This window comes from Entelurus aequoreus, linkage group LG05 (assembly GCF_033978785.1).
Source record: "Entelurus aequoreus isolate RoL-2023_Sb linkage group LG05, RoL_Eaeq_v1.1, whole genome shotgun sequence".
NCBI lineage: Eukaryota > Metazoa > Chordata > Actinopteri > Syngnathiformes > Syngnathidae > Entelurus > Entelurus aequoreus.
In genome coordinates, this window is record NC_084735.1 from 13,311,410 (window position 1) to 13,431,409 (window position 120,000).

Genomic DNA, 120,000 nt, shown 5'->3' on the forward strand with positions numbered 1-120,000 from the left:
TATATGAATTTTTTTACATAAAAAAGTATATAAATATTCAAAATATATATCTAAATACATACATATATTAATATGTATACTTATATTTACATATATACTGTATATATATATATATATATATATATATTTAATTTATATACATGTATATACATATTTATTTAATTATATATATATATATACACACACACACCTATATATACACATATATGCATATACATAATTATATATATATATATACATAACATATATATATATATATACACACATAATTATATATATATATATTTCTTTAATTTATTTATATGTACATACATACATACGTATATACTGTATATATATATATATATATATACACATAATTATATATATATATATATCCATGTTTAATTTATTTATATGTACATACATATATATTTATATATATGTATATATAATTTTTTTTATATGTATATACATATTTTTATAGATACTGTATATACATATTTATATATACACACACCTATATATACACATATATGCATATACATTATATATATAATCTATATATACACACACACATTATATATATATATATATATATATACACACACACACATAATTATATATATATACATACACATAATTATATTATTATATACTGTATTATTATATGCATATACATTATATATATAATCTATATATACACACACATTATATATATATATATATATATATGTATATATTAATTTAATATTAATTTAATATTAATAATTATGTGTATATACATATATATATAATTATGTGTGTGTGTGTGTATATATATATATATATATATATATATATATATATATATATATATATATATATATATATATATATATATATATATATATATACACACGCGTGGCTCCGGCGAAGCTTCCGATATGCGGGGACACGTAGCTGAGGCGCTGAGCATCTGCACGGCACCGTGTCACAGTGACTGATCGGGGTGTGGTCAGAAAGGTGGGGTCAGGTGTGTGTGTATATATATATATATATATATATATATATATATATATATATATATATATATATATATATATATATATATATATATATATATATACACACACACACATAATCATATATATATGTATATACACATAATTATTAATATGAAATTAATATGAAATTAATATATACATATATATATATATATATATATATATATATATATATATATATATATATATATATATATATATATATATATATATATATATATATATATATATATATATATATATATATATATACATAAAATTGTATTTATTTATTTTTTAAAATAATTTTTAATTTTTATAATTTTTTGGAAAGCTTACCAACATAAGTCCCTGTCATCCTGCAGCTCATATATCCCCAGGAAGATCTTTCAGAGTCCAGTCTCAGGTTGTATCTTCACAGACATGACACGCTTGAAATAGCAGCAGGAACATTTAGTGAAACAAAGATGGACTCACAGTTCATCAGACTCAGGTCTGAGCAGCTCACATGGCATCCCCCCCATGTAGGACCTGCACCAGGGATGGTCTTTAACATCTTAGCTTGGTCTAATGTCCCATAACACATCTCAAATGACAAGTATTACAGTAGGGCTGATGGACAGGAGCAAAGTGGCCCCTGGAGGCCCCCTGTTGCAGGGGTCTTACCTGAGAAATCTGACGTTTCGTCCGTTGGAGCTCAGCGCGGTGTTGCTTCCATACACGTCACTGAAGATCAGTCCTCGTATGGTCACCAAGGTCCCTGCCCAGCCATGTGCAGCTTTTAATAGGTCACACTGACTAGACCACTGCTTATTTTCTCTCACGCCCCCCCTAGGAAAACACTTTTTTTCCACGGCCTCCCCCCTGAAGGTAATGTTTGTATCTGTGTGTATCAAGATTTTATTTTAATTAACACTAAATATGCTATTACGCTATTGCCTCTCACGCCCCCCCTCCAGGGAACAACATTTTTTTCACGCCCCTCCTGAATTTATTGTTTGTATCTGTATGTATCAAGATAATTTTTTACATTAACACTAAAGATGCTATTACACTATTGCCTCTCACGTCTCCCCTCCAGAGAACAACATTTTTTTCACGCCCCTCCTGAATTTATTGTTTGTATCTGTGTGTATCAAGATATTTTTATATTAACACTAAAGATGCTATTACACTATTGCCTCTCACGCCTCCCCTCCAGGGAACATGTTTTTTGTTCACGCCCCCCCCCTGAAATTGATGTTTGTATCTGTGTGTATCAAGATAGTTTTTTATTAACACTAAAGATGCTATTACGCTATTGCCTCTCACACTCCCCCCCAAGGGAACATCATTTTTTTCACGCACCCCGCCCCCGAAGTTAATGTTTGTATCTGTGTGTCTCAATATAGTTTTTATTAACACTAAAGATGCTACTACGCTATTGCCTCTCACGCACCCTTTCCCCCAACACGTCACGCCCCCCCTAGAGAACTGAATATTTTCACGCCCCCCCCCCCCCCCCCGAAGTTAATGTTTGTATCTGTGTGTATCAAGATAGCATCGTTAGTGTTAATAACAACTATTACACTGTTGCTTCTCACATACTCTTTCCCCCAACACCTCACGCCCCCCCCCCCCCCCCTAGGGAACTACATTTTTTTCACGCCCCTCCTGAAGTTAATGTTTGTATCTGTGTGTATCAATATAGTTTTTATTAACACTAAAGATGCTACTACGCTATTGCCTCTCACGCACCCTTTCCCCAACACGTCACGCCCCCCCTAGAGAACTGAATATTTTCACGCCCCTCCCCCCCCTCCCGAAGTTAATGTTTGTATCTGTGTGTATCAAGATAGCATCGTTAGTGTTAATAACAACTATTACACTGTTGCCTCTCACATACTCTTTCCCCCAACACCTCACGCCCCCCCCCCCCCTAGGGAACTACATTTTTTTCACGCCCCTCCTGAAGTTAATGTTTGTATCTGTGTGTATCAAGATAGTTTTTTATTAACACTAAGGATGCTATTACGCTATTGCCTCTCACGCCCCCCCCCCCCCCCTCCAGGGAACAACATTTTTTTCATGCCCCCTCCTGAATTTCTTGTTTGTATCTGTATGTATCAAGATAGTTTTTTATTAACACTAAAGATGCTATTGCGCTCTTGCCTCTCACGCCCCCCTCCAGGGAACATCATTTTTTCATGCCCCCCCCTGAAGTTAATGTTTGAATCTGTATGTATCAAGATAGTTTTTCTATTAACACTAAAGATGCTATTACGCTATTGCCTCTCACGCCCCTCCTCCAGGGAACATCGTTTTTTTCACGCCCCCCCTGAAGTTAATGTTTGTATCTGTATGTATCAAGATCGTTTTTATTAACACTAAAGATGCTATTCTGCTATTGCCTCTCACGCTCCCCCTTCAGGGAAGATCATTTTTTTCAGGCCCCCCCTGAAGTTAATGTTTGTATCTGTGTGTCTCAATATTGTTTTTTATTAACACTAAAGATGCTATTATGCTATTGCCTCTCACGCTCCCCCCTCAGGGAAGACAATTTTTTTCAGGCCCCACCTGAAGTTAATGTTTGTAACTGTGTGTCTTAATATAGTTTTTTATTAACACTAAAGATGCCTTTACGCTATTGCCTCTCATGCACCCTTTCCCCCAACACCTTACGCCCCCCCTAGAGAACTTAATTTTTTTCACGCCCCCCCCCCTGAAGTTAATGTTTGTATCTGTATGTATCAAGATAGCATCTTTAGTGTTAATAAAAACTATTACACTGTTGCCTCTCACGCGGCCCCTAGGGAACTTTTTTTTTTCACGCCCCCCTGAAGTTAATGTTTGTATCTATGTGTATCAAGATAGTTTTTTATTAACACTAAAGATGCTATTACGCTATTGCCTCTCACGCACCTTTCCCCCCCCAACACCTCACGCCCCCCCGCCAAGGGGGACCACCCCACTATTTAAGAAGGGGCTGTTTGGAATTTGCTCACAGTTACATTTTCCTAGGGAACAATTTTCTTTCACGCCCCCCCCACTGAGGTGAAAGTTTATCTATCTGTATGTGTCAAGATATACGCTATTATCTCTCACGCCCCCCCCCCCCATTTGGGAAGCACCGGACTGGACCGTGTGGTGTTTCAGCACGGGGACGTTACCTGGAGGGCCGCTGACCGGACTCAAGGACTGGATGGTGGGCGTCCTGTACCACTTGGTCTGTGGGGAGTTACAGTGAGAAGTTCCGAGTACCACCCGAAAAAAACTAAGAACTGGACTTGGACTCACGTAGAAGCTGCAGTGGTAGGGCTTGTAAGCGCCGTTGCAAATGTTTTCATCGGGAATGGGAACCCCGTCCACGCTGACGTGGACCACGTACTGGTCGCGGGGCATGGGTCTGCCAACGGGATGTCGTACTCGGTAAAGTAGGGGTTGCATAAACCACATTAGGCAAAAAGGAGGGGGACTTAAAGGGGTGCCTTGAGGAACCCCTTTAAATCACGAGTTATGAGGATCCGGTGTGTTTCCATCAATCAATGTTTACTTATATAGTCCTAAATCACGAGTGTCTCAAAGGGCTGCACAAGCCACAACGACATCCTCGGCTCAGATCCCACATCAGGGCAAGGAAAAACTCAACCCAATGGGACAATGAGAAACCTTGGAGGGGACCCCAGATGTGGGGACCCCCTCCTGGGCGACCGGTGCAATGGACGTCGAGTGGATCTAACATAATAGTGTGAGAGTCCAGTCCATAGTGGATCTAACATAATAGTGTGACAGTCCAGTCCATAGTGGATCTAACATAATAGTGAGAGTCCAGGCCATAGTGGATCTAACATAATAGTGTGAGAGTCCAGTCCGTAGTGGATCTAACATAATAGTGTGAGAGTCCAGTCCATAGTGGATCTAACATAATAATGTGAGAGTCCACTCCATAGTGGATCTAACATAATAGTGTGAGAGTCCAGTCCATAGTGGATCTAACATAATAGTGTGAGAGTCCAGTCCATAGTGGATCTAACATAATAGTGAGAGTCCAGTCCATAGTGGATCTAACATAATAGTGTGAGAGTCCAGTCCATAGTGGATCTAACATAATAGTGAGAGTCCAGTCCATAGTGGATCTAACATAATAGTGTGAGAGTCCAGTCCATAGTGGATCTAACATAATAGTGTGAGAGTCCAGTCCATAGTGGATCTAACATAATAGTGAGAGTCCAGTCCATAGTGGATCTAACATAATAGTGTGAGAGTCCAGTCCTTAGTGGATCTAACATAATAGTGTGAGAGTCCAGTCCATAGTGGATCTAACATAACAGTGTGAGAGTCCAGTCCATAGTGGATCTAACATAATAGTGTGAGAGTCCAGTCCTTAGTGCATCTAACATAATAGTGTGAGAGTCCAGTCCATAGTGGATCTAACATAATAGTGTGACAGTCCAGTCCATAGTGGATCTAACATAATAGTGAGAGTCCAGTCCATAGTGGATCTAACATAATAGTGTGAGAGTCCAGTCCGTAGTGGATCTAACATAATAGTGTGAGAGTCCAGTCCATAGTGGATCTAACATAATAATGTGAGAGTCCAGTCCATAGTGGATCTAACATAATAGTGTGAGAGTCCAGTCCATAGTGGATTTAACATAATAGTGTGAGAGTCCAGTCCATAGTGGATCTAACATAATAGTGAGAGTCCAGTCCATAGTGGATCTAACATAATAGTGTGAGAGTCCAGTCCATAGTGGATCTAACATAATAGTGTGAGAGTCCAGTCCATAGTGGATCTAACATAATAGTGAGAGTCCAGTCCATAGTGGATCTAACATAATAGTGTGAGAGTCCAGTCCTTAGTTGATCTAACATAATAGTGTGAGAGTCCAGTCCATAGTGGATCTAACATAATAGTGTGAGAGTCCAGTCCATAGTGGATCTAACATAACAGTGTGAGAGTCTAGTACATAGTGGATCTAACATAATAGTGTGAGAGTCCAGTCCTTAGTGGATCTAACATAATAGTGTGAGAGTCCAGTCCATAGTGGATCTAACATAATAATGTGAGAGTCCAGTCCATAGTGGATCTAACATAATAGTGTGAGAGTCCAGTCCATAGTGGATCTAGCATAATAGTGAGAGTCCAGTCCATAGTGGATCTAACATAATAGTGAGAGTCCAGTCCTTAGTGGATCTAACATAATAGTGTGAGAGTCCAGTCCATAGTGCATCTAACATAATAATGTGAGAGTCCAGTCCATAGTGGATCTAACATAATAGTGTGAGAGTCCAGTCCATAGTGGATCTAACATAATAGTGTGAGAGTCCAGTCCATAGTGGAGCTAACATAACAGTGTGAGAGTCCAGTCCGTAGTGGATCTAACATAATAGTGAGAGTTCAGTCCATAGTGGATCTAACATAATAGTGTGAGAGTCCAGTCCATAGTGGATCTAACATAATAGTGTGAGAGTCCAGTCCATAGTGGATCTAACGTAATAGTGAGAGTCCAGTCCAGTTACAGTGGTCCGAGGTCCTCCCTACAACAGGAGCACTCTCGTCTTCTTGGGAAGTTGCTGCAAAAATGTGAGTCTCTGAACTCAGTCGGAACAGTAGAAAAAGAGAAGACCTAAGACGGAACCTTGAGGAACACCACTAGTATAACAATGGACGATGCATCTGAAGTAAACAAGCTACATAAATCACATTAGAAAATGAGGAGGGGACTTAAAGGGGTGCTTTGAGGAACGCCTCAGTTGTGTAAATTGGGAGTTCTGCAGAAATGTTAGTCTCTCAAATTTTGTACGGACCTAGTGCGTTGGTATGGCGTGGGTCGTACCTGGTGTAGCACAAGATCTGGGTGCCGTGCGTGGAGTCCCTCTCCACATCGCAGGGCACGGACAGAGTGTCCGACACCAGCGTCACGCGGTTGCCGAACGTGTCGTCCTTGGGATTCAGCTGGAACTGTCCCTCTTGGGCGAAACCTTAAAAAAAGGAGCCGCGGTCACAACACCCCCGGCGCCGGCACCTTCCGGGTTGTGGACTCACCATCGCCCGTGAGGGTGAGACGCGTGGCTCCGGCGAAGCTTCCGATATGCGGAGACACGTAGCTGAGGCGCTGAGCATCTGCACGGCACCGTGTCACAGTGAGTGATCGGGGTGTGGTCAGAAAGGTGGGGACAGGTGTACTCACAGGTGCAGCAGCAGAGGGTGAGGAGCAGAGCCGCCGGCGGGAGCATCGCCCGCATCCTCGCGCTTCTCCGACTCGGTCAAAGGAAAACAAGAGACTTGCTGAAAGGCGAGAAGTGGACCTGCCCTTTATAGAGCGGCGCTCACCTGGAAAGTGGGCGGGGTCTGCTCAGACCACTCGGGGGAGTACTCGGCAGGCGTGAACCGCCACTCATTGTGAGGCTATTTATAGCTAAATGTGCATTTGTCCTGTTCTTTCTCAGAAAGATGATAATGAAAGGTTGCACCTTTGAGGAAGAAACACAGCTGACAGCCAAAATATCAGCTGGGACCAAATACTTCTTTAATTACACGCAAACAACAAAAACTGGATTTACAACATATACTGTATATATATATACATGCAAACAATAAAAACATTTATTTTTAGGATGGTAAACATTTTTTGCTTGCAAAATATTTGCAAAAATTTTTTTTTAGGTTACAAATATTTGCTTTGGTTCAAATGTTTTTGTTTTTTTAATTGCAAATCGATTTTTGTTACAAATATTTCTTCAAAAATGTTTTTTATTATAAATCTTTTTTGGTTGCAAATATTTTTTTAGTTTCATTCTTTTTTTGGTTATGAATCTTTTTTGTTGCAAATCGGGTTTTTTGGGTTGCAAATATTTGCTTTGGTTCAGATGTTTTGTTTTTGTTTAATTGAAAAACGTTTTTGTTACAAATATTTATCTGAAAAATTTTTTTTTCATTATAAATCTTTTTTGGTTACAAATATTTTTTAGTTTAATTATTTGTTTGGTTACAAATCTGTTTTTTTTTATATTGCAAATCATTTTTTGGTTGCAAACATTTTTTTTTGTTTCATTCTTTTTTTGGTCACTAATATTTTTTGTTAAAACCATTTTTTGGTTGCAAATCGTTTTTTTTGGTTTGCAAATATTTGCTTTGGTTCAAATGTTTTGTTTTTGTTTCATTGAAAAACGTTTTTGTTACAAACATTTATCTAAAAATGTTTTTTTTCATTATAAATCTTTTTTGGTTACAAATATTTTTTAGTTTAATTATTTGTTTGGTTACAAATCTTTTTTTTTTATATTGCAAATAATTTTTTGGTTGCAAACATTTTTTTGGTTTCATTCTTTTTTTGGTCACTAATAGTTTTTGTTACAACAATTTTTTGGTTGCAAATCGTTTTTTTTGGTTTGCTATTTGCTTCAGTTCAAATGTGTGTGTATTTTTTTTTTTATTGCAAAACGTTTTTTGTTGCAAATATATATATATTTTTAAATTATTATTATAAATCTTTTTGGGTTTCAAATATTTTGGTTTCATTGTTTTTGTTTGGTTGCAAATCTGTTTTTTATATTGCCAATCATTTTTTGGTTGCAAATGTTTTTTGAGTTTAATTATTTTTTTGGTAAAAAATATATTTTTTTACAAACATTTTTTGGATGCAAATCGTTTTTGGGGGGTTGAAAGTATTTGCTTTTGTTCAAAAGTGTTTTTTATTTTTTAATTGCAAAACATTTTTTGTTGCAAATATCCATCCATCCATTTTCTACGTCTTATCCCCTTCAAATATTTATTTACATTTTTTTTTTGTTTAATTGTTTTTTTTCGGTTACAAATCTTTTTTGTTACAAATCGTTTTTTTTGGGTTGCAAATATTTGCTTTGGTTGAAATGTGTTTTGTTTTTTATATATAATATAAAATATAATATAAATACAAATATTTTGGTTTTATTGTTTTTTTTATATTGCAAATCAGTTTTTGGTTGCAATTTTTTTTTTGTTTCATTCTTTTTTTGGTTACAAATCTTTTTTGTTACAAACATTTTTTTGGTTGCAAATATTTGCTTTGGTTCAAATGTGTTTTTTTATTTATTGCAAAACGTTTTTTGTTGCAAATATTTATTTATTATTTTTTATTTTATTACAAAACTTATTTGGTTACAAATCTTTTTTGTTACAAACTTTTTTGGTTGCAAATCGTTTTTTGGGGGTTGCACGTATTTGCTTTGGTTCAAAAAAAGTTTTTTTTTAAATTGCAAAACGTTTTTTGTTGTAAATATTTATTTTTATTTTTATTACAAATCTTTTTGGGTTGCAAATATTTTGGTTTCATTGTTTTTTTTGGAGGGGTTAAAAATCTGTTTTTTTTACATTGCATGTCGATTTTTGTTATAAATCTTTTTTGTTGAAAATCTTTTTTGTTATTTTTTTTAAAATTACAAATCTTGTTTTTGTTACATATTTGTTTTGGTTGCAAATGTGTGTTTTTTAGCTAAATTATTTTTTTAGTTAAAAATATTTTTGTCACAAACATTTTTTGGTTGCAAATGTTTTTTTTTGGTTGCAAATATTTCTGTTACTAATAACTTTTTAGTCGCAAATATTTGCTTTGGTTCAAATGTTTTTTTTAATATTGCAAAAGGTTTTCTGTTTGCAAATTGTTCTTTTTTTCAATTCTTTTTTTTTTATCACAAATCTTTTTGTTTCAAATCTCTTTTGGTTGCAAATGTTTTTTAGTTTCATTCTTTGTTTGGTTACAAATCTTTTTATTACAGACATTTTTAGGTGCGAATGTTTATTTGGTTACAAATCTTTGTTTGTTTGCAAACCCTTTTTTGTTTGTTCCGACTCAACCTCAAGCTTGTGGGCGGTGCCTCCTCTGGACAACACGTTGGAAGCCTGCTAATTGGTCAGTAACGACCACCTGCAAAGGTTTTAAGGGTGGAAGTCGTCCCATGTCAAGGCCCTATGGTAAATAAGTCAACATAAAGACTTGGAACATTAAGTTCAAGTTGAATGTGTCACCCAAAACATTTATTTTTGTTCGAAAATATTTTTTTATTGCAAAACTATTTTTTGTTTTTCCCCCCATTCTGTTGTATTCCAATTTAACTCAAAAGCCCAATATTCTGTCATCAGCCAGTAAAATTTTTTTGAAAAATGATTCTTGAATATTTTGCATCGATTCAGAATCATAATAAATAAGAATCGATTTAGTAAATGTCCCAGTGTGATTATTGCACAGTTTTGTGTGCATAAACAAAGGAGCAGCAGGATGACCCACCAGCACCCTCTAATGGTGAGGGGGAGAAACAAGCTGCCATAACCCTTGTGCAACCTGAACATTGACTACACACAAATGGGACCTGCTTATAAAAGGGACCTAAGTCCACAATAAATAATATATTTGTTTGACTTTCAACGCTGGAAATCTTTTAACATCTGCAGATCTATCGATTGATATGTTTTTTATTAGGGGAAAATGCAAAATATGCAATATTTCGAAAGAAAATATGTTGAAGAGTGGAATATTTTGAGGTTGGGTAATTACAGCCTTGAATAGTTCCATAATATCATTTTCATACAGAAGACCAAAAATATATTTTCACTTCCTACTGAACTAGCATGAGAGCGAAAGCAGGCATAAATCAGCCATGTTATATATATATATATATATATATATATATATATATATATATATATATATATATATATATATATATATATATATATATATATATATATATACACTACCGTTCAAAAGTTTGGGGTCACATTGAAATGTCCTTATTTTTGAAGGAAAAGCACTGTACTTTTCAATGAAGATAACTTTAAACTAGTCTTAACTTGAAAGAAATACACTCTATACATTGCTAATGTGGTAAATGACTATTCTAGCTGCAAATGTCTGGTTTTTGGTGCAATATCTACATAGGTGTATAGAGGCCCATTTCCAGCAACTATCACTCCAGTGTTCTAATGGTACAATGTGTTTGCTCATTGGCTCAGAAGGCTAATTGATGATTAGAAAACCCTTGTGCAATCATGTTCACACATCTGAAAACACTTTAGCTCGTTACAGAAGCTACAAAACTGACCTTCCTTTGAGCAGATTGAGTTTCTGGAGCATCACATTTGTGGGGTCAGATAAACGCTCAAAATGGCCAGAAAAAGAGAACTTTCATCTGAAACTCGACAGTCTATTCTTGTTCTTAGAAATGAAGGCTATTCCACAAAATTGTTTGGGTGACCCCAAACTTTTGAACGGTAGTGTATATTACCCAAGATCATTTTCAAGCCAGCAGTCTAATGGCAGTTTGACTCATTTACGCTTATCAAAGCTCTGAGAATTATGCTCATGATTTTTTGGGGGCCTACTTTTTTAAGAGGAACAATTACAACCAAAAAAATATATGTTTTCTTGTTTTTCGATCGGCAAGAATGAAATTAATTTGGTTTTCATGTCAAAAGTATCGTAACACACCAGGTTCAGAGTCCCAAAAGAGATCAGAGGAGAAAGTGTGTATACTTTATATTTATATCCTATTCTAACAAGGTTACTATCAAAAAGACAATGCCATTTTGTAAAAAAAAATTATTTAAAAATCAGACGTCAACCTTTGAAACTGAAGAATGATATCACATAATGTGCTCAAGGGTTAAGGCAGAACAAATTAAAATATTTTATTTTTTAATAAAAACCTCTACTCCTTGAACCGTCTAACCTCTGGAGGAAAGCAAGCGTGTCTCACGGCTTTGTTTTTTTCCCATCATCCCTGAGGGAGCGCGCCACTGACAAGAATTTTCCCACAATGCAACGTCGAGCGACATTCCACCTTTTGTTGTTTGCGAACATTTAATGTCACCTCACGTCTCTCCGAGCGGCATTTTTGTCATTATCTTCCACGACAGCCCTCGCCGCGACCGCTGACATGTCGTGAGGGCGTGTCACGCGTCGACGCCACGGCCAAGGATGACAGCCTCCCGCTTACCAAAATAGGCCTGACTTTTATTTGTTTTTGTCCAAAAGAAAGAAAACTGCAGCATTGACACAACAGAATCAAGCCGTACAAATATTAAAAACACTTGTGTCGCGGTGAGAATGAACATCAGTCGAGGTTTTACTTACGGATCTATCTATAGGGGCGGGGGAGGGGCGTAAAAACGAAAAAAGTCTGGACGGCGGTGGCGATGTTCACAAGGCGGCATGTTGAGCCAGGAACGCTCGGATTCTCTGCAGGAGCTCTTTCTTCACGCTGTCGGGAACCAGCGCTGCAGAAAGACACACGTTCTTAGACACAAATCAGTCTTGAATGTGGAGAGTGAATAAAACGCTTCTTCTTACCCGGCATAAAATGTGTAAATGGTAAATAAAAAGAGAATACAACAAATCCTTTTCAACTTATATTCAATTGAATAGACGGCAAAGACAATATATTTCATGTTCACACTGAGAAACGGTGTTATTTTTGTCAAATATTAGCTCATTTGGAATTTGATGGCTGCATCATGTTTCAAAAAAGCTGGCACCAGTGGCAAAAAAGACTGATAAAGTTGAGGAATGCTCATCAAAGACTTATTTGGAACATCCCACAGGTGAACAGGCTAATTGGGAACAGGTGGGTGCCATGATTGGGTATAAAAGCAGCTTCCATGAAATGCTCAGTCGTTCACAAACAAGGACGGGGCGAGGGTCACCACTTTGTCAACAAATGCCTGAGCAAATTGTTGAAGTACAAAATTTCTCAAGCAGCTATTGCAAGGAATTGAGGGATTTCACCATCTACGTTCCGTAATATCATCAAAAGGTTCAGAGAATCTGGAGAATTCACTGCACGTAAGCCATGATATTACACACCTTGGATCCCTGCATCAAAAATCGACATCAGTGTGTTAAGGATATCACCACATGGGCTCAGGAACACTTCAGAAAACCACTGTCAGTAACTACAGTTGGTCGCTACATCTGTAAGTGCAAGTTAAAACTCTACTATGCAAAGTGAAAGCCATTTATCAACAACACCCAGAAACGCCACCGGCTTCGCTGGGCCCCGAGCTCATCTGAGATGGACTGATGCAAAGAGGAAAAGTGTTCTGTGGTCTGACGAGTCCACATTTCAAATTGTTTTTGGAAACTGTGGACGTCGTGTCCTCCGGAACAGAGAGGAAAAGAACCATCCGGATTGTTCTAGGGTGAAAGTGTAAAAGCCAGCATGTGTGATGGTATGGGGGTGAATTAGTGGCCAAGACATGGGTAACTTACACATCTGTGAAGGCACCATTAATGCTGAACGGTACATACAGCTTTTGGAGCAACGTTATCATGGACGCCCCTGCTTATTTCAGCAAGACAATGCCAAGCCACGTGTTACAACAGCGTGGCTTCATAGTAAAAGAGTGCGGGTACTAGACTGGCCTGCCTGTAGTCCAGACCTGTCTCCCATTGAAAATGTGTGAAGGCTAAAATATGAGAAGGGAGACTGTTGAGCAACTTAAGCTGTACATCAAGCAAGAATGGGAAAGAATTCCACTTCAAAAATGTGTCTCCTCAGTTCCCAAACCTTTACTGAGTGTTGTTAAAAGGAAAGGCCATGTAACACACTGGTAAAAATGTCCCTGTGACAACTTTTTTGTAATGTGTTGCTGCCATTAAATTCTAAGTTCATGATTATTTGCAAAAACAACGTTTCTCAATGTGAACATGAAATATCTTGTCTTTGCAGTCTATTCAATTGAATATAAGTTGAAAAGGATTTGTTGTATTCTCTTTTTATTTACCATTTACACAACGGGACAACTTCACTTGCTTTTGGGTTTTGCAGTTTGACCCATAAACTAACCCATACATTTGCTGACATAACTAAATATCTCCATCATGCCTTGATTTTAGATTTTCAGGACTGATGGGGATCCAAAATACATGATTATGAAACATACACACAATAAACATGATTATAGGACATACACACAATAAACATGATTATGAAACATACACACAATAAACATGATTATAGAACATACACACAATAAACATGATTAAAGAACATACACACAATAAACATGATTATGAAACATACACACAATAAACATGATTATGAAACATACACACAATAAACATGATTATAGGACATACACACAATAAACATGATTATAGAACATACACACAATAAACATGATTAAGAAACATACACACAATAAACATGATTATAGGACATACACACAATAAACATGATTATAGAACATACACACAATAAACATGATTATAGAACATACACACAATAAACATGATTATAGGACATACACACAATAAACATGATTATAGGACATACACACAATAAACATGATTATAGAACATACACACAATAAACATGATTATAGAACATACACACAATAAACATGATTATAGGACACACACACAATAAACATGATTAAAGAACATAAACACAATACACATGATTAAAGAACATACACACAATAAACATGATTATAGGACATACACACAATAAACATGATTATAGGACATACACACAATAAACATGATTAAAGAACATACACACAATAAAGATGATTAAAGAAAATACACACAATAAACATGATTATAGAACATACACACAATAAACATGATTATAGAACATAGGACATTTTACTCGGTATTTTGCAGTATTGTCTCAAATACATATCTCTTTCTAAAATATACCGGTGTAACTCGTAATACCGGTATACCGCCCAGCCCTACGTGTGTGTGTGTGTGTGTGTGTGTGTGTGTGTGTGTGTGTGTGTGTGTGTGTGTGTGTGTGTGAAGACATTTGTGGTCACCTCGTCCTTTGGGTGTGATTTCCGTGACCAGGTCCTCCACTGTGACATGCTCCAGGCCCTTTTCTCGGATCACATCTGGAAAGAGACAACAGAGTATTTAACCGGCCGAGTGTTCCTTATGTGATATGATTGTTCAGTTTGAAAGTTAGCGGTCGGATATTTTGCCCAAGACTTTTTGTTTTTATAAAATGTCAGTGTTTTTGATTGTAAAGTTGTTATAATAGGATATAAACATAGAGTATACACATGTTCTCTTAAAACCCTTTAGGGCCCCATTGACTCACATTATAACTGCTCATTTTACCAGACTGTAATCCTGGTATATTACTATGCTTTTTAAATGAAAACTGGATGGATCTCATTCTTGCCTATTAAAAATGTAAAAAAAAAATATTATTTTGGTGTGGCATTAAAAAACAATGCAGACAATATGAAGCCCTCTAAAAAACAATGCAGACAATATGAAGCCCTTTAAAAACAATGCAGACAATATGAAGCCCTCTAAAAAAAACAATGCAGACAATATGAAGCCCTTTAAAAACAATGCAGACAATATGAAGCCCTCTAAAAAACAATGCAGACAATATGAAGCCCTCTAAAAAACAATACAGACAATATGAAGCCCTTTAAAAAAACAATGCAGACAATATGAAGCCCTTTAAAAACAATACAGACAATATGAAGCCCTCTAAAAAAACAATGCAGACAATATGAAGCCCTTTAAAAACAATGCGGACAATATGAAGCCCTCTAAAAAAAAATGCAGACAATATGAAGCCCTCTAAAAAAACAATGCAGACAATATGAAGCCCTTTAAAAACAATGCGGACAATATGAAGCCCTCTAAAAAACAATGTGGACATTATGAAGCCCTCTAAAAAACAATGCGGACAATATGAAGCCCTTTAAAAACAATGCAGACAATATGAAGCCCTTTAAAAACAATGCAGACAATATGAAGCCCTCTAAAAAAACAATGCAGACAATATGAAGCCCTCTAAAAAACAATGTGGACATTATGAAGCCCTCTAAAAAACAATGCGGACAATATGAAGCCCTTTAAAAAACAATGCGGACAATATGAAGCCCTCTAAAAAACAATGTGGACATTATGAAACCCTCTAAAAAACAATGCGGACAATATGAAGCCCTTTAAAAAACAATGCGGACATTATGAAGCCCTCTAAAAAACAATGCGGACAATATGAAGCCATCTAAAAAACAATGCGGACATTATGAAGCCCTCTAAAAAACAATGCGGACATTATGAAGCCCTCTAAAAAACAATGCGGACATTATGAAGCCCTCTAAAAAACAATGCGGACAATATGAAGCCCTTTAAAAAACAATGCGGACAATATGAAGCCCTTTAAAAAACAATGCGGACAATATGAAGCCCTCTAAAAAACAATGCAGACAAAAATGTGCCAAAAACTGAGTTATCGTGTGTCACCTATGACGTCGCACATCTAGTTTTATTGTTTGTACTCACTGGGATGGTTGTATCTTTCAGCACGAGACTTGTCTCCTCCTTGACCTGCTAAATTCAACATAATCTCCACTCCTCGGATAAAAAATGCTGAGCAAACAAACAGCTCTCTGAGTCTTGCTAGCGATGTTATTGGGCCGTATGGCCGTGTGTCACTACGCAGGAAAAGTAGTTCCTCGGCGTTAGCTCTTACAATACCACTGGTTAATAAGCAGATGACTTGTATTGGTAGCCGCTTCTTACGAGCAGTTTTTTATTATTTAAAAATACATTATTTTGTCCCACATAGGGTGGTGGATGATCGGCAAAAATCCAAAACGAGTGCAGTTAAGTCAACATCTTTCACGAGTACCTTTGCAATGAGCTTTCAGTTGATCCTTCCATCCACACTCCACCAGCTTTGCCCTGAGTAGCTCTTTCAACCTAAGGCGAGACATTACCCACAACATTAGGTACTTCGCAAAAGAAAAACACCTAAATCTAAATACCCAACACGACTGATAGGATTGTGTAAGCGTACAAAATACAGTCGCGATAAAAACTTTACACACTTGTAAAGAACATCATGTCATGGCATTCCAGTCATTTCTACAACTCTTATTGTTTTGTGATGTAGTGATTGGAGCACATACTTGTTGCTCACAACAAACATTCATGAAGTTTGCTTCTTTTATGAATTTATTATGGGTCTACTGAAAATGTGAGGGTCAAAAGTATACATACAGCAATGTTAATATTTGCTTACATGTCCCTTGGCAAGTTTACCTGCAATAAGCTTCTGGTGGAACTTTTGACCACTCCTCTTGACAAAATTGGTGAAGTTCAGCTAAATGTGTTGCTTTTCTGACATGGACTTGTTTCTTCAGCATTGTCCACATGTTTAAGTCAGGACTTAGTAGAAGCATTTAAGTCCCCTCTTAAAACTCATTTGTATACTCTAGCCTTTAAATAGACCCCTCTTTTAGACCAGTTGATCTGCCGTTTATTTTCTGCTCTGCCCCCCTCCACTGATGAAGCGTTGGCTGTCCAAAGTCGGGACCCGGGGTGGACCGCTGGTCTGTGCATCGTCTCTGTGCTGCTGACCTGTCTCCGCTCGGGATGGTCTCCTGCTGACCCCACTATGGACTGGACTCTCACACTATTATGTTAGATCCACTATGGACTGGACTCTCACACTATTATGTTAGATCCACTATGGACTGGACTCTCACACTATTATGTTAGATCCACTATGGACTGGACTCTCACACTATTATGTTAGATCCACTATGGACTGGACTCTCACACTATTATGTTAGATCCACTATGGACTGGACTCTCATACTATTATGTTAGATTCACTATGGACTGGACTCTCACTATTATGTTACATCCACTATGGACTGGACTCTCATACTATTATGTTAGATCCACTATGGACTGGACTCTCACTATTATGTTAGATCCACTATGGACTGGACTCTCACTATTACGTTAGATCCACTATGGACTGGACTCTCACTATTATGTTTGATCCACTATGGACTGGACTCTCACTATTATGTTAGATCCACTATGGACTGGACTTTCACAATATTATGCTAGACCCACTATGGACTGGACTCTCACTATTATGTTAGATCCACTATGGACTGGACTCTCACACTATTATGTTAGATCCACTATGGACTGGAGTCTCACACTATTATGTTAGATCCACTATGGACTGGACACTCACTATTATGTTAGATCCACTATGGACTGGACTCTCACTATTATGTTAGATCCACTATAGACTGGACTCTCACTATTATGTTAGATCTACTATGGACTGGACTATCTCACTATTATGTTAGATCCACTATAGTTATTAAAGTATTTATGATTCTGATGATGACTGGACTCTCACACTATTATGTTAGATCCACTATGGACTGGACTCTCACACTATTATGTTAGATTCACTATGGACTGGACTCTCACACTATTATGTTAGATCCACTATGGACTGGACTCTCACTATTATGTTAGATCCACTATGGACTGGACTGTCACTATTATGTTAGATCCACCATGGACTGGACTCTCACACTATTATGTTACATCCACTATGGACTGGACTCTTACACTATTATGTTAGATCCACTATGGACTGGACTCTCACAATATCATGCTAGATCCACTATGGACTGGACTCTCACTATTATGTTAGATCCACTATAGTTATTAAAGTATTTATGATTCTGATGATGACTGGACTCTCACACTATTATGTTAGATCCACTATGGACTGGACTCTCACACTATTATGTTAGATCCACTATGGACTGGACTCTCACAATATCATGCTAGATCCACTATGGACTGGACTCTCACTATTATGTTAGATCCACTATAGTTATTAAAGTATTTATGATTCTGATGATGACTGGACTCTCACACTATTATGTTAGATCCACTATGGACTGGACTCTCACACTATTATGTTAGATCCACTATGGACTGGACTCTCACTATTATGTTAGATCCACTATGGACTGGACTCTCACTATTATGTTAGATCCACTATGGACTGGACTCTCACTATTATGTTAGATCCACCATGGACTGGACTCTCACACTATTATGTTAGATCCACTATGGACTGGACTCTTACACTATTATGTTAGATCCACTATGGACTGGACTCTCACACTATTATGTTAGATCCACTATGGACTGGACTCTCACTATTATGTTAGATCCACTATGGACTGGACTCTCACTATTATGTTAGATCCACTATAGACTGGACTCTCACTATTATGTTAGATCTACTATGGACTGGACTCTCTCACTATTATGTTAGATCCACTATAGTTATTAAAGTATTTATGATTCTGATGATGACTGGACTCTCACACTATTATGTTAGATCCACTATGGACTGGACTCTCACACTATTATGTTAGATCCACTATGGACTGGACTCTCACACTATTATGTTAGATCCACTATGGACTGGACTCACACTATTATGTTAGATCCACTATGGACTGGACTCTCACACTATTATGTTAGATCCACTATGGACTGGACGCTCACTATTATGTTAGATCCACTATGGACTGGACTCTTACACTATTATGTTAGATCCACTATGGACTGGACTCTCACAATATCATGCTAGATCCACTCGACGTCCATTGCACCGGTCGCCCCGGTCCCCTCCAAGGTTTCTCATTGTCCAATTGGGTTGAGTTTTTCCTCGCCCTGATGTGGGATCTGAGCCCAGGATGTCGTTGTGGCTTGTGCAGCCCTTTGAGACACTCGTGATTTAGGGCTATAGAAGTAAACATTGATTGATTGACTTTGGGAAGGCCATTCTAAAACCTTCATTCTACCCTGATTTAGCCATTCCTTTACTACCTTTGACGTGTGTTTGGGGTCATTGTCCTTTTGGAACACCCAACTGCGCCCAAGACCCAACCTCTGTACTGATGATTTTAGTTTGCCTTGAAGAATTTGGAGGCAATCCTCCTATTTTCATTGTCCCATTTACTCTCTGTAAAGCAGCAGTTCCATTTGCAGCAAAACAGGCCCAGAGCATAATACTACCACCACCATGCTTGACGGTAGGCCTGGTGTTCCTGGGATTAAAGGCCTCACCTTTTCTCCTCCAAACATATTGCTGGGTATTGTGGCCAAACAGCTCCATTTTTGTTTCATCCGACATTACACGGACAAAGATAAGACCTTGTGGAGGAAACTCACGACAGCCATGACATGATGTTCTTTACAAGTATGTCAACTTTTGATCGCAACTGCAGTTCTCTTACCGCTCCCGTTCCCCCATTTCTATCAGCTTCTGGTTAATCGCAGCCCTCATCTGGGAGTCCTTGCTCATGGTCTGGCGGGGGAAACAAAACCACAAATAACAACATTTGAATGCGTCTACGCGGGGAAAGGAAATGTTTTATTTCGCACAAAAATGAGCTGCGCTTGCCTTTGTCGGGATAAATCAGCTGGGGGGGAAGCGCGCGGTCCTTCGCTAAAATACATCGACAGAAACATCGCAGCGATATTGTGGTTCCGCCTTATTGGAAGATGCTCAGGGAAACAAAACATATTTTAAATACTAATCAATTTTTTTTTTTAAATAAATAATTTGTTAAAATAGCCATAACTATGATAATTCACTGAGTAGTTAAAAAAACAAAAAACATACCGATTCCTCTTTTCCCAACTTCCGGTCCGCTGGTAGATGTCCTCGGCTTGAAATACAAAAACACGTCAGAAAACACTGCCTCTTCTCGTTTACTTCAATCAGAGCTTTAAATATTGATTGTTAAATTAAAGAATACGACCATGGCTGCGCCGAATTACTCCCTGAAGACCAACAGAGAGCTGTTGGACCCCAACTTTGAAAGTTACCGGTTGTCCCTGGACGCCATACCGACGTACAACGTAGAGCTGGACGCTGGTGAGGGAAGTTAGCATGGAACTGCTCATAATGCTGTTATCACTCTTTAAATCATCATTTATAATGATTTTATTAACAATGTATCACTGGGCACAATTTAATAATAATTTTAAAAAAAACAATGTTAATGTTTAGTCGCAATTTTTTAGCTGGCTAACTTAAACCAGTCAGGGGTTCAACTTCAAAGTACTGTAATGTCCGCCAAATTTTGAATTTCTCTACTAATAATGTTTTTCTGTACGTACACATTTCTACCAGTTTCATCTGCACTGCTATAAGCCTTCACATTTTGTCTCAATGCTTGGTAAACATATGGTGTTTAGGACATGGGTGTCCAAAGTGCGGCCGGGGTGTCGTTTACGGCCCGCAGCAAATGTTTCACCGGCCCGTAAATACTACTACTACAAATAAAAACAACACATAAGTGAAACAAAAGGGCAAAGATGTGTAAAATAGTGAGAAAAACATGTGAATGCAGACGCTAAAAACTCAGGATGCACAATTTGTTTCTTTTTGAAGCCGATACCGATTAATTTATTTGTATTTGTCATTTTTTGAATACACATTTAACTGTAGTTTGTGCACACCTTTCAAAACGTTGCCGTAGCGATGCAGGCGTTTCAGGTGGCTGATAAGGTTTGATGTGTTGAAGCCCGATGCCCCCCCCCCCCCCCCCCCCCCCCTTCGTGCAAGGTTTGCAGAAAATATAGTGCAAATATCGCACGAAATGTATGGTTTCGAAACAGTGTGATGAAGTCCCAAATGATCGACACCATTTTTTTTTTTACAACTTCGGGTTGGGGGGGTTCAGAGCTGTTTTTTAATTTAATCGGATTTGTTGGTGTGAAATGATAATTCCTCATATCGGCATGATAATATAAGTCTGATATTTATCATGCACCCCTACTAATGACACAAAGTTGACATGCAGACTATCTTTTTTATTTTGAAAAAATCTGTATTGTATTGGCTTTTAAAATGAAATATATCAATATGGCCCCTGTATCTATATATATATATATATATATATATATATATATATATATATATATATATATATATATATATTGTTGGAGCCAGTTGGAGCCTATCTATATTATTTATTTATTAATTGTTTGACAATGAAATCAAATAATGTCAAGAATGATGTTAATGAATTATTGGATGTTTTAGATTTCATTGTGATTGACTGATTGTTTTCAGCTGCTCACGCTCCTACTGGTGAGCCACTTCCTCCTCCTATAATTAAGAAGACAGGACAGCTGGGTGCCCTTTGTCTGTCTATCATGTTGAAGGAGTGAGGAGTGAAACAGTTTGTTTACCGCTAAAAAGGCCAAGGAAGCCACGCTAAAACAAGTTATTTTGAAGCCACGCTTAAATAAGTTATTTTGATTATGTTGAAAGTCAACCACGGAGAATATTTTTTGTTTGTGAAAATAAATTATGATCATTTGGAATCTAGAAATATCTCCGCGAGTGCTTATTAAGGAATTTAGTGAGTCAAACACCTCCTCCTCAAGACTACTCTGCATTACTTTATTTTATTTTTTCGAAACTTTTTTGGAACGCAAGAGTAGCCGTTACATATATATATATATATATATATATATATATATATATATATATATATATATATATATATATATATATATATATATATATATATATATATATAAACATATATATATATATATATATATATATATATATGTATATATATATATATATATATATATATAAACATACACAAACATACACATACACATATATATATATATATATATATATATATATATATGTATATATATATATACACATACATATATAAAAATATATATATACCGTACATACATGCATGCATACATATAAACATACATATATAAACATACATATATGTACATATATATAAAAATATACATATATATGTATAAACATACATATATAAACATATATATACTGTATATACACACACACACATATATATATATATATATATATATATATAAACATACACACACATATATATATGTGTGTGTGTGTGTTTATATATTTATATATATATATATATATATATATATATATATATATATATATATATATATATATATACACTACTGTTCAAAAGTTTGGGGTCACATTGAAATGTCCTTTTTTTGAAGGAAAAGCACTGTATTTTTCAATAAAGATTACTTTAAACTAGTTTTAACTTTAAAGAAATACACTCTATACATTGCTAATGTGGTAAATGACTATTCTAGCTGCAAATGTCTGGTTTTTGGTGCAATAGCTACATAGGTGTATAGAGGCCCATTTCCAGCAACTATCACTCCAGTGTTCTAATGGTACAATGTGTTTGCTCATTGGCTCAGAAGGCTAATTGATGATTAGAAAACCCTTGTGCAATCATGTTCACACATCTGAAAACAGTTTAGCTCGTTACAGAAGCTACAAAACTGACCTAACTTTGAGCAGATTGAGTTTCTGGAGCATCACATTTGTGGGGTCAATTAAACGCTCAAAATGGCCAGAAAAAGAGAACTTTCATCCGAAACTCGACAGTCTATTCTTGTTCTTAGAAATGAAGACTATTCCACAAAATTGTTTGGGTGACCCCAAACTTTTGAACGGTAGTGTATATATATATATATGTGTGTGTGTGTATATATGTATGTTTGTATGTGTGTGTATATATGTATGTACTGTATGTATGTATCTATAAAAATACATATATAAACATACACATATATATATATGTGTATGTTTATATATGTATTTTATATATATATATATATATAATAATGGTAATGTATATATATGTGTATGTTTATATATGTATTTTTATGTATACATACATACAGTACATACATATATACACACAAAAACATACATATATACACACACATATATATATATATGTATATATATATGTATATGTATATATATATATATATAAACATACATATATATATATATATATATATATATACATATATAAACATACACACACATATATGTGTGTGTGTATGTTTATTTATATATATATATATATACATATATATATATATATATATATATACATATACATATATATATATATATATATATATATATATATATATATATATATATATATATATATATATATATATATATATATATATATATATATATAAATAAACATACACACACACATATATATGTATGTTTATACATATATATGTATGTTTATATATGTATATATGTATGTTTATATATGTGTATATATGTATGTTTATATGTATGCATGCATGTATGTACGGTATCCATCCATCCATCCATTTTCTACCGCTTATTCCCTTCGGGGTCGCGGGGGGCGCTGGAGCCTATCTCAGCTACAATCGGGCGGAAGGCGGGGTACACCCTGGACAAGTCGCCACCTCATCGCAGGGCCAACACAGATAGACAGACAACATTCACACTCACATTCACACACAAGGGCCAATTTAGTGTTGCCAATCAACCTATCCCCAGGTGCATGTATTTGGAGGTGGGAGGAAGCCGGACTACCCGGAGGGAACCCACGCAGTCACGGGGAGAACATGCAAACTCCACACAGAAAGATCCCGAGCACGGGATTGAACTCACGACTACTCAGTACCTTCGTATTGTGAGGCAGACGCACTAACCCCTCTTCCACCGTGCTGCCAATATATATTTTTATATATGTATGTGTATATATATATATATATGTTTATGTATGTGTGTGTATATAAGTGTATATGCATGTATGTATATACAGTATATGTTTATATTTGTGTGTATATATCTATGTTTATATGTATGTATGTGTATATATATATGTTTATATATGTGTTGTATGCATGCATGTTCCAAATAAACTCAAACTCAACAAAAAAAAAGAGATACAAATTGTGGCTGAATTTACGAGGTTTTTCCCTGGTGTGTATTCGCCAAACACGACTTAAGCCCTGACAAGATCAAGCTAATTAGCATTATTAGACCTTTAATGATGCTTAATAGCCGACATAAAGGTGGTTCATCATGTAAATGGCACCATTTGGCCCCGCTTGTGAATAGGGCCGCCTTATTATATGACGAGCAAGCATTATCCTTTTGTGACCACGCCACATATCGTCAAGTCTCTGCCCCAATTACGTGCCTTGGCCTTGACCTTCCGCCTCCTCCTTTGTATGCAGCTGTGGAAGAGGTGACGCTGAAGGACTCCCAGTACACGCTGGAGCACATGCGCGCCTTCGGCATGTACAATCACCTCCACCTGGACCCCTGGTACCAAGACAGCGTCTTGTTTGTGGACTGCAAGGGCCGACTTCTCAGCTTCACCGTCACGTTGGTAAGAGGCCCTCTTTGTTGACTGGAAGGCCGCCTTTTGCTTCTTCTCACGCACCGCTCGCATTTAGCGTTGTGATGATTCCGAGCCGCCAGCAGGTGGCGACCAATCGCTCCATATCGCTACTGTGCAAGAGTTTGCTTTTGTTTTTTTCCCCACACCCTATTAGAGGACCACAATGAGTCCGTTTTTTAGTACCATTAGTACATTTCTTCCTATTACAGAAAGTATGAGAATGTGTGAGCTGCTGCCTGCTCTTCTTCACCTGTACAATAATCTCCTCTTTGTCAAGATAATAACGCAGAGCTCGGATTTCCGACAGAGATATCTTTCCCGCAATCTTCATGTCCGCGGCGGAATTTGATCGAATCGAGGAATGAGAAACTCGGCACGGTCGTTTTAACGAGCCCGCGCTCCCGAGTGTCGCCGAGTCGAAAGCAAAAGCAAGACGCTAGGAAAGAAGGACAAAAACTGCATTTCCTGGCCCCCCAAAAAATGGAAGTTTTGAAAAGGAGCTGGAAGAGACGTGGCGTCGCACTGCAGGAGCGAGAGAAAGGGGTGGGGCCAGGGGGGCGTGGCCTGCGATGAGGGGAAAAAAAGGGTGACCTGGCTAGTTAAAAGTTAAAGTACCAATGATTGTCGCGAAATTATTATCTGCTTTTGACCCATCACTATTGATCACCCCCTGTGAGGTGAGGGGAGCAGTGAGCAGCAGCGGTGGCCGCGCCCGGGAATCATTTTTGGTGATTTAACCCCCCAATTCCAACCCTTGATGCTGAGTGCCAAGCAGGGAGGTGCCTGAGCAGTGGTTATTACTATCTACTAGGGTTGTACGGTATACTAGATACTAGTATAGTACCATGATACTAATGAATCATATTCGGTACTATACCTCCTCTAAAAAGTACCGGTTCCCCCCCGCTCCCCCTTTTTTTTTAACGGGCATGACGGCGCGTCGTCGTCACGTGGTGACATTGCTGGTTTTAGGAGCACAGGAGCATGTTAGGCAGCGCACACACACAGAGTACTTACAAGCAGACACAGTGTGTAGACAGAAAAGGGAGAATGGACGCATTTTGCTGTAAAAAGTAAAGATAAAGGTGAAGTTATAACGCTGAAACACCCTCAGGAAGAGCTGCTTTAAGACACAAGTAGCTAGTCCGCAGTCGGCAGTGTTTTAGCTACTTCTAAATCACTAATCCTGGCCTCCATGGCGACAAATAGAGTACTATTATCACTGGAGGACGAGGAATAGCTAAACATGCTTCACTGCACACCGTAGGAGGATACAATAGTTCACCGGCTTCACAATGTAAACGGGTGGATCTTCACCTGACATCCACTGTAATGATACCAAGTACAAGAGCGTATCTAGTCGATACTTCAATGATACAGGTCCAAGGTTTCCTGAAAGATTTAGAAAAAACAACTTAAATCCTTGCCCAGCTGTTTACTGACATACACTAATCATGTGTAGCTAACTAAATATCGTCATCGACCTCACTGACTACTAATAATGGGTATCCGCCCTGACAAAAGCCGTATCGCTCTATCACGAGTCGTGATACTTTGTCCGTTTCTACGTCTGAATGAATGTATGGGAAACAAAAGTACAAAAAAAACCACAAAATGTACACAGGACTCTAAAATGTTAATTTCCCTTCATAAGCTTGAGGAAAGTCTCCTTTGTTAAATGAGTCCTTATGCTGCCAAACACTGTCAACACAATCATCACCAGTGGACGATCGGCGCGTTTGGCACAGACGCGCCGCAGATGCAGCGTAAGGCGCCGGGGGGGCCGTCGCCATGGCAACAGGAAGGACGCGTCCGTCTCTCACAAATAAGTCGGCGCCGCTCGGCGACACCTTTCGTTCAAGGTTTGGCGTCATGTGACGTCACATCGGCGTTCTTAAATGAAAGGAATATTAGGATTTGTGGACTCAACTGCAGAGAGAGGATCCTTTTCAATAAAGAAATGTCCATAGAAAGCTCAGGTCTTTTAACTGTTTGTAGGAGAGGGAGGGAGGGAGGGAGAGAGAGGAGGAGAGAGAGAGAGAGGAAAAGTTGGGTGGAGGGTAGGGGGGTAGTGGAGAAAGAGAGAGAGAGAAAGAGAGAGAGAGAGAGAGAGAGAAAGTTGGGTGGGGGGGTAGTGAAGAGAGAGAGAGAAAGTTGGGTGGGGGGTAGTGAAGAGAGCGAGAGAGAAAGTTGGGTGGGGGGTAGTGGAGAGAGAGAGAAATAATGTAAAGACAGAGGAAAATTGGGTGGGGGAGAGAGAGAGAGAGAGGGGTGGGGGTGGAGAGAGAGAGAGAAAGAGAAAGTTGGGTGGGGGGTAGTGGAGAGAGAGAGAAATAATGTAAAGACAGAGGAAAATTGGGTGGGGGAGAGAGAGAGAGAGGGGTGGGGGTGGAGAGAGAGAGAGAAAGAGAAAGTTGGGTGGGGGGGTAGACAGAGAGAGACAGACAGACAGAAATAATGTAAAGACTGAGGAAAAATTGGGTTGGGGAGAGAGAGAGAGAGAGAGAGAGAGAGAGTTGGGTGGGGGGTAGTGGAGAGAGAGAGAGAGAGAGAGATAAAGTTGGGTGGGGGGGTAGTGGAGAGAGAGAGAGAGAAATAATGTAAAGACCGAGGAAAAATTGGGTGGGGGGGTAGAGAGAGAGAGGAAAAGTTGGGTGGGGGGGTAGTGGGGAGAGAGAGAGAGAGAGAGAGAGAGGGGAAACGTTGGGTGGGGGGGTATTGGAGAGAGAGAAAGAGAGAAATAATGTAAAGACCGAGGAAAAATTGGGTGGGGGGTAGAGAGAGAGAGAGAGAGAGAGAGAGGAAACGTTGGGTGGGGGGTAGTGGAGAGAGAGAGAGAGAGAGAAATAATGTAAAGACCGAGGAAAAATTGGGTGGGGGGGTAGAGAGAGAGAGAGAGAGAGAGAGAGAGGGGAAACGTTGAGTGGGGGGGTAGTGGAGAGAGAGAGAGAGAAATAATGTAAAGACCGAGGAAAAATTGGGTGGGGGGGTAGAGAGAGAGAGAGAGAGGGGGGGGGGGAAACGTCGGGTGGGGTGGGGTAGTGGAGAGAGAGAGAGAGAAATAATGTAAAGACCGAGGAAAAATTGGGTGGGGGGGTAGAGAGAGAGAGGGGGGGGGGGAAATGTTGGGTGGGGGGGGTAGTGGAGAGAGAGAGAGAAATATTGTAAAGACCGAGGAAAAATTGCGTGGGGAGAAAGAGAGAGAGAGGGGGGGGGGGGACGTTGGGTGGGGGGGTAGTGGAGAGAGAGAGAGAGAGAAATAATGTAAAGACAGAGGAAAAAATGGGTGGGGGGGTAGAGAGAGAGAGAGTGAGAGAGGAAAAGTTGGGTGGGGGGGTAGTGGAGAGAGAGAAATAATGTAAAGACAGAGGAACAATTGGGTGGGGGGGTAGAGAGAGAGAGAGAGAGAGAGAGAGAGTGGAAAAGTTGGGTGGGGGGTAGTGGAGAGAGAGAGAGAAATAATGTAAAGACCGAGGAAAAATTGGGTGGGGGGGGTAGAGAGAGAGAGAGAGAGAGATTGTAATTGAATTGAAAGAGAAGGAATATAAAGACCGGGGAAAAGTTGGGTGGGTGGGTGATGATGAGGGAGGAGGATGAACAAAAAAAACAACACTTTTTTGGTAAACATTGGGAAAGGCAGTAATACAGCATCAATCACAAAAGAACCCCATCTGGAGAGTGACCGTTTGACCAGAAGACAAATATAACACCAATGAGCGATCTCTGGCGTCACAACAGTTCTTGTCTCATGTTCTTTTTCATGTGTGGGGGACGACTGACCGAACAGGCCAATGCAGCAATACAACATCAATCACACCAGGACTCAAATTGTTGCTAGACAAGATATTATTCCTTGTGAAATGCCATGATCAACACTCAAGCCTGTTTTTGGATTATCGCTACAGAAATGCCGGCCCGAATTGTCAGAAGTAACCAGTGAAAAGGTATGGAAGTTCAAGTGAAACGTTGGTGCTTTGAATCCAGGACTCGGTGCTGGGCAAGCCCAGGGAGATCTTCCGCATGGAAGCGGACCGCGGCCGACGCGAGGACCGCCTGAACGCCTCGCTCAGCTTCACGTCAGCCACCTGGGCCGCCCTCTCCGACGGGGCCGGCAGACTCTACCTGCTTCGTACCAGCAAGCGGGGGGAGAGCACCCACTGCAAGTGGGAGGTGGGTAAACACCTGATCACCCTACAACAGGGGTGTCCAAATTTGGCCCGTAAGACGTCATGAGTTCTAATAAGGTAATACTGCTACTTTGCTCTTTTGTCGCCATCTAGTGGACAACGTGAGTATTTCAGGTCAGGAACATTTATTTATCCTCTGCAGCATTTACTTATATGACCCCATGCAGACAACCTTCCCTAGTCATGGTGCAAAAAAAAATGCAACCAAAACAGAACAGAACAAAAAAAAAATATTTTGGATTTTTTTTTAATCGATTAAGAATCGTTATCTTTCTAAAAATCGACTTTTGTTTGACACTCCTTCTAAATAGGTCAATAATTCATAACAATAATATTAATTCATTATTATTTTTTGAGCAGTGACTGTTTTTAAAAATAATTCCCGCCAAAATGATTGGGGATCCAAAAGGTCCCCACAAAATAAGTTTTACTATTTTAAAATAAAATGATTATTTTTTGCTTTCAACAAGTCTGTCGATTAGAAGTTTTTATTATTTTTATTTTATTTTTTTGTTCTATGCCGTTTTTGTCAAAGAAAACTTTTTTTTAATACAGCAAACACACAAAATATGAATTGTTTTCCCCTAAAAAATATTTCAAAGTGGAATATTTGATGTAAAATAATTGGAGCTTTAACTCAGTCAATAATTCATACCAACATTGATTTCATTTATATTTTTGGAGCCAATATAAAAAATCCCACTAAAATTAATCAGGGATCCACAAGGGCCCAAGTCATAAAAGTGTTAAAAACATGTCATACATTTTTTTTTTAATAGATTTTTTTTTAACTGTCATTTTTCAAAAAATATATTAAGTCAAAATCAATGGTGTTGAACTATTTAAGGCTCCGGTTACTTCACATCAAATATTCCTTTCTGGAAAAAAATTTGGGAAAATAAGGCGTATTTTTGTGTTTTTGCCATAACAACAACAGGGCTTTCTTTGATAAAGAAACGGTGTCTTTTTAATTTTTTAATTTTTTTACTCTATAGCGACAGAGCTATTTATTTAGTTTATCTACAGTTTTAAGTGTAGAATAATAATAATGAAACAATATATATGTATGACTTTTTAAAACAACAATTTGGACTGAGACTGATTAAACTTAAAGGTTGAAAAAAATCTTTATACGGTATTGTATTGGTTTTGAAAATATAAAATATAAACATTTTCATTTTTCCGTGTGCGGAAAAATTTTGGACACCCCTTCTTTATGTTGAAAATGTTTCTAGGCAGCAGAATGCAAAATCCCACTAAAATTAATCGGGGATCCAAAAGGGCCCAACTCATAAAAGTGTTAAAAATAAGTCATACGTTTTTATTTTTTTTACCAGAATTGTAGTTTTTTTTAATAGATTTTTTTTTAACTGAAATTTTTCATAAAAATGTAATAAGTCAAAATCAATGGTGTTGACCTATTTAAGGCTTCAGTTACTTCACATCAAATATTCCATTTTGAAAAAAATTCGGGAAAATAAATTATGATAAATGATAAATGGGTTATACTTGTATAGCGCTTTTCTACCTTCAAGGTACTCAAAGCGCTTTGACAGTATTTCCACATTCACCCATTCACACACACATTCACACACTGATGGAGGGAGCTGCCATGCAAGGCGCTACCAGCACCCATCAGGAGCAAGGGTGAAGTGTCTTGCCCAAGGACACAACGGACGTGACTAGGATGGTAGAAGGTGGGGATTGAACCCCAGTAACCAGCAACCCTCCGATTGCTGGCACGGCCACTCTACCAACTTCGCCACGCCGTCCCAATAAGGCATATTTTTGTGTTTTTGGCATAAAAAAACAGAGCTTTCTTTGATAATTTTTTTTTTTTTACTCTATAGCGACAGAGCTAAAGTGTATATACAGTTTTAAGTGTAGAATAATAATAATGAAACAATATATATGTATGACTTTTTAAAACAAAAATTTGGACTGAGACTGAGCCGTGGGATTAAACCTAAGGGTTGAAAAAAGTCTTTATACAGTATTGTATTGGTTTTGAAAATATAAAAATGTTAATTTTTTGGTGTGCGGAAAAATTTTGGACACCCCTTCTTTATGTTGAAAAGGTATCAAAGCAGTAGTTTCTATGCAGCAGAATGCAAAATCCCACTAAAATTAATCGGGTATTCAAAAGGGCCCAACTCATAAAAGTGTTTAAAAATAAGTCCATCCATCCATCCATTTTCTACCGCTTGTCCCTTTTTTTTTTAACACTTGAGGTCCTTTTGGACTGAAATTTTTCATAAAAATATATTAAGTCAAAATCAATGGTGTTGACCTATTTAAGGCTTCAGTTACTTCACATCAAATATTCCATTTTGAAAAAAATTCGGGAAAATAAGACATATTTTTGTGTTTTTGCCATAAAAAAACAGCTTTCTTTGATAATTTTTTTTTTTTTTTACTCAATAGCGACAGAGCTAAAGTGTATATACAGTTTTAAGTGTAGAATAATAATAATGAAACAACATATATTTATGATTTTTTAAAACAAAAATTTGGACTGAGACTGAGACCCTTCCGGGTCCGTGGGATTAAACCTAAGGGTTGAAAAAAATCTTTATACGGTATTGTATTGATTTTGAAAATATAAAATATAAAAATTGTCATTTTTCGGTGTGCGGAAAAATTTTGGACACCCCTTCTTTCTGTTGAAAATGTATCAAAGCAGTAGTTTCTAGGCAGCAGAATGCAAATAAATGGCTCAACTGGAGCGTTTGTGTCATCAGCCTCTGTTCAGTGAGGACTTGGGGGAGCCCTTCGTCGTCCTCCACAGCACGTCACACGTCCAGGCCGAGATCCACACCATGGAGGTCCTGCTCCTCCGCATCCTCAAGGACGCCCAGGAAACCAAAGGAAGTGGCTTCTCCGTGTGGCTGGAGTGGATCACGGTGGACAACACGGCGGGGCCAGGTGGGTGCTGTGACACGCATAATGAGATATCGATGGTTCCTCAATCATGCAGGACGTTGGCGCATGCAGATCTTGAACAAAAGCAGAGCGAGTCGTGCTTTACTACGTGATGGATTGAGGAGTAAAGAAGGTGCTGAGGTTGCAGAACTGTGCCAGGACACTTGACTCCAAGCGCTACATCTTTGTCACATCCTTCTTGTTAACGCTGCCTCGGGGACTCATGAAGACGTCTCCTCCCCGCAGGCCTGGAGAAGAATTACAAAGTGACCAAGAGGCGTGTCCTGAGGGGGAAGTCGGTGCCTCACTACGCCGCGGTGACGCCGCAGGGCGACGGCCTCATGGTGGCCTCAGAGAAGCCGTTCGTGGTCACGCACGTGGACGGTCGGCCCCTCAAGCAGCCCGTGACGGAGGCCGTGGAAGTGGAGAAGAAACCAGGTGGGTGCAAGGAGAAGCGTCACCGCGGGTTTATTCATCCGCGTTTTATTTGTCACAGCGTGCAACTCATTCCACATTTTGCTGCTTCTTTTGGAGCAGTTCTGATCGTCTTAGTCATGCCTGAGAGGTGGACAATGGCTCAATCCCAATGCTGACCCCTCCCCCTTTGTTTTGCGCGTTCACCTCAATCAGGTAAGGAGGAATGGCCAAGTGTGAGGGCCTCTAGATAAAGTGAGCTGGGTCCATCCATCCATCCATTTTCTACCGCTTGTCCCGTTTGGGGTTGCCGGCAACCCAAAATTTGTTCAAATGTACACCTTTTTTACAACATTGGAACACATTAGACTTAGACTTCCTTTTTATTGTCATTCAAATTTGAATTTTACAGCACAGATAAGAACGAAATTTTGTTACATAAGCTCATGGTAGTGCAGGATAAAAAAGCAATAAGGTGCACATATAAATAAATAAATATATATAAATAATATATAAATATATATATAAAATAAATAAATATATATAAATATACATATAAAATAAATAAATATATATAAATATATATAAATAAATAAATAGATTACTGTACAGATAAATATATTGCACTTTTCCACATGCGTCCACGTTTATGGATGTATGTTATATTGTCTTTTTTATTCCAGCGAGTTAATCCATTTTGGGGAGAGTTGAGGGGATCATTTAATTATGATGCGTTCAAGAGTCTTACGGCCTGAGGGAAGAAGCTGTTACAGAACCTGGAGGTTCTGCTTCGGAGGCTGCGGAACCTCTTTCTAGAGTCCAGCAGTGAAAACAGTCCTTGGTGGGGGTGGGAGGAGTCTTTGCAGATTTTCTGAGCGCTGGTCAGGCAGCGGCTTTTTGCCATCTCCTAGATAGGAGGAAGAGGAGTCCTGATGATCTTTTCCGCCGTCCTCACCACTCTCTGGAGAGACTTCCAGTCTGAGGCATTGCAGGCTAGTTAAACATTAGTTAAACATCTCAGAGGGTGAGATAACTCCTGGAAATGACTTGCTTAGAATGACCAAAGGTATACGTGTGTGTGTCCAAGTTAAAGGAAATGGCAGGCCGTCTTCTTCCAATGGCTATATTACAATCTTTGCAAGCTGGGTAACGTTTGCTGTGGTCTGGAACAACATGATAACGTTTGCTGTGGTCTGGAACAACATAGTAACGTTTGCTGTGGTCTGGAACAACGTGGTAACGTTTGCTGTGGTCTAGAACATAATCGTAACGTTTGCTGTGGTCTGGAACAACCTGGTAACGTTTGCTGCGGTCTGGAACAACCTGGTAACGTTTGCTGCGGTCTGGAACAACGTGGTAACGTTTGCTGTGGTCTGGAACAACATGGCGCACAAACAACTATCAGAAATGCAGCCAATATTACACACAGATGATGTGTCATGAGACATGCAAATATAAATTAAATACACAGAGTACATGAGTAAAGGAAATTAAATGAGCTCAAATATACCAACAAATGAGGCAAAATGATGCAATATGTACATACAGCTAGCCTAAATAGCATGTTAGCATGGATTTGCTTGTAGTCATGCACTGACCAAAGCATGCCTGATTAGCACTCTATACAAGTCAATAACAGCAACAAAGCTCACCTTTGTGCATTCACGCACAGCATAAAATGTTTGGTGGACAAAATTACACAAACAATGAGTGGCGTTGTATTGTCTGTAAATTTTAGCGTGTACATTTTTTATTGTAAGATCGTAAGATAGCATGCATTTAAAGCTTGGTCACAGAATCTGTCATTAAGGAAAGACGCTCTTAGATAGCTTCAGGTCCAGATGTCAATCACAGCTCATCCAGAGATTTCTGCTCTCGCCCCAGGGCATTGTGGAGCATAAACCCATTAGCGATGTCTGGTAGGAGCCTCCGCCTATAGCAATAGAGATCAGAGGTCGGAGGTCACCCGACTCAATTGGTCAGAACACGGATGTCTTCTGCATGTGTACAAACTGGGCTTTGTCCAGACTGGGACAACAAAGAGTATGAGACTGCCTGGAAGGTATATAAGGAGAAGTTCCCGTAACAGAGAGAGAGATTTTCATTTGGCTAACATCTCATCCAGGTTTGCTGCAGCACCTGTAATTGTGAGGACTCGCTTGATCAAACAAAAGCCATTTGTTCAACAATTCCTCACCGGCGTCACCTTTGGTCCATTCACATCACAGAGTCGTCCTCTGGTCCGGACGAGGATGACATGAAAGTTATACATGTAAACAAACTCTTCCGTCACAGTTCACACAACTACGATGAGTTTAAGGACCACCGAAATTGGTAGGACAAAACTGCGCTTGCCAAATACTCTAATCAGTGACGCATAGGATAGGATAGGACTTTATTGTCATTGCACAAGTACAACGAAACTGTTTTCAGCACAAACCCATTCAAGATTAGACAAACAAACAGTGTACAGGGTTACAGAACAGGAACGCTGATGGGTCGCCAAGGGCGCCCCGCAAAAGATAAGAAAAAGGTAAAACGCTGGGGAAGAAGATGAGTATAAAAATACAATCTAGACTGGGCTCCTAAGGGGGCCTAGTATAGAGTGGGAAAAAACCTCCATGCCATGCACACATAAACACGTTACATTTAATCACGACAACTCGCAACAGAGGGGCGGGGAGTTGTAGCCCTGGAGGGGGACTGCTGCTATGAAGCGCTGCCAGCCGTCCATCACCCCGAGGGGAAACAAGCGGTGGTGAAGGTGTGGAGTGTGTGTGTGTGCGTGTGTATGTGCCCATTGTCTTGGGTGTGATGATGTAATGTTCATAGGCTGGGGCCGTTCTGCATGCAAGCAAAAGTTCGACTCCAGGTGTCGTTGAGGAGGGAGGGAGGTCAAAAGCGTCCATCATTGAGGTGTCCTCGGGGGTGTTTTCAGAACAGCCTGTTCCTGTTGTTCACAGCGTCAAGGCCATTCGAGGGAGTCAAATCGTAGATTAGGATGTTTGTTTTCCGCGAGCAGACAATACAATGACTTGTCTGTTCTATTCGTCCATGCTGGCTGCTCTCATATTCAATTTTTCCTTTTCAAGCTTCTCCATGATGTGATCCATCTTGCGATTCAGTTCAGAAATCGCCACAGTCTGTGTTCCCACAGCCCGGCCCAAACCTTCCATTGTGACGAACAGCCTTTGGGCTCCTTGAGTGGCTGCCATCGTCTTACGAATTTGACATAAACACAACGCATAAACACAAACAAAGTGGGCGTTCCAACAACTACAAAGAGTTGTGTAATTTTTGTCCTCCTACAGCAGGCCTGGGCAGTTATTTTGACTCAGGGGGCCACATTTATAGAAAAAATGTCTCTGGGGGCCGGTATATCTATTAATGTTGGAAATTTCCGATTAATACATTTCCGAATAATAAAACATTTATGATGTAAATGTAAATAATACACTTATAGTTATTGTTGTTAATAACAATGATGCTCATGGTTTTGTACAGATGTTCGCCCGTTGCTACTCAATACTTAATTGTTTGTTGTATTTCTTATCGCTTGTTAGATTGATCGAGTTCCAGTATGTTTTGCTAAAATAGCCGTGGTTATATTATTTGTTTTATCCATTTGGAAAGAATAAACAGCACAGCCGCTGCCACTGTTTGTTTATTGTATGTTTTCAGCGCTCGTTACGACATGCCAGCAAGGCGTAGGTTGTTGCTTCTGAACACTGCTTTCCTTGTTTTCTGCCTCATCATTAATGTCACATGTTACATGTTTGTGAAAAGTCTTTTTTGTCAAAATTTGGCCACAAATAGAACCAGCCGATTCTGAAAATGCACACATGACAAATAATCCTCTTGAAAAAACACTTCAAGTTAGCTGAAAATTCTAAAAAAAAAAAGGGTGCCGTTTCAAAAACTCCATGAAGAACACAACGAACTTGGACTTTGTCTCTCTGTTTTTACAAATCCTGGTTAAGATTCTCATGTTGGCTGTTCACCATTAAAGGTGTTTGGAAAAGCAATAGAGTGTTTCCTAAAAAAACACATTCATCTATCTTCATTCAAATATTACAATTGTAATATTACCACAACAGTTACTATAGCCATAATCAAGGTAACATAACTACAAAGTTAACCAATGTGAACATGGTAGATTCAAGCATAAAATGAAATGGAACAAACACAACAAATGTAGAAACACACATTTTTACAATGGAGTTCAGGGTGCGCATCGTGCTTTCAACCAATTGCAAGCGCTGCTTGGAACTCTAACTCAGTAGTTCTTAACCTTGTTGGAGGACCAGTTTCATATGCGCATTCACCGAACCCTTCTTTCGTGAAAAATAAAAAATAAAAAAATTTTCAAATTCAAAACAAAGTTATATGTTTTTTTAGTGGTGCACAAAATGAACCGTGCATGAACATCACCTTGTTCAAAGAACAAAACCAACACAGTACATGAACTCACAACAAATTACACACCTGTAAATCAGATGGAAAATTAGAGGGAATATTGTTTGGTGGTAACCATAGTACGCCGATAGGAAGAAGTTTTTTATTTACACGATGAGTCGGGTGTGTCTTGACCTCCGCCGAACCCCTGAGGCCGACTCACTGAACCCCTAGGGTTCGATCGAACCCAGGTTAAGAACCACTGCTCTAACTACAAAGATGATGGTCAAGTTGACTTGAGTCTTTGCATCTTATTTTATCCTTAGAGTGGATAATTTCCAATGAAAGAAGGTACTGTGCCTCGATTCTGCCGCCATCTGCTGCCAGCCACAACAGGAGCAGCTGATTGCTTACACCTGCGCTGATTGGAGTTGCTGCAGCCAATCCAGAAGGCGCTTAAAGTCAGCTGACACGTCATCTTTAAACACAGTCATGTGTGACATGGGTTACACTTAAATTGCTATTGCGACATCCAGTGGGCATATTTAGGGCCGGATTAAAACCTGTTCGCCTCGTGGACTGTACGTTTGACAAGCCATGGGGGAGGGTTAAGAAGAGGAAAGTGGGGGACTTCGGACTGAGCCAATGTGTCTCTCACCACATGGTCCCTTCAATTAATTCCCATTTCAAATGAATTCAAAGAAATGTTACAACATTGCTCCATCCCATGAAATCCAATACCTGAACCCTGACCAACAGTCCCGCCTCCCTCCATGAGACCTGTGACCACACCACATTCATCATCATTAAGGTTTTATTAGGTTGTCCGGGTCGCCCTCATTACCTTGTTGGTTCCGAGTTCACTTGAAAGGTTCTGCTAAAAACAATCCATTTCTCTTAGAGGAAGAGCCAGATGTTCAAAGTGGTGCTTGTTTACCTGCAGATGCATATTTTAGCAAGGCTTTATTCAATGCTAAACCAACCCACGTATCCAGGATGGAATATTTAAATTGTGAATTAGTTTATGTTGAGTGAAGCAGTGTTCACTTGCAGATGCAAGGGTTTGTTGTAGGGCTAGACAATTAATAGAATTTTAATTTCCATTTCGATTATGGCTCCTCACCATTTATGAAAATATAATAATCGGAAAAAACAATTGAAGGGTCGCGCAGTTATAGTTATATAATCATATAATCATAAATTAATCTTTCAGCACGGACACAATGTTGACATCTATAGTTATATTTTGATAAACAATCATAAATGAATCTTTCAGCACGTACACAATGTTGACATCTATAGTTATATTTTGATAAACAATCATAAATGAATCTTTCAGCACGTACACAATGTTGACATCTATAGTTATATTTTGATAAACAATCATAAATGAATCTTTCAGCACGTACACAATGTTGACATCTATAGTTATATTTTGATAAACAATCATAAATGAATCTTTCAGCACGGACACAATGTTGACATCTATAGTTATATTTTGATAAACGATCATAAATGAATCTTTCAGCACATACACAATGTTGACATATATAGTTATATTTTGATAAACCATCATAAATGAATCTTTCAGCACGTACACAATGTTGACATCTATAGTTATATTTTGATAAACAATCATACATGAATATTTCAGCACGTACACAATGTTGACATCTATAGTTATATTTTGATAAACAATCATAAATGAATCTCTCAGCACGTACACAATGTTGAGATCTATAGTTATATTTTGATAAACAATCATACATGAATATTTCAGCACATACACAATGTTGACATCTATAGTTAAATTTTGATAAACGACCATACTGTAAATGAGTCTTTTAGCACGTACACAATGTTGACATCTATAGTTATATTTTGATAAACAATCATACATGAATCTTTCAGCACGTAGACAATGTTGACATCTATAGATATATTGAAACGATCATAAATGAATCTTTCAACACGTACACAATGTTGACATCTATAGTTATATTTTGATAAACAATCATACATGAATCTTTCAGCACATACACAATGTTGACATCTATAGTTATATTTTGATAAACAATCATAAATTAATCTTTCAGCACATACACAATGTTGACATCTATAGTTAAATTTTGATAAACGATCATACTGTAAATGAGTCTTTCAGCACGTACACAATGTTGACATCTATAGTTATATTTAAACGATCATAAATTAATATTTCAGCACATACACAATGTTGACATCCATAGTTATATTTTGTTAAACGATCATAAATGAATCTTTCAGCACGTACACAATGTTGACATCTATAGTTATATTTTGATAAATAATCATAAATGAATCTTTCAGCACATACACAATGTTGACATCTATAGTTATATTTTGATAAACAATCATAAATGAATCTTTCAGCACATACACAATGTTGACATCTATAGTTATATTTTGATAAACAATCATAAATGAATCTTTCAGCACGTACACAATGTTGACATCTATAGTTATATTTTGATAAACAATCATAAATGAATATTTCAGCACATACACATTGTTGACATCTATAGTTAAATTTTGATAAACGATCATAAATGAATCTTTCAGCACATACACAATGTTGACATCTATAGTTATATTTTGATAAATAATCATAAATGAATATTTCAGCACATACACAATGTTGACATTTATAGGTTATTGTTGCAATTTTGTTTACATTGATTGTTTTTGATTGATGGTTTTGTTGACATTTTCTTTCCTTTCTGCCTTGACATTTGAGGGGATTATAATCAGAGGAAGGTTGAAATAAAAATATCTACATTTAAATATATTTTTCCTCCTGCTATTTATTTTCCATAGGTCTTAGAAAAATAATTAAATTAAACCGATATCAAACATTTATATAGAGATACAGTTTTTAGCAATATTACCCAGCCCTAACTGTATGCATGCATTTTATTGTGAAAATATTCAACAAAAAGAGCTGTTGATCGAAAATGCCACCCGGGCCACACACACATATGCCGTATTATTCTGTGATTGACACCATATATGCAACATTTGTAAGTATCGCCCAGCATGTGGTAACTGTGTTGAATGAGTCAGGATCTTGTTTCGATGAGTCAGCACACTTTGTCATCATTGCGAGACGACAAGCCCGGTGCAGAGATATGTGGCATCAGGGCCTCCTCCGCCTTTTTCTCCAAAATTTCATGCCATATTTCCAGTCCAAAGAAGAGAGTGGGTGTGCGAAAATGAGCTCTTTGGAATGTTTTGGCGCTGTTTTTGATTTCCTTGCTTGAATCATTGGCGACCGAGGGAGGAACGCTTTTAAGCTGAGGCGAGAATGTGCAGAAAAGGAACAAAAAGATGCCTGGGAGTGAATGAGCAGAGGGGCGTTAGGCTCCAGGTCGTCTAGGGACAGATTGTTGTTTGTGGGTCTCAGGAACGTATCGCTATCAACTGGAGGACGAGGCTGCAGAATTGCCCCTGACGGAAGCGCTGATAGTGGGCCGAGTCATTCCTTCAGGCTTTGTTGGCCTCTAGGGTTGTACGGTACACCGGTACTAGTATAGTATCGCGGTACTAATGAATCAAAAACAGTACTATGCTCTGTTTGAAAAGTACCGGTTCCCCCTTTTTTTTACAGGCATGACGGCACGTCGTCGACACGTGGTGACATTGCTGGTTTTAGGAGCAGAGGAGCATGTTGGGCAGCGCACACACACAGAGTACTTACAAGCAGACACTGTGTAGACAGAAAAGGGAGAATGGACGCATTTTGATGGAAAATGAAATATAAAGGTGAAGTTATACCACTGAAACACCCTCAGGAAGAGGTGTTTTAAGACATGGCTAACATTCATCCGCAGTCGGAAGTGTTTTCCCGTCTTCTAAATCACTAATCCTGGCAAATGAAGTAAGTTTATTACAAGTTGCGTTATCACTGTAGGACGAGGAATAGCTAAACATGCTTCACTCCACACTGTTGGAGGATACAATAGCTCACCGGCGTCACAATGTAAACAAACGCCATGGGTGGATCTACACCTGACATCCACTGTAATGCAGTGTTTCCCACACATTCATTTATTTGTAGCGGGCCGCCACGAAAGAATTAAGGCCGCCACAAAAAATGTTTTTATTTTTTTTTTGTCCTGTCCAGCTTCTCAGGCAAATCATATAGTTGATGTAGATGTCCATATCGGCTGTTCAGATTTACTTTACAAAAGAGAAGTGTAGGATCAAGATTTTTGGAGCTCTTTGTTCAGTGGATCAGATATTTGATGAAGCTTTGTGTCTATCTACCACCACTACTGTTTTCTGTTTATTTGTTACTGACTGTGGCAGGACACCTCTGCCTCTGTTTCACTTTATGTTGCTGGTAAATAATATGGTTGTAGTGGTAGGCTAAAGTTAAATTATTTAGTAAGCACTAATTAAAGGGGCAGAGCTTTAAGAGACATTTTAACCTTTATATTTTTATAAGATATATTTTTTGTAAGAACCACAATTAATAAATATATTTCAGTGAATAACTTATTGTTCAAATCTGTATATAAATATGTACATAATGTGTTGTAATTATATTGTAAAATGGATGGATGGATGGACGTTTAAAACAAAACTGCTATTATTAATTAGTAAGTATAAATTTTTTGAGCCTTTTTAGAGAAAATCATATCATTGTAGTAAATTATGCAAATTCCTCGATGATGTCATGGTGGCCACGCCCATAGCCACGCCCCCACCGCCACAGTTATCTTGGCAGTTTATGGGAAACACTGTAATGATACCAAGTACAAGAGCGTATATAGTCAATACTACTATGATTATATCGATATTTTTTAGCATAACAAAATCTTTTTTCCTTTTTTTTAAATGTATATTATGTTTATAAAGTCAGGAAATACATCCCTGTACACATGAGGACTTTGAATATGACCTATGTATGATCCTGTAACTACTTGGTATCGTATTGATACCTAAATGCGTGGTATCAAAACTTTCAAAAAGTGAGCTACAAAAGCAAGATTGGGACAATGTGTACAATGAAAAAGAGGTTGATGAAGCATATGAACATTTCTTAAACAAGTTCATAATACTTTATGACAAACATTGTCCATGGATACAACTCAGTAACAAGCAGAGAAAGAATAATCAACCATGGATGACAAAAGGATTAAAAAATGCTTGAAGAAGAAGAATACACTATATAGAGAATTTATAGCACAAAGAACTATAGAGGCAGAAATTAAGTACAAAAAGTATAAAAACAAGTTAACAGATATACTACGATCATGTAGAAAAGAATATTACAGTGAATTATTGGACAGGAACAAAAATAATATGAGAGCAACATGGGGCATCCTCAATAGCATTATTAAAAATGGCACACAAATATTGGACCAAAATTGGAAGAAAGGATTCCAGACCCAGTTCCAATTGAGGAATATAATGATACCATAGAGCGAAATTCCAACTCCATGTTCCTCAGTAATGTGACACAGGAGGAAATAGTTACAATCGTGAAAAAATGTAAATCTAAGACTTCAACTGATTGTAATGGAATTGATATGGAAACGATAAAAAAGGTTATAGAAGAGATCTCAGGACCATTAATGTATATTAGTAATCTATCATTTCAAACACGTACATTCCCAAACAAAATGAAAATAGCTAAAGTTGCACCAATTTATAAGACTGGAGATAAACATCAATTTACAAATTATAGACCTGTTTCTTTACTTCCACAATTTTCTAAAATCATTGAAAAACTGTTTAATAACAGATTAGAGAGTTTCATAAATAAAAATAGAATACTCGAAGAGAACCAATATGGATACAGAGCTAATATCTCAACTTCAATGGCTTTAATTGAAATAACAGAGGAAATTACCAATGCAATAGACAGTAAAAAATGTGCAGCGGCAGTTTTTATGGATCTAACTAAAGCATTTGACACAATTAATCACAATATTTTAATCAAAAAACTAGAACGATATGGCATCAGAGGGTTAGTCTTAAACTGGATAAGAAGTTATCTAACGAACAGGAAACAATACGTGAAGCTAGGCGAACACATGTCTACAACGCTAAATATATCCTGTGGTGTACCTAAGGGATCAATATTAGGACCTAAATTATTCAATCTCTATATAAATGACATTTGTAAAGTTACAAAAGATTTAAAGTTAGTATTATTTGCGGATGATACAACAGCGTTTTGTTCAGGAGAGAACACACAGGAGATAATACAAATAATAACAGAAGAAATTAACAAATTAAAAAGATGGTTTGACAAAAATAGATTATCGTTGAATCTCAGCAAAACTAAAATAATGCTATTTGGTAACAGTAGTAGAGAAAGTCAAACACAAATACAAATAGACGGAAAAGAAATTGAAAGAGTAAATGAAACCAAATTTCTAGGTATAATGATTGATGATAAATTGAACTGGAAATCTCACGTAAAAAATATACAACATAAAGTAGCAAGAAACACGTCAATAATGAATAAAGCAAAACATGTTCTAGACAAAAAATCACTTCATATTCTCTACTGCTCACTAGTGTTACCATATCTGAGCTACTGTGTAGAAATATGGGGAAATAATTACAAAAGTACACTTCATTTATTAACGGTGTTACAAAAAAGATCAGTTAGAATAATACATAATGTTGGATATACAGAACATACAAATCCTTTATTTATTGAATCAAAGATACTGAAATTCCACGACATAGTGAATTTGCAAACAGCTAAAATTATGCACAAAGCAAACAATAACCTGCTACCCAAGAATATACAACAATTCTTCTCAACAAAAGAGGAGAAATATAATCTTAGAGAAAAATTTAATTTAAAACATTTGTACGCACGTACAACACTTAAGACCTTCAGTATATCAATATGTGGAATTAAATTATGGAATGGATTAAGCAAAGCAATCAAACAATGTACTAATATGATCCACTTCAAGAAACTCTTCAAACTTAGTGTTTACAAAGTACAAAGAAGAAGAACCATGACAAACATTCTCAATTTATTTCATCCATCCATTCATTCATTCTTAAAGTAATCTTACTTATCTCATCACATGAAATATGACTTACTTCACCAATTATTATTATTAAATTCTTACTATTATTTATTTATTTATTTTTATTGTGATTACCTATGGAGTTATTGTGAATAAATTGAGAACAGGAAGTGAATAAAAAAGTTTCAGCAACTGTTATGTAAAGAAAAGGGGTAGGATTAAATAAGCTCTGCTTCTTCGTACTCCTTTTCGAACATGTTGAAAAGAGAAACTGGAAATTGTGATGTATCATGTTGTATGCTTGCATGTTCGAAATAAACTCAAACTCTAACTCTAACTCTCTAATGTAAAGTATCAAATAAAAGAAGAATAAGTGATTATTACATTTTAACAGAAGTGTAGATAGAACATGTTAAAACAGAATGTAAGCAGATATTTACAGTAAATGAACAAGTAGATTAATAATCAATTTTTACAGTTTGTCCCTCATAATGTGTACAAAATAATAGGTGTATAAATTACACAATATGTTACTGCATACGTCAGCAGACTAATTAGAAGTCTTTGTTTGTTTACTTACTACTAAAAGACAAGTTGTCTAGTATGTTCATTATTTTATTTAAGGACTAAATTACAATAATAAACATATGATTCATGTACCCTAAGATTTTTTGTTACAATGAAGACAATAATGACATTTTTTTGTGGTGCCCTTTATTTAGAAAAGTATCGAAATACATTTTGGTACCGGTACTGCTTCCACTTCCACCTGGTGCATAATGTCTCTGTGGGGAAAAAAACGACGAATTGTGTGGTGCCCAAAGATGCTAAATAAAACCTCTGGTTCATTTTCAAAATAAAATACCTTGAAAACATCCTAATGAGCAGACTTGAAGTCAAATGGTACTGACAGAAGTATTCCATCTGCATCTTCTCAATATTCACAACCAGTTGTACCAGATGTTTTTTTTTAATCAATAATCCTCTTGTGTCCAGAACCCTTTTACTTCTGGCAGCAGACCGCAGAGGACATCACGGCCTGCGTCCGCATGCCCGAGGGCGTCACCAAAGAAAGCGTCCACTTCCGGCTGACGGCGGACAACATCAGCCTGGGCGTCCAGGGAGTGGCCCCCTTGCTAGAGGGCCAGCTGTACGCCTCCGTGGACCCCGAGGCCAGCGCCTGGGTGATCAGGGAGGACAGAAGGTGTGCCAACCCTCCGTCACACATTACCTTCTTAAACGGAACACTTTTTTTTTTTGTGTCTCCTCAGCCTGGAAGTGACGCTGGAGAAGCGCACCGTGGGACCCATGTGGCCCGAGCTGGTCATCGGCGACCGCAGAGGGGAGCACGTGATGAGCGACGAGCAGGCCGCCCTCATCCTTGAGAGGCTGAACCACCTGACCTCTGAAGACCCGGTAAGGGTTTTCCAATATCATCAAAATAACAAGTACTTTATCGGATTGTATAGGCTTGCATCTAAAATGTCCGAAACAATCATAAATGAATCTTTCAGCACATACACAATGTTAACATCTATAGTTATATTTTGATAAACAATCATAAATGAATCTTTCAGCACATACACAATGTTGACATCTACAGTTATATTTTGATAAACAATCATAAACTAATCTTTCAGCACATACACAATGTTAACATCTATAGTTATATTTTGATAAACAATCATAAATGAATCTTTCAGCACATACACAATGTTGACATCTACAGTTATATTTTGATAAACAATCATAAATGAATCTTTCAGCACATACACAATGTTGACATCTACAGTTATATTTTGATAAACAATCATAAATGAATCTTTCAGCACGTACACAATGTTGACATCTATAGTTATATTTTGATAAACAATCATAAATGAATCTTTCAGCACATACACAATGTTGACATCTATAGTTATATTTTGATAAACAATCATAAATTAATCTTTCAGCACGAACACAATGTTGACATCTAGAGTTATATTTTGATTAAAAACATAAATGAATCTTTCAGCACGTACACAATGTTGACATCTATAGTTATATTTTGATTAGCAAACATAAATTAATCTTTCAGCACGTACACAGTGTTGACATCTATAGTTATATTTTGATAAACAATCATAAATTAATTTTTCAGCACGTACACAATGTTGACATCTATAGTTATATTTTGATAAACAATCATAAATTAATCTTTCAGCACGTACACAATGTTGACATCTATAGTTATATTTTGATAAACAATCATAAATGAATCTTTCAGCATGTACACAATATTGACATCTATAGTTATATTTTGATAAACAATCATAAATGAATCTTTCAGCATGTACACAATGTTGACATCTATAGTTATATTTTGATAAATAATCATAAATTAATCTTTCAGCACGTACACAATGTTGACATCTATAGTTATATTTTGATAAACAATCTTAAATTAATCTTTCAGCACGTACACAATGTTGACATCTATAGTTATATTTTGATAAACAATCATAAATTAATCTTTCAGCACGTACACAATGTTGACATCTATAGTTATATTTTGATAAACAATCATAAATTAATCTTTCAGCACGTACACAATGTTGACATCTATAGTTATATTTTGATAAACAATCATAAATGAATCTTTCAGCATGTACACAATATTGACATCTATAGTTATATTTTGATAAACAATCATAAATGAATCTTTCAGCATGTACACAATGTTGACATCTATTGTTATATTTTGATAAATAATCATAAATGAATATTTCAGCACGTACACAATGTTGACATCTATAGTTATATTTTGATAAACAATCATAAATTAATCTTTCAGCACGTACACAATGTTGACATCTATAGTTATATTTTGATAAACAATCATAAATGAATCTTTCAGCACGAACACAATGTTGATATCTATAGTTATATTTTGATAAACAATCATAAATGAATCTTTCAGCACGTACACAATGTTGATATCTATAGTTATATTTTGATAAGGACAACAATCATAAATGAATCTTTCAGCACGTACACAATGTTGACATCTATAGTTATATTCTAGACTACGTTATAGGCTTCTAGGAGGTAGCAGCTACACAACAGCTAAGCACGCAATAGCACACAAGCTAGACATAGGTAGTACGTGTCCTTAATTGAAGATTGTTGTAGTCCAAAACAGCATATTTGTCAATATAAACAAGTATCAAATAAATATTGCTGCATATTACTTACAGATAGGCAGGAACGTTAAAAGGTATCCAGTAACAAACGTTTCCGCATCATTCAACTACCTGCCTGATGCGTCTAAAGGGTAACTACACTTTTTTGGTGGAATTTTGCCTATCATTCACAATCCTGATGTAGGACAAGAACACATTTTTCTTTTTTTAATGCATACTAATTAGTAAAATACGGCAAGTACAAGGAGGCTAATAATGCAGCCAATGGCAATACACTATTCCGCCCATAAAGTCCACTAAAAACATTAAAAAAAACGTGAAAAATAATACATTTACATTTTGTGTTCTTGAATATTAACCAAGTATTAGCGAAAATGTTATTATAAAAGCTAACACAGAGGAACTACTTTTAGCAGTTTCCCGATCACAGGCCGCTAAATAGCTTATGCTGCTATATTGACATACTGAGCTGCTGCTGCTCCTCCGTCACCTCTGAGTTGGTGAAAGTTAATTCTAGATTATAAATCATGCCTCTCACCTGGATAGTAGAATTTTGTGAACATAAACTGAGAAGTTGGTCAACTTTGACATCCAACTTAGACCCGGAGAGGGCGAGAACAACACGGAAAGGCGCTCGTTTTAGGTAGCTTTTTTTTATTTTTGTGAGTTGTCCCGATACCAATATTTTGGTAATGTACTTCGATACTTTTCTAAATAAAGGGCACCACAAAAAATGTAATTATTGTCTTTATTGTAACAAAAAATATTAGTGTACATGAAACATATGTTTATTATTGTAAATTAGTCCTAAATAAAATAGTGAACATACTAGACAACTTGTCTTTTAGTAGTAAGTAAACAAACAAAGACTCCTAATTAGTCTGCTGACGTATGCAGTAACATATTGTGTCATTTATACACCCATTTTTTTGTCAATATTATGAGGGACAAACTGTAAAAATTTATTATTAATCTAGTTGTTCATTTACTGTTAAAATCTGCTTATTTTCGGTTTTAACATGTTCTATCTACACTTCTGCTAAAATGTAATAATCACTTATTCTTCTCTTCTTTGATACTTTACATTGGTTTTGGATGATACCACACATTTAGGTGTCGATCCGATACCAAGTAGTTACAGGATCATACATTGGTCATATTCAAAGTCCTCATGTGTCCAGGGACGTATTTACTGACTTTATAAACATAATATACATTTAAAAAAAAAGATTTTGTGATGCTAAAAAATATAGATGTAATCATAGTAGTATCAACTAGATACGCTCTTGTACTTGGTATCATTACAGTGGATGTCAGGTGTAGATCCACCCATGGCATTTGTTTACATTGTGACGCCGGTGAGCTATTGCATCCTCCTACGGTGTGTAGTGAAGCATGTTTAGCTATTCCTCGTCCTCCAGTGATAGTAATACTTGCAAGAAACTTACTTTATTTGTCGCCATGGAGGCCAGGATTAGTGATTCAGAAGTAGCTAAAACACTGTGGATGGATGTTAGCCGCTAGCTAGCTAGTCATGTCTTAAAGCAGCTCTTCCTGAGGGTGTTTCAGTGTTATAACTTCACCTTTATCTTTACTTTTTACACCAAAATGTGTCCATTCTCCCTTTTCTGTCTACACACTGTGTCTGCTTGTAAGTACTCTGTGTGTGTGTGCGCTGCCCAACATGCTCCTCTGCAATGTCACCACGTAAAAAAAGGGGGGCAGGGAACTGGTACTTTTCAGAGGCGGTATAGTAGGGAATATGATTTATCAGTATCGCGGTACTATACTGGTACCGGTATACCGTACAACCCTAGTACCTATTGAGAACAGAGCTCGCTTGACCACCACGCGTATTTAACGGGCAGTAGAAAATGGATGGACTTGAGGTCAGTGAAATCCAAGCCATTGTTGGGAAATATGTCGTGAACAATGGCGCTCGCCCTCCAAAATGGATTCCGGCAATGCATAGTGTGATAGTACCGTGAAAAATCCGAAGCTGTCTACTAAAAGGCCTAGTGGCCACATGCGTGGACAGCACCTTTTTAACTCTTATTTCCAAAATTGTGTACACTACTGAATTTTGGGGTCTTATGGCCACTTATGTGGACACTTATACTGACATCTGGTGGTGTCAGAAGAGTATAACATACAATGGAATTTGGGAAAAAAAAGTGTAAAAATAAGAATTAGCATGTCACTAAACATGAAGTACACGTGTGTGTACTTATGGACTAAGTACATCATATCAAAAGATGATTCTTAGTTTTTATTCTAATTAGGGTCCAATAAGCCCAAATAGCAAAGAGAAATAAAAAAAGCATGTCAACAAACAACTTTAAGAGGTTAAAGCAGGGCTGGCCCGTGGCATAGGCCGTATAGGCAAATGCTAAGGGCGCCGTCCATCAGGGGGCGCCACGCCAGTGCCACAAATGTTGGAGAAAAAATAAATAAAAAAATAAAAGTTGGTACTATTATTTCTAAATACAAAAAATAATCCCACGTTAATTAAAATGCAAAGTAAAGCCTATTTAATAGAAATATTATTTGTTACAACATTACGCTACGGTGCGCCCCCTTCCTTCCCGTATCATGACTCTTTTTGGACTCACCACGTCAAAAAATCAACTCTAGATGTCAAAACGGCCAAAACTGTCAGGTGCTCAGGGAAGAAAAAAGAGAAAAGAAGAGGAGGAGAAACGAGAAAAAGACAGAGGTAGCAGGTAGGTAACGTTAGCCCACATGAAATTATTTGTCTGTTACAGAATGTGATAGTAACCTGGCTTTTTAACATTAAGCTAATGCTACAGGATTCGGCAATTGCTAATCAATAAATAGCTAGTTCTGTTTTAACGTCGGGTTAATATTGTGGAGGGGGCTAAATTGTTATGGAAAATAATAATGTAACGTTAGGTAATTACAGTACTCCCACCTTACATTCCTCAGGGACATTTGTATTAGATCTTTTAAGCAGGTGTTTTTTGTTGACATTGTTATTGCCTTCTGGTTAGCTAATGTTTGCCCTGCAGGTAATCGTCACTTTTCCACCCCTTTATATATTAGGTATAGTTGTAAGCCGAGTTGTTAAAGTGCACATCATTAATGTTAATTAAGCAATATCACATGAGAGGGAATGCTGTTTTTTAATTTCAGCACTGCTGTGATTCGGTTAAAGATAATCATAACATAACATTCTCATATAATATGTTAATTTGCTTTCTTTAAGTAAAAAAAAAGGTCAAAGACAAAGCTATTCGGTTTCTTGTGAGTATATACACTTCACTGCCGATGTGGGGGGGCGCCACCTAAAATCTTGCCTGGGGCGCCAGATTGGTTAGGGCCAGGCCTGGGTTAAAGGCTATGACTCCAATGTAGCAGCCTTTCAATGTTTGTCCTCTCCTTTATACAAGTTGTCCCCTCCAACTTTTAAATGAGCCTCCATCCATTGTGGCCAACAACCCCCTCCAGTTGCTCCGAGCCTCCTTCCGCCCTCCTCGCCCTCACGTTTTTGCCCATTTCCTCCCAGCCCACGTTAGCATCATCTGTTCCCACTTGAGGGTCTCCATGCTAATCAGGCGCCGCTTCAATGCTAATCAATGCAAACGGGAGAATAACCCGCCACCTTCTGTTGTCCCCGTCGCTTCCCAGCTCGCCAACCCCGACAAGGACAAGCCGGCCTGCAACTCCCAGGAGCTGGAGGACTGCGACGGACTACCGGACGACACCTCCAGCCTCACGCACTTTGACGGCGAGTCACTCAAGCCCACTCAGGTGGTAAGTAGAGGGGTACACACTTGAACATCTGTTACCACCTTTGACTTCCTTCTGCGCCTCTCCAAAGGTGGATTCATGAGGGCACACGTGTAACTATTTTAAAAACACAACTAGACCTTTATTAGGAAAGGAACCATATTTCAGTGTTTCCACTTACAACGCCACTCCCAACACTGCAAAAAGTGAAATCTAAGTAAGATGAAATATGTCAAATAAGGGTGATATTTGCTTATTTTCTGTCCGATGAGATCATTCTTCTCACTACGCAGATTTTATGTTAGAGTGTTTTACAAACCCCGTTTCCATATGAGTTGGGAAATTGTGTTAGATGTAAATATAAAAGGAATACAATGATTTGCAAATCATTTTCAACCCATATTCAGTTGAATATGCTACAAAGACAGACAAAGTAGATTCCATGAAATTCTCAGTCATTCACAAACAAGGACGGGGCGAGGATCACCACTTTGTCAACAAATGCCTGAGCAAATTGTTGAACAGTTTAAGAAAAACATTTCTCAACCAGCTATTGCAAGGAATTTAGGGATTTCACCATCTACGCTCCGTTATATCATCAAAGGGTTCAGAGAATCTGGAGAAATCACTGCACGTAAGCAGCTAAGCCCGTGACCTTCCATCCCTCAGGCTGTACTGCATCAACAAGCGACATCAGTGTGTAAAGGATATCACCACATGGGCTCAGGAACACTTCAGAAACCCACTGTCAGTAACTACAGTTGGTCGCTACATCTGTAAGTGCAAGTTAAAACTCTCCTATGCAAGGCGAAAACCGTTTATCAACAACACCCAGAAATGACGTCGGCTTCGCTGGGCCTGAGCTCATCTAAGATGGACTGATACAAAGTGGAAAAGTGTTCTGTGGTCTGACGAGTCCACATTTCAAATTGTTTTTGGAAACTGTGGACGTCGTGTCCTCCGGACCAAAGAGGAAAAGAACCATCCGGATTGTTCTAGGCGCAAAGTGGAAAAGCCAGCATGTGTGATGGTATGGGGGTGTATTAGTGCCCAAGACATGGGTAACTTACACATCTGTGAAGGCACCATTAATGCTGAAAGGTACATACAGGTTTTGGAGCAACATATGTTGCCATCCAAGCAACGTTACCATGGACGCCCCTGCTTATTTCAGCAAGACAATGCCAAGCCACGTGTTACATCAACGTGGCTTCATAGTAAAAGAGTGCGGGTACTAGACTGGCCTGCCTGTTGTCCAGACCTGTCTCCCATTGAAAATGTGTGGCGCATTATGAAGCCTAAAATAGCCCAACGGAGAACCCCGGACTGTTGAACAACTTAAGCTGTACATCAAAAATGTGTCTCCTCAGTTCCCAAACCTTTACTGAGTGTTGTTAAAAGGAAAGGCCATGTAACACAGTGGTGAACATGCCCTTTCCCAACTACTTTGGCACGTGTTGCAGCCATGAAATTCTAAGTTAATTATTATTTGCAAAAAATAAAATAAAGTTTATGAGTTTGAACATCAAATATGTTGTCTTTGTAGTGCATTCAACTGAATATGGGTTGAAAAGGATTTGCAAATCATTGTATTCCGTTTATATTTACATCTAACACAATTTCCCAACTCATATGGAAACGGGGTTTGTACTTGTTTTAAGGGTTTTGGTCCTAAATGATCTCAGTAAGATATTATAGCTTGTTGCTGAGATGTTATGACCTATATTGAGTAAAACATGCTTGAAACTAGAATATCAACTGATGCAAAGCTGTGACATCAACACTCACAAGTATAAAACTACTTTTTTAAAGTAATTATTTCTTACTTCAAGCATTAAAAAAAATCATGATGTATGCATATCATTATGTCAAGATAATGGCACTAGCATTTACCTAATTTAAGAATATTTTTCAACATATCGAGCAAAAAGGTCTCTTTTTTTTTCTAAAGAAAAGTGCACTTATTAATGAGTATATACTTATTTTAAGGTATTATTGGGTTCATTGAGGTTAGCTAATCTTACTTGTTTTGGAAAGTCTTGACAAGCCGAATGTTCTTGTTCTATTGGCAGATAATTTTGCTTAGTTCAAATAAAATACCCCTCATTTTTGTATTTTTTTGTCTTGTTTTTGAACACTGACTTTTTGCAGTGAAGAATGTCAATTATAATATTCTACACCTAAATGCATCTATTTATTACATTTCTTCCACTTCTTCCTCTTCTTCTTCTCCAGATTCGCTCTACCTTCCACATTTTTCACCCGATTCAACCCGATTAAAAAAATCCCAGAATTCCACACTGCAAAAAGTCAGTATTCAAAAACAAGAAAAAAAATATATATATAAATGGAAAATGTAACTGATGAAAAAAACAAGAAAAGTTTAGAAGACCAAGCCGAGTGGTTAGAGTGTCCTCACTGAGATCGGTAGTTTGTGAGTTCAAACCCCGGCCGGAGCGTGGCCGCCGCTGCTGCTCACTGCTCCCCTTGCCTCCCAGGGGGTGGAACAAGGGGATGGGTCAAATGCAGAGGACACATTTCACCACACCTAGTGTGTGTGTAACTATCGGTGGTACTTGAACTTTTAACATTTTCCCCATTCAAAATGAATTGGCCATTTTTCAAACTTCCATCATTTCCACAATTTTTCAACCGATTCAAACCATTCCACCTTTTTAACGCATCCTGGAAATTCAAACTACCTTTATCAAGTTAAAACAAATTCCAGGATTTTCCAGAATTCCTGGTTTTCCACAACCCTATTTCCACCCTTTTTTTTGGCAACTACTCCTTCCACATTTTTCAACGCATTTCAACCGTTCCACCGTCAAAACATTCCTCTAAATTAGGACAAATTTCGGTTTTCCCGAAATTCCCGGAATGCCATAATACCATTTCTCAATTAAAAACGTTACTACTTCAACATTTCTCAACCGATTTGAAAAATTCCAACACTAACTCATTCAGAACATTCAAGTTTTTTTTAGCATTTTAGAAAAAAATCCCGCTTTTCCCCAAATTTCCAGGAAGTTCCCATGGAAATTAATGGGACATTTTTCCAAGTCGCACAATTCCCACATTTTGTATCCTATTCCAACCGTTCCAACTTCAAAATATTCAGTCTGTTCAGGAATTGTGTGCTCCCTTTCAACAATTATACAAAAAATTCCCGGATTTCCTAGAATTCCTACTTTTTAAAGACATTTTCCCCTTTCAAAATGAATTGGCCATTTTTCAAACTTCCACCATTTCCACAATTTTTCAACCGATTCAAACCATTCCACCTTTTTAACGCATCCTGGAAATTCAAACTACCTTTTTTCCAAGTAAAAAAAATTCCAGGATTTTCCACAATTCCTGGTTTTCCAAAGCCCTCTTTCCACCCTTTTTTCTGGCAACTACTCCTTCCACATTTTTCGACGCATTTCAACCGTTCCACCGTCAAAACATTCCTCTAAATTAGGACAAAAAACAAAGTTCCCGGTTTTCCCGAAATTCCAGGAATGCCATAATACCATTTCTCAATTAAAAACGTTACTACTTCAACATTTCTGAACCGATTTGAAAAATTCCAACACCAACTCATTCAGAACATTCAAGTTTTTTAGCATTTCAAAAAAAATCCAGCTTTTCCCCAAATTTCCAGGAAGTTCCCATGGAAATGAATGGGACATTTTTCCAAGTTGCACAATTCCCCACATTTTGTATCCTATTCTAACCGTTCCAACTTCAAAATATTCAGTCTTTTCAGGAATTGTGTGCTCCCTTTCAACAATTATACAAAAAAATTCCCAGATTTCCTAGAATTCCCAGTTTTTAAAGACATTTTTCCCATTCAAAATTAATTGTCCATTTTTCAAACTTCCACAATTCTCATTTTTTTCCAACCCATTCAAACCATTCCACCTTCAACACATTCCACTCATCCTGGAAATTAAAACTACAATTTTTCCAATTTCAATACATTTCCAGGAATTCCAGTTTTTTTGTCTAACCTTATTTCCAACTCCTTTCACATTTTTCAACCCATTTCAACCGTTCCATTGTCAAAACATTCCTCTTAGTCAGGACAAAAAAATAAGTTGGTTTAAGAACTTAAAAAATTTCCAGTTTTCCCAAAATTCCGTAATACCATTTCTCACTACTTCAACATTTCTTGACCGATTTAAACAATTCCAACACCAACCAATTCAGATCATTCAGGACATTCAAAAAAATCCCGCTTTTCCCAAATTTCCAGGAAGTTCCCATTGAAATGAATGGGATATTTTTCCAAGTTGCACAATTCCCCACATTTTGTATCCTATTCCAACCGTTCCAACTTCAAAATATTCAGTCTGTTCAGGAATTGTGTGCTCCCTTTCAACAATTATACAAAAAATTCCTAGATTTCCTAGAATTCCCAGTTTTTAAAGACATTTTCCCCATTCAAAATGAATTGTCCATTTTTCAAACTTCCACAATTCTCATTTTTTTCCAACCCATTCAAATCATTCCACCTTCAACACATTCCACTCATCCTGGAAATTAAAACTACAAATTTTCCAAGTTCAATACATTTCCAGGAATTCCTGTTTTTTTGTCTAAACCTATTTCCAACTCCTTTCACATTTTTCAACCCATTTCAACCGTTCCATTGTCAAAACATTCCTCCTAGTCAGGACCAAAAAATAAGTTGGTTTAAGAACTTAAAAAAATTCCAGTTTTCCCGAAATTCCGTAATACCATTTCTCAATTAACAAAACTGTTACTACTTCAACATTTCTTGACCGATTTAAACAATTCCAACACCAACCAATCCAGATCATTCAGGACATTAAAAAAAAATCCCGCTTTTCCAAAATTTCCAGGAAGTTCCCATTGAAATGAATGGTAAATTTTTCCAAGTTGCCCAATTCCCAAATTTCTTTAACCTATTCAAACCATTCCAACATCAACACATTCCACTCATCCTGGACTTTTAAACTAACACTTTCCTAAGTTCCAAACCAAATTCCAGTTTACCTGGAAATTTAAACTCTTCAACATTGAAACCATTCCAACATTCAAACTATTCTTACATTCATACTACATTCTGTCAGCATTTCACTTCAACTTCAGCAGTGGAGCATTCACACGCAATTCCTTCAGTAATTGCTTCATCTAGTTGTATTGTAATCTAATGTCGACAGTCTGAACTTGAACGGGTTTCGCTGTAGTACAGTTATTTTTTTTCTGTAAGGCGTTTCTGCGGGTCATTAAAAAGCATAAATGTCATTAAATGGGTTTTGAGAAAATTAAGGCTTTCAAAAAGCATTAAATTTGATATCTAGAGGCACTAAAAAAATCACACAGTTGTAGGCTTGGGCCAATAAATAGTAAGTCAATTAATTAAACCATAAATGAAAATTAACTCGGTAACTTTATGGACGTCGATAAATTGCTATGTCCGCTGACTTTCAAAATGAATACAAGCGATGTCACTCTCTGCATCACTCTCATCTCCTGAGCATGTTTATTTCACAGAACTCAATGAACTGAGTGACACCTCTTGTCAGTCAACCACAATCTTTGTTTTGGTATGAGCAGAATGCACACAGAATAATATCAGAAAAATGTCTCCGTGTGGGGAATATTTCACCTTCGAACTGAATGAGCAACATGAGCCAATTAGCACGGAGGAGCGAGCAAGTGTATTTTGATGGCTGGGCAACAAAAAAACAACAAAACAAACCCCCCGAGCCAGTTTTTCCCAGTTGGGAGAAAAAACTGCACTTTAAGATGTTTAATATTTATTAAAGTGCAATTTTTGCGAACAGATATTGAGAGTCCATCATATTTTTATGCTTGTTTATTCCCATTACAATGGTAAAAAATACCACAGTAATAAAAAAAATCATGTGTATTGTATTTAAAAGGGTTACTTGCATTGTTGTTATTATATATTACAATTACATTATTGCTTCATTTGGCCACAGTTAATGTAAACGTTTCAACCATTCAAGATTATCATTGTCAAATGTTAACAATTTAGTCTCGATGCTTTTGACTATAAGCTGCTACTTTTTTCCAACACTTTGAACCCTCCAGCTTGTAAAACGGCGCAGCGAATTTATGGATTTTTCTTCACTATTGGCCGTAATGATTTGCATTCAACAAGAGCCTTCGTAGAGACACTGAAAAGGTGTGTAATTGTTTGGGCTGTGGCGCCAGGACGAGTATGTTCACTGCAGGGGTTGCAGGTTGAAAATGTACATTCTGTTTCACGCCTTGAACCGGAAGTAAAACATAGCATAGTAAATCATAGCATTTCTACTCATATGGATTATTCATTCATTACTCCAAGCAACGTTTGTAAGTTTTACAATGCAACTAAAACAATTCATACGTACCAAACCCATGTTCAATGTTTTCATGCATAGTTGCAAGTAGAGATGTCCGATAATATCGACCCTCCATCTGTTGACTCAATTGTTAGATATTTATTTACGATTTTTAAAAAAACAACAAAAAAATCCAACCTTATGTGTTCATGTCTTACATAAGGATAAGCACATCTCTCTAAGGCTGAAACGACGCGTCGACATAGTCGACGTCATCGACGTCATCGACGTCATCGGTTACGTAAATACGTCGACGCCGTTTTTGTGCGTCGACGCGTCGCATATTTACGTCACACTACCGTCATGGCGAAGCGCAAAGCAGACGACCAAAGCAGACGATGCGAGCGGTGCGAGCGAGGGGGGAAAAGCATGCCAAAAGTGGTCAAAAGTGTGGGAGTATTTCAATAAACGGCCTAATAATGTTGTTGTATGCACACTGTGTCGAGCGGAAATGGCCTATCATAGCAGCACAACGGCTATGAACAAACATTTGAAAAGAAAACCATCAACTAGTCAATCGTCCGCGCGAGCATACGTTGTCATCATTACACAAAAACATGAATGTGTCATTTGTATCTGCTAGGGGTGTAACGGTACGTGTTTTGTATTGAACCGTTTCGGTACGGGGCTTTCGGTTCGGTACGGGGGTGTACCGAACGAGTTTCTAAGCTAAAGCTAACTTCAGCTGCTAAAGTCTTAACAAGCTGCTTCGCTCCTCTGCCTCTGTCTCAGCACGCAGCATTGTCCCACCCACACAACCATCTGATTGGTACACACGAAGCATTATCAGCCAATCAGCAGTGCGTATTCAAAACATTACCAGCCAATCAGCAGTGCGTATTCAGAGCGCATGTAGTCAGCGCTTCAGCGTGGAGCAGATCGGTGTTTAGCAGGTGAGCATCAGGCAGCGGACTCTCCCCAAATGATAATAAACACCTCCCAGTCAACTACTAGTAACATCACTATGAGCCCATTGACCTTCTAGAAATATAAACTGCAGCTCAGCTCACTCGCAGTCCTGGCTTGAGGTGAAGGTTAATTAGCTCTCAGTTCCAGCCACATCGACCCCTTCTGAGCGCCTATTTTCAGCTGCTGGGAATATTGTAAACAAGAAAAGAACCAGAGCATGTACACATGCTAATCTTACTTCATTACAACTGTTAGTCACTCACTGGAATGAGTAGAATTGGTTATTGTGTACTGTGTTGGACTGGATGTTTATTTTGCACATTTTAAAAGCAATACTTAATTTTTACAGTGCTCCAGAATATTTAGATTGGCACTTTTTTGTATTGGATGTTTATCTTTATTTTTGCACATTTTAGCAAATAAGCAATACTTTCACTTTTGTTGTTACAGAATATTTCGTTTTGCACTTTTTTGTATTGGATGTTTATCTTTAATTTTGCAAATTTTAAAGCAAAATAAGCAATACTTTTACTTTTGAAATGCTTATACTATTGCAGAATATTAAGATTTGCACTGGATGTCGACTTTTATATTTGCACATTAAAAAGCAAATAAGCTACTTTTAATTTTGTTAAATGTTAAAAGTTTTAAATGTTTACATTGTTACAGAATATTTAGTCATGTTGTTGTCAATGTTGACTGAGTGGCCATACTTCTTTTTTTTTGTAAATAAAAGCCATGCCTTTTGAAAAAACGGACCTACATTTATTTTTTCATCTTCATTTTGAATAAAAAAATTATCGGTAAAAGGACAAATAATCTATAGATTAATCCAAAAAAAAATATGTATAGATTAACCGATTAATGGAAAAAATAATCTATAGATTAATCGATAGAAAAATAATCGTTAGCTGCAGCCTTACATCTCTCTACAATGTTTGCGTATTTCCTGTATGACTGATCTAATAATATGGTCAAAGTGCAGAAACGTTACTCTCGCGACGTCATCCGACCCCGAATCGACCGAAATTGCCGAAAATGTTCTGAGAGTAAACTTAAAAATGTCCAACTGAATCTGTGGCGTTTTGTGATGTTTAGACGGTATTTTCACCTACTTTGCGGATTAAATACAATTGTTTGTATAAAGAAAACACAAATATGCATACAAAGTCAACTTGTTTTTCCATTTACTGGTACTTTAAGTAGACTTAATGCATTATATTATATCAAGGGAAGTTAATAATACTGCTGTTTGAATTTAAAAAAGCAAATGTAGGTCACATTTGTCTACTAGCAGGTGGGAAATGAATGAATTATAATCTAGAATTGACTTTTAGCAAGTCTGAGGCCAAGCAGAAGCTAGCATTAGCTTACTGCTATCAATGCTCCGCTAAAATAGTCTGTCTGCGTTAGCTCTTATAATAACAATATAATTCATATTTGATTAATTTCAGGTCACGACATGTAAATGGAGTATTGTTGGCTTTTTCTAAAATAGTCAGTCTGAGTTAGCACTTATAATAACAATATATTTTATATTTGGTTAATTTCAGGTCACGGCATGTAAATGGAGTATTATTGGCAGTTTCTGGATGTTTTTAGAGAGTATAATAAGAGGACCCTCCATCTGTTGACTCAATTGTTAGATATTTATTTACGATTTAAAAAAAACAACAAAAAAATCCAACCCTATGTGTTCATGTCTTACATAAGGATTGTGAATGATAAACAGCACATCTTTTTACAATGTTTGCGTATTTCCAGTATGACTGCTCTAATAATATGGTCAAAGTGCAGAAACGTTACTCTCGCGACGTCATCCGACACCGAATCGACGGAAATTGCCGAAAAGGTTCTGAGCGTAGTTAATAATACTGCTGTTTGAATTTAAAAAAGCAAATGTAGGTCACATTTGTCTACTAGCAGGTGGGAAATGAATGAATTATAATCTGGAAATGAATAAATTATAATCTGGAAATGAATGAATTATAATCTAGAATTGACTTTTAGCAAGTTTGAGGCCAAGCAGAAGCAGCCACCATCTTATAGTGTGTCAACAATAGCAGCGTAAGCTAGCATTAGCTCACTGCTATCAATGCTCCGCTAAAATAGTCTGTCTGCGTTAGCACTTATAATAACAATATAGTTCATATTTGGTTAATTTCAGGTCACAACATGTAAATGGAGTATTGTTGGCTTTTTATAAAATAGTCAGTCTGAGTTAGCACTTATAATAACAATATCTTTTATATTTGGTTAATTTCAGGTCACGACATGTAAATAGAGTATTGTTGGCTTTTTCTAAAATAGTCAGTCTGAGTTAGCACTTATAATAACAATATAGTTCATATTTGGTTAATTTCAGGTCACGACGTGTAAATGGAGTATTGTTGGCTTTTTATAAAATAGTCAGTCTGAGTTAGCACTTATAATAACAATATATTTTATATTTGGTTAATTTCAGGTTACGACATGTAAATGGAGTATTGTTGGCTTTTTATGAAATAGTCTGTCTGAGTTAGCACTTATAATAACAATATATTTTATATTTGGTTAATTTCAGGTTACGGCATGTAAATGGAGTATTGTTGGCTTTTTATGAAATAGTCAGTCTGAGTTAGCACTTATAATCACAATGTATTTTATATTTGGTTAATTTCAGGTTACGACATGTAAATGGAGTATTGTTGGCTTTTTATGAAATAGTCTGTCTGAGTTAGCACTTATAATAACAATATATTTTATATTTGGTTAATTTCAGGTTACGACATGTAAATGGAGTATTGTTGGCTTTTTATGAAATAGTCTGTCTGAGTTAGCACTTATAATAAGAATATATTTTATATTTGGTTAATTTCAGGTCACGACATGTAAATGGAGTATTGTTGGCTTTTTATGAAATAGTCTGTCTGAGTTAGCACTTATAATAACAATATATTTTATATTTGGTTAATTTCAGGTCACGACATGTAAATGGAGTATTGTTGGCTTTTTATGAAATAGTCTGTCTGAGTTAGCACTTATAATAACAATATATTTTATATTTGGTTAATTTCAGGTCACGACATGTAAATGGAGTATTGTTGGCTTTTTATGAAATAGTCTGTCTGAGTTAGCACTTATAATAACAATATATTTTATATTTGGTTAATTTCAGGTCACGACATGTAAATGGAGTATTGTTGGCAGTTTCTGGATGTTTTTAGAGTGTTTTATTGGCGCAGTAGAGGACCCTCCATCTGTTGACTCAATTCATCCCAGGGAACAAGAAGGCTACTCCGGCTGCTGGCCACCCTCTCGCCCCCTCGTCACGCTTTGCCATTTTTATCGCACTCCTTGCGTGAGTGCACGAAACCTCTCTGAAGAGTTCTTCCGATAAAAATAATCTCAGAACCTACACATTGAATTACCTGGAAGAGCGTCCTCCTTCGTCTTCCGTCTTCGCAGAATCACCATGAAGAGAACGCTTAATGTCCACGGCTAATGGTCTTCTTTCACTTTTGTTTTGTGTCCAAGACAAAGCTCCTGCAGGAGTCCACTCCACTGTGGAATGAATGGCAGACGTCTAATTAGGACGAATGTCAGCGAGAGCCCTTTAATGCCGCCCACAAACAACCATCAACCTTTTGAAGGCTACCGGTGACCGTGTGAGCATGTGCAACATTGCCCAGGAAGCCTTACCTTCCCATTCTTCTTCCTCCATTTACCCGCTCGCTGGGATATCTGCTGACCTGTTTTTTTTTCCTGACCCCTTTCATCTTCAAATTGTAGCACATCCTATTAATTTAGCTCCTTTTGTTCATCCGCCGCTGCGCTCGACAGAAAAGACCGAGAGCATGTGTGTGTTTACGTTTCCTGGCCTCCTCTTCCATGCACTTTGCCGTGGAGACCAGCCACAACGCCATTATTGGAGGATGTTTGAAAGTAGCAGTATAAATTAGGGGTGGAACGATACACAAACATTTCGGTTCGGTACGTACCTCGGTTTAGAGGTCACGGTTCGGTTCATTTTCGGTACAGTAAGAAAACAACAAAATATAAATTTTGGGGTTATTTATTTACCAAATACCAAATTTATTTACCAAAAAACCCGCTTTCCCCCAAATTTCCAGGAAGTTCCCATGGAAATGAATGGGACATTTTTCCAAGTTGCACAATTCCCACATTTTGTATCCTTGTATCCTTATTATTGAATCAAAAATACTGAAATTCCATGACATAGTGAATTTGCAAACAGCTAAAATTATGCACAAAGCAAACTATAACCTGCTACCCAAGAATATACAACAATTCTTCTCAACAAAAGAGGAGAAATATAATCTTAGAGAAAAATGTAATTTAAAACATTTGTACGCACGTACAACACTTAAGACCTTCAGTATATCAATATGTGGAATTAAATGATGGAATGGATTAAGCAAAGCAATCAAACAATGTACTAATATGATCCACTTCAAGAAACTCTTCAAACTTAAAGTGTTTACAAAGTACAAAGAAGAAGAACCATGACAAACATTCTCAATTTATTTCATCCATCCATTAATTCATTCTTAAAGTAATCTTACGTATCTCATCATATGAAATATAACTTTCTTCACCAATTATTATTATTAAATTCTTACTATTATTTATTTATTTATTTTTACTGTGATTACCTATGGAGTTTATTGTGAATAAATTGAGAACAGGAAGTGAATAAAAAAGTTTCAGCAACTGTTAGGTAAAGAAAAGGGGTAGGATTAAATAAGCTCTGCTTCTTCCTACTCCTTTTCTAACATGTTGAAAAGAGAAACTGGAAATTGTGATGTATCATGTTGTATGCTTGCATGTTCGAAATAAACTCAAACTCTAACTCTCTAACTCTATTCCAACCGTTCCAACTTCAAAATATTCAGTCTGTTCAGGAATTGTGTGCTCCCTTTCAACAATTATACAAAAATTCCCGGATTTCCTAGAATTCCTACTTTTTAAAGACATTTTCCCCTTTCAAAATGAATTGGCCATTTTTCAAACTTCCACCATTACCCAAATTTTTCAACCGATTCAAACCATTCCACCTTCAACACATCCTGGAAATTCAAACTACCTTTTTTCCAAGTAAAAAAAATTCCAGGATTTTCCAGAATTCCTGGTTTTCCAAAGCCCTCTTTCCACCCTTTTTTCTGGCAACTACTCCTTCCACATTTTTCAACGCATTTCAACCGTTCCACCGTCAAAACATTCCTCTAAATTAGGACAAAAAACAAAGTTCCCGGTTTTTCCGAAATTCCAGGAATGCCATAGTACCATTTCTCAATTAAAAACGTTACTACTTCAACATTTCTCAACCGATTTGAAAAATTCCAACACCAACTCATTCAGAACATTCAAGTTTTTTAGCATTTCAAAAAAAATCCCGCTTTTCCCCAAATTTCCAGGAAGTTCCGATGGAAATGAATGGGACATTTTTCCAAGTTGCACAATTCCCCACATTTTGTATCCTATTCCAACCGTTCCAACTTCAAAATATTCAGTCTGTTCAGGAATTGTGTGCTCCCTTTCAACAATTATACAAAAAATTCCCAGATTTCATAAAATTCCCAGTTTTTAAAGACATTTTTCCCATTCAAAATTAATTGTCCATTTTTCATGGAGGATGTTTGAAAGTAGCAGTATAAATTAGGGGTGTAACGGTACACAAACATTTCGGTTCGGTACGTACCTCGGTTTAAAGGTCACGGTTCGGTTCATTTTCGGTACAGTAAGAAAACTACAAAATATACATTTTGGGGTTATTTATCTACCAAATTTGCAAAGTCTTCCACCAAAAATATTTTTCTTAGTGGAATATTTGATGTTTAGTAATGGGAACCTTGGATAGGTCAATCATTCATAATAACATTGATTTTGATTCAATATTATGTTTTGAGCAATGACAGTTTGAAAGAAAAAAAAACAGCTTTGTTTTATTAGTCAACATTGCAACTTTTTCTGAATTACATTTCACCTTTAAGCTTTTTTATTTCACTTTTGTTATGTTTTTGTTTATTTTAATAGTATTTTTAGAATGTGCCGTGGGCCTTTAAAACATTAGCTGTGGGCCGCAAATGGCCTCCGTGGCACACTTTTGACACCCCTGCTATAGATAATGAAAAAATAAATGTGATAAATCTATGGATAAAAAGCAGAACCTGGCGACGCATGCGCGTTTATCATAACTCTCTCTCTCTCTCTGTCTCTGCCCCTCCCTCACCAATGCTGCTGCGCACCTTCACAATTTGTTTTGTTTTTAACCCCTTCTTAACCCTGAACGTACATTGAAAATACACGCAACCCTAACTCAAAATGCCGGACATTTGAGGCATTTAAGAAACTCTGCCCTGACAGCTCCGCAAAAGAGGACATGTCCGGTGAAAAGAGGACGTATGGTCAGTCTATCCTAGCCCGTTAGCTGCTAGCATGCCGTGTGTTGTGCCTCGGTGTGCATTGTTTACACAACGTGCGTTACGCTACTTAATATGTCCGTGTGGAAACTCGTTCGGTACACCTCCGAACAGAACCGGAACCCCCGTACAGAAACGGTTCAATACAAATACACGTACCGTTACACCCCTAGTATAAATGGAAAGACAAGTTGCCTCCATGCTGAAGCTATTATCATAAATATCTGATGTGGAACACCCACAGACTTGCACTGTTTGCGAGTAAATAGAGAAAGTAGTTTGTTCGATTAATTGAGTAACTGGATAAAACAAATTTTATAGCCTCAATGTATTTTTGAAAAAATAGTTGAAACAATGTTTTTTCTGCTTGCCATTAACTTCATTCTTCTTTTTTGGGGGGGATAAATGTACATCATCAAAACTGAAATAGCAATAACGTCTGGATTTCAACCGTTTTTATTGTTGGACTCATTGAACAGTTAATTGAAGCAACAGAATATAAATGGAAGCTTTTTTTCGAGTCAATTTAATGGCGTGATTGTTGCAGACAGCGGGGGGGTGACAAGTTCCTCGGGCCGGCAAACAATTTTATTCAATGCAAAACTGGAGAAAATGTAGACCAGGGTTCCACAAACTACAGCCCGCGGGCCAGATACGGTAGCCTCCTCTCCAGTACACCTGAATAGACCTTACCGGGAAGGCTGAGGAGTGTGATTCCACCATAGTTGGAACACACCCTCCGGTTCCCCTTCTTAAAGAGAGGAACCACAACCCCGGTCTGCCAATCCAGATGTACCGCCCCCGATGTCCACGCAATGTTGCAAAGTCTTGTCAACCAAGACAGCCCTACAGCATCCAGAGCCTTAAAGGCCTACTGAAATGAAATGTTCTTATTTAAACGGGGATAGCAGATCCATTCTATGTGTCATACCTGATCATTTCGTGATATCGCCATATTTTTGCTGAAAGGATTTAGTAGAGAACATCAACGATAAAGTTAGCTACTTTTGGTCGCTGATAAAAAAAAGCCTTGCCTGTGCCGGAAGTAGCGTGACGTCACAGGTTGTGGAGCTCCTCACATCTGCACATTGTTTACAATCATGGCCACCAGCAGCGAGAGCGATTCGGACCGAGAAAGCGACGATTACCCCATTAATTTGAGCGAGGATGAAAGATTTGTGGATGAGGAAAGTGAGAGTGAAGGGTTAGAGGGCAGTGGAAGCGATTCAGATAGGGAAGATGCTGTGAGAGGCGGGTGGGACCTGATATTCAGCTGGGAATGACTAAAACAGTAAATAAACACAAGACATATATATACTCTATTAGCCACAAGCCAGGCTTATATTTAATATGCCACAAATTAACGCATAACAAACACTTCCCCCCTCCCGTCCATACAACCCAACAATACAAATCAAACACCCGCACAACACACTCAATCCCACAGCCCAAAGTACCGTTCACCTCCCCAAAGTTCATACAGCACATATATTTCCCCAAAGTTACGTACGTGACATGCACATAGCGGCACGCACGTACGGGCAGCTGCGTACTCACGGTAGCGCGTATCCAACTCAAAGTCCTCCGGGTAAGAGTCTCTGTTGTCCCATCTCCACAAGCATGCGTATCCAACTCAAAGTCCTCCTGGTAAAAGTCTCTGTTGTCCCAGTTCTCCACAGGCCAATGGTAAAGCTTGACTGTCATCGTTCGGGAATGTAAACAATGAAACACCGGCTACGACGTAGCCGCTACGTGTTTGTGTTGCTGCAGCCGGCCGCTAATACACCGCTTCCCACCTACAGCTTTCTTCTTTGCTGTCTTCATTGTTCATTAAACAAATTGCAAAAGATTCACCAACACAGATGTCCAGAATACTGTGGAATTTTGCGATGAAAACAGACGACTTAATAGCTGGCCACAATGGTGTCCCAAAATGTCCGCTACAATCCGTGACGTCACGCGCAAACGTCATCATACCAAGACGTTTTCAGCAGGATATTTAGCGGGAAATTTAAAATTGCACTTTATAAGTTAACCCGGCCGTATTAGCATGTGTTGCAATGTTAAGATTTCATCATTGATATATAAACTATCAGTAGGCCTTTAAGGAACTCCGGGCGGATCTCATCCACCCCCGGGGCCTTGCCACCGAGGAGCTTTTCAGGTGGGAATTGAAACTCTCTGACAGGAGAGAGGCAATGTTGACGGTTCATTGGTGAGTACAACAAACAACGCTCCTCGCATCACTTGTGCAAAGAACATTTGAAAAGGCTGACGAAAACACAAAAGGTTGAAAAGAGGAGGTGAGCAAGACACGGCCTCAATCGCTCATGGTGGAAATAACCTGGAACTTCCGCCGTTATTTTATATATTTTTGCTTTAGTACCGTCGCCCTTTCACTGCGGTCCTTTTGAGCTTGACGTCCTTGTAAAGCTTTTGTGGATGGAGAACAGGTCCTTGCAAGTTATTGTGCAGCGAGCGCAGCTGGAAGTGTCCGTCAGCAATCATTAGAGGGCCTTTAGTATGCGTTCAGCACAAGGTCCGCTTCATATTCAGTCTTAGCAACGTGCTTCTTTTCATCGTCATCGTTCAAAAACCTCAGGGGCATTTTAATGTACTTTCTTGGCTATTCAACACACGGTTTGTCTCCATACCAATATATTGGTACCGGTACTAGTACCAAAATGTATTTCGATACTTTTCTAAATAAAGGAAACCACAAAAAAATGTCATTATTGTCTTTATTTGAACAAAAAATGTTAGTGTACATGAAACATATGTTTAATATTGCAATTTAGTCCTTAAATAAAATAGTGAACATACTAGACAACTTGTCTTTTAGTATTAAGTAAACAAACAAAGACTCCTAATTAGTCTGCTGATGTATGCAGTAACATATTGTGTCATTTATACACCTATTATTTTGTACACATTATGAGGGACAAACTGTAAAAATTGATTATTAATCCACTTGTTCATTTACTGTTAATATCTGCTTATTTTCTGTTTCAACATGTTCTATCTACACTTCTGTTAAAATGTAATAATCACTTATTCTTCTCTTCTTTGATACTTTACATTAGTTTTGGATGATACCACACATTTAGGTATCGATCCAATACCAAGTAGTTACAGAATCATACATTGTTCTTGGTATCATTACAGTGGATGTCAGGTGTAGATCCACCCGTGGCGTTTGTTTACAATGTGACGCCGGTGAGCTATTCTATCCTACGGTGTGTAGTGAAGCATGTTTAGCTATTCCTCGTCCTCCAGTGATAATAATACTTCTAAGAAACTTACTTTATTCGTCGCCATGGAGACATGGATTAGTGATTTATCTCGGTCGTTTTATTTCTTGTTTTATACATTTTTGGAATTTATTTATTACATTTTAGTATTATTAGGTGATATACATTTCACTTATTTAAGGTATATTATACAATAGTATTTCAGTGTTTCAAGTGTCACCTTTTATTGGTGGTTTTGAAGCCCAAAAACCGCCATAATTCACTGCACCCGCCCTTTTTATTCACCAGTAGAAATGCTGGGTTTTTTTGGCCATTCTTCCTTTGGAATTAATTAGTACCGCGGTACTTTTTTAGTTCTGGTATAACGTACAACCCTAGTAGCAATATGATTGTTAAAGTTAAGGATTTTTTGTGATTGCTAATTGTTTGTGAGGGCGCGTACAGGACAGTAAAGTGTCACCTTTTATCTGTGGTTTTGAAGCCCAAAAACCGCCATAATTCACTGCAGCCACCCTCTTTATTAACCAGTAGAAATGCCGTTTTTTTTGCTGTTCTTGCCTTGGAATGAATTAGTACCACAGTACTTTATTAGTACCGGTATAGCGTACAACCTTAGCAGCAATGCGGTTGTTAAAGTTAAGGGTTTTTGTGATTGCTGATTGTTTGTGAGGGCGCATACAGGACAGTTGTGTGCACAGGACAGTAAAGTGTCGGTACTTTATTAGTACCGGTATAGCGTACAACCCTAGCAGCAATATGGTTGTTAAAGTTAAGGATTTTTGTGATTGGTGATTGTTTGTGAGGGCGCATACAGGACAGTAAAGTGTCACCTTTTATCAGTGGTTTTGAAGCCCAAAAACCGCCATAATTCACTGCACCCACCCTCTTTAATCACCAGTAGAAATGCTGTTTTTTTGCTGTTCTTGCCTTGGAATGAATTAGTACCACAGTACTTTATTAGTACCGGTATAGCGTACAACCCTAGGAGCAATGCGGTTGTTAAAGTTAAGGGTTTTTGTGATTGCTGATTGTTTGTGAGGGCGCATACAGGACAGTTGTGTGTACAGGACAGTAAAGTGTCACCTTTTACCGGTGGGTTTGAAGCCCAAAAACCGCCATACTTCACTGCACCCGCCCTCTTTATTAACCAGTAGAAATGCAGATTTTTTTGCCATTCTTCCTCTCCATGCCGTTTTTGCTTGTATGCGCCTCGGCTCTGTGCCTCACCGCCGCACGGCAGCGTGCGAATGGGGGAAAAAAAGTACCGGTATTTTTCAAAGGCAGTATAGTATCGTTTGGAATGAATTAGTACCGCGGTACTTTATTAGTACCGGTGTAGCGTACAACCCTAGCAGCAATTTGGTTGTTAAAGTTGAGGATTTTTGTGATTGCTGATTGTTTGTGAGGGCGCATACAGGACAGTAAAGTGTCACCTTTTATCGGTGGTTTTGAAGCCCAAAAACCGCGATAATTCACTGCACCCGCCCTTTTTATTAACCAGCAGAAATGTTGTTTTTTGGCTGTTGGAATGAATTAGTACCACAGTACTTTATTAGTACCGATATAGCGTACAACTCTAGCAGCAATACGGTTGTTAAAGTTAAGGGTTTTTGTGATTGCTGATTGCTTGTGAGGGCGCATACAGGACAGTTGAGCTTGTTGTTAATAAAGAGAAAGTTGATTTATCACCTCCTTGTTGTATTTGTTTGTTATACAGTATTTGATATTGTGTTCAGAGTGTACAAACCTAAGGACTTTTGTGGAGGCTGGAACGCATCATTAATATTTACATTGTTTTTTATTGAAGAATTTGCTTCATTATACAAACTTTGATTTACAAACCCCGTTCAAGAACGTACTACATGCTATTGTAATATAAAATAGAAATGATGGCTAAAGAGCTCGTGTAAATTCAAATGTGCAAACGTGGCTTCCAGATGCATCCGTGATAAAAGCCTTCACTTTGTCCCCCATCTCGTCTCCGGTCTGTTTGGGTTCATCGCATAACGTGACCCGTTCCCCGCCGCCTCTCTGCCGTTTTGTCAGTCAACAAACGTGCCGGTTACCGAGTGGCGAGAAAAGGAGTTTTGGAGTGGAGGCGTGATGGCTCGCTGAAAGGTTGTCATTTGGGTGCACGGGGTTAGTTTAAGAGCGCTGACAGCCTCAGAGACTCACCATAACACCAAAAGCTAAAACACAACACGACAAAGCAGCTGCCTTCTGGATAACGATGAATATATCGATCTCGTGCTGCAGGTGAACCTGGGCAGCCACCAGTACCTGTTCACTGTGGACGTCAATCCCGCCGAGATGCCGTGTCTCTGCCTGAGGCACGATGTGGACGCTCTGCTGTGGCAGCCGCGGCCCGACAAGCCCGCCGACATGTGGATGCATGTCGCCACCTTCAACGCCCTGGGTAAGACAGACCATTCCATTTCCTACATAGAAAAATAGCAACTGCAGCGCAGTCCAGCCGGTGGCTAGCAGTAGTTTGGCATCACTTGGTGTAATACATAAACCAGGGCTATTCAGCTGGCGGCCCGCCAAACATCACCCAAATAGGCTTGTCGAAACCATTGAAACTAGGGTGGCTCATGTATGCAGTATGCACGCCACCCCGGAGGGGGCAACAGGGAGGAATGTGTGACAGTGAAGCAGCAGTGTGGTGAGAAAGAGAAGAAGACTACTCACTCAAAGAAGTCCTGAAAAAAATCAAAATAAATAGCAAAAATCTGACATTTAACAACGACTGGACAAGGAAGTCCTGAAAAAAATCAGAATAAATTGCAAAAATCAGACATTTAACAACGACTGGACAAGGAAGTCCTTAAAAAAATCAGAATAAATTGCAAAAATCAGACATTTAACAACGACTGGACAAGGAAGTCCTTAAAAAAATCAGAATAAATTGCAAAAATCAGACATTTAACAACGACTGGACAAGGAAGTCCTTAAAAAAATCAGAATAAATTGCAAAAATCAGACATTTAACAACGATTGGACAAAGAAGTCCTTAAAAAAATCGAAATAAATTGCCAAAATCAGACATTTAACAACGACTGGACAAAGAAGTCCTGAAAAAAATCAAAATATTTTGCAAAAATCAGACATTTAACAACGACTGGACAAAGAAGTCCTGAACAAAATCAAAATAAATTGCAAAAATCAGAAATTTAACAACGACTGGACAAAGAAGTCCTTAAAAAAATCTAAATACATTGCAAAAATCAGACATTTAAACAACGACTGGACAAAGAAGCCCTCAAAAAAATCTAAATACATTGCAAAAATCTGACATTTAAACAACGACTGGACAAAGAAGCCCTCAAAAAAATCTAAATAAATTGCCAAAATCAGACATTTAACAACGACTGGACAAAGAAGTCCTGAACAAAATCAAAATACATTGCCAAAATCAGACATTTAACGACTGGACAAAGAAGTCCTGAAAAAAATCAAAATACATTGCAAAAATCAGACATTTAACAACGACTGGACAAAGAAGTCCTGAAAAAAACTCAAAATAAATTGCAAAAATCAGACATTTAACAGCAACTGGACAAAGAAGTCCTTAAAAAAATCTAAATACATCGCAAAAATCAGACATTTAACAACGACTGGACAAAGAAGTCCTTAAAAAATCTAAATACATTGCAAAAATCAGACATTTAAACAACGACTGGACAAAGAAGCCCTCAAAAAAATCTAAATACATTGCAAAAATCAGACATTTAAACAACGACTGGACAAAGAAGCCCTCAAAAAAATCTAAATAAATTGCCAAAATCAGACATTTAACAACGACTGGACAAAGAAGTCCTGAACAAAATCAAAATACATTGCCAAAATCAGACATTTAACAACGACTGGACAAAGAAGTCCTTTAAAAAATCTAAATACATCGCAAAAATCAGACATTTAAACAACGACTGGACAAAGAAGTCCTGAAAAAAACTCAAAATAAATTGCAAAAATCAGACATTTAACAGCAACTGGACAAAGAAGTCCTTAAAAAAATCTAAATACATCGCAAAAATCAGACATTTAACAACGACTGGACAAAGAAGTCCTTAAAAAATCTAAATACATTGCAAAAATCAGACATTTAAACAACGACTGGACAAAGAAGCCCTCAAAAAAATCTAAATACATTGCAAAAATCAGACATTTAAACAACGACTGGACAAAGAAGCCCTCAAAAAAATCTAAATAAATTGCCAAAATCAGACATTTAACAACGACTGGACAAAGAAGTCCTGAACAAAATCAAAATACATTGCCAAAATCAGACATTTAACAACGACTGGACAAAGAAGTCCTTTAAAAAATCTAAATACATCGCAAAAATCAGACATTTATCAACGACTGGACAAAAAAGTATTTTAAAAAATCTAAATACATCGCAAAAATCAGACATTTAACAACGACTGGACAAAGAAGTCCTTAAAAAATCTAAATACATTGCAAAAATCAGACATTTAAACAACGACTGGACAAAGAAGCCCTCAAAAAAATCTAAATACATTGCAAAAATCAGACATTTAAACAACGACTGGACAAAGAAGCCCTCAAAAAAATCTAAATAAATTGCCAAAATCAGACATTTAACAACGACTGGACAAAGAAGTCCTGAACATAATCAAAATAAATTGCAAAAATCAGAAATTTAACAACGACTGGACAAAGAAGTCCTTAAAAAATCTAAATACATTGCAAAAATCTGACATTTAAACAACGACTGGACAAAGAAGCCCTCAAAAAAATCTAAATAAATTGCCAAAATCAGACATTTAACAACGACTGGACAAAGAAGTCCTGAACAAAATCAAAATACATTGCCAAAATCAGACATTTAACGACTGGACAAAGAAGTCCTGAAAAAAATCTAAATACATTGCAAAAATCAGACATTTAACAGCAACTGGACACAGAAGTCTTTAAAAAAATCAAAATACATTGCAAAAATCAGACATTTAACAACGACTGGACAAAGAAGTCCTGAAAAAAACTCAAAATAAATTGCAAAAATCAGACATTTAACAGCAACTGGACAAAGAAGTCCTTAAAAAAATCTAAATACATCGCAAAAATCAGACATTTAACAACGACTGGACAAGGAAGTCCTTAAAAAAATCAGAATAAATTGCAAAAATCAGACATTTAACAACGATTGGACAAAGAAGTCCTTAAAAAAATCGAAATAAATTGCCAAAATCAGACATTTAACAACGACTGGACAAAGAAGTCCTTAAAAAAATCAGAATAAATTGCCAAAATCAGACATTTAACAACGACTGGACAAAGAAGTCCTGAACAAAATCAAAATAAATTGCAAAAATCAGAAATTTAACAACGACTGGACAAAGAAGTCCTGAAAAAATCTAAATACATTGCAAAAATCTGACATTTAAACAACGACTGGACAAAGAAGCCCTCAAAAAAATCTAAATACATTGCAAAAATCAGACATTTAAACAACGACTGGACAAAGAAGCCCTCAAAAAAATCTAAATAAATTGCCAAAATCAGACATTTAACAACGACTGGACAAAGAAGTCCTGAACAAAATCAAAATACATTGCCAAAATCAGACATTTAACGACTGGACAAAGAAGTCCTGAAAAAAATCTAAATACATTGCAAAAATCAGACATTTAACAGCAACTGGACAAAGAAGTCTTTAAAAAAATCAAAATACATTGCAAAAATCAGACATTTAACAACGACTGGACAAAGAAGTCCTGAAAAAAACTCAAAATAAATTGCAAAAATCAGACATTTAACAGCAACTGGACAAAGAAGTCCTTAAAAAAATCTAAATACATCGCAAAAATCAGACATTTAACAACGACTGGACAAAAAAGTCCTGAAAAAAATCTAAATAAATAGCAAAAATCTGACATTTAACAACGACTGGACAAGGAAGTCCTTAAAAAAAATCAGAATAAATTGCAAAAATCAGACATTTAACAACGACTGGACAAAGAAGTCCTTAAAAAAATCGAAATAAATTGCCAAAATCAGACATTTAACAACGACTGGACAAAGAAGTCCTGAAAAAAATCAAAATATTTTGCAAAAATCAGACATTTAACAACGACTGGACAAAGAAGTCCTGAACAAAATCAAAATAAATTGCAAAAATCAGAAATTTAACAACGACTGGACAAAGAAGTCCTTAAAAAAATCTAAATACATTGCAAAAATCAGACATTTAACTTATATACTTAACATGAATGTCCACTTCAGAGGACGCTGGGTCTCTGGAGATTATAAACTCAACACAAATGTCCACTCTGCTTGACACAAATGTCCATTTTGAAGGACGTTTGCTCTCAGAAAGTTATATACTTAACATGAATGTCCACTTCAGAGGACGCTGGGTCTCTGGAGATGATAAACTCAACACAAATGTCCACTTTGGAGGACGTTTGTTCTCAGGAAGTTATACACTTAACACAAATGTCCACTTTGTTTGACACAAATGTCCACTTTGGAGGACGTTTGTTCTCAGGAAGTTATATACTTAACATGAATGTCCACTTCAGAGGACGCTGGGTCTCTGGAGATTATAAACTCAACATAAATGTCCACTCTGCTTGACACAAATGTCCACTTTGGAGGACATTTGTTCTCAGGAAGTTATATACTTGACACAAATGTCCACTTCAGAGGACGCTGGGTTTCTGGAGATGATAAACTCAACACAAATGTCCACTCTGCTTGACACAAATGTCCACTTTGGAGGACGTTTGTTCTTAGAAACTTATATACTTAACATGAATGTCCACTTCAGAGGACGCTGGGTCTCTGGAGATTATAAACTCAACACAAATGTCCACTCTGCTTGACAAAAATGTCCACTTTGGAGTACGTTTGTTCTCAGAAAGTTATATACTTAACATAAATGTCCACTCTGCTTGACACAAATGTCCACTTTGGAGGACGTTTGTTCTCAGGAAGTTATATACTTAACATAAATGTCCACTCTGCTTGACACAAATGTCCACTTTGGAGGACATTTGTTCTCAGGAAGTTATATACTTAACGCAAATGTCCACTTCAGAGGACGCTGGGTTTCTGGAGATGATAAACTCAACACAAATGTCCACTCTGCTTGACACAAATGTCCATTTTGAAGGACGTTTGTTCTCAGAAAGTTATATACTTAACATGAATGTCCATCTCAGAGGACGCTGGGTCTCTGGAGATTATAAACTCAACATAAATGTCCACTCTGCTTGACACAAATGTCCACTTTGGAGGACGTTTGTTCTCAGGAAGTTATATACTTAACATGAATGTCCACTTCAGAGGACGCTGGGTCTCTAGAGATGATAAACTCAACACAAATGTCCACTCTGCTTGACACAAATGTCCATTTTGAAGGATGTTTGTTCTCAGAAAGTTATATACTTAACATAAATGTCCACTTCAGAGGACGCTGGGTCTCTGGAGATGATAAACTCAACACAAATGTCCACTCTGCTTGACACAAATGTCCACTTTGGAGGACGTTTGTTCTCAGGAAGATATATACTTAACATGAATGTCCACTTCAGAGGACGCTGGGTCTCTGGAGATGATAAACTCAACACAAATGTCCACTCTGCTTGACACAAATGTCAATTTTGAAGGACGTTTGTTCTCAGGAAGTTATAGACTTAACATGAATGTCCACTTCAGAGGACGCTGGGTCTCTGGAGATTATAAACTCAACACAAATGTCCACTCTGCTTGACACAAATGTCCATTTTGAAGGACTTTTGTTCTCAGAAAGTTATATACTTAACATAAATGTCCACTTCAGAGGACGCTGGGTCTCTGGAGATGATAAACTCAACACAAATGTCCACTCTGCTTGACACAAATGTCCACTCTGGAGGACGTTTGCTCTCAGAAAGTTATATACTTAACATGAATGTCCACTTCAGAGGACGCTGGGTCTCTGGAGATGATAAACTCAACACAAATGTCCACTTTGGAGGACGTTTGTTCTCAGAAAGTTATATACTTAACATGAATGTCCACTTCAGAGGACGCTGGGTCTCTGGAGATGATAAACTCAACACAAATGTCCACTTTGGAGGACGTTTGCTCTCAGAAAGTTATATACTTAACATGAATGTCCCCTTCAGAGGACGCTGGGTCTCTGAAGATGATAAACTCAACACAAATGTCCACTCTGCTTGACACAAATGTCCAATTTGGAGGACGTTTGCTCTCAGAAAGTTATATACTTAACATGAATGTCCACTTCAGAGGACGCTGGGTCTCTGGAGATGATAAACTCAACACAAATGTCCACTTTGGAGGACGTTTGTTCTCAGGAAGTTATAAACTTAACACAAATGTCCACTTTGTTTGACACAAATGTCCACTTTGGAGGACGTTTGTTCTCAGGAAGTTATATACTTAACATGAATGTCCACTTCAGAGGACGCTGGGTCTCTGGAGATTATAAACTCAACATAAATGTCCACTCTGCTTGACACAAATGTCCACTTTGGAGGATATTTGTTCTCAGGAAGTTATAGACTTGACACAAATGTCCACTTCAGAGGACGCTGGGTTTCTGGAGATGATAAACTCAACACAAATGTCCACTCTGCTTCACACAAATGTCCACTTTGGAGGACGTTTGTTCTTAGAAACTTATATACTTAACATGAATGTCCACTTCAGAGGACGCTGGGTCTCTGGAGATTATAAACTCAACACAAATGTCCACTCTGCTTGACAAAAATGTCCACTTTGGAGGACGTTTGTTCTCAGAAAGTTATATACTTAACATAAATGTCCACTCTGCCTGACACAAATGTCCACTTTGGAGGACGTTTGTTCTCAGGAAGTTATATACTTAACATAAATGTCCACTCTGCCTGACACAAATGTCCACTTTGGAGGACATTTGTTCTCAGGAAGTTATATACTTAACGCAAATGTCCACTTCAGAGGACGCTGGGTTTCTGGAGATGATAAACTCAACACAAATGTCCACTCTGCTTGACACAAATGTCCATTTTGAAGGACGTTTGTTCTCAGAAAGTTATATACTTAACATGAATGTCCATCTCAGAGGACGCTGGGTCTCTGGAGATTATAAACTCAACATAAATGTCCACTCTGCTTGACACAAATGTTCACTTTGGCGGACGTTTGTTCTCAGAAAGTTATATACTTAACATGAATGTCCACTTCAGAGGACGCTGGGTCTCTAGAGAATATAAATTCAACACAAATGTCCACTCTTCTTGACACAAATGTCCACTTTGGAGGACGTTTGCTCTCAGAAAGTTATATACTTAACATTAATGTCCACTTCAGAGGACGCTGGGTCTCTGGAGATGATAAACTCAACACAAATGGCCACTCTTCTTGACACAAATGTCCATTTTGAAGGACGTTTGTTCTCAGAAAGTTATATACTTAACATGAATGTCCACTTCAGAGGACGCTGGGTCTCTGGAGATGATAAACTCAACACAAATGTCCACTCTGCTTGACACAAATGTCCACTTTGGAGGACATTTGTTCTCAGGAAGTTATAGACTTAACACAACTGTCCACATTTGTTTGACACAAATGTCCACTCTGCTTGACACAATTGTCCACTTTGGAGGACGTTTGTTCTCAGAAAGTTATATACTTAACATGAATGTCCACTTCAGAGGACGCTGGGTCTCTGGAGATGATAAACTCAACACAAATGTCCACTCTGCTTGACACAAATGTCCACTTTGGAGGACATTTGTTCTCAGGAAGTTATAGACTTAACATGAATGTCCACTTCAGAGGACGCTGGGTCTCTGGAGATGATAAACTCAACACAAACGTCCACTCTGCTTGACAAAAATGTCCATTTCGGAGGACATTTGTTCTCAGAAAGTTATATACTTAACATGAATGTCCACTTCAAAGGACACTGGGTCTCTGGAGATGATAAACTCAACACAAATGTCCACTCTGCTTGACACAAATGTCCACTTTGGAGGACGTTTGTTCTCAGGAAGTTATACACTTAACACAACTGTCAACTTTGTTTGACACAAATGTCCACTCTGCTTGACACAAATGTCCACTTTGGAGGACGTTTGCTCTCAGAAAGTTATATACTTAACATGAATGTCCACTTCAGAGGACGCTGGGTCTCTAGAGAATATAAATTCAACACAAATGTCCACTCTTCTTGACACAAATGTCCATTTTGAAGGACGTTTGTTCTCAGAAAGTTATATACTTAATATGAATGTCCATCTCAGAGGACGCTGGGTCTCTGGAGATTATAAACTCAACACAAATGTCCACTCTTCTTGACACAAATGTCCACTTTGGAGGACGTTTGCTCTCAGAAAGTTATATACTTAACATGAATGTCCACTTCAGAGGACGCTGGGTCTCTGGAGATGATTAACTCAACACAAATGTCCACTGTGCTTGACACAAATGTCCACTTTGGAGGACGTTTGTTGTCAGAAAGTTATATACTTAACATGAATGTCCACTTCAGAGGACGCTGGGTCTCTAGAGAATATAAATTCAACACAAATGTCCACTCTTCTTGACACAAATGTCCACTTTGGAGGACGTTTGCTCTCAGAAAGTTATATACTTAACATTAATGTCCACTTCAGAGGACGCTGGGTCTCTGGATATGATAAACTCAACACAAATGTCCACTCTTCTTGACACAAATGTCCATTGTGAAGGACGTTTGTTCTCAGAAAGTTATATACTTAACATGAATGTCCACTTCAGAGGACGCTGGGTCTCTGGAGATGATAAACTCAACACAAACGTCCACTCTGCTTGACAAAAATGTCCATTTCGGAGGACGTTTGTTCTCAGAAAGTTATATACTTAACATGAATGTCCACTTCAGAGGACGCTGGGTCTCTGGAGATGATAAACTCAACACAAACGTCCACTCTGCTTGACAAAAATGTCCATTTCGGAGGACGTTTGTTCTCAGAAAGTTATATACTTAACATGAATGTCCACTTCAGAGGACGCTGGGTCTCTGGAGATGATAAACTCAACACAAATGTCCACTCTTCTTGACACAAATGTCCACTTTGGAGGACGTTTGCTCTCAGAAAGTTATATACTTAACATTAATGTCCACTTCAGAGGACGCTGGGTCTCTGGATATGATAAACTCAACACAAATGTCCACTCTGTTTGACACAAATGTCCACTTTGGAGGACGTTTGCTCTCAGAAAGTTATATACTTAACATGAATGTCCACTTCAGAGGACGCTGGGTCTCTAGAGAATATAAATTCAACACAAATGTCCACTCTTCTTGACACAAATGTCCACTTTGGAGGACGTTTGCTCTCAGAAAGTTATATACTTAACATTAATGTCCACTTCAGAGGACGCTGGGTCTCTGGAGATGATAAACTCAACACACATGGCCACTCTTCTTGACACAAATGTCCATTTTGAAGGACGTTTGTTCTCATAAAGTTATATACTTAACATGAATGTCCACTTCAGAGGACGCTGGGTCTCTGGAGATGATAAACTCAACACAAACGTCCACTCTGCTTGACAAAAATGTCCATTTCGGAGGACGTTTGTTCTCAGAAAGTTATATACTTAACATGAATGTCCACTTCAGAGGACGCTGGGTCTCTGGAGATGATAAACTCAACACAAATGTCCACTCTGCTTGACACAAATGTCCACTTTGGAGGACGTTTGTTCTCAGGAAGTTATACACTTAACACAACTGTCAACTTTGTTTGACACAAATGTCCACTTTGGAGGACATTTGTTCTCAGAAAGTTATACACTTAACATGAATGTCCACTTCAGAGGACGCTGGGTCTCTGGAGATGATAAACTCAACACAAATGTCCACTTTGGAGGACGTTTGTTCTTAGAAAGTTATATACTTAACATGAATGTACACTTCAGAGGACGCTGGGTCTCTGAAGATGATAAACTCAACACAAATGTCCACTCTGCTTGACACAAATGTCCACTTCAGAGGACGCTGGGTCTTAGGAGGTTAAGCACAAAAATGATGACTACAGGGGAGAAGATTTAATTGTATTGAGAGTTTAATTTAAAAAAAAGGAGGGAGGTGGATGCACACAAACCGCATTAGTCCTAATTAGGAAGTGGAAGAGCAAAAGTTGGCAGGTGGGGAAGGCTAATCACATTTTCCTTGAGTGAAAGGTCATTTGCTTTTGTCTCTTTGTCTGCCATGTGACCTGCCAACTGCCCCGGGCCTCTTCCTCGCCACTCAATCCCTCTGCGTGTTTTTTGAAACCCGGTGTCTTCCCCCACCCGGCAGGCTACGTCCAGGCCTCCAAGCGGGACAAGAAGTTCGCCACGTGCTCCCCCGACTTCTCCTACGCGGCGCTGTGCGAGTGCCTGCGCCACGCCTTCATCTACCGCCAGCCGTCGCCGGTGGACGGCGTCCTCTTCAACAGGAAGCAGGGCCGGCAGGTAGGGCAGGTTGCCAAGCAACAGGTGGCCAGCCTGGACACTAGCAAAACCTTCCTGGGCTTCAGGGCGACCAACGACAGGCTGTACGTGCTGACCTGCACCAACCTCTTTGTGCTCAAGGTCAACAATAGCTAGGTAGGAGGACTCACTCTACCGAGTGCCGCCTGCTTTCCTATTGGCAGAACACCATGGATGAATCATTGAGACATCTTAGTAGATGTCACACAGTAAATATGCATTGACTAGTTCCACATTATAGCATTCCTTAGAGCACAGGTGTCACACTCAATCGCTTGAGCCTGGAAATATTTGTCAATAAAGTACTTCATCTTTTTTTAACAAATGTATTCCGTTTTTTTGGCCAATTTGACGGAAGAAAATACGTGTCCTGCAAGCAAATGAGTATCGTTTAAACTTGAATATTATCTACAAAACCCAAAACCTGTTGTCACCTTGTGTAAATGGTAAATAAAAAGAGAATACAACAAATCATTTTCAACTTATATTCAATTGAATAGACTGCAAAGACAAGATATTTCATGTTCACACTGAGAAACTTTGTTAATTTTGGAAAATAATCATGAACTTAGAATTTAATGGCAGCAACACATTGCAAAAAAAGGCAAAAAAAAGACACATTTTTGAAGTGGAATTCTTTCCCATTCTTGCTTCATGTACAGCTTAAGTTGTTCAACAGTCTCCCTTCTCATATTTTAGCCTTCAACGTCTGGACTACAGGCAGGCCAGTCTAGTACCCGCACTCTTTTACTATGAAGCCACGTTGATGTAACACGTGGCTTGGCATTGTCTTGCTGAAATAAGCAGGGGCGTCCATGATGGCAACATATGTTGCTCCAAAAGCTGAATGTACATTTCAGCATTAATGGTGCCTTCACAGATGTGTAAGTTACCCATGTCTTGGCCACTAATACACCCCCATACTTACACTTTCACCCTAGAACAATCCGGATGGTTCTTTTCCTCTTTGGTCCGGAGGACACAACCTCCACAATTTCCAAAAACAATTTGAAATGTGGACTCGTCAGAGCACAGAACACTTTCCCACTTTGCATCAGTCCATCTCAGATGAGCTCGGGCCCAGGGAAGCCGGCGGCGTTTCTGGGTGTTGTTGATAAATGGCTTTGGCTTTGCATAGTAGAGTTTTAACTTGCACTTACAGGTGTAGCGACCAACTGTAGTTACTGACAGTGGGTTTCTGGAGTGTTCCTGAGCCCATGTGGTGATATCCTTTACACACTGATGTGGCTTTTTGATGCAGTACCGCCTGAGGGATCCAAGGTGTGTAATATCATGGCTTACGTGCAGTGATTTCTCCAGATTCTCTGACTCTTTTGATGATATTACGGAGCGTAGATGGTGAAATCCCTAAATTCCTTGTTGAGACATGTTGTTCTTAAACAATTTGCTCAGGCATTTGTTGACAAAGTGGTGACCCTCGCCCCGTCCTTGTTTGTGAACGACTGAGCATTTCATGGAAGCTGCTTTTATACCCAATCATGGCACCCACCTATTCCCAATTAGCCTGTTCACCTGTGGGATGTTCCAAATAAGTCTTTGATGAGCATTGCTCAACTTTCTCACTCTTTTTTGCCACTTGTGCCAGCTTTTTTGAAACATGTTGCAGGCATCAAATTCCAAATGAGCTAATATTTGCAACAAATAACAAAGTTTTCCAGTTCGAACGTTAAGTATCTTGTCTTTGCAGTCTATTCAATTAAATATAAGATGAAAATGATTTGTTGTATTCTCTTTTTATTTACCATTTACACAAGGTGACAACTTCACTGCTTTTGGGGTTTCTAATAGCACAACAAATGTTACCATGAAGACTATGAGCCGCTACTTTTTTCCTACACTTTGAATCCATCTTTTGGACGAGTTTGCTCCCTGCAGGTGCTGCAGTGCTTTTCTTTTTAGAGCTTTCAGCCATGAAGCAGAAATGCAGTCCTGGTTCTACCCGTAAGGATTCTTCATTCATCACTCCGAGCAACATTTGTAAGTTTTACAATACAACTAAAACAATTCTTACTTAGTAAAAACGTCCCATGTGTGATGTCTGTAGGAGTTTTTTCATGCATATTTGTACGTGCTATCGTAATATAATCAAGCTACTATTGTTAGCATTAGCTAATATGCTAACACGTTTACAAGTGTCTGTGTTAGTATTATTAACTTACAATGGCATTCTTTTTGTATTGTTTCTCTTTCACAAATTCCTCAGTAAATTCACCAAAACGTCACCGTGGACTTATTGAGTCTGTTTAGCTGATTGGAGAGCTAGCTTGCGCAGCTAGTGGGTCCATGACCATGATTTCTGTTTTGTTTGATCAGCCGTTTTACTGCCCTGTTACAGACACCGCTTGGAAACCATTAAGGTATGTAAATAAACATTTACAAAATATTTCTGTGTAAATAACTTATACCTGTATTTGGAAACATATTTTTTCTTGTAAAACGTAGTGGGTGTGGCTTATATATAGTTGCATTCGATAGTCCGGAAAATAATGTACTTACTACGCACCAGCTGTTTGATGGTAACGTGCATCTCCGCTGAGGTAATAATAATAATGATAGTAATAGATTTTATTTGTAAAAAGCACTTTACATTGAGTAAACAACCTTAAAGTAAAAGTTAAAAAAGCCTTTTTTTAGATATATGCATACTAGTTTTAGCTATTTGGCTGTTCTAGTTTTTATTTTTTTATTTTTGTTATTATCTTTTTATTTATTTTAATTTTAATTTGTTTTAATTTATTTATTAATTTTTTAATACACTGTAGCACTTTGAGGTTGTTTACTCAATGTAATCTGCTTTTTACAAATACAATCTATTATTATTATTATTATTATTATTATTAAAGTGCTACAGTGTATTAAAAAATAAATAAATACATAAAAAGATAATAAAAAATAAATGAAAATAAAAACTAAAACAGCCAAATAGCTAGAACTAATATGCATATATCTAAAAAAAAAAATAAAAAAAAAGGCTTTTTTTAAAAAGAAGGGTTTTTAAGCCTTTTTTAAAATCAATCAATCAATCAATCAATGTTTATTTATATAGCCCTAAATCACAAGTGTCTCAAAGGGCTGTAAAAAGCATCCACGGTCTGTGGTGCCCACAGGTGGTCAGGGAGAGCGTTCCACAGACTGGGAGGTGTTGAAATCGCCATGTAAAATCGCTAATGTTAACCAGTAGCGTGTCAATAGCAAAACCAATGTACATTAGCGTCAAGCTAGCGCATTTTTACTTACTTTGGAGTGTTTTTTGAGTAAACAGCCTCAAAGTGCTACAGTGTATTAGAAAAAAATAAAAATAAAAAGATAATAAAAAATAAATAAAAATAAAAACTAGAACAGCCAAATAGCTAGAACTAGTATGCATATATCTATATAAAAAAAAGGCTTTTTTAAAAAGAAGGGTTTTTAAGCCTTTTTTAAAAGCGTCCACAGTCTGTGGTGCCTTCAGGTGGTCAGGGAGAGCGTTCCACAAACTGGGAGGTGTTGAAATCGCCATGTAAAATCGCTAATGCTAACCAGTAGCGTGTCAATAGCAAAACCAATGTACATTAGCATCAAGCTAGTGCATTTTTACTCACTTTGGAGTGTTTTTTGAGTAAACAGCCTCAAAGTGCTACAGTGTATTAAAAAAAATAAATAAATAAAGATAATAAAAAATAAATAAAAATAAAAACTAGAACAGCCAAATAGCTAGAACTAGTATGCATATATCTAAAAAAAAAAAAAAAAAAAGGCTTTTTTAAAAGGAAGGGTTTTTAAGCCTTTTTAAAAAGCGTACACAGTTTGTGGAGCCCTCAGGTGGTCAGGGAGAGCGTTCCACAGCCTGGGAGGTGTTGAAATCGCCATGTAAAATCGCTAATGCTGACCAGTAGCGTGTCAATAGCAAAACCAATGTACATTAGCATCAAGCTAGCGCATTTTTGGAAAAGTGGAACCTCACTTTACTTACTTTGGAGTGTTTTTGGAGTCAATTACTCTGTTGGCGTTGACAATTGCAACATTACCTAGCTACTGGTAGGACTGGGCGGTGCCAAAAAAAAAGAACTACATTCAGTACCCATCCCTACTCCTGATGTTATGTTTTAAACTTAAAATACCTTTAGTTTATTCAACCCAGGCTGCAAGAAGCAACGTCTCACCCTAAATGGTCACTGAATGACAGAAGTACCTGTTGCTGTTTGTTTCCACTGAACTGACTCAAGGCTGAGAAGGTAAGTGACACGTTTAAGTGACAGTCTTACAAATGCATGCAGGATTTAGTTTATGTACGCTAACAGATGAGCAGCATGTTCCAAAACATACCGGTGGCTGTAGATAACAATATCCCGTCTTAAAATGGATTCAATCAACTGGGGACACTTTTTATTCACCTCCCGCTCTGCCGTTATTCAACGTCCTATTGTTTATTTACTCCCGTTGCACTTCACTGTCGGATTTGCTCGTATATCTCCTGTCGGGTGCTTGATGGAATCCCCTGAGCTGAACTCATTTCCATAAATTTGCATAAAAACTCTTGGTACGTTGGCCTCGGTCTGACCCAGAGCTGTTATTTCAATTGGCAAAAACATGTTACACACAGACCCGTTAACACTCAGACACCTCCTGGAGCTATTAATATAGTAACCAAATATTGAATACATGCATCACAATAAATATTTATTGTGCTCTTTTGGTGTTCACTTCGTCAGGTTCAAACACCGATGACATCTATCAAACAGACAAGAAGCAAGGAATTAAACAGAGACATGATTCAATTTAGCTCAACGGTGTCGTCCCACGCTCTGGCGAAAGGATTGCACGCCTCCTCTTTTATTTGGACTTTTCCTGATTACATGGCAACAGCTGTTTATAAGGGGGGAGGGGGTCGTAAACAGCCGTTGCGCTCGGTCACGAAACAGTTCAAAGAAAAGATGCCTGGAGCTTGCGTCGGGTCCTGCTTCCTCTCCGCTTTGTAGATGTCGGGTCAAGACAAGATTTTCCTGTGGATTACAATAGATCAAAGAAACCGACACCTTCATGTCGCTTCCCATCCTACACAGTGGAGTTTTACAAGCCTTTTGCTTGGTAAGATCAAAGACAGCTTTTGTCCTCTCGCCGGGAACTCATGGGAACAGAAAGTTTTGTGATAACTTACATACAATTATTCTGACAACTTAGTTCTGGATTGTTTTTATCATGGCTGGCCAAACTTTCCATGGATGTATATTGAAAAAAATCAGGGGCCATTTACATATTTTTTGGTTTTTAACCCTAAAAGTAACCGGTGTACATATCTACCATGTTATATTTGTTTTGTTTTGTTTTTTAATTAATGAAATACTTAAGTCAGTACACTTCTATAACTGTCCCCTTGCCCTTTCCTAGTTCCAGCTGTGGACAGGCCACATGTAATCCACTTAGCCACACTCAATCCAATCTGACCGCACTGGCCTGTTTTTATTAGCAGCCTTGTTGTGTCGCCGTCACTCATGTCCTTTACTGTGGCTGTCAGCCAGGAGAAAGGGCAAAATGTAGGACGAAAGAGCAGGCTTGTGCCGCGACACCATTAGCAGTCCGGAGACGTTGGCGCTAATGGTCTTGCGCTATAATTCCGGTAGTGGTGGAATTTGCTTTTATCGGCTAAGAATGTGCGGTTATGAACTCAAAACATACTTTTCCAGTCTAGTATTATCCATTCATCCATCTTCTTCCGCTTATCCAAGGTGAGGTGGCGGGGGCAGCAGCCTAAGCAGGGAAGCCCAGACTTCCCTCTCCCCAGCCACTTCGTCCAGCTCCTCCCAACGTGTCCTGGGTCTTCCCAGTGGCCTCCTACCGGTCGGACGTGCCCTAAACACCTCCCTAGGGAGGCGTTCGGGTGGCATCCTGACCAGATGCCCGAACCACCTCATCTGGCTCCTCTCCATGTGGAGGAGCAGCGGCTTTACTTTGAGCTCCTCCCGGATGACAGAGCTTCTCACCCTATCTCTAAGGGAGAGACCCGCCACCCAGCGGAGGAAACTCATTTGGGCCGCTTGTACCCGTGATCTTGTCCCTTCGGTCATAACCCAAAGCTCGTGACCATAGGTGAGGATGGGAACGTAGATCGACCGGTAAATTGAGAGCTTTGCCTTCCGGCTCAGCTCCTTCTTCACCACAACAGATCGATACAGCGTCCGCATTACTGAAGACGCCGCACCGATCCGCCTGTCGATCTCACGATCCACTCTTCCCTCACTCGTGAACAAGACTCCCAGGTACTTGGACACCTCCACTTGGGGCAGGGTCTCCTCCCCAACCTGGAGAAAGATATTGTTTTAACCCAAGGACTACAAAGCGGAGAGAAAGCAGGATCTGCCCAACTTCCAGACGACCTCTTTTTGAACTGTTTTACGACCTCTTTTTTGAACTGTTTTACGAACCTCTTTTTGAACTCTTTTACGACCTTTTTTGTGAACTGTTTTACGAACCTCTTTTTGAACTCTTTTACGACCTTTTCTGTGAACTGTTTACGACCCTCGTCCCTTAGAAACAGCTGTTGCCATGTGGTCAGGGAAAGTCCAAATAAAGGAGGAGGCGTACAATCTTTCGCCAGAGCGTGCTGAGACGCTACAACGGTACAGTGTCCGAGCGTCTCTCCTCAAATTGAGCCACATTGAATTCTGTCTCTGTTTAATTCTTTGCTTCTTGTCTTGTTTAATAGATGTCATCAGTGTTTGAACCTGACAATAAGTATTGTTGCGTCGACCAGCTCTTCCTCCCAGGGAATCTAAGTTACTGGTCAATCCCAAGTTCTTTCGATGAAATATATGCTGAGTAAGAAGGACCATCAAGACACAATAGGAATATTATCAAGTTTTACTGAAATTTCAGGAGATCAGCTTAACCAATACATTCATATTGGCTACTCTAGTTGATCTGACATTCAAACGGAAAAGCCAACTCCTTGCACACAAAGAAAGCCCCCACCTCTCGCAACACTGATAAGGAAGAATTGGGGATTGTATTCACATTCCGATGGTTCAAGACACTAAACAGACATCTGAAGACAAAGAGAAACTGGTATAATATACTAAGGAAAAGTACTAGCTGCTCTAAACATGGCTATGTAAAAAGAAAGAACTCTTAAACATATATGCATTCTCCACAGTATTGAATCAAATCAAGCAAAGGGTTACTAATTCAGTGTTAATATTTGAGTGGGGCCCCTGTGTAGTGGAAACATTGGGCCCCTCGGTCAAAAAGGTTGAATCTTTGAATTGTACAAACAAAACCCCAGTTGGAAGAAGCAACTTTATTAGCAACACAGCACATTTCTACCTAGCAGCCAACATTTTACATGCAATAATGAGAATATAAAAATACACTTTTTTTTTTTTTCCCCCTGCCATGAACAACTACGCGTGTGTGAAAACATGTCTGCGGTCGACATTCCACACACGGGTGCAAAGAATAACACGCCGCATCCTCCTCCGCCGCGGCCAATTATGTATCATGCACAAATATCCACAACACAACGTTCACATAGCACACACCCGACTGATAGGGTGGTCATTAGTTGTTACTGGTTGGTCTTCATTAACGTCCTGTCAGTCAGGGATGCGGTTGCTAGGCAACGTGGGCCTGCTTGACAAAGGCTATTGTTATTTATTTCCCTTAAAACACACTCTTTTTTTTTTTTCAACCTGCTGAAATCACTTCAGTCCAGGTCATCATAAACTGTTAAATACTAAAGCGGTGAAGTTGTCACGTTGTGTAAATGGTAAATAAAAAGAGAATACAACAAATCCTTTTCAACTTATATTCAATTGAATAGACTGCAAAGACAAGATATTTCATGTTCACACTGAGAAACTTTGTTATTTTTTTGCAAATATTAGCTCATTTGGAATGTGATGCCTGCAACATGTTTCAAAAAAGCTGGCACAAGTGGCAAAAAAGAGTGAGAAAGTTGAGGGAATGCTCATTAAAGACTTATTTGGAACATCCCACAAGTGAACAGGCTAATTGGGAACAGGTGGGTGCCATGATTGGGTATCAAAGCAGCTTCCATGAAATGCTCAGTCATTCACAAACAAGGACGGGGCGAGGGTCACCACTTTGTCAACAAATGCCTGAGCAAATTGTTGAACAACATTTCTCAACCAGCTATTGCAAGGAATTTAGGGATTTCACCATCTACGCTCCGTAATATCATCAAAAGGTTCAGAGAATCTGGATAAATCACTGCACGTAAGCCATGATATTACGGACTTTTTTTGCATCAAAAAGCGACATCGGTGTGTAAAGGATATCACCACATGGGGTCAGGAACACTTCAGAAAACCACTGTCAGTAACTACAGTTTGTCACTACATCTGTAAGTGCAAGTTAAAACTCTACTACGCAAAGCCAAAGCCATTTATCAACAACACCCAGAAACGCCGCCGGCTTCGCTGGGCCCCAGGCTCATCTAAGATGGACTGATGCAAATTGGAAAAGTGTTCTGTGGTCTGACGAGTCCACATTTCAAATTGTTTTTGGGAACTGTGGACCAAAGAGGAAATGAACCATCCGGATTGTTCTAGGTGCAAAGTGTAAAAGGCAGCATGTGTGATGGTATGGGGGTGTATTAGTGCCCAAGACATGGGTAACTTACACATCTGTGAAGGCACCATTAATGCTGAAAGGTACATACGGGTTTTGGAGCAACATATGTTGCCATCCAAGCAACGTTACCATGGACGCCCCTGCTTATTTCAGCAAGACGATGCCAAGCCACGTGTTACAACAGCGTGGCTTCGTAGTAAAAGAGTGCGGGTACTAAATAAAGTTTCTCAGTGTGAACATGAAATATCTTGTCTTTGCAGTCTATTCAATTGAATATAAGTTGAAAAGGATTTGTTGTATTCTCTTTTTATTTACCATTTACACAACGTGACAACTTCACTGCTTTTGTAGATCATTATTATTGTTGAATACATCAACTAATTTCACTTACGATCTTCTCCATAACATGTTCAGCTTTATTAATGTATTACAAAAATAAATACTCTGCTTAAACCAGAATATCCGGGGGGGGGAGTCCAATAGCCAGCATGTGTGCAGACATTTGACCTGCCAATCAAATCAATAGCTTGCAAAACGCAGGAAGGAATATAAAATTGTGCACATGTTTGGTGCTTTGCGGTAAATGATACAGCGTTGTTGTTTTTTCTTAAAGTGACACACACACGGCCATATATGTGTCACTCCTTGGGTTTCATAACGCTTCAGTATGACCCATCACTAATCACACTGGCACAAAGACACTTCAATATAAAGATACCAAACTGTAAACACAGGAAAAAACACAAAACTCACAATAAAATGTGAGAGAAATGTTTATACTCTTATCCAACAACTTCTTCACTACAATGACAATAAAGCTCTGCGCAAATCTTTCTCACGGCCTAAAAAAACCAATTTAAATGTGTACATTTTGACATTTGCTGTGGTCGAATCCAGGTTATACTCCTTGTGCTTTTATTTTGAAGCCTGTCTTGCACTGAACAGGAAGTTTAGCGTGAGTGTTGTCATGCTAACGAGTTGGGGTGCCGGGAAAAAAATCGACTCACATCCGAATTCTTACTTCTTACAATTCTAATTTTCAAGAATATTTTATTTTAATTTAATTTAATTTTTAAAAAAAATTTAATTTAATTTTTATTTTATTTAATTTAAATTTTAAATTAAATTTTTTTAATTTCAATTTTAATTTCAATTTTAATTTCAATTTTAATTTCAATTTTAATTTTAATGTATTTTAAATTTAAAATAAAATACATTTTATTTTTGTTTTATTTTATTTTATTTATTTTATTTTATTTTATTTTATTTTATTTTATTTTATTTTATTTTATTTTATTTTATAAAACAAAACTCAGGTTTTAAAAATGCGTTTTTAGGCCATTTCTGTCAAGAACAGCTTTCGTAAGAAAGTGTTTTATTATATTTACAAAATAACATATTACAAGAATCGGTTTGAATCTATTCCGAATCGCATCGTTACTCTGGAATGACAATTCTGACACTGCCTGATTCGGGATTTTTTACATTTTAATCCGATCTTTTAATGTAATCGTTCTCAACGTTAGGGCTGCAACGATTAATTGTTTATTTTAATTAGAAAATAATGTTGATTAAAATGTTGTTGCTTTGATGAATTGGTTAATGAATATAACTATACATTTATCAAATCTGGACCGCATGGAGTACCCGAAACTTTAAATACGCAAACATAGGACATAATACTCATTGTGGCTATAAAGTGTTTTATCCGATTAATCGAACAAACTAATCCACTGTTGTCTAAACTACGGCCCGCGGGCCATGTTGATACATGTCATATATGGTCAAAAAAAAATCGGAATTGTGCTGTTCACATTAATATGAAAGAATCCGATACATGTCACATTCTGGTAAAAAAAAATCGGATTTGTTCTGTTCACAATGATACGAAAGAATCCGATACATGTCACAAATGGCCCAAAAAAATCGGAATTGTGCTGTTCACATTGACTTGGACAAAATCCGATACATGTCACATTTGGGCAAAAATATCGGATTTGTTCTGTTCACATTGATATGAAAAAATCCGACACATGTAACATATGGCACACAAAAAAATCGGAAATTTACTGTTTACATTGACATGAAAGAATCTGATACATGTCACATATGGCCCAAAAAATCGGAATTGTGCTGTTCACATTGACTTGGACAAAATCCGATACATGTCACATTTGGGCAAAAATATCGGATTTGTTCTGTTCACATTGATATGAAAAAATCCGATACATGTAACATATGGCACACAAAAAAATCGGAATTTACTGTTTACATTAATATGAAAAAAGTTGATACATGTCACATATGGCCCCAAAAAATCGGAATTGTTCTGTTTGCATTGACATGAAAAAATCCGATACATGTCACATATGGCGAAAAAAATCGGAATTTACTGTTAACATTGACATGAAAAAATCCAACACGTCACATATGGCAAAAACAAATTGTAACTGTACTGTTCATATCGACTTGAAAGAATCCGATGTATGTCACATATGGACCAAAAAATTCGGAATTTACTGTTTACATTGACATGAAAAAATCAGACATGTCATATATGGGCAAAAATATCGGAAATTTACTGTTTACATTGACATGAAAGAATCCGATACATGTCATATATGGGCAAAAATATCGGAAATTTACTGTTTACATTGACATGAAAGAATCCAATACATGTCACATATGGCCCAAAAAATCGGAATTGTGCTGTTCACATTGACTTGGACAAAATCCGATACATGTCACATTTGGGCAAAAATATCGGATTTGTTCTGTTCACGTTGATATGAAAAAATCCGATACATGTAACATATGGAACAAAAAAAATCGGAATTTACTGTTTACATTAATATGAAAAAAGTTGATACATGTCACATATGGCCCCAAAAAATCGGAATAGTTCTGTTTGCATTGACATGAAAAAATTCGATACATGTCACATATGGCGAACAAAATCGGAATTTACTGTTTACATTGACATGAAAAAATCAGATGTCATATATTGGCAAAAATATCGGATATTTACTGTTTACATTGACATTAAAAAATTTGATAAATGTCACATATGGTCAAAAATATCGGAATTGTGCTGTTTACATTGATATGAAAAAATCAGATACATGTCACATATGGTCAAAAATATTGGAATTGTGCTTGATTTGAAAAAAATCTGATACCTGTCACATTTGGGCAAAATAATCGGATTTGTTCTGTTCACATTGACATGGAAAAATCCGATACATGTCACATATGGTCAAAAAAATCGGAATTGTGCTGATTACGTTGACATGAAAGAAATCAGATGTCATATATGGGCAAAAAATCGGATTTGTACTGTTCACATTAACATGAAAAAATCCGATACATGTCACATATGGCAAAAAAAATCGGAATTTACTGTTTACATTGACATGAAAAAATCCAACACGTCACATATGGCAAAGACAAATTGTAACTGTACTGTTCATATTGACTTGAAAAAATCCGATATATGTCACACATGGGCCAAAAAATTCGGAATTTACTGTTTACTTTGACATGAAAAAATCAGATATGTCATATTTGGGCAAAAATATCGAAAATTTACTGTCTACATTGACATGAAAGAATCAGATATGTCATATATGGGCAAAAATATCGGAATTGTGCTGTTTACATTGATATGAAAAAATCTGATACATGTCACATTTGGGCAAAATAATCGAATTTGTTCTGTTCGTCTCGACTTGAAAAAATCCGATATATATCACATATGGGCCAAAAAATTCGGAATTTACTGTTTACATTGACATGAAAAAATCAGATATGTCATATATGGGCAAAAATATTGGATATTTACTGTTTACATTGACATGGAAAAAATCCGATACATGTCACATATGGTCAAAAATATTGGAATTGTGCTGTACATTGATATGAAAAAATCTGATACATGTCACATTTGGGCAAAATAATCGGATTAGTTCTGTTCACATTGACATGAAAAAATCCGATACATGTCACATATGGTCAAAAAAATCGGAATTGTGCTGATTACATTGACATGAAAAAAATCAGATGTCATATGTGAGCAAAAAATCGGATTTGTACTGTTCACATTAACATGAAAAAATCCGATACATGTCACATATGGTCAAAAAAATCAGATTTGTGCTGATTACATTGACATGAAAAAAATCAGATGTCATTTATGGGCAAAAAATCGGATTTGTACTGTTCACATTAACATGAAAAAATCCGATACATGTCACATATGGTTAAAAAAAAAATCGGAATTTACAGTTTACATTGACATGGAAAATATCCAACACATAACATATGGCAAAACAAATCGGATTTGTACTGTTCATATTAACATGAAAAAATCCGATACATTTTACATATGGTAAAAAAAAAAAATCGGAATTGTGCTGTTTACATTAATATGAAAAAATCCGATAAATATCATATATGGGCAAAAAATAGGAATTATACTGCAGTGTGAACGTAACCTGAGAGTACACACATTAGTCTTGGTGTTTTTGTTGATCACATACTAGAACACAACTTGTGTTTGTTTTTATGGATCACATACTAGTACACAACTTGTGTTTGTTTTTATGGATCACATACTAGTACACAACTTGTGTTTGTTTTTATGGATCACATACTAGTACACAACTTGTGTTTGTTTTTATGGATCACATACTAGAACACAACTTGTGTTTGTTTTTATGGATCACATACTAGTACACAACTTGTGTTTGTTTTTATGGATCACATACTAGTACACAACTTGTGTTTGTTTTTATGGATCACATACTAGTACACAACTTGTGTTTGTTTTTATGGATCACATACTAGTACACAACTTGTGTTTGTTTTTATGGATCACATACTAGTACACAACTTGTGTTTGTTTTTATGGATCACATACTAGTACACAACTTGTGTTTGTTTTTATGGATCACATACTAGTACACAACTTGTGTTTGTTTTTATGGATCACATACTAGTACACAACTTTTGTTTGTTTTTATTGTCATACTACAGTAATATGTCATACTACAGTAATATTGTCGTACTACAGTAATATGATCATACTACAGTAAAATGGTCATACTACAGTAATATGGTCATACTACAGTAATATGTCATACTACAGTACTATTGCCATACTACAGTAATATGGTCATAGTACAGTAATATGTCATACTACAGTACTATTGCCATACTACAGTAATATGGTCATAGTACAGTAATATTGTCATACCACACTAATATGGTCATATTACAGTGATATGTCATACTACAGTAATATTGTCATATGTCATACTACAGTAATATTGTCATACTACAGTATTATTGTCATACTACAGTAATGTCATACTACACTAATATTGTCATACTACAGTTATATGGTCATACTACAGTAATATTGTAAAATGTCATACTACAGTAATATGGTCATACTACAGTAATATACAGTAATATGGTCATACTACAGTAATATGGTCATACTACAGTAATATGTCATACTACAGTAATATGGTCATATTACAGTAATATGGTCATACTACAGTAATATGTCATACTACAGTAATAATGTAATATGTCATACTACAGTAATATTGTAATATGTCATACTACAGTAATATTGTCATACTACAGTATTATTGTCATACTACAGTAATGTCATACTACACTAATATTGTCATACTACAGTAATATGGTCATACTACAGTAATATTGTCATAGTACAGTAATATGTCATACTACAGTAATATTGTCATAGTACAGTAATATTGCCATACTACAGTAATATTGTCATACTACAGTAATATGGTCATACTACAGTAATATGTCATACTACAGTAATATTGTCATAGTACAGTAATATGGTCATACTACAGCAATATTGCCATACTACAGTAATATTGTCATACTACAGTAATATACAGGAATATTGTCTATTCTATACTACAGTAATATACAGTAATATTGTAGTAATGTTGTCATACTACAGTAATATACAGTAATATTGTCATACTACAGTAATAAACAGTAATATTGTAGTAATATTGTCATACTACAGTAATATTGTAGTAATATTGTCATACTACAGTAATGTACAGTAATATTGTCATACTACAGTAATATACAGTAATATTGTAGTAATATTGTCATACTACAGTAATATACAGTAATATTGTAGTAAAATTGTCATACTACAGTAATATACAGTAATATTGTCATATTACAGTAATATTGTAGTAATATTGTCATACTACAGTAATATTGTAATAATATTGTCATAGTACAGTAATATACAGGAATACTGTCTATTCTATTATATTCTATACTACAGTAATATACAGTAATATTGTAGTAATATTGTCATACTACAGTAATATACAGTAAGATTGTAGTAATATTGTCATACTACAGTAATATTTGTAATATATCTTTTCATCCAAGAAAAGTGATCCTAAGACTTTGAAGTGGTCGTCCAGGAAACGTCTTTCATCCGTGAGTCTGCTTCCTTTTCTGGTTGCCATGGCGATGATTGGCCGCAAAGTAGAGTAGTCTGTGTTTGGCTCTCAAAGGACTCCATGAAGACCCGTCCCTCGGACTTGTACTTGCTGGTCCGACAGCAGCCCCTCGGTGACGGTGAGCTCCTCCAGTTCGGTGGCGAAGCGCTCCGTGCTCTCCGCCGCCGACGTGTCCTTGGCGGCGCTGTAGCTCAGCGCCACGCTGTAGGCGGCGGCGGCGGCGGGCTTGTCCGAGCGCCGGCGGCCGCAGCGGCAGATCTTGAGGAAGGCGGCGCGGAACTTCTGCGACATGGCGTTGTAGATGAGCGGGTTGACGGCGCTGTTGAGGTAGACGCACACGCGGCAGAAGAGCAGGAACCAGCTGTCCAGGTACGGGCGCTCCAGGAAGGAGTTGACCACCACCAGGGTGCGGTATGGCATCCACAGGCCGGCGAACAGCACCACCACCACCGCCAGCATCTTGGTCACCTGACACCACCGGGGAGAAAATTCAAGACAACAGATACAACTTCACATGCAGTCAGTAGTCCTGCTTTTCACTTCTTTAGTCGTGGTGTTCCTCAGGGTTCCACCTTAGGTCCTCTCTACTTCATCATTTGGGACCACAATTCACCTCCAGAGTCCCAAGTGCTGCCACAGAGAGGATCTTTGACTCGCTATTTCTGCAGAAGCTTCTTAAAAAACCTTTTACTGTCTATTACAGGGCTGTCCAAAGTGCGGCTCGGGGGCCACTTGTGGCACGCAGCTGGAGTGTGTTGGCCCGCCACATGTCGCAAAAAAACAGTAAAAATGTGAGAAAAAAGACGTCATGCAATGAGAAAAAAGCAGAAAATTTGATACGTAATTTTTAAAGTGTATGTTTACGTGGGATTTTTTTTTTTTAAATGCTACAAACAAACATTATATACTTAGTCGCAGCTTTGTGTTATGAAAAACTAGCATCAACATTTCAGCTCATTTTGATATTTTCTTCCTACATTTTAACTGTTGTTTTTTTGTCCCACATGTTTCAGCTTTTTATTGTGACAAATTGTATTATTATTAGTTATTAATACAACAATTTCATTTTTTTGCTGTTTTTCCTTACATTTTCACTGTCATTTCTTCCCCCGACAACACATGGCGGGCCAACAACACCCAAGCTCTGGTCCACAAATGGCCCTTTGGCCGCACTCTGGACACCCATGTCATATTACAGTAATATTATTATATTACAGTAATATTGTCATTGACAGTAATATTGTCATATTACAGTAATATTGTAGTAATATGTCATACTACAGTAATATTGTCATATTACAGTAATATGGTCATACTACAGTAATATTGTCATACTATAGTAATATTGTCATATTACAGTAATATTGTCATACTACAGTAATATTGTCATATTACATTAATATGGTCATACTACAGTAATATTGTCATAATACAGTAATATTGTCATACTACAGTAATATTGTGATATTAGATTAATATTGTCATACCACAGTAATATTGTCATATTACAGTAATATTGTCATACTACAGTAATATTGTGATATTAGATTAATATTGTCATACCACAGTAATATTGTCATATTACAGTAATATTGTCATATTACAGAAGTATTGTCATATTACAGTAATATTGTAGTAATATTGTCATATTACAGTAATATTGTCATACTACAGAAATATGTCATACGACAGTAATATTGTCATATTACAGTAATATTGTAGTAATATGTCATACTACAGTAATATTGTAGTAATATGTCATACTACAGTAATATTGTAGTAATATGTCATATTACAGTAATATTGTCATACTACAGTAATATTGTCATATTACAGTAATATTGTCATATCACAGTAATATTGTCATACTACAGTAATATTGTCATATCACAGTAATATTGTAATATTACAGTAATATTGTCATATCACAGTAATATTGTCATACCACAGTAATATTGTCATACCACAGTAATATTGTCATATAACAGTAATATTGTCATATCACAGTAATATTGTCATACTACAGTAATATTGTCATATTACAGTAATATTATCATATTACAGTAATATTGTCATATCACAGTAATATTGTCATATTACAGTAATATTGTCATATCACAGTAATATGGTCATATCACAGTAATATTGTCATATCACAGTAATATTGTCATATGACAGTAATATTGTCATACTACAGTAATATTGTCATATTACAGTAATATTGTCATATCACAGTAATATTGTCATACTACAGTAATATTGTCATATTACAGTAATATTGACATACTACAGTAATATTATAATATGTCATACTACAGTAATATTGTCATATTACAGTAATATTGTCATATCACAGTAATATTGTCATACTACAGTAATATTGTCATATTACAGTAATTTTGTCATACTACAGTAATATTGTAGTATTGTGTCATACTAAAGTAATATTGTCATACTACAGAAATATTGTCATACTACAGTAATATTGTCAAATTACAGTAATATTGTCATATTACAGTAATATGTCATACTACAGTAATATTGTCATATTACAGTAATATTGTCATATCACAGTAATATTGTCATATCACAGTAATATTGTCATATCACAGTAATATTGTCATTTCACAGTAATATTGGTGACTAAGTACTGACCTATAACACTAAGTGTAGTCTTTCAACCTAATGTCTGTTTTTTTCATTATTATTATTTTATTTTTTTAATAAAAGGATGTAAAAATGTCCCCCACATAACTTTGACTTTTAGTTAGGTGTAAAAAGTTGAGGGTTTTTACAACAAATGGTAGTTTTCTGTCATATTACAGTAATATTGTCATATTACAGTAATATTGTAATATGTCATACTACAATATTACTGTAATATTGTCATATTACAGTAATATCATACTACAGTAATATTGTCATATTACAGTAATATTGTAGTAATATGTCATACTACAGTAATATTGCCATACTACAGTAATATTGCAGCTTTTTATTGTGACAAACTGTATTATTATTAGTTATTAATACAACAATTTCATTTTTTTGCTGTTTTTCCTTACATTTTCACTGTCATTTCTTCCCTTGACAACACATGGCGGGCCAACAACACCCAAGCTCTGGTCCACAAATGGCCCCTTGGCCGCACTCTGGACACCCCTGTCATATTACAGTAATATTATTATATTACAGTAATATTGTAATATTACAGTAATATTGGTGACTAAGTACTGACCTATAACACTACATCAGGGGTGTCCAAACTTTTTCCACCGGGGGCCGCACACTTAAAAATCAAAGCAAGCGGGGGCCATTTTGATATTTTTTTATTTTAAAAACCAATACAATATATGTATAAAAAAGATACATTTAGGCCTCCACTCAGACTTGATCCCGGGGACCCCAAAAGGTTTTGGTCAAAAAAAATATTACAAATGTGTCATTATTTAGTATTATTATTATTATTCAAGGTTTAAATCTCTAGATCAACATTAGATCTATCTGTCAATATAACGCTTTTAAAGTTTTAAGTTGTATGCCATTTTTGTCAAGGAAAACTGTGTTTTTTAATGGAAAAAAACACAAAATATGCAATATTTTCCCCCAATAAAATTTTAAAGTAGAATACTTGAGATTATATAATAATTGGAGTCTTAAAAAGGTCAATAACTCATAACAACATTGATTTTAATTCTTTTTTTTTTTTTTAGCAATGACACTTTAAAAAAAAAAGTCCCACTAAAATGATTGGGGATATAAAGGGTACTGCTCAGTAAAGTTTAAAAAAATAAATCCAACATTTTTTTTTAACTTTTACCACAATAGTCTCAAGATCAACTTCAGATCTATCCGTCAATTATAAGTTTTATTGTTGTTTATGTTTTTTGTTTGTTCGTTTTAGGCCCTTCTTTAAAAAAACTTTGTTTTTTAAATGGCAACCAAAAAATATGCAACATTTTCCCCCCCAAATATCTCAAAGTGGAATATTTAATGTGAAGTAAATGGAGCCTTGAATAGGTCAATAATTCATAATGACATTGATTTTGATTCATTATTATGTTTTAAAGAAAGAAACAGCCTGCATGGCAGCTTTGTGTTATTAGAGTATATCAGTGTTTTTCAACCTTTTTTGAGCCAAGGCACATTTTTTTCATTAAAAAAATACGGCGGCACACCACTAGCAGAAAAAGTTCAAAAAATGAAACTCCACCAGGTTGTCTTGCCTTATTTTGAGTTTGTTGTTGTTTCCTGTGTGTAGTGCTTTACTTCCTGTCTTGCGCTGTTATTTTGGTGACTTTTCCTGTTTGGTTCTCCTGTAGCAGCTTCACGCCTTCCTTTGAGTGCTATTGCCCGCACCTGCTTTGTTTTGGCAATCAAGACTACTTAAGTTGTGCGTACGCTATCCTTCTTTGTGGGGACATTGTTGATTGTCATGTCATGTACGGGATGTGCTTTGCGGACGCCGTCTTTGCTCCACACGCTGTAAGTTTTTGCTGTCGTCCAGCATTCTGTTTTTGTTGACTTTGTAGCTAGTTCAGTTTTACTTTTGTTTTACATAGCCATCCCTAAGCTTCAGTGCCTTTTCCTATTTTTGGTTTAAGCTTTACATAGCATACGGGCGGTATAGCTCGGTTGGTAGAGCGGCCGTGCCAGCAACTTGAGGGTTGCAGGTTCGATCCCGGCTTCCGCCATCCTAGTCACTGCCGTTGTGTCCTTGGGCAAGATACTTTACCTACCTGCTCTCAGTGCCACCCACACTGGTTTAAATGTAACTTAGATATTGGGTTTTACTATGTAAAGCGCTTTGAGTCACTAGAGAAAAGTGCTATATAAAATATAATTGATTGATTGATTGAACTTTTTACCTGCACGCCGTCTCCTGCTGTGCTCTGCATATTGGGATCACGACAAACCATCCTTGACGCGTTCCCGCTTCTACAAAGCAATGAACTACCTGCTGCCACCTACTGGTACGGAGTATTACAAGATTACCCTGCCAAGCTCTACACAGCACAGGCACTAGACAACGGAACGTTATTATGATTATTGATTTGCAAAAAAATATTTTTTGGACCAATTAGGTGAAGTTGCATAATTTCCCACGGGCACACCAGACAATATCTCACGGCACTAGTGTGCCGCGGCACAGTGGTTGAAAATCACTGGAGTAAATAATGCAACATTTTCTTGTTACATTTCACCTGTTTGCTCTTTTATACCACTTTTTATGTTTTTTTGGTTTTTTTTTCATCGTATTTTTTTCAAATGTGCCGTGGGGCCGTTGAAAAATTACCTGCGGGCCGCTGCACTAAGTGTAGTCCGGGGGTCGGCAACCCGCGGCTCTAGAGCCGCATGCGGCTCTTTAGCGCCGCCCTAGTGGCTCTCTGGAGATTTTTCAAAAATGTATGAAGAATGGAAAAAGATGAGGGGAAAAAAATCAATTTTTTTGTTTCAGAATGTTTCCTGTGGGAGGACAAACATGACATAAACCTCGCTAATTGTTATAAATCACAGTGTTTATATTAAACATGCTTCACTGATTCGAGTATTTGGCGAGCGCCGTTTTGTCCTACTAATTTTGGCGGTCCTTGAACTCGCCGTATAGTTTGTTTCCATGTATAACTTTCTCCGACTTTCTAGGACGTGTTTTATGCCACTTTTTCTATCTCATTTTGTCCACCACACTTTTAACGTTGGGCATGAGTGCACAAAGGTGACTTTTGTTGATGTTATTGACTTGTGTGGAGTGCTAATCAGACATATTTGGTCACTGCGTGACTGCAAGCTAATCGATGCTAACATGCTATTTAGGCTAGCTATATGTACATATTGCATATGCCTCATTTGTAGCTATATTTGAGCTCATTTAGTTTCCTTTAAGTCCTCTTGATTACATTTATATCTCATGACACATGTAATATGGCTTTTAATTTTTTGCGGCTCCAGACAGATTTGTTTTTGTATTTTTGGTCCAATATGGCTCTTTCAACATTTTGGGTTGCCGACCCCTGGTGTAGTCTTTCAACCTAATTTTATTTATTTTTTTTTTCAAAATAAAAGGATGTAAAAATGTCCCCCCGCATAACTTTGACTTTTAGTTGTGTGTAAAAAGTTGAGGGTTTTTACAAGAACTGGTAGTTTTGTAAAGGCTCGCTGTCCCTAATGTAGTGTCCTCTGCGCCGCAGGACGCACCTGTCTCCTGGACGCCGCCGTCGAGCTGGAGTTCCTGCAGCCGCAGCTCTTCTTCTTCTTTCCGGCGTCGTCGTGGTGGTGGTCGCCTTGGCGGGCCCGGGCGTCGGAGGGCAGCGGGTTGAGGAAGAGGATGCGGCCGATGAGGCCGTACAGCACGGCGGAGAGCAGCAGCGGCACCGCGAAGAAGACGCCGAAGTCGAAGAAGTAGACGGGCAGGTAGAGCTTCCGGGGCACACGGTAGCCGCAGGTGGCCACGGTGACGTTGTCGTAGACCAGCAGCTGCAGGTCGGCCAGGTAGAACCACATGACGCAGTAGACGGAAGTGAGGCTCCACACCAGCACGATGATCCTCTTGGCGCGGGCCAGCGTGCACAGCGACTGCGCCCGGATGGGGTGACAGATGGCGATGTAGCGCTCCACCGTGAAGGCGGCGATGGAGCAGGACGACGCGTTGATGCCCAGGTACTGCAGGTATGTGATGAGCAGGCAGCCCGCACGCCCGAACACCCACCAGCCCAGGGCGCCGTCCGCCGCCGTGGGCAAGCCCGCCGCCGTCAGCACCATCAGGTCGGCGGCGGCCAGGCTCACCAGGTAGCAGTTGGTGGGCGTGCGCATGTGCTTGGTGGTCAGCACCACCAGCACCACCATGGCGTTGCCCACCGTGCCCGCCAAGCAGATCAGCAGCAGCACCGCCGTGCTCACCACCTTGTACGGCACGCTGTGATCCCTCCACACGCCCAGTGTCTCGTTGGCGGCCGACATCATCTCCTCCTCCGCCTCGACGCCGCACAGAGAGCGCGCCGCTTTTTACGCGCGGCAACGGGGAGAGATCGGCGAGCCGGGGGGGGGGGGGGGGGGGGGGGGCGCGCACGCACGGAGAGGAGGAACCGCGGCGGAAGGAGTGTGCATAAAAGTCCGCCGCCGTTGAGGGACGTCACTGACGTCACCTACCACACTTCCGGCGGCGCATATTTGGCGCGCGCGCCGTTTACGCTGCCAACGCGCGTTTTGCACTTGTTCAACCATGGAGTAGCTTTTATTTTGGAGGGTCAACATGCTGGAAACAGCAAGGGTGACTCTTTGGGCACCCGACTAGGAATCGATTCTCCCTTAAACACAATCCTAGATTTTAATCCATTCTCGCAATGTATTATTTAGCTTTTATTTTGGAGGGTCAACATGCTGGAAACCGCAAGGGCATGACTCTTTGGGCACCCGACTAGGAATCGATTCTCCATTCAACACAATTGTAAATTTTAATCCATTCTCGCAATGTATTATTTAGCTTTTATTTTGGAGGGTCAACCGCAAGGGTGACTCTTTGGGCACCCGACGAGGAATCGATTCTCCCTTAAACACAATCCTAGATTTTAATCCATTCTTGCAATGTGTTATTTAGCTTTTATTTTGGAGGGTCAACATGCTGGAAACCGCAAGGGTGACTCTTTGGGCACCTGACTAGGAATCGATTCTCCCTTAAACACAATTCTAGATTTTAATCCATTCTTGCAATGTATTATTTAGCTTTTATTTTGGAGGGTCAACCGCAAGGGTGACTCTTTGGGCACCCGACTAGGAATCGATTCTCCCTTAAACACAATTCTAGATTTTAATCCATTCTCGCAATGTATTATTTAGCTTTTATTTTGGAGGGTCAACATGCTGGAAACCGCAAGGGTGACTCTTTGGGCACACAACTCAGAATCCATTCTCCATTCAACACAATTCTAGATTTTAATCCATTCTCGCAATGTATTATTTAGCTTTTATTTTGGAGGGTCAACATGCTGGAAACCGCAAGGGTGACTCTTTGGGCACCCGACTAGGAATCAATTTTCCATTAAACACAATTCTAGATTTTAATCCATTCTCCCAATGTATTATTTAGCTTTTATTTTGGAGGGTCAACATGCTGGAAACCGCAAGGGTGACTCTTTGGGCACACAACTCAGAATCCATTCTCCATTCAACACAATTCTAGATTTTAATCCATTCTCGCAATGTATTATTTAGCTTTTATTTTGGAGGGTCAACATGCTGGAAACAGTAATAAACATGAACACCATTAAGGGTGTGACTTTGGGCACCCAACTCAGAATCGATTCTCAATTCAACACAATTTTAAACGATTCTCGCAATGTATTATTTAGCTTTTATTTTGGAGGGTCAACATAATGGAAACAGTAATAAATATGGACACCATTAAGGGTGTGACTCTTTGGGCACCCAACTCAGAATCGATTCTCAATTCAACACAATTTTAAACGATTCTCGCAATGTATTATTTAGCTCTTATTTTGGAGGGCCAACATGCCGGCAGTCGCCATTAAGGCCATGACTCTTTGGGCACCCGACTCAGAATTGATTCTCGATTCAACACGATTTTAAACCATTCTTGCAATGTATTATTTAGCTTTTATTTTGGAGGGTCAACATGCTGGAAACCGCAAGGGTGACTCTTTGGGCACCCGACTAGGAATCGATTCTCCCTTAAACACAATCCTAGATTTTAATCCATTCTTGCAATGTGTTATTTAGCTTTTATTTTGGAGGGTCAACATGCTGGAAACCGCAAGGGTGACTCTTTGGGCACCTGACTAGGAATCGATTCTCCCTTAAACACAATCCTAGATTTTAATCCATTCTTGCAATGTATTATTTAGCTTTTATTTTGGAGGGTCAACCGCAAGGGTGACTCTTTGGGCACCCGACGAGGAATCGATTCTCCATTCAACACAATTCTAGATTTTAATCCATTCTCGCAATGTATTATTTAGCTTTTATTTTGGAGGGTCAACATGCTGGAAACCGCAAGGGGGACTCTTTGGGCACCCGACTAGGAATCGATTCTCCATTCAACACAATTCTAGATTTTAATCCATTCTCGCAATGTATTATTTAGCTTTTATTTTGGAGGGTCAACATGCTGGAAACCGCAAGGGTGACTCTTTGGGCACCCGACTCGGAATCGATTTTCCATTAAACACAATTCTAGATTTTAATCCATTCTCGCAATGTATTATTTAGCTTTTATTTTGGAGGGTCAACATGCTGGAAACCGCAAGGGTGACTCTTTGGGCACACAACTCAGAATCCATTCTCCATTCAACACAATTCTAGATTTTAATCCATTCTCGCAATGTATTATTTAGCTTTTATTTTGGAGGGTCAACATGCTGGAAACAGCAAGGGTGACTCTTTGGGCACCCGACTAGGAATCGATTCTCCATTCAACACAATTCTAGATTTTAATCCATTCTCGCAATGTATTATTTAGCTTTTATTTTGGAGGGTCAACATGCTGGAAACAGTAATGAACATGGACACCATTAAGGCCGTGACTCTTTAGGCACCCGACTCAGACTCGATTCTCCATTCAACACAAATTCAAACGATTCTCACAATGTATTATTTAGCTTTTATTTTGGAGGGTCAACATGCTGAAAACCACCACAGTAATAAACATGAACACCATTAAGGGTGTGACTCTTTGGGCACCCGACTCAGAATCGATTCTCAATTCAACACAATTTTAAACGATTCTCGCAATGTATTATTTAGCTCTTATTTTGGAGGGTCAACATGCCGGCAGTCGCCATTAAGGCCGTGACTCTTTGGGCACCCGACTCAGTATTGATTCTCGATTCAACACGATTTTAAACCATTCTTGCAATGTATTATTTTGCTTTTATTTTGGAGGGTCAACATGCTGGAAACCGCAAGGGTGACTCTTTGGGCACCCGACGAGGAATCGATTCTCCATTCAACACAATTCTAGATTTTAATCCATTCTCGCAATGTATTATTTAGCTTTTATTTTGGAGGGTCAACATGCTGGAAACCGCAAGGGTGACTCTTTGGGCACCCGACTAGGAATCGATTCTCCCTTAAACACAATTCTAGATTTTAATCCATTCTCGCAATGTATTATTTAGCTTTTATTTTGGAGGGTCAACATGCTGGAAACAGTAATAAACATGAACACCATTAAGGGTGTGACTCTTTGGGCACCCAACTCAGAATCGATTCTCAATTCAACACAATTTTAAACGATTCTCGCAATGTATTATTTAGCTTTTATTTTGGAGGGTCAACATGCTGGAAACAGTAATGAACATGGACACCATTAAGGCCGTGACTCTTTAGGCACCCGACTCAGAATCGATTCTCCATTCAACGCGATTTTAAACCATTCTCGCAATGTATTATTTATCTCTTATTTTGGAGGGTCAACATGCTGGAAACAGTAACAAACATGAACACCATTAAGGGCGTGACTCTTTGGGCATTCGATTCAGAATCGATTCTCGATTCAACACAATTTTAAACGATTCTCGCAATGTATTATTTAGCTCTTATTTTGGAGGGTCAACATGCTGGAAACAGTAACAAACATGAACACCATTAAGGGCGTGACTCTTTGGGCACCCGACTCAGAATCGATTCTTGATTCAACACGATTTTAAACGATTCTCACAATGTATTATTTATGTTTTATTTTGGAGGGTCAACATGCTGGAAACAGTAATAGACATGAACACCATTAAGGCCGTGACTCTTTGGGAACCCGACTCAGAATCGATTCTTGATTCAACACAATTCTCGATTTTAAACCATTCTCGCAATGTATTATTTATGTTTTATTTTGGAGGGTCAACATGCTGGAAACCGCAAGGGTGACTCTTTGGGCACACAACTCAGAATCCATTCTCCATTCAACACAATTCTAGATTTTAATCCATTCTCGCAATGTATTATTTAGCTTTTATTTTGGAGGGTCAACATGCTGGAAACAGTAATGAACATGGACACCATTAAGGCCGTGACTCTTTAGGCACCCGACTCGGAATCGATTCTCCATTCAACACAAATTCAAACGATTCTCACAATGTATTATTTAGCTTTTATTTTGGAGGGTCAACATGCTGAAAACCACCACAGTAATAAACATGAACACCATTAAGGGTGTGACTCTTTGGGCACCCAACTCAGAATCGATTCTCAATTCAACACAATTTTAAACGATTCTCGCAATGTATTATTTAGCTCTTATTTTGGAGGGTCAACATGCCGGCAGTCGCCATTAAGGCCATGACTCTTTGGGCACCCGACTCAGAATTGATTCTCGATTCAACACGATTTTAAACCATTCTTGCAATGTATTATTTTGCTTTTATTTTGGAGGGTCAACATGCTGGAAACCGCAAGGGTGACTCTTTGGGCACCCGACGAGGAATCGATTCTCCATTCAACACAATTCTAGATTTTAATTCATTCTCGCAATGTATTATTTAGCTTTTATTTTGGAGGGTCAACATGCTGGAAACCGCAAGGGTGACTCTTTGGGCACCCGACGAGGAATCGATTCTCCCTTAAACACAATTCTAGATTTGAATCCATTCTCGCAATGTATTATTTAGCTTTTATTTTGGAGGGTCAACATGCTGGAAACAGTAATGAACATGGACACCATTAAGGCCGTGACTCTTTAGGCACCCGACTGGGAATCGATTCTCCATTCAACACAAATTCAAACGATTCTCACAATGTATTATTTAGCTTTTATTTTGGAGGGTCAACATGCTGAAAACCACCACAGTAATAAACATGAACACCATTAAGGGTGTGACTCTTTGGGCACCCAACTCAGAATCGATTCTCAATTCAACACAATTTTAAACGATTCTCGCAATGTATTATTTAGCTCTTATTTTGGAGGGTCAACATGCCGGCAGCCGCCATTAAGGCCGTGACTCTTTGGGCACCCGACTCAGAATTGATTCTCGATTCAACACGATTTTAAACCATTCTTGCAATGTATTATTTAGCTTTTATTTTGGAGGGTCAACATGCTGGAAACCGCAAGGGTGACTCTTTGGGCACCTGACTAGGAATCGATTCTCCCTTAAACACAATTCTAGATTTTAATCCATTCTCGCAATGTATTATTTAGCTTTTATTTTGGAGGGTCAACATGCTGGAAACCGCAAGGGTGACTCTTTGGGCACCCAACTCGGAATCGATTTTCCATTAAACACAATTCTAGATTTGAATCCATTCTCGCAATGTATTATTTAGCTTTTATTTTGGAGGGTCAACATGCTGGAAACAGTAATAAACATGAACACCATTAAGGGTGTGACTCTTTGGGCACCCAACTCAGAATCGATTCTCAATTCAACACAAATTCAAACGATTCTCGCAATGTATTATTTAGCTCTTATTTTGGAGGGTCAACATGCCGGCAGTCGCCATTAAGGCCGTGACTCTTTGGGCACCCGACTCAGAATTGATTCTCGATTCAACACGATTTTAAACCATTCTTGCAATGTATTATTTTGCTTTTACTTTGGAGGGTCAACATGCTGGAAACTGCAAGGGTGACTCTTTGGGCACCCGACTCGGAATCGATTCTCCATTAAACACAATTCTAGATTTTAATCCATTCTCGCAATGTATTATTTAGCTTTTATTTTGGAGGGTCAACATGCCGGCAGTCGCCATTAAGGCCGTGACTCTTTGGGCACCCGACTCAGAATTGATTCTCGATTCAACACGATTTTAAACCATTCTTGCAATGTATTATTTTGCTTTTATTTTGGAGGGTCAACATGCTGGAAACTGCAAGGGTGACTCTTTGGGCACCAGACTCGGAATCGATTCTCCATTAAACACAATTCTAGATTTTAATCCATTCTCGCAATGTATTATTTAGCTTTTATTTTGGAGGGTCAACATGCCGGCAGTCGCCATTAAGGCCGTGACTCTTTGGGCACCCGACTCAGAATTGATTCTCGATTCAACACGATTTTAAACCATTCTTGCAATGTATTATTTTGCTTTTATTTTGGAGGGTCAACATGCTGGAAACCGTAAGGGTGACTCTTTGGGCACCTGACTAGGAATAGATTCTCCCTTAAACACAATTCTAGATTTTAATCCATTCTCGCAATGTATTATTTAGCTTTTATTTTGGAGGGTCAACATGCTGGAAACAGTAATGAACATGGACACCATTAAGGCCGTGACTCTTTAGGCACCCGACTCAGAATCGATTCTCCATTCAACACAAATTCAAACGATTCTCACAATGTATTATTTAGCTTTTATTTTGGAGGGTCAACATGCTGAAAACCACCACAGTAATAAACATGAACACCATTAAGGGTGTGACTCTTTGGGCACCCGACTCAGAATCGATTCTCAATTCAACACAATTTTAAACGATTCTCGCAATGTATTATTTAGCTTTTATTTTGGAGGGTCAACATGCTGGAAACAGTAATGAACATGGACACCATTAAGGCCGTGACTCTTTAGGCACCCGACTCGGAATCGATTCTCCATTCAACACAAATTAAAACGATTCTCACAAAGTATTATTTAGCTTTTATTTTGGAGGGTCAACATGCTGAAAACCACCACAGTAATAAACATGAACACCATTAAGGGTGTGACTCTTTGGGCACCCAACTCAGAATCGAATCTCAATTCAACACAATTTTAAACGATTCTCGCAATGTATTATTTAGCTTTTATTTTGGAGGGTCAACATGCTGGAAACAGTAATGAACATGGACACCATTAAGGCCGTGACTCTTTAGGGACCCGATTCAGAATCGATTCTCCATTCAACACAAATTCAAACGATTCTCACAATGTATTATTTAGCTTTTATTTTGGAGGGTCAACATGCTGAAAACCACCACAGTAATAAACATGAACACCATTAAGGGTGTGACTCTTTGGGCACCCGACTCAGAATCGATTGTCAATTCAACACAATTTTAAACGATTCTCGCAATGTATTATTTAGCTCTTATTTTGGAGGGTCAACATGCCGCCAGTCGCCATAAAGGCCGTGACTCTTTGGGCACCCGACTCAGAATTGATTCTCGATTCAACACGATTTTAAACCATTCTTGCAATGTATTATTTTGCTTTTATTTTGGAGGGTCAACATGCTGGAAACCGCAAGGGTGACTCTTTGGGCACCCGACGAGGAATCGATTCTCCATTAAACACAATTCTAGATTTTAATCCATTCTCGCAATGTATTATTTAGCTTTTATTTTGGAGGGTCAACATGCTGGAAACAGTAATGAACATGGACACCATTAAGGCCGTGACTCTTTAGGCACCCGACTCAGAATCGATTCTCCATTCAACACAAATTCAAACGATTCTCACAATGTATTATTTAGCTTTTATTTTGGAGGGTCAACATGCTGAAAACCACCACAGTAATAAACATGAACACCATTAAGGGTGTGACTCTTTGGGCACCCAACTCAGAATCGATTCTCAATTCAACTCTATTTTAAACGATTCTCGCAATGTATTATTTAGCTCTTATTTTGGAGGGTCAACATGCCGGCAGCCGCCATTAAGGCCATGACTCTTCGGGCACCCGACTCAGAATTGATTCTCGATTCAACACGATTTTAAACCATTCTTGCAATGTATTATTTTGCTTTTATTTTGGAGGGTCAACATGCTGGGAACCGCAAGGGTGACTCTTTGGGCACCCAACTCGGAATCGATTCTCCATTAAACACAATTCTAGATTTTAATCCATTCTCGCAATGTATTATTTAGCTTTTATTTTGGAGGGTCAACATGCTGGAAACAGTAATGAACATGGACACCATTAAGGCCGTGACTCTTTAGGCACCCGACTCAGAATCGATTCTCCATTCAACACAAATTCAAACGATTCTCACAATGTATTATTTAGCTTTTATTTTGGAGGGTCAACATGCTGAAAACCACCACAGTAATAAACATGAACACCATTAAGGCCGTGACTCTTTAGGCACCCGACTCAGAATCGATTCTCCATTCAACACAAATTCAAACGATTCTCACAATGTATTATTTAGCTTTTATTTTGGAGGGTCAACATGCTGAAAACCACCACAGTAATAAACATGAACACCATTAAGGGTGTGACTTTTTGGGCACCCAACTCAGAATCGATTCTCAATTCAACACAATTTTAAACGATCCTCGCAATGTATTATTTAGCTCTTATTTTGGAGGGTCAACATGCTGGAAACAGTAATGAACATGGACACCATTAAGGCCGTGACTCTTTAGGCACCCGACTCAGAAAATGTTCTCCATTCAACACAAATTCAAATGATTCTCACAATGTATTATTTAGCTTTTATTTTGGAGGGTCAACATGCTGAAAACCACCACAATAATAAACATGAACACCATTAAGGGTGTGACTCTTTGGGCACCCAACTCAGAATCGATTCTCAATTCAACACAATTTTAAACGATTCTCGCAATGTATTATTTAGCTCTTATTTTGGAGGGTCAACATGCCGGCAGTCGCCATTAAGGCCGTGACTCTTTGGGCACCCGACTCAGAATTGATTCTCGATTCAACACGATTTTAAACCATTCTTGCAATGTATTATTTTGCTTTTATTTTGGAGGGTCAACATGCTGGAAACCGCAAGGGTGACTCTTTGGGCACCCAACTCGGAATCGATTTTCCATTAAACACAATTCTAGATTTTAATCCATTCTCGCAATGTATTATTTAGCTTTTATTTTGGAGGGTCAACATGCTGGAAACCGCAAGGGTGACTCTTTGGGCACACAACTCAGAATCCATTCTCCATTCAACACAATTCTAGATTTTAATCCATTCTCGCAATGTATTATTTAGCTTTTATTTTGGAGGGTCAACATGCTGAAAACCACCACAGTAATAAACATGAACACCATTAAGGGTGTGACTCTTTGGGCACCCAACTCAGAATCGATTCTCAATTCAACACAATTTTAAACGATTCTCGCAATGTATTATTTAGCTCTTATTTTGGAGGGTCAACATGCCGGCAGTCGCCATTAAGGCCATGACTCTTTGGGCACCCGACTCAGAATTGATTCTCGATTCAACACGATTTTAAACCATTCTTGCAATGTATTATTTAGCTTTTATTTTGGAGGGTCAACACGCTGGAAACCGCAAGGGTGACTCTTTGGGCACCCGACTAGGAATCGATTCTCCCTTAAACACAATTCTAGATTTTAATCCATTCTCGCAATGTATTATTTAGCTTTTATTTTGGAGGGTCAACATGCTGGAAACAGTAATGAACATGGACACCATTAAGGCCGTGACTCTTTAGGCACCCGACTCAGAATCGATTCTCCATTCAACACAAATTCAAACGATTCTCACAATGTATTATTTAGCTTTTATTTTGGAGGGTCAACATGCTGGAAACAGTAATGAACATGGACACCATTAAGGCCGTGACTCTTTAGGCACCCGACTCAGAATCGATTCTCCATTCAACACAAATTCAAACGATTCTCACAATGTATTATTTAGCTCTTATTTTGGAGGGTCAACATGCCGGCAGTCGCCATTAAGGCCATGACTCTTTGGGCACCCGACTCAGTATTGATTCTCGATTCAACACGATTTTAAACCATTCTTGCAATGTATTATTTTGCTTTTATTTTGGAGGGTCAACATGCTGGAAACCGCAAGGGTGACTCTTTGGGCACCCGACGAGGAATCGATTCTCCATTCAACACAATTCTAGATTTTAATCCATTCTCGCAATGTATTATTTAGCTTTTATTTTGGAGGGTCAACATGCTGGAAACCGCAAGGGTGACTCTTTGGGCACCCGACTAGGAATCGATTCTCCCTTAAACACAATTCTAGATTTTAATCCATTCTCGCAATGTATTATTTAGCTTTTATTTTGGAGGGTCAACATGCTGGAAACCGCAAGGGTGACTCTTTGGGCACCCAACTCGGAATCGATTTTCCATTAAACACAATTCTAGATTTTAATCCATTCTCGCAATGTATTATTTAGCTTTTATTTTGGAGGGTCAACATGCTGGAAACCGCAAGGGTGACTCTTTGGGCACACAACTCAGAATCCATTCTCCATTCAACACAATTCTAGATTTTAATCCATTCTCGCAATGTATTATTTAGCTTTTATTTTGGAGGGTCAACATGCTGAAAACCACCACAGTAATAAACATGAACACCATTAAGGGTGTGACTCTTTGGGCACCCGACTCAGAATCGATTCTCAATTCAACACAATTTTAAACGATTCTCGCAATGTATTATTTAGCTCTTATTTTGGAGGGTCAACATGCCGGCAGTCGCCATTAAGGCCATGACTCTTTGGGCACCCGACTCAGAATTGATTCTCGATTCAACACGATTTTAAACCATTCTTGCAATGTATTATTTAGCTTTTATTTTGGAGGGTCAACACGCTGGAAACCGCAAGGGTGACTCTTTGGGCACCCGACTAGGAATCGATTCTCCCTTAAACACAATTCTAGATTTTAATCCATTCTCGCAATGTATTATTTAGCTTTTATTTTGGAGGGTCAACATGCTGGAAACAGTAATGAACATGGACACCATTAAGGCCGTGACTCTTTAGGCACCCGACTCAGAATCGATTCTCCATTCAACACAAATTCAAACGATTCTCACAATGTATTATTTAGCTTTTATTTTGGAGGGTCAACATGCTGGAAACAGTAATGAACATGGACACCATTAAGGCCGTGACTCTTTAGGCACCCGACTCAGAATCGATTCTCCATTCAACACAAATTCAAACGATTCTCACAATGTATTATTTAGCTCTTATTTTGGAGGGTCAACATGCCGGCAGTCGCCATTAAGGCCATGACTCTTTGGGCACCCGACTCAGTATTGATTCTCGATTCAACACGATTTTAAACCATTCTTGCAATGTATTATTTTGCTTTTATTTTGGAGGGTCAACATGCTGGAAACCGCAAGGGTGACTCTTTGGGCACCCGACGAGGAATCGATTCTCCATTCAACACAATTCTAGATTTTAATCCATTCTCGCAATGTATTATTTAGCTTTTATTTTGGAGGGTCAACATGCTGGAAACCGCAAGGGTGACTCTTTGGGCACCCGACTAGGAATCGATTCTCCCTTAAACACAATTCTAGATTTTAATCCATTCTCGCAATGTATTATTTAGCTTTTATTTTGGAGGGTCAACATGCTGGAAACAGTAATGAACATGGACACCATTAAGGCCGTGACTCTTTAGGCACCCGACTCGGAATCGATTCTCCATTCAACACAAATTCAAACGATTCTCACAATGTATTATTTAGCTTTTATTTTGGAGGGTCAACATGCTGGAAACCACCACAGTAATAAACATGAACACCATTAAGGGTGTGACTCTTTGGGCACCCAACTCAGAATCGATTCTCAATTCAACACAATTTTAAACGATTCTCGCAATGTATTATTTAGCTTTTATTTTGGAGGGTCAACATGCCGCCAGTCGCCATTAAGGCCATGACTCTTTGGGCACCCGACTCAGAATTGATTCTCGATTCAACACGATTTTAAACCATTCTTGCAATGTATTATTTTGCTTTTATTTTGGAGGGTCAACATGCTGGAAACCGCAAGGGTGACTCTTTGGGCACCCAACTCGGAATCGATTTTCCATTAAACACAATTCTAGATTTGAATCCATTCTCGCAATGTATTATTTAGCTTTTATTTTGGAGGGTCAACATGCTGGAAACCGCAAGGGTGACTCTTTGGGCACCCGACGAGGAATCGATTCTCCCTTAAACACAATTCTAGATTTGAATCCATTCTCGCAATGTATTATTTAGCTTTTATTTTGGAGGGTCAACATGCTGGAAACAGTAATGAACATGGACACCATTAAGGCCGTGACTCTTTAGGCACCCGACTCAGAATCGATTCTCCATTCAACACAAATTCAAACGATTCTCACAATGTATTATTTAGCTTTTATTTTGGAGGGACAACATGCTGAAAACCACCACAGTAATAAACATGAACACCATTAAGGGTGTGACTCTTTGGGCACCCAACTCAGAATCGATTCTCAATTCAACACAATTTTAAACGATTCTCGCAATGTATTATTTAGCTCTTATTTTGGAGGGTCGACATGCCGCCAGTCGCCATTAAGGCCGTGACTCTTTGGGCACCCGACTCAGAATTGATTCTCGATTCAACACGATTTTAAACCATTCTTGCAATGTATTATTTTGCTTTTATTTTGGAGGGTCAACATGCTGGAAACCGCAAGGGTGACTCTTTGGGCACCCGACGAGGAATCGATTCTCCATTCAACACAATTCTAGACAGCCCTAACCAATCTGGCGCCCTAGGCAAGATTTTAGGTGGCGCCCCCCCATCGGCAGTGTAGTGTATATACTCACAAGAAACATTAGCTAACCAGAAGGCAATAACAATGTCAACAAAAAACACCTGCTTAAAAGATCTAATACAAATACAAATGTCCCTGAGGAATGCAAGGTGGGAGTACTGTAATTACCTAACGTTACATTATTATTTTCCATAACAATTTAGCCCCCTCCACAATATTAACCCGACGTTAAAACAGAACTAGCTATTTATTGATTAGCAATTGCAGAATCATGTAACATTAGCTTAATGCTAAAAAGCCAGGTTACTATCACATTCTGTAACAGACAAATAATTTCATGTAGGCTAACGTTACCTACCTGCTACCTCTGTCTTTTTCTCGTTTCTCCTCCTCTTCTTTTCAATTTTGTCTTCCCTGGGCACCTGACAGTTTTGGCCGTTTTGACATCTTGTGTTGATTTTTTGATGTGGTAAGAGTCATGATACGGGGGGGGGGGGGGGGGGGGGGTAATGTTGTAACAAATAATATTTCTATTAAATAGGCTTTACTTTGCATTTTAATTAACGTGGGATTATTTTTTGTATTTAGAAATAATAGTACCAACTTTTTTCTTCTTTTTTTTTCTCCAACATTTGTGGCACTGGTGTGGCGCCCCCTGATGGACGGCGCCCTTAGCATTTGCCTATACGGCCTATGCCACGGGCCGGCCCTGATTCTAGATTTTAAACCATTCTCGCAATGTATTATTTAGCTTTTATTTTGGAGGGTCAACATGCTGGAAACAGTAATAAACATGAACACCATCAAGGGCGTGTCTCTTTAAAAAGATGAGCTAGGGACCACACTTTGTCGTAGAGAATGAAACAAATGTATGTTTTCTAAATCTGTTCATTATTTTTCAAAATAAGACTCAAGTTTTAAAACAGGGATGTCAACACACTGAAAGGTCAAAACATGTGGGGGCCATTGTGCGAGTTAGTTTGTTAGGAGTTAGTTATAACTAATTAACTCATTTGCACAGTTCCAAAGAAACGGCTTTGTTCAATAAACCTAACTAACTCCTAACTCCTTTAAAAATGTAAGTCTTTAAACAGTCTTTTTAATTAACTCACTTAATTTAACTCCTTTGCACAGTCCCAGAGAACTGCTTTGTTCAATAAACCCACCTAACTCATAACTGGCTCTTAACTCCTCTGAAAAGTTGAAGTCTTTGAACAGTCGTTTTTAACTAATTAACCAACCAACTCATTTGCACAGTCCCTTTTTAACTAACTAACTACCTAACTAACTAACCCCTTTGCACAGTCCCAAATAAATGGCTTTGTCCAATAAACCAAACTAACTCTTAACTCCTCAAAAAAATGTATTCATTAAATTGTATATTGAAGTAGCTAACTAACTAACTAACTGACTGACTAACATACTAACTAATTAACTCATTTGCACAGTTCCAAAGAAACAGCTTTGTTCAATAAACCTAACTAACTCCTTTAAAAAAGTTGAAGTCATTGAACTGTCTTTTTTAACTAATTAACCAACCAACTCATTTGCACAGCTCCATGTTAACTAACTAACTAACTAACTAACTAACTAACTAACTAACTAACTAACTAACTAACTAACTAACTAACTAACTGACTAACTAACCAACCAACTAACTAACTCATTTGCACAGTCCCAAAGAAACAGCTTTGTTCAATAAACCTAACAAACTCCTAACTCCTTTAAAATGTAAGTCTTTAAACAGTCTTTTTAATTAACTCACTTACTTTAACTCCTTTGCAGAGTCCCAGAGAACTGCTTTGTTCAATAAACCCAACTAACTCCTAACTAACTCTCAACTGGCTCTTAACTCCTTTAAAAAGTTGAAGTCTTTTTTAACTAATTAACCAACCAACTCTTTTGCACAGTCCCTTTTTAAATGACTAACTAACTAATCAACTAACCAACTCCTCTGCACAGTCCCATAGAAATGGCTTTGTTTAACAAACCAAACTAACTCCAAACTAACTCTTAACTCCTCTAAAAAATGTAATTCATTAAATCGTATTTTGAACTAACCAACTCTTGCACAGTCCCATCGAAACTGCTTTATTCAGTAAACCCAACTAACCCCTAACTAACAAACTAACTCGCAAAATGGCCCCCACATGTTTTGACTTTTCAGTGTGTTGTCATCCCTGTTTTAAAACTTGAGTCTTATTTGAAAACTGATGAATGAATAGATTTAGAAAACATACATGTGTTTCATTCTCTAGGGCAGGGGTCGGCAACCCGCGGCCCCGTCGCCGCATGCGGCTCTTTGACCACTCTGATGCGGCTCAGCTGCATACTTGCGACCCCCCCGATTATCCAGGAGATTTAACCCACACCAAAAAAGAATGAAAAACAAATTTCTGGAGAACATCCCACTGTAACACAACATAACACAACACAACAAATACCCAGAATCCCATGCAGCCCTAACTCTTCCGGTCTAGATTATACACCCCCTCTACCACCAACCCCCCCCCCCCCCCCACATCAACCCCCCCCCCCCCCCCCCCATGCGTCAGTTGAGCGGAAGAGTTAGTGCTGCATGGGATTCTGGGTATTTGTTGTGTTGTGTTTATGTTGTGTTACAGTGCAGATGTTCTCCAGAAATGTGTTTGTCATTCTTTTTGGTGTGGGTTCAAAGTGTGGCGCATATTTGTAACGTAACAGTGTTAAAGTTGTTTTTGTACGGCTACCGTCAGTGTAAGCTGTGTGGCTTGCTGACCTAGTACGCCTTGCTGTCACTTACGTGAGCAAGCTGAAGCTGCATTCTACAGGTGGTCGAGCAGGTACACTGTCAGGGCAGACTGTAGAGGGCGCCAAAAGCAGTGCCATCACGCTCTGATGTCCTGGAGTCTCCCGGAAATAGTGAGAGAATTGGCAAGTATGACGCTATCAAGCGCCATTCATTCAAAACTCGCGGGCCGCACTAACATCAAATTTCCATGTTATAGTGCGTGCCGGTGCGTGTGTCAGAGACCCCTGGTTAACATAGCAAAAAGTAATTTAAGCTTTGTATGCGGTGTTTTTCATTAAAAAAAATTTATTTTTTTTTGTGGCTCCCATTATTTTCTTTAATTTGTGAAACTTGCCAAAATGGCTCTTTGAGTGGTAAAGGTTGCCGACACCTGCTCTAGGGTGTCCAAAGTGCGGTCCCCTAGCTCATCTTTTTTACGGCCCCTGGCACAATGGTTAGCATTCTAATAATAGCACGCTAGCTTTTTGCAGGTGTACACCTCAGCCTCAAATATTTTGTTACTTTACGAATGATACCTCTTAGCATGCTAACGTTAGTACGCTAGCTTTTTTATCTAACTCTGTAGGTTTATGACTAAGTCCTATTTTGGTACTTGATGCGTGCTAACTTTTGTCTCAAATCAGAGTCATATATTTTGCTACTTGACGCACGTTACAGTTAGCATTTTAGCATGCCGGCTTTTTTAAAGCTAATTTATAAAGTATATATATGCCTTAGTGTCATGTATTTTAGTATTTTAACGAGGCTAACTGTAGCATGCTATTGTTAGCATGTATGCTCATTTTGCTCCTATTATTTTTTCTGGCCAACGTGCTAACTGTTAGCATTTTAGTTCGGCTTTGGCTCTTTAGCCTTCACGCGAAACTACAATTTTTTATAGTTCTTTGAAAAAATCCATATATTTTACTGGTTTTGAAGGTGAAAACTACCAAAATGGCCCCCACATCCTTGATTTGTCCGTCTGTGGCCCCTAGTGGAACATTTTTGGGCCCCTGATGTAAAGTAAAGGAAATGTAGCTATAGACCGTAAATGAAAGACTGTAAATCCAGTTTTAACAGTATGAGTGGCCAGTGCTACTCTAGTATTGATATTTTAAAGATTTGTTTTGCCATTTTTATGATTAAAAACGCTTATTTTAGACCAAAAATATTCTTAAAGACTCAATATTTCCCCAACAAGTTGTCTTGTGTATATATTTTGCTCCTGAAAAGAAATCTGGCGGTCATTCATTTCCCGTAAAAATAAATCAACTAGCTTTGGAGTGATTGGTAGATAACTACTTCCAACTACGGGTGCTAAAAAATCGATTTATATCCAGATTGCCATTTAATTATAAATTGATTTATAATTTTTAAAAAATCAATAAAAAAAAAATATTTTATTTTATTTATTTTTGTTTAATTTGGCAATTAGTATCTATTTTTGAGAATCAATTTTTGGATCAAAACATTCATCATTATTATTATTATATTATTATTATTATATTATTCATACGGTTTTTTTGTTATTTTCGGGTACTAAAAAAATCGATTTATATCCAGATTGCCATTTGATTGAAAATTGATTTATAATTTTCAAAAATCAATTAAAAATTTTTAGATTTTTTTCTTCAATTTGGCAATTAGTATCTATTTTTTAAGAATCGATTTTTGGATACAAAATATTCATCATTATTATTATTATTATTATTATTTAAACTGTTTGTTTTTTTCTTTTTCGGGTGCTAAAAAATCGATTTATATCCAGATTGCCATTTGATTGTAAATTAATTTATAATTTTCAAAAATCAATAAAACAAAACAAAACAAAACAAAATTTTGTTTTTTTTTGGTTTAATTTGGCAATTAGTATTTATTTTTTAAGTATCGATTTTTGTATCAAAAACATTCACCATTATTATTATTATTTATACAGGGTTTTTTTTCTTTTTCAGGTACTGAAAAATCGATTTATATCCAGATTGCCATTTGATTGTAAATTGATTTATAATTTTCAAAAAGCAATAAAAAAAGTTTTAGTTTTTTTAAAATTATTTTTTAAATTTATTTGGCAATTAGTATTTATTCTTTAAGAATCGATTTTTGGATCAAAAACATTCATCATTATTATTATTATTATTATTATGTATATCGTTTTTTTTCTTTTTCGGGTGCTAAAAAATCGATTTATATCCAGATTGCCATTTGATTGTAAATTGATTTATAATTTTCAAAAATCAATAAAAAAATAAAAAATGTTTTTTTTTGTTTGTTTGATTTGGCAATTAGTATTTATTTTTTAAGAAT

At 37.9% G+C, this 120,000-nt stretch overlaps 4 protein-coding genes across 4 annotated transcripts in view; 1 reads left to right on the forward strand and 3 right to left on the reverse strand.

The window, feature by feature from the left end:
• The window catches only part of pkhd1l1.1 (PKHD1 like 1, tandem duplicate 1), a 90,246-nt gene extending 79,686 nt beyond the window's left edge, over positions 1 to 10,560 (reverse strand). The window contains exons 1-8 of the mRNA XM_062047134.1: positions 7,178 to 10,560; positions 7,033 to 7,110; positions 6,824 to 6,968; positions 4,281 to 4,389; positions 4,154 to 4,211; positions 1,671 to 1,764; positions 1,482 to 1,535; positions 1,344 to 1,417 (exon numbers count right to left, since the gene is read on the reverse strand). Of these exons, the coding sequence (XP_061903118.1) occupies positions 1,344 to 1,417; positions 1,482 to 1,535; positions 1,671 to 1,764; positions 4,154 to 4,211; positions 4,281 to 4,389; positions 6,824 to 6,968; positions 7,033 to 7,110; positions 7,178 to 7,232 (667 nt within the window). The 5' untranslated portion in view covers positions 7,233 to 10,560. The remainder of the gene's footprint in view (positions 1 to 1,343; positions 1,418 to 1,481; positions 1,536 to 1,670; positions 1,765 to 4,153; positions 4,212 to 4,280; positions 4,390 to 6,823; positions 6,969 to 7,032; positions 7,111 to 7,177) is intronic.
• Positions 10,561 to 11,956: 1,396 nt separating this feature from the next.
• On the reverse strand, positions 11,957 to 20,322 carry eny2 (ENY2 transcription and export complex 2 subunit). Its single transcript, XM_062047136.1, has 5 exons — positions 20,238 to 20,322; positions 20,071 to 20,141; positions 16,626 to 16,696; positions 14,785 to 14,859; positions 11,957 to 12,240 (listed from the first exon to the last, which is right to left on the reverse strand). The coding sequence occupies exons 2-5, from the start codon at positions 20,136 to 20,138 to the stop codon at positions 12,164 to 12,166; spliced, it is 291 nt and encodes a 96-aa protein (XP_061903120.1). The 5' UTR covers positions 20,139 to 20,141; positions 20,238 to 20,322; the 3' UTR covers positions 11,957 to 12,163.
• A 156-nt stretch (positions 20,323 to 20,478) lies between these two features.
• On the forward strand, positions 20,479 to 80,719 carry nudcd1 (NudC domain containing 1). Its single transcript, XM_062047135.1, has 10 exons — positions 20,479 to 20,714; positions 24,911 to 25,065; positions 29,062 to 29,247; positions 32,006 to 32,189; positions 32,433 to 32,624; positions 45,032 to 45,239; positions 45,307 to 45,451; positions 50,869 to 50,994; positions 70,171 to 70,330; positions 80,222 to 80,719. The coding sequence occupies exons 1-10, from the start codon at positions 20,600 to 20,602 to the stop codon at positions 80,509 to 80,511; spliced, it is 1,761 nt and encodes a 586-aa protein (XP_061903119.1). The 5' UTR covers positions 20,479 to 20,599; the 3' UTR covers positions 80,512 to 80,719.
• Positions 80,720 to 95,454: 14,735 nt separating this feature from the next.
• On the reverse strand, positions 95,455 to 102,476 carry trhrb (thyrotropin-releasing hormone receptor b). The gene is made up of 2 exons (XM_062046235.1): positions 101,712 to 102,476; positions 95,455 to 95,984 (listed from the first exon to the last, which is right to left on the reverse strand). The coding sequence occupies exons 1-2, from the start codon at positions 102,474 to 102,476 to the stop codon at positions 95,565 to 95,567; spliced, it is 1,185 nt and encodes a 394-aa protein (XP_061902219.1). The 3' UTR covers positions 95,455 to 95,564.
• Positions 102,477 to 120,000: the final 17,524 nt, after the last annotated feature.

What these genes read in the sequence shown, in the direction of transcription:
- eny2 (XM_062047136.1), bottom strand. Translation starts at nt 20,138, where the DNA reads ATGAGCAAGGACTCCCAGATGAGGGCTGCGATTAACCAGAAGCTGATA. An exon ending in ACTGAAAGCTCATTGCAAAG is followed by an intron (nt 14,860 to 16,625) that starts GTACTCGTGAAA and finishes GTCTCTTTCCAG; the next exon opens with ATGTGATCCGAGAAAAGGGC. An exon ending in AATCACACCCAAAGGACGAG is followed by an intron (nt 12,241 to 14,784) that starts GTGACCACAAAT and finishes GTCTTTCTGCAG; the next exon opens with CGCTGGTTCCCGACAGCGTG.
- nudcd1 (XM_062047135.1), top strand. Translation starts at nt 20,600, where the DNA reads ATGGCTGCGCCGAATTACTCCCTGAAGACCAACAGAGAGCTGTTGGAC. An exon ending in GTGATCAGGGAGGACAGAAG is followed by an intron (nt 45,240 to 45,306) that starts GTGTGCCAACCC and finishes GTGTCTCCTCAG; the next exon opens with CCTGGAAGTGACGCTGGAGA. An exon ending in CGCCACCTTCAACGCCCTGG is followed by an intron (nt 70,331 to 80,221) that starts GTAAGACAGACC and finishes CCCACCCGGCAG; the next exon opens with GCTACGTCCAGGCCTCCAAG.
- trhrb (XM_062046235.1), bottom strand. Translation starts at nt 102,476, where the DNA reads ATGATGTCGGCCGCCAACGAGACACTGGGCGTGTGGAGGGATCACAGC. An exon ending in CGGCGGCGTCCAGGAGACAG is followed by an intron (nt 95,985 to 101,711) that starts GTGCGTCCTGCG and finishes CGGTGGTGTCAG; the next exon opens with GTGACCAAGATGCTGGCGGT.